Raw genomic sequence first — 133,224 nt, forward strand, 5'->3', positions numbered from 1 at the left:
CTAGGGAAGGGTATAACCTATCAGGCAACGGTTTGGTTCCGGTTCATTCAAATCCACACGCAACTGGGATTTCTCTCAGTTGATGTTAAAACTGATCTTAAAAAATGGTATGAATCATCTGGATATTATTTAGCTATATGTGCCAGAGACCTTTAAAATGTTTCTACCATTTTACTCAGTAATTTCTCTCCTAGAAAAGACATCAACAAATGAGCATAACATAATAGAAAGTGGCAAGTATAAGACTGCATTTCAGGTATCAGTTGGAAACAGATGGCTCATTCAATAGATTTTAACTGAAAAAAATAATAAAGGGATCATATTCAAAAGTATGAGTAAGGGAACCAGTAACAGGTGGCAATCCACTTACACATTAGCAGTAGCAGGAAACTATTATGACCCCTTGACCTCACAGGCATAAGAGGGCGCAGTATTATCAGAGTCTAGTAAGAGCTAGATTTGTAGAGAGAAGACACTTGCTAGCAACTGTGGCTTTAGAAAAGAAAAACAACAGCAACTATTGACAGACTATGCCCATGCAAGGAGAGAGCAGGAAGATAAGTACCCCAAACTCTCTCTGTTTGTACCATTCCATCTCTCCTCCTGTCTTCAGTTGGCCAAATCCAACTGGAAGCAAGATGGCATGGGGAACTGAGTGATTCAGTCTCAGAAGTTAGCCTTTCGGGACAAGGTAGGGCAGAAAAAAACCCTGTGAGTTGGGGACAAACAGAGAATAATCAGAAAAAGAATGATTCTTATAGTATTTTATGTAAAAATAAAAATATGTTAACAATCCAGTTTCCCCATAATAAAGTATTGGCAAAACAATCATTGTATGAAAGAATATTATGCAGCCTTAAATTTATGTTTCAAATACTAGTTATTAATAATGGATAATATTAAGTGCTTACTCTGCGCCAAAAATATATATATTCTCTTGATATTCAAAACTCCTATGAAGTAAGACTGTTACTATCCTATTTCCAATGATGGAACTGAGTCACAGAGAGTTTAAGTAGTTGGTGTCAGGTCACGTAGCAATATGTGCTGGAGCTGGAATTTGAAACTTGAACCCACTGTTTCCAGCTTCAGAAGCAACATTTATTTGCATTTCCCTGATAAAATGATAATGAGTACCTCTTCATAGGCTTACTGGCCATCTGGATATCTTCTTTTATGAAATATTACTTTAAGATTGTGCCAATTTTAATTGGGTTGTTTATCTTTTCTAAGTTTATTATATATTCTGGATATAGTTCCTTTCTCAGATATTTTTATCATTAATATTTTCTTCCTAATTTTGACTTAAACATCTCATTGATGTTTCTTGATGAGCAGAATTATTTTTTAAGACAAGTCTAATTTATCATCATTTTCCTTTATGATAATGACTTTTGGGTCCTACTTAAGAAATACTTGCCTTCTTCAAGTTTGTGAAAATATTTTCCTATGCTTTCTTCTAAAAGTTTTATAGTTTTAGCTAACACTTTTATGTCTATGGTATAGCACAAACTAATTTTTACATATTATAGGAGCTAAGGGTCAATGTTTACATTTTCCATATTATATATAGTTATTTCAGTGCCATTTATTGAAAAGATTTTTGCTTCCTTGTTGAATTGCTTTTGCACCTTTGTGGAAAATCAATTGAATGTGTGCGTGTGTGTGTGTGTGTGTAATTCTTGACCCTCTGCTCTGGTCCACTAATAAATTTTTCTATCCTTATGTAGCACAAACAGTCTTAGTTATTGTAGCTTTTTAGTATGTCTTGAAATCCAAGAGCAAAAGCTTTCCAAAATTTTTCTTCATTTATCAGATTATCTTGCAATCCTATGTCATTTTTGTTTCTTTCTGAAGTTTATAAAAAGAAGTGAGGAGATCTTATTGGGAATTACATTGACTCTTTAGAGATCAATTTGAATATAATTGATATCTTAACAATATTGAACCTTTTAATGCATAAACTTGGTAGATTTTTTTATTTATTGATCTCCTTAATTTTTCTTAGTAATATTTTATTTTTTCCATACAGCTATCTTTCATATTTTTTTCATTAAATTCCTGCCTAGGTTGTTACGGTTTTTAATGCTATTGTAAATGTCTTTTCTTATTTTAGATTTCAGTTGTTTTCTATCAGTATATAGAAATACTACAAATATATACATTGACTTAGTATCCATGATTTAAATACATTCACTTATTAGTTCTAGTAGTTTACAAATTCTTTTAGATTTTCTATGTACAAGATCAAGTCATTGATAAGTAAAACTACTTGTATTTCTTTCTTTTCTTATAGCAGTAGTCTCCCCCCAAGAATCTTGCCTTCTGCTATCTATTCCCTTCTGTGTAACCCTCCCACAATGATTCTAATCTTGAATCCTCCAGTGTGACATCAGCAAACATGATGCAAAATAAAGGCTTGATAAGCACTTTCACATTGGAGCTTGCCTTCTTTGAATCATGAGACAACTATGCCATAAACCAAAAAAAAAGGGAAGACTGTGTTGAGTGAGAGGCCCCTCTGCCCTAGGGAAACTCTTTTTCCTGAGCTCTCAACTTTATACAAATGGGAAGCAAGCTAAGAAATCTACTTAGTTGCAAACATGTGCCAATTTTCATATAAATGGAAGAACTTCTCACAGAACAGACCTAGGGAGCACAGCCAATATCTGCAAATTGCAAAGGATTAGGAAACCAGTCCGAGAGAGCATAATTGGGCTGTAAAAAAAGAACATTCCCTGCTGCCAGTAGAGGGCCCTGGCAATGTGCCCGACTGAACTGAGAATCGCTATGGACTAGTGATTACTATGTGCCTGCTATTCCTCCTCCTTTTGAATGGCAGTGTCTACTATGGTCCAAATTAGGAACTGGTACTAATTACAAGATCCAGAATTTTGAGTTTGGATTATAATTTTTATCATTGAGATTTATTTTATGACACAACATGTGTTTTGTTGTGATGTCTCATGTGGCTTTGAAAAGAATGTGCATCCTGTAAATGTTGAGTGCAATCAGGTTAACGTAGCTAATAGTGTGGTTCTAATCTTCTATATCCTTAGGTATTTTTGTCTACTTGCATTATCAATTACTGATAGAAGTGGGTTAAAAATCCACAACTGTGATCGCAGATTTGCAAATTTCTCCCTTTAGTTCTGACAATTTTTGTTTCTTGTATTTTGAAGTTCTGTTATCAGATGTATACGTATTTAGCATTGTTATATCTTGTTGACAGATTAACCCTTTCATCATTAAGCAATGTTCTTTTTTATTGCTGGTAATACCTGGCCCAGAAATCACTTTGCCAGATCTTAATTTAACCACATTGTCTTGTTTATGATTAGAATTTGCATCATATATATTGTTCTTCCTTATGATTTCAATATTATCTCATATATAAAGGGAGCCTCTTTCAAAGAACGTGTAGTTCATACTTTTTCTTGTTAACCCAATCTGATTGGAGTGTATACATCTTATCTTTCCACATGTTTTTATTTATCCCTCCTGTTCTTGGTTCCTTAGTTCTCCTGTCCAGTCTCTTTTTGAATTTATAGAACATTTTTTATCAGCTTTTTAGCTATATCTTTTGTATTACATTTTGTAGTTGCATTCTTATCACAGCCTAACAGGAATTATTATGATACTAATGCAGTAAATATGTAGAGACTTTTAAACATACAATTCCATTTTCTACCTCCATATTTGTGTTCTTATTGTAACATTCTACTTACAAACTCCCTTATAGGTGGTATTTTTGTTTTAAACAGTCAATTTTTTTGAAGGAATTCCATAATTAGTCATTTACATTTTTTATCTTAATTTTAAGAACATTCTTGCTGGTTATAGAATTCTAGGAATGTTCTTTTTTACTTCCATCTCTTTAAAGATGCCATTCTATTGTCTTCTGGTTCCCATTTTTCTGATGAGAAATCACTTGTATTCTTGTGTTTTCTCCCCATATGAATGCAAAATTTTTTCTCTCTGTCTTTGATTCTCAGCCATATCACTATGATGAACCTAAGGGGGTGAGAGCCTCAAAGTGTTAAAATAAAATAAAATAAAATGGAGACCAGGCTTGAAAATCCCCTAAGTACGCAAACCAATTAGGCTATGTAAGCAAAACTTAATCTAGCTTATTTCATGAAAGTAAGTGAAATTTAACTTGGATAATTCCTTGTAAATGCCTCTGATAATCACAAATGAAATTAGTTATCTTCCTAAAATGGTATGAGATAATCACTTTTAACCAATCCCCTGTCATCTGAAAACTTCCATTGTAATGACCAATCATTATAAAGGTTCAACAATTTCTTCATTTTCACTTTATCAGCCATCCTGTAACAACATGCCTCTGAGCTTCTAACAATTTTCAGTTTGAAGTCTCCCTGTTTGTGAACAGTTTTTTTCTTGCTCAATGAAATATACGTACCAAGTAAAGCTCTCTGAATTTTCACTTGACAATTCTATGTAATAACACATCCCAAATGCAAAATATATTCATCTTACCCCAACATCCCCCAAAACCTCAACCCATCACAGCCTCAACTCAATTCCAGAATCTCATCTAAATATATTAGCTCAAAAGTACCAAATCTCATCACCTAAATCAAGGTCTAGATGAGACTCTGGGTATGAACCATGCTGGGACAAGTTTCTCTCCATCTGTGAACCTACAAAACTAGAAAACAAGTTATCTGGTACCAAAATACAATGATGGGACAGGCATACGATAACAGTTACAGATATTCCCATCCAAAAAGAGAGAAATGGTAGAAATAAAAGAGCTATTGGTTCTAACCAATTTTGAAATTTAAAAAAAGGTAAACTCCATTAGTTTTCAAGGGCTGGAAATAATCCTCCGTAGCTCATAGCTCTGCCCTCTAGACCCAAAGTATCACTCTCTGTGGTCCAAGGCTCTACTTTCTAGGCTCATGGTTCTGCCCCCAGAGTCATCTTTCTTTTTTCATGAAGGGTACCACATGTTTGCAGCTGAGTTGTTTTATCAGCCTGTTTCCTGATTGTAGAATTTTACGTGGTCGACAGCCCTTTCTTTTGCTTCCTTTTCCTTTCCTTTCTTTCATTTTTTTAATGTATTTAATACCATTTTATTTGACTGGTTACTTTTATTTTTGTTTAAGTCAAAAGTGTTTACTATGATGTATTCTGTGATTTCCAAAATTTTTGTAATGGCTGAAAAAGTAGATGAAGCTTTCAGGAACAATTTCTAGTCCCAACATTTCACTGCTTCTGCCAGAATCAGAAAGCCACCAAACCAAGAAACTGCTTGCTATAAAATCTTGCCCTCTGAGCTGTGATCCACGTCAGCAAAATAGATGCCTTGCATCTTGCAGTGCTCCCCTCTTTTTATTTTATTATTTTTTTTAAGATTTTATTTTTCCTTTTTCTCCCCAAAGCCGCCTGGCACATAGTGGTATATTTTTAGTTGTGGGTCCTTCTAATTGTGGCATGTGGGACGCCACCTCAGCATGGCTTGATGAGTGGTGCCATGTCTGTGCCCAGGATCCAAACCAGTGAAACCCTGGGCCACCCAAGTGGAGCAAGCAAACTTAACCACTCGGCCACGGGGCAGCCCCTTTTTTTAAAATTATGGTAAAAACACTTAACGTGAGATATACCCTGTTAACAAATTTTTAACTGCACAACACAGTATTGTTAACCAAGGTACAATGTTATACAGTTCTTTAGAATTTATTATCTTGTATAACTGAAGCTTTATACCCATTAAATAGCAGCTGCCTATTTCTCACTGCCCCGAGGCCCTGACAACCATGATTCTACTCTCTGTTTCTATGAGTTTCACTACGTAAGACACCTCATATAGGGTTCATTTTTCTAGGTATTTCTCTTACATTTGTGTTTCCTACACTTGGATGGCAGAGATTTCTGTTAATTTATTAAAAACCCACCAGTTGGCTTTTCTCAGGTGTGACTAGCACAAAAGAACAAGCAGAGCATAAAATTCCATTGACTGTGCTTTGCACAAAATCTTTATGCTTTCTAAATCTAATAACATTAATTATTACCTAACTATTGTCTTTGCTTATTCAGTCTTTAAAAAGTCACTTAAAATTGTTTTTATATGAGTTTATTTTTTTAGTTTGTGAGTATGTTGAGGGCATGTACCGTGAATTATTCATCCTTGTCGTCCCAGGAACAGACTCAGAGCCTGGTAAATGGAAGGTTTACAATAGATGTTTGTTGCAAAGACAAATAGAAGAATGGCTCAGGGAAAAACAAGCATCTAGGTACAGACTTATTCCTCTCCTCTGTGAAAACATGTCAAGGTTTTCAAAAAAGTTTGTGATCCCCTATTTTCTTAACCAGTTGTCTTTTGTGTCCTAACCTTAACCCAATTCACTTTCTAGGCAAACTCCCAGCTAGCTTACAAGTCTATTCCTAGGCAAATCAGCTTCTCTGTGACTCACTGTTGATGGAGCTTTACCATAGAATGGATACAGCCTCCTGTGAAAACTGCAAGTCAGAGGTAATAGAGGACCATTGACAATCAATTTAAACCAAATGATCCAGGTCCAAACCCGATGGTTTTTATTATATCAAATATGGGCTAGATGAAACCAGAATAAAGAGAGAAAATTACAGATCTGCTCAACTGATGTTTATGTCGTTGAGAAGATTCTAGCACTGTGTTAAGCATGATGTTTTAATAGGCAAGACAATTTATTTTCTTTAAATAAAAAAGCTCTTTTTTTCCCTAAAATGAGAGTTAATACAAATGTTAAAGCAATAAAGGGTATAATATAAATCACTCTATCCCATGAAACAAAACCACTGTTTTTGCTGTATAAAAAACCACCCCTAAATGCAGGGATTGAAAAAAACAATAACAGTCATTTTATTGTTACCTCTCACACTTCTAGCTGTTGACTGGACTTAGCGAGGCAGTTTTCATTTGGGGTCTCATGTGCTTGCAGTCAGAGCTCGGGCTGAGATCAGCTGAACATTCACTCACTCACATGTTGGTTAACTGGCTGGAGAGACTCAAAATCTATGGGCTGGAACAGCTTGGCTCCTTGGGCATGCTTCTACATGGTCCCTCCAGCATGGCATCTTCAGAGTAGCGAGACTTTTTATATGGTCATTCAGGACTCCAGAGGTACCTTTCCTGAGAGAGAAGTGCCAGGTGGAAGCAGAACCGGCTTTTCTTAAGTAGTCTTGGAAATCATGTGACACCATTTCTGGGCTATACTATTAGTCAAAGCAGTCCCCAAAGCTCTCCAGGTTCAAGGAGAGGGACATAGACTCCATTTCTTAATGGAGAAGTGGCAAATTTCTTCACGAGCTTGTGAGATGAAGTATATTGTGTCCATTTTTGAGAATACAATCTATCACAACCACTGATCATTTCTTGACTCTCCTACCAGGAATCTCTTTCTGCATATCCTGTTTTACATAAATGGGTTTAATGAGACATCTTGTTATAAAACCTTCCTTGTTCATATTATATCAATTGTTATATTACAGAAAAAGAAGCTGAGGTTAGTAACATGGCTGGTGACACAAGGAGTTAGCTGCAGAGTTGGAACAGACACCAAGGCTCTCAATTACAAATCTAGGACTCTTCTACTCCATGTGGAATGATCAAAGCAGAGCTCTGTGATGTTTCATGTTGGAGGTATGGGTGGAATAGGCTGGATTTTGAGGTACCTGAGGAGGGTAGGACGGTTAAGAGGCTAGTTTGGTAATCTATATAAAAGCAGGTGGAATGAAAACTCAAATGAAGCACAAAAATTTGAGAAAGGTGAGTGGCTGATTATATATTTCCTCTTTAAAAAGTTGGATTTTCATCAGTTTTGAGAAGAATAGAAGTCAGTATTTTTAAGGCGGATGTCTAAAAGGCATCTCCATCCATCAATAGGCATCTAGATTCACAAAATGCCAGCGCTAGACTGGAACTCAGAGCTCTTGTAGTTCGGTGACTCTTAGCACATCAAGGTCCCCTGAGTGGCATTTTCAGAATGCAAGTGCCTGATTCCTTCATTAGAGTATGAATTAGTCAATCTAGAGTGGGATTTGTAAGGAAAGTAGTCAAACCAAGCTTGCAGCCTTTTCTCAGCCTCAGAGAAGTCTGAGGTTTGACCATCGGTTGAATCCCCTTTGAAACTAATTCAAGAATTGTATAGATGTATACTGCATCCAAGATTCATGACAGTCCTGCTGAAATGGCTTTGAGATGACTCAAGAACTTGTATCTATTTGTTAAAATTGGATATGGAGGAATCTGTAACTGATGAGTAACCTGTGTTTGCTGAGATGCAGCTGCACCAGAAAATGGGTACCAGTCACACACCCCTGAGAGAGTTATCAGTAAGCAAGGCACAATGCCTAAGGAATCCTAGAGCTGAAGTTTCACTGAACTGAGATGGTCCACGCTCACTGAGAACTCTGTTTCATCACCACGCACATCCCAAGTATGGACGACTGGATATTCAGAAAGTGTGCCTGGTAATCATGAGACCTCTACCTTACGTCACTGTGTGTGTTGTGGGGATGACCTGTATCTTTTCCTAAAGCTTTATTAAAACTTGATTCTTGGGGATCTTGTGAGTATAGTCAGCAATCTGAACTCAAGACCCCTGCAACCAGTCTAGCAGAGGAGGCATTGTAGTGTCTGAGGACATGAATTTTGAAAAAGTTTCTCCAAGTAGCTCTGATGTACACCCTCAGTTGGAAACAACTGGAACCAATGGCCTCACTTTATAGATGAGAAAATAAGCTTAAGAATGTGGGCTGGCATGCCTGAAGCCTCACAGCTACTTGGGGACAGAGTCAGAACTAGAACTGATATCCTCTATATACACGTTCTTTGGTTTTCCATTGAAATACATTTCCCAAAATGTATTTTGCACAACATTGGACTCATGAACCACTCTGTGATGAGCCAGGTTCTTTATGATTGAATAATGTTATTTTTGAGAAATGCTGCATACCGTCTTACCCTCCTGGAGATTAGTTATGCTATGCTAAAAGCTCTGAGTGTTGTCTAGTTAAGACATTTTGCTTCATTTAACTCAGAGGTCCCCAAAACTATTTGAATGTCATATTCTTAATTTCTACAACTATTAAACATCTCACTGAATAGTACCTTAGCAAAACAAACTTTGAAAAAAGACCTAGAGAAATCTATATTGAATAAAAGAATTAGTAATAGCTATCTTCAAAGCTGCAAAAGCTGCACTGTAGGTACAACATCCACTTGCTATTGTCTAAGTTATAAACAATTGCCACCAAAGTTTGTAGTAACATAGATTGTAAAGATATGTGTGATTGCTGTGTCTTACTATGGGGGTTAGAGTCCTTGTTTCCAAGACCAGAGCTTCTGCAAAAGCCCCAACTCCTCAGAGGTTGGAATAGGAGGCAGATTTCTCAAAGCTCATCAAAAGCTAAACCACCACAACCATGCAACAAACTTTGGGCAGAATCACCCAACTGGTTATGCAGATAAAAGGAATTCAGATGTTCAAGGCATCAAAGGAAGGAAGCTTTTCCTACTGATGAGCTTTCTCAGGGCACCTTTCATGTCCTTGTTCCTCAGGCTATAGATGAAGGGGTTCACCATGGGTGTCACTACGGTGAATAGTACTGCACCAATCTTATCTCTGTCATCACGATGAGTGGATGAAGGGAAAAAGTAAACTCCAACAATAGTTCCGTAGAAGAGCAATACAACTGTCAGGTGAGAGCCACAGGTGGAGAAGGCTTTCCACTTTCCCTCTGTGGATGAAATTCTCATGACAGCTCTGACAATGCAGATGTAGGAGAAGAGAATCACAGCAAAGGGGAAGGTGATGACTGGTAAGCCCACAAGGAACAACACAAGCTCATTTATCATTGTGTCAGAACAGGACAGTTCGAGAAGAAGGGCCAAGTCACAGAAGAAGTGTGGAAGAGTATTGCTGTCACAGAAGAGCAGTTGAAGGAGCAGGAGGGTGTGTGTCAGGGAGACAATATTACTGAGGACCCATGAGATGACTGTGCGCAAAATGCAGAGCCTGGGTTGGATGATGGTCATATAGTTCAGAGGGTGGCAAATAGCCACAAAACGGTCATAGGCCATGGCCCCCAAGAGGAAATTGTCAATGGCAACAAACATAATAGAAAAGTACATCTGTGTGATGCAGCTTTCATAGGAGATGGATTGACTCTTGGTCTGAATATTCATCAGCATTTTGGGGACTGAGGTGGAAATGGAGGAAATATCAGCAAAGGATAGATTGGCAAGGAAGATATACATGGGGGTGTGAAGGTAAGAATCCAAGCTGATGACTAGAATGATGAGCCCATTCCCAACCACAGTGACCAGGTACATACCCAGGAAAAGAGCAAAGATGAGGTTCTGCTGCTCAGGTTGGTTGGACAGTCCCAAGAGGAGGAATTCAGAGATGGTGCTTTGGTTTCTTCGATGCATATTTCTGCTGATCCAAAGAAAGGAACACAGGTTTTCATACCCCAACAAGAAACCCCAATATGGTAAAATTTAGTTGCAGCCATTGCAAGGAGGTGGGCACTCCTTCTAGGCTGAAGGATAATGAACGGCAGCAAAGGACCACTTGATGAGGAACTGTGTCAGCAGTGCAGAGACTCAGGAAATGCCTTGGAAAGAAAAGGCTGAGACGTGATAGATACTTCTCAATAACGTCTTAAACTGTAATGTGATTCTGAATGTGTATTTTACAGTTGGCTCCAAATGTAGTTAAATGCCCCAAATTGAAGACAATATGTGAGGTGTACTCCCTATCCTAAAGATGCTAGATACCCCTGAAGGAAATACTTAAAAATCAACAAACTGGTTCTAAGACTTTTTCCACCATTCACTTTCATCCTTTAAATCTAAGAAGATGGAAATTTGAAGAGTCATTAAAGTGAAGAGTTTGGGGAAGTAGAAACAACAGAGATTTAGGAATGCCTATAGGACTACACTGTTGTTTGAGTGCTCCTTCCCAATCAAGTTAGGGGAGGACTCCAAAATAACTGCTCATGGAGAATGTTTACAAAAAGGGAGACCAGAATTTTACTTCATTTACCGTTAGATGTTAGGTGAATGGAGAAAGTTTAGGAGACACATAAGAAGCTAAAGACCTGTGTTGCCTCTTACCTTTAAATATTGGAGGCTTACTGATTAGCCCACTATGGCAAGGGTATGGGGAAAGCATGATAAAACAACCCTCATCCATGGCATAGTATGAACATGTGAGCTTTCGTATAGGCCAAATGAATGCCACAGGAGGTCATTGGGCTCAAGCCACCTTTTTGAGATGCCAACCAAGGAGCAGCCTTCTGGGGTGGAGGAGGCTGTAGTAGTAAAAGGTCATGGAGTGGCTCCCTTATGAAACAGCGATCACAAAGAGATGAGGGAGAAAATTCATTGTCCTTGTCAGGGAACTGCTTACTGGAGCAGTCCCTGAGAGGGGGTCTCTGAAGAACCCAAAATGGTTTCATGACAGAGCACACATGCCATACATAACTCACCATCTGCTACTATTCCATGACAACAGACTTGAAGACCTTTCCCCGACTCTCATTCTTCCTCCTAATTGCTGCACATCCCCAAGCTACCTAAGGAGAGAGAACATATGCTTTGAAGGATGTGAAATTGAAGTTTTAAATTGGGCTAGGCTTTGAATACCTGGAAGAGGGTCCCTAGTATGAAGATAAAATTATTTTTAAAACTAAAAGTGACCAGAAAGCTATGGGGATCATCCAATCTGTTGCCCGTAGAGAGGGAAGGGGGATAAGACTGAGTATGGTTTTCCTTGAGGCTTTTGGGAGAATATTGGCTTGAGAGTCAAGATGGTATGGTTCCTGTCTTTCTACTCTCCTAACATCATCTCCCACTCATTTTTTTCTCTCTCTTCTACATCTCCAAAATCACTTGCCTCTCAAAGATTAGAGATCGCCAAGTCACCAAAGAGCTTTTCTTTCCATGATGAGGCCAGAAAACAAGAAATCTCCACCTCTGAAATTCTGGAAAACTAAAGGCAGTAGAGACCTGAGCAGTAACTCTGAGGTCTCTTTGTCCCTGAGAAGCTTGGCTTACAAATCGGAGAGAAGGGAAAACTTATATGTAGAAGGGAGACTCCAAGGAAAAACTAAAATGAGATAAAGGACTGGCAAGCATCTATATCTAAACCTCAGGGCAAGATACAGACCAGGCTTAGAGGGTTCTGTGATCTCTAAGCCCTGGACTGGTTTGAGGTCGAACAGAATGAGGAAGTGTGTATTTTTGAGCGACAATCTCTAACCTCACCTTCCTGTCCTACCTTTCCCCCAACCAGCAGTCCCCTGAGCCACCTGTCTATCTGGTTAAGAGCAGCACTAAAGTCTGAAAAGACTCACCTCTGAAAGACGATAAGATGTCAGGAAGTTACTGGAATCTGGACCCCCTAGCTTAACCTGTTGTTGACAGGGTAGCAGTGGGGAGACTGGGAGCAGCTCTTATGTATTTTTCAGAACCAGACTCTTTTTTACAGCACCAGAGTTAAGGATATCATGGTGCTGGGCTCACATGGGACATGTAGCTTCTGCTAAGTCCTTTGGGATAATATCCCTGAAGTGTTTTCCTCAAGACAGTTGTTTTCACACCCAAGTCTCAGTGAGGTAAACAGGGAAAAGACAGGCAGCTCTGCAATTTTGTTTGCTTGTTCATCTTCAGGTGCCTCTTCCTACTTGTGATTTCCTGTTTGTGACTTAGTTAGTTATTGCTCTTCATAGCAAGTGAATTGTTTGCTGTGTGTCTTGTGTTCCAAGTGAGATGGTAAGCATTTTGAGAGTTCTTTTTCTGTTTCCTCTCTAGTGCCCAGTAGTGGGGAGCACTCAGTAAACACCTCAAGAATTGAGGGAATTCTCTACACTAGGGATTATGGCTCCAAAGAGATGACATCTCCAGTGGAAGGGGATAAGTTATGGCCTATATCACTGGAATGAATGTCAACGTTGGAAGGGATTCTTGAGACCCAATTATTCAGCACTCAGGGTTCTTGGTTGCAAACTAAATGAATAAATAAATTCTGGCTTTTCTTTTTAACTGATTGGCACCTGAGCTAACATCTGTTGCCAATCTTTTTATTTTCTTCGTCTTCTCCCCAAAACCCCTCAGTACATAGTTGAATATTCAGTTGTAGGTCCTTCTGGTTGTGCCATGTGGGATGCTGCCTCAGCATGGCCTTTGAGCAGTTCCATGTCCGTGCCCAGGATCCGAACCAGTGAAACCCAAGGCCAAGGGTTTATATAGGTGGGGAGGTACAGAGAAGGATTTTGAAGTAGGTGGATGGTATGAGCAAACACCAAGTGGTAGGACCATGCATGATGTGTTCTGGGTTCAGTAAAGACAACAGTATTGCTAAGATTGAGGTTCATATAAAGAAGTGAGAAATAAAGTTGCAAAGAGGTCACTATTCTTTAACATCTTCTCATCCTAAATTACTGCCCACCTCACCACTCTTTGGCTTATTTTCATAGCATTTGCCTATTTATTTATTATCTCTTTTCCCCTCATGAAAATTAGATCCAGATAGTCAGAGACTTTGGCAAATAGTACTAGATTCTGTTTGAATATTTGTTCAAAAATGAGTAAATGTACAGTGTAGTGACTATAGGTGATAATACTATATCACATATTTGAAAGTTGCTAAGAGTAGATTTTAAAATTTCTCATCACAAGAAAAAAAATTCTGTAACTACTCAGGGTGAGGAATTTTAACTGGACTTATTGTGGTGATCATTTTGTAATTTATAAAATATAAGATCATTATGTTTTATACCTGAAACTAATATAATGTTGTATGTCAGTTATACCTTAATAAAAAATACATGAGAATGCCCATAATAAATATTTATTAAAGAAATTACTGCCTTATTGTATAAAGGGGTCTTTCTATGATAGTTTTATAAAGATCATCAAGTATTTTGTCTATGATCTCTGAGGATGGTTATACAAAATTGCGCCCCAGCTCTGTCGAGTAGCCTCTTTTTCCCATTGCTAGCAGCACCATTCTTTGTCCTTTTTATCAGACTGGATTGGAACCCAAAAGAGACAATTAAGACAATTCTTAAACTGGAGCTAGTGGGCAAGGAGAAGCCCAAGAAATAATCACCATGATATTTCAAGCTTCCACTGATTTTCACTAGAATCCGTAATTTTACAATGTGGTTTTCAAAGTCACTGCTGAAAGAGAGAGAGAGCAAGAGAGAGAGAAGAAAAAGAAAAGGGAATGTGGTCATCATTGTGAATATAACTCTTGAGATTCTTGATGGTGTGGCATTGCAGGTTATTTTTGACCCATCCAAAATCCACGAAACAAACTGCTTGCTCAGCATGTGTTGTTGTATAATAATTTCTCTTATTCATTCATTTCCTTATCTAGTCATCTTTCCATCTACACTCACTATTTGTAATTAAACAGTACACTCTGCTTCTATGGTTTCCTTGATCTTCAACATGGTGGAATGAGAAATAAGGATTCTTGCGAATTTTTAAGAATGCATTAACTTATAAATTATTTTAAAATATTTTCAACATTCCTTATACTCTTTACTCATTATTATAGGTATCCAAAATTTGTTTAATAATTATAAATATGAGGTGTATTAGTTTATACCAAGTACTGTAGACTACAGCAAATAGCCAAACACTGGAAAACGCCCTGTGAACATTATTGGATAGTATTTGAATAACTAAACATTCAGATGTCTCAATAAGATTGTGACACTACACAAAATCACAAATCAAAATTGCCAATTTCCTTCCAAAACTTCTTATTTCTTGGAAGATCACGTATAGTATTTGTGTAAAGCATCCTAGGCATATAAACTTACTAACATTTATTTTATTTGCAAGAGTGACTTACTATTAGCAGCAGATGGGGCCATGAACACACACATGGAAACAGCTACAAGCAAGACTGACTGATTAGATGGTGACTGCTTCTCTCTCAGTGCTCCTTGCCCTGGTTCCAGAAATGTAGACTTAACCTTTGACTCCATGTGTCATGTTTCCTGCTCTTGCTTTCCCTTGACATGAGTGGATCCCTCTAACCAGTAACCTCTCTCTGTTTATTATGTTTTAATTCTTGCAGGACAATTGCAATATTTTTCCAATTTTCTGATTTCTCAACTACTTTTTCTCAAAATTTGGACTTAAAAATAAATAAATTTTGGGGGCTGGCCCCGTGGTTGAGTGGTTAAGTTCGCGCGCTCCGCTGCAGGCGGCCCAGTGTTTCGTTGGTTCGAATCCTGGGCGCAGACATGGCACTGCTCATTAAACCATGCTGAGGCAGTGTCCCACATGCCACAATTAGGAGGACCCACAGCAAAGAATATACAACTATGTATTGGGGGATTTGGGGGAGAAAAAGGAAAAAAATAAAATCTTAAAAAAAATCCAACACTCTTTAAAAAAATAAAATAAAATAAAATAAATAAATTTTTTGAGAAATTCCAGGAAGGAATTCCCCAATGGAAATACTACTCTCACCACCGTGATTAACCCTTCTTTTCATCCACCAGTTAAACAACAGGGAAAGAAATGGAGAGATCCACTCTCACAACATACTAGAAATATTTTCATCATGTATTCTGGCCTTAAGATACTTATTGATTGGTGGTTGAGACATGTACTCAATTAAATACACTACCTAATAAAATGTATTTTAATAAAATTCCATGAGAGAGGCATAGATAGAGGATGTAGAGAGGGAGGTTGCTTTCTGTAAGGCAACTGATACCAAGGACAGGCTCGCAAACCCAAAAGGCTGCATGAAGGAGGTGAGCAGGAATTTGAAAGAAGTGGTGAAGGTGAAGGAGAGGAACAGTGAAGGAAATCTAAAGTAGTTTTTCAAGTTCTGACTTCTGTTTACGCTGCCAGGAGGCTACCTTGTTAGGAGGGGATCATCATTTTCTCAAGGAAAACATTGATTGACATTTATGTCCCATCGTTTAACTCACGATGTGCTGATATTCCACTCAATCTTCTAATTCCAGAATGTAATAAATACATGGAATGACTCATATTAAGAGTATAATTTTTCATGAAGAAGGAGGAGCTCATTCTATTCAGCAAAAATATGTAGACAAAGATACCTGGAGGAACCCAGTAATTCAGTTGAAAGGATTGATCAACCCTTTAGAGCCTTTTCCCCAACAGAGTAACATTTCACTCTCTTCTTTTAGAGTTCCAGATGAATTTTCTGTATGATTTTTGACATTGAATAAAAATGAAAGGAGGCATGAAACCACAATTGCGAACTTTCCTTTTGTTGGCATTCCAGACAATGCCTAGCACAGTGTGTACATTTAATTGATTCGTTATGTTCTGATGTGACTTGGCCTGGATATGTTGATAAGCAACCAGCCAACCAGAGAGTTCTGTTCCTCTCCTCCAACATTGAGTTGGAGGAAAAGTCATTTCGAATACATTGTAAAACCCATGACTATTCTCAGAATATGTAACACTTTGAGGTTCTTCTCTTTATCCCCATGTGAAATCAGCTCAAAAAAATTAAAATAATCAAGCATAGTTTTGAAGAGAAAAAGAAGCAATGAAATCAAAAAGTTTTAATCTAGGAGAAATATGAAAAGTGGAGGAGGATCATGCTGTGATGATGGGAAGTGTATGTATCAAATAAATCTATATGAGCCTCTGATTCCTTTTAGAAATTATCATTTTTCTGATTATAAAAGTAACACAGTCTTATTTGAGAAAACATGGGAAAATGCATAAATGAATAAAGAAGAAAAAGATTATCCTAATTCTACAAACCACAGATAACAACCGTTAACTTTTTGTTGTGTTTCTATTCTTCATTGTTCGTGTGTATTTTTACAAAATTGAGCTCCTATTGTAAATAAGGGTTGTACCTTGCTTTTATCACTTATAGTTATAATGATAAATATTGCTCTCTATTATTAAATATTAATTTAAATATGATTTTAAGTATGCTGTATTTATATATCTGATATTGGAAGTTAGATTTTAATAACTTTTCATTTTATAAATATAAGAAACAGCCTTATGTTTTCAGTTTTGTTTGACCCTGTCAATTTTTTGAGGTTATGATTTTAGGACAAGAATTATTGAATTAAAGAATAGAAACCTTTCTAGGCCTTTGGTATACTTAGCTATATGACGTTTGGAAGGGTCATACCAATCTTAGATCTGTTTTAATATCCACTGGCAGACACTTTACTCACTTCCTGGAGCTGTGAACTAAAGTCAGTTTTATGGGCTGGATCCAGACTCATGCCTGATAGGTTGTCCCCTCTTCTATTTGCTCTGGGAGAGATAATTCCTGTTAAGAAGTGTCTCTGGAGCCCTCTTCACCTCACTGTTCCTCAGGGTGTAAATGAGAAGGTTTTGCAGTGTGATGTCAGCTGTGAACACTAGAGAGGGATGCCGCTTCTACTTGAGGATTTATCTGTGGTTGGGGCACAGGTACAGGAAGATGCTACAGCCATCTAGCACTAGGTAGGAGGAACAGTGGCACCACCTTTTAAGCAGCTCTATGAGCAGCAGCCAATATTAAGGCACTGGAAGAAGTGAAGAAGGCGGAACAGCAGAGGCTTTGTGAAAGCCATAGCATAGACAGCTCATGCACTCAGTGCTAGCATCAACCAGGTGCAGTTTTCAATACTCTAGCATGACTGGCACACAGTTGGTGCTTAGTCAATGAATGCGAATTCCTGACCACTTCCTGGCATGGCAGAATGAAAGAAAATGAAGGCAACCTGTTAGGATATATGGAATGAAGGAAATGGATGCATTAAATGAGTTATTGTTTGCCATACATTCAAATCTAAAACAATAATAAAATATATTCCTTTGAGTAAAATTTATGTCTTTATGAATAGTCCTTACTTAAGGCACCTTTCACAGGATAAACTAACATTATTGCTTCCTCAGGAGGGAGGATGTCTAAAGTTATCAACCTTTATTCCCAGGATGTATGGGTGGGTTCCTGATAGAGCAATTGCCCTTGGTGTCACCATAGTGAGCTATCATCTTCAAAACAGGGCTAGGATAATAAAGCTCCTGCATTGAAAGTTTTGTCCAAGTTTTCAAATCTTATTCAAAGTACTTGAAGAAAATCAGTGCAGATGGTGGACATGGGGCAATTATGGCAAAAGAGAAACATCAACTGCAAAGTGTGGTGAAGTATTATAATTCTATATTTGTCATTTAGAATTTACCATCATGGCAAATGACAGACACCAACCACAGTTCCCCTAAGCCTTCAACTAGTGTCAGAGGCTGCTTTACCAAAGATGACATTCCTCAGAGCACCTCGGACATCTTTGTTGCGCAGAGTGTAAATAAGAGGGTTGAGTAAGGGGGTGACAAAAGTGTAGACCAGGGCGATTTGGCGGTCCTCATCCTCTGAGGTGCTGGAACGAGGGCGCAGATAGACCAGGCTGCAACAGCCATACTGCAGCAAGACCACAGTGAGATGGGAGGAGCAGGTAGAGAAGGCCCGGCGGCGGCCCTCTGCAGAGCGGATGCGCAGGATGGCACAGGTGATGAACACATAGGAGACACAGATAAGTAGGAAGGGGACAGTCAGCACCAGGATGCCCACGACATAGAGGACGGCCTGGTGCACATGGATGTCAGCGCAGGCCAGCCGCAGGACCGGAGGCACATCACAGAGGAAGTGGTTGATTTCCCGATAGTGCCCACAGAAGGGCAGGGTAAAGATTAAGGATGTGAGCTGCAGGGAGAGGAAGACAGCCAGGCCCAGGGCACTGGCCACCATCTGGATGCATAGCTTCTGGGTCATGATGAGGGTGTAGTGTAGTGGGTGGCAGATGGCCATGTAGCGATCATAGGCCATGATTGCCAAAAGAAAACAGTCCATGCTGCCAAGGGTGACAAAAAAGAACATTTGGGTCCCACAGCCAGCCAACGCAATGGGCTTCTGGGCCCCAAAAATGTTAGAAAGCATCAAAGGCACCACAACAGAGGTGTAGCAGATTTCCAGGAAAGACAGATTGGACAGGAAGAAATACATTGGGGTGCGGAGGGAGCTGTGTGCACACAACACCCAGATGATGGCTGTGTTGCCACAAAGGATCATCAAGTAGAGGAAGAGGAAGAGTAGGAAAAGGAGAACCTGGAATTCAGGCACAGCTGTGAACACACGGAACACAAACTCAGTGGGGCCAGATAGGTTGAGGACGGGGCTCCTAGAAAACATGTCTCCTGCAAAAGAACAGAAAGTGCTGAACCTTCCTTTGCTGAGTCACTTTATTACCTGAAGAAAAAGTAGAGATTTTAAATTTGAATTTTTATTTGGAATTACTTATTTAGTATCCAGTTTCCAGTCTCAAGGCTTGGAATGAATTCACAGTAGAGTGTATGGGATATTTTTCCATGGAAATCTTCATGAATAGGATAGATCCTCATCTGTAGAAGTTTCTGGTGACAGAGACATGTAGATGCTCCTGGAGAAACGACATTTTTTACTCTGGTATTTTAAATCCAATTGACAAGGGCTAATTCTTTGCTTGTGTTTAATTAAACTAAAGAGTATAGTTGTAGATATATTCAAAATGAGATAAATGGACGTGTTGTTCACTTTTTGGGCAAACATTCTGATTGAAATATAACATACATACAGAGAAGTTCGCAAATCCTGACTGTACTGCTTGATTTCTTTTCTCCGTGGTAAACACACCAGGATAACCACCACCAAGATTAAGAAATAGAGCAATTCCAGCAACTTACAAGCACCCTTCATATCTTCTCTGTCTTTTTCCCTCCTTGACTTTTATCACTGCAGACTAGTTTAACTGTGCTCTAATATATATATGCAGTAATGAAGTATCTAATTTGTTATAAGGCTTCAACATTATGTCTGCAAAGGTTATTCTTGCTGTTTTGTGTAGTAAGACTTTTTTCTTTCCATTGTTTTGTAGTATCCCATTTTATGGCTATATTATAATTTATTCTTGAGCTGTTCACTTTTCATCTAGTTATGAGTCCATTTAAAACTAGGCATTTTTTATTTCAATTCTTTCTGATATATACTCTTTATATAGTTCCTCTCATTTGAATATTTTTTTCTTAATTTACAACTTTGAAGCTAAACTTTAGGACTTTGACAGATTCAAATAAAAGGAACTTGTAAAGGAGTCAGGTCAAAACGAAAGTAGAGCTGCCTGAGATAATACAAGACAATAAGGAAAGTAAACATGCAATAACAGAACTGAAATAGGCATAGAATAATCAGGTGAATAAGAAAGAGTTTTATAAGCATCTGGGAAAGGAAAAATACCTATAAATTAAGCACTTCTACAGGTTGGACTGTAGCTTTATTTTCAATACAAAACCCCAAGAAACAATAGAGCAATGTCTACAGAGTTTTAAGAAAAACAAATTCTTGTGAAAGAATTCTATACCCAGACTTCAGTGATTTATGTTTAAAAGCAACGGAAAGACTTTCTCAGATTACAAGGGCTTAGGAAATACATCACTCTAAATACAATTAAAATAATTCCTCAACAAAGACTCGGGGTTACTGGGTAATTAATCAGAATGTATAGTTCAAGATTGGGGAAGTTGTAAGGTAAAAACCTGATTTGAAAAGTCAAATAGTAAAATATGTATTTAACACTACATGGTTAATGCAAACATTGTTAAAAGCAAAAAAATCCAAAAATAATTTTTGAAGATAAACATAATATAAAATGCAAAAATTAGAATAGTTATGCATATTTAAAACCACAAATTTTATCTTTGGAAAATTGATAGAGAAGGATGGGAGAAATGAAAGTATACTAATATCCTCAATCTATGTAAGGAAGGATCCAAGAAATATTTCATATAGATTTGACTAATTAGAGAAATATCTATTCAAATGTTTATTTCTGAATAATCATCATCAGTGGAATAAAACTCAGCATATCCGTTCCAAACAATCTTATTTTAAAAAGTAAATTACTGCAGAGAGCAAAAGGCTGAAACCAAAAGAAAATGCAAGCAAGCAAATAAGGTAAAATAACATAAGTAGAGAAAAGTAAATATTTAATTTCTGAAAATAAGTTTAAATGAAGTTTATGTTCTATTAAAGACAGTCTAACATTTACATAATAAAAAATCCAAACAAGTGTACACATGATGACATAGAAAGGCTAGCATCACTTTTGTTGAGCTTTGTGTTTTATGATGTAGCTGTTGCAATAAGACAGAGAGAGGATGCAGAAGATTTCATTGCCTAACTGAAAACCTAACAGAATCAAGTGAAAAATTAAAGACCAATAAGATATTCCCTAGGGTGGTTAGTTCCAAAGAAATGTAGTAGAAAGTCTCTTAACTAATCTTCACTAACTTATGTGTCAGATTAACCAATGCTCCTCATTCCCTCTGTTCAACATACTAAATGATGTTCATGATACACTGAACACAACAGACCCATGGCTTACTCTCTAAAATATCTGAGCCTTCCTACACCCCAAATTGATTTATATGCCTTTACATTGGTTGAATTTTCCCCAAACCTACTTATATTATTTGTATTCATTTTAGTAATTATGCCATTTTATTAAATATTGCAAAATCTAATAAGATGCTATTGTGAATATAAAGGTATTTAATGAAAATTAATAATTGAGTGTTTGAGAAATACTTGATTATTGTGAGTTGCTAAGAATTTCTGTGGAATAAGATGTGATCCAGACAGCTACTAAAGACTAAAAGGATAAATGAGAAAATTTTGAATAAATTTATGTTCCTATTTGATATGCATCTAAATGTTCACTTCATGTTATAAAAGTTAAAACTTGAACTAATACATGATGCATGAAAAGAAAGATTTTGACTTCAGGCAACACAAACTCAAAGTAAAGCCCTTGGCTTTATGTTAAAAGATTGATGAATAAATGCCCATTTGTATGTTTTAACTCAAAGTAAAATGAATAAGTGGTTAGTTTATGCTTTGAACCACAGAGCTTTCTTTTTTTTTTATCAGTGATGCTAGTTAGAACACCCTTCCTCCAAACAGCAACCAAAATGAATGAATAATGAATAACACGCCAGTGAATAAACTTACTAAGTCACAAATAGAAACTCTGAAGAAAACTACTAAGCTTGTACATATGTGCCTGGATGGAAAATCCCAATATTTTAGTGCTCATTGATGCTGAAACAATGTGTGAATTTCATGCAACTCTTATCAAAATCTCTAGAGGAATAAACAGGTGAAAAGATAAGAGCATGCTTAAAAAAAAAACAGTGTGCCACAAGGCAGCAAAACTTGCATCACAAGACATTAAAATATGCCAGAAATAATTATATAAGTTATAAACTATATTATACCATAAATCAACATAGTGTGCTAGAGATCCAGTACAGTAGAAGAGAAAAAAATCATTATAATAGTTAATTGCTCCACAGCACATATTGTATCAGACATTATTCTATGCACTTTGAATTTATTAATTCATTTCATAACGGCCCTCTAAAAGGGGCTCTAATCCATGTTTAACAGATGAGAAAATTGAGGCACAGAGAAGTTAAGTAACTTTCCAAAGATCACACAGCTAGCAAGTGTTGCAAAGGGAATTTAAATACAGGCTGGTTCCAGCATCCTTTGTCTTAGTCACTGTGTTACATTTTCTCTGTCTACTATATGCATCAGTTTCATTACCTGTAAAATGGAACTGAAAATATATGTACCTACTTTGACAGTTGTTATGAGACTCAAATTATTCTGTGAAAGTACTTAGACCAGTCCAGGCACAGAGTACACATTCAATGTATATTAACTATTGTCACTACTTCAAATTAATCAGGAAGGATTAATTTTCTAATATGGTGCCAGGACAATGGGCTAATCATTTTTAAAATTAACTCCCTAAAGCATTACACATGAAAATTTAAGACTTAAGATTCAAATATTTTAAAAAGTAGAAGAAAACTAGAAGATAGTCTAGATGAACATTTTTCACCTCTCAGAGTACGAGCAAATGACTTACAACCAAATGAGCGGAGTCCATAAAAATGTTGATATTTTGACAGAATAGAAATTTAAAAGTTCTATAGGTCAAAAACAAATAAGCAAATTGAATAGAAAATGAAATTTTACAATCCACCAAAAATAAACTCATCATTAGAAAAACAGGCAATTCAAAAAAGAAATGTGCAAAGGCAAACAAATAAAATTCAATGTCATTAGTATTCAGATAAATACAAAATTAAACAAAATCAGATACTATTTTCTGTTTACAAACTGATAGTAAAGGGAAAAAAAGTAATACCTGGTGTTGTCAGAGTTGCAAGCAGGGCTATATCGCCAAACACTGCTCCTGGGAGGATAAAGTGCTGTAAGAATGTGTGGAGTGCAATCTGGTGACATGTAATGAAGAGTTGAAGAAATGCATACACTTTGATTCAGCAATATTGTTTTAAGGAGTTTATTCTTATAAACTAACCATGAGTGTGTCCATAAAATTGTTGACAGGAATGTTCATCACAGTTTCCTATATCGTGGAGAAAAATTGTATCAACCTTAATAACGATAAGAAGAAAATGCTTAAATTAATTGTGGTCTATGCATGTGAAGGAACATGCAATCGCTTAAAAACGATGTTGCAGAAAAATATTTAGTAAGATTGAGAAGGTTCATGAAAAAGCAGATTATAAACATGCATTATACCATAATTCCATCTAAAAATAATTAGATCTATTCATAAAAAATAAAAGAACATATGTCAAATGTTAACAATGGTATTACCAGGTTAGTGGGATCACAGTTCTTTTTGTTTGTTGGGTATGCTTTTCTGTATTTACAAAGTTTAAAATGAACAAATGCAACTTTGAAATCATATAATAAATTAAAAATTTTCCTTTATCCTTTGGTATTTCAACATAATGTTGAGAAAGAAGAATGTTAGTGTCAATTGTGTGGATTTTTGTAATCAGATCTGCGTTTGAAACCTGTTTCCCTTATTTTCTAATTTATTTTTATATTAATTATGTTTCTTGATGAGCCTTGATTCTCTAATGTGTGATTGGGCATGTGAATGTGGAGTCTTAAAGGGAATTTATGAAGATTAAATGTTTCAAATATGATGAAATGTGTTTGGCACACAACAGACATCCAGTGAACGTAACTGCCCTCCCCTCATGATGGTGGGTTTCCCTTGGATATTTACCCTTCAGTTCTCATCTTTCCAGAGTGGATAGTGAGGCTCCTCTAGAGTTGTATCCTCCTAGGTCTTGCAGTTGTTCTGTTAAACCTTAAATAAGAAAAGTAAAAGAGAAAAGGAAGAAAAATAAAATGTCACAGAAGAAAACTTTCAGTAAAAGAATTGTAATTATATATCATCAAAACCAAATAAGATAGAACTTGATTCAGGAAAACATTTAAAAATGATTTTATCTTATTAAGACATGAAAATCAAATGAGCAACATTGTACCTAAATGGGAAGAGCCAAGATTTGGTGCAAAACATACTTCTTCTGTGGATAAAGCGAGATGTAGTATTGGAGGCTGATACGTGTCAGGGCAAGTCGTGACAGGGCAATTTCAAGGGAAAAACCAGCACATATATCCAAGGTGAGGTTATAATCTATTGAAAAATCAAATACTTCAGAGTTCATCCTTACAAAGTAGAGTTTTCCCTTCCAATGGTCACTTTCGAAGCTTTTTCACTTCCTCTTATTGTGGTGTTTCTTTCCAACGATCCTGGAGCTCCTCTGGGGATTACTTCAAAAGCCTCTGCACATTTTCTTGATCGTCATCAGTTGTCATGTATGTTCACACTCGGAGGTTACACTTGCTTTTTTCTTAGCAAACATTTGAGGTACTGTGAGATGAAGTACAGTGAGTAAACTAGCTGGTCACATTTTGTACTATAGAGTTTGATAAAAATAGGAGTTAGTGAGGCTAATGTTGTGCAGTAGAAACATATCTTTTTCTTCAGCTTTTTATGAAATATGAGAATAAATATTATCGTTGCCACTAGGTTTATCATTCAAGATGTGTGGCACAACCTTTGTGAAAATTGCTGTCATGGTCAAGTTTTCAACAATAAGTAATTCTGTCGTTCACACTCAACTCTTTTGACCACTGACTTTGAAGTAACCTGTCCATTTGCACAAATGGAATATTTGACCATTTCAACAATGTCATCTGGCTAATGGTTGAGAGTTTGATTGCATCTACAAAAGTTCTTAGTAGACATCTTTCCTGTGCCAGCTCTTTAGTTCATGTCCAAAAGAGCTCTGTGAAAATAAATTTTTCTGTTCTGAATCTTTATCATCCTATAGTATGGCTTGAGGCATTCACACCTTCGTTTCTTTATCATCTAATGGTCCATGCAAATCCATAAGCTGCACTTATTATTTTCAGTCTTCTACTACTCTCCCCAAAGCTTTTCTCAGAGAAACTTCCAGCCCTGTTATCATTACTACCCACAGAATTTACTTGATTTCTGGGTGCCCATATTACTTCCTCAGGGAGCTGATGCTTAAAATACTCAACTCCTGGCAATGCCGGTTAGATAAACATTTAAATCAGGGCTATATTTAAGCTCCACAAGAGCAAGAATGCCTGTCTTGTTCACCAGTATATCCCTATCACAATTGATTTGATTTGAACTAAATTGAATTATTTTGAAATTAAATTTCATATCCTTTAAACTTCCTTTCAAAACCAATTTTCAGTGGCTCATTCTACAGCCCAATTATATCTCAATTCCTTCAGCCTCACCTAGATTGGGGCTTTCTCAGTCCAATGGTTATTTTGTTTATATTTATCTGCTACTTGCAATAAAGAAGGGCTAGAGTGGGATGGATTCAGTTGATAAATGAATGGTGGAAAGCATACCAATTAAACTGTTGATGTGCTTGTTGAACCAATAAGTTTGATAATGTTGGGAACCTCATCCGGGTAACAATTATTCCTCAATGGCTAACGAAGCAGTATTACAGTGTGTAATGTATGCATATTGCTAATTCATAAACACCATGCTTTTAAAACCAGAAAACTTGTTTAATGTTAGGGAGAGCCTTGAAACCATAGAGAGCCAAGTTATAGGTCATATACATGCTCATTTATAAAGCATATATAAAGTTGAATTCCTATACCTGGGAACTACAAGGGAACTCAAGAGGTATCTAGTTCTAACCTCTGATAATCTACATGCAAAAACTGAGATCCACCAAGATTAAGCCTTATTCAGAGGCTTATGGCTAGTTATGAGTGTACCTGAGGTCAGAATCCACATTCCACGTGACAAATTAACAGAGAGTGGGGTCTACACACAGCCTTTAGTATATATCACTTTTCATCTACATCAAAGGCTGTGTAACTTAGTTAAGAGAGTGCAAGCATCCAGGCAGAAAGGATACTCAGTACGGATCTGGCAGTGCTGCTGAAAACTGTGCCCAAATTCAGTCTGGTGCTATGAACACAGGTAAGGGGAGGAACAGCTTTTGTAGAAATATTTGAGAACTCTTTAAAACATCTCCTGCCCCAAACTATTTTCCCTAATGGCAACCCAAGTTGATTACACCTTTAGGAGACATTTGATCTCTAAACAAAAGTGTGGGTTCTCGATCTGCCATTTACTACTTTTAGAACCATGGACAAAGTTACTTTTAACCTCTATGGATCTCAGATATTTAGCTGTGGAGAGTATACTATAGTTACCCTACACAGTTGTTATGAGAATTAACAGTCATGGACGTTAAATGCTCTCCTTGTCATCTCATAGTTATTTCTTTTTTCCCATTCTCCTTCTTTCACTTTCCACACCAGCCGTACTGAACCACTTTCATTGTCTTCCATAGTCTCTCTTGCTCTGCGGATCTTTCATCATCTATTCTATTTGCCTTGGACACTCTTCTCCACACTCCCTAGCTATGTCTTACTCCTCCTTCAGAGCTTAGTTTAGGTCTCATCTCCCCCAGAAAGCTTTCCCTGATCCTCATCTTTCCCCAATTCTAGTGATAGGTGCTCCTTTTCTGAACTTCCAAAAAAGTTTCTTCTCATCAACTATAAGGCCACCATGCTTTATCAATAAATAAAACATTTGCTGAGTGTTATGAACTCAATTCTTGGGCTTACTTATGTGGAGGGATCTAAAAAAATTATAAGACATGATTGCCAACTTCAGCCTGATAAGAGAACACGACACATAAGAAAATAGTTTAAACACCCTCTGAGGAATGAATTTCTAAATTGTGCTCCTTCAAGTGGAACAGAATTTTTCATGAGACTCCAGAAATAAAAAGTTTTTGTGGTCAAGTTAGAAAACATTCACACCTTTTATCAAGATTCACGACGCATATTAGCACAGCAAAGTTCTGTGAGGTTCTGTTGTAAAGCAAACAGCTTAATTTTACCTCAAAATTTTCCAACTCTATTTTACCATGAAATACTTTTTTTTCACAGAGCACTATTAAATGCTGATGATTTAATGATGCTACTTGAAAAAAGTGAGGTCCATGCAATACTCTTTAGGGTAGTTCTGTGAAATAAATAGTGAAAAAAAGGCAAAAGACCAAAGTTTCATCCTAGTTTTACACTTATTACGTATATGATGCTGGGTAATTCAACCATTTATCAGAGTTCCCTTTTCTGTATCTGTAAAAATGGATAGTAGTACCTACTCTTATAACTCATTTGTTTTCCACAATTCAATGTTGATATATACGTATTGTATTGTAATGCACTGTAGAAATTTGTATTTTATTATTTTTAGAAATAAAATCAATTAAAGATATTACGTCTGTTGAGATGCTCTCCTACCGCTTTAAAAGGCGCTTCATTCCATCAGCCACCTAAGGAAATTCACTAAAGAGCAGATTAACTCTTTTGCAGAGATGTTAAGAGTTCTTGCCACAGAGGACAGAGAATTCTTCCAGGGGGTTCGTTGACCCTACTTATCCTCTTCTTACAGAGTAAAATGGAAAGAGGACGCATGAACTTCATGTTGTGCAGTATCTCCCAGAGAGGACAAGTAGACAGTATACAATACCTCTATAATATCCAGATGAGAATGTAGGAAAGTCCTTTGCATGCTAAAATTCAGGAGAAGAGACAGCTTAGAAATTTATGATCAGGGTGGAGCAGGGTGAGAGGGACATACTTTGGAAGGATGATACTTGGAATAATCCTAAATCAAGTGCTGAATGAGAAGATCTGACCCCTCCTAAATGATAGAAAACAGACTCTGATACATCCACTCATTGTCCAATCTTGCTGATTTAGTCAGATCATTTAGCGTTCTTTATGAAATTTCTTTAAAATTAATGGGTCCCCACAGAGGAGGAACTTCCCCAATGGTTCCTCTTAAACTGAAGCCAACTAAAGAAAATATTTGAGAAAAATTTCCTGAGTTGATCAACTAATCAAGATTAATGGGCAACTTTTCTGCATGGTCACCATAGACAATGATTATCTGGGAATTCCAATTGGGTATCCTCATTCCTTTCCTATACCCAGTAGGGAACTTACTGATGTTGTGTTCCAGACAGTCTCCCAGTGAGCATTGTCAAAGGCACACATTCATTTCAGCGTGAGCTCATGGAACATGTGTAATGCACTAACTCAACACTAGTCTAGGCATCTGGAGATGTGGGGTCTCGTTATGGCTCTGCCATGTGGTAACTGTTGACCTTGGGCAAGTAGTGAAGCTCTTATGTGGGTTTCCTCATCTGTGATATGTGATGTTGAGTTAAATGGACTTCATGGATCCTTCCAGCTAGAAAATTCTATGATCTATGTCTTTTTCTTGATAAGCAAAAATTTTATGAAGAATTTTTCCATAATCACTCTCTCTGATCTTTGGTTTCACGTTTCCTTATCCTACTTGTTTCTTGATCAAGTTTTCCCTCTGCTGATATTTTCCTAGTCCTTAAAGACATACATATATATTTGTAATTGTAGCTATATTACTAACTCTTAGGCTAACCATGCTTTTTTTTAGTTTTTTCTTCCTTTCCACCTCCCTCCAGACATTATGTACTTAAAATCACATAGTTTCTCCTCATTGCTGCCATTAATTTGTAGCCACATGCAGCCTCTCTGTCTCATGTTTGTTATCAATAATGTGTATTTTTACTCAATATGTAACAAGTTCAATATGTAACAAACATTTGTTGAATTCTTACTATGAGCCAAGTCATATTTCCAATGTTTGGGATACTTCAGGGTGCAAAACAGACAACAATCTTGCCCTCATAGAGATTATATTCTTGAAGGGAGGAAGACAGATAATAAACAATAAATAAGAATAAAAACATTTAATACTATATTAGAGGGGTGAAAGCTATAAAGAAAAGGCAGAACAGGGTAGGGACACTGGGGACTGAGTGTGAAAGAGTGATGTGATAGATATGATAGGGGCAGAGTGCTGCTTTGTGTTCCAGAAGGCCTCTCTGAGGTGATAGACTATGACTTAAGAGATGACAAACCAGCCAAGAGAAGGGAAAGGAATGTGCTTTATGGCAGAGGCAGCAGTGCATGTCAAGGTCTTTTCTGAAGTCCAAGTAAGCACATCAAATTTATCCATAAAGGTTCAAAATATCTAAAATCCATGTGAGTGAAGACAGCTTGCCTTTTAGATTCATGGCAATGGTCAGTAAAAAGAGTCTGTGCTGGTTCTTATAACTGAACGTGTGATTAAGTGCATATGAAGGCTATATTCAGACTTATTTTCCCTTTTTACCCTAAACTGATATATTTATTTGTTCAGATGACCTCATTCCTACAAACATATTTTACACTCTTACAATGAGAGCATATAGTATTTCCATCTCACAGTAAGTCGTAAATGTTTTTCTTTTTCAATTCAGTGTTCAAAGTTATACTTTTTGTGACTACCTAATATTAATAGTATTGATGTTCTACAATTTATTAAGCTATTCCCTAATATTGGACATTTAGAATGATTTTTTTATATTTTACTACCTTAGATAAATATATAGCTAATTTAGAACATTTGATTCAGTTGGTCATCCAATACTGTACCTTTAAAAATGTATACTTTCTTTTTGTCCCTATGTTTAATTTACTTAGATATTTTTGTATGATTTATGAGGTAATTAAAGGTATTGTACATTTAAAATTTGTTAATAAGGTGGGTCTCATGTTGTGTTCTTATCACAAGAAATTTTTTTTAAAAGTTCACCAAGTATTTTTAAAACAAATGAAAGGTTTTTTTTAAATTATTGAGGTAACGTTGGTTTATGACATTATAAATTTCAAGTGTATATCATTATATTTCAATTTCTGTGTAGACTAATCATGTTCACCACCCAAACACTAATTACCACCCATCACCATATGTATGTGCCCTATTGCCTTTTTCTCCCTCCTCCCTCCCCGCTGCCCTCTGGTAACCATCAATCTAGTCTTTGTATCTGTGTTTGGTTACTGTTGTTGTTATTTCTATCTTCTAATTATGAGTGAAATCATATGGTATTTGACTTTCTCCATCTGACTTATTTTGCTAGTTTAGCAGACTTCCCTCAAGGTCCATCCATGTTATCACAAATGCCAAGATTTCATCATTTTTATGGCTGAGTAGTATTCCATTGTGTATATATACCACATCTTTTTTATTCATTCATCCAATTATGGGCACTTTGTTTTCAAGTCATGACTACTGTGAATAATGCTGCAATGAACACAGGGGTACACATATCTTTACACATTTGTGTTTTTGTGTTCTTTGGACAAATACTCAGAAGTGGAATAGCTAGATCATATGGTAGTTCTATCCTTAATTTTTTGAGAAATCTCCACTCTGTTTTCCATAGTGGCTTCAGCAGTTTGCATTCCCATCAGCAGTGTATGAGAGTTCTCTTTTCTCAACATTCTCTCCAACACTTGTTATTTCTTGTCATCATAATTATAGCCATTCTGACAGACATGAGGTGGTATCTCATTGTAGTTTTTATTTGCATTTCCCTAATAATTAGTGATGTTGAACATCTTTTCATGTGCCTGTTGGCTATCTGTGTAGTTCTTTGGGAAAATGTCTGTTCAGATACATTGCCCATTTTTAATTGGGTTGTTTGTTTCTGTTGTTGTTGAGTTGTATGAGTTCTTTATATATTTTGGATATTAACCCCTTATCAGATATGTGGTTTGCAAATATCTTCTCCCAATTGTTAGGTTGTCTTTTTGGTTGTTGATGGTTTCTTTTGCTGTGCAGAAGCTTTTTAGTTTGATGTAGTCCCATTTGTTAATTTTTTCTTTTCTTTCCCTTGGCTGAATAGACATGGTATTTGAAAAGATGCTGCTAAGACCAATGTTGAAGAGTCTACTGCCTATGTTTTCTAAAAGCTTTATGGCTTCAGGTCTTACATTCAAGTGTTTAATCCTTTTTTGAGTAAATTTTTGTGTATGGTGTAAGATGATGGTCTGTGTTCATTCTTTTGCATGTGGCTGTCCAGTTTTTCCAACACCATTTGTTGAAGAGACTCTCCTTTCTACATTGTATGTTCTTGGCTCCCTTGTCAAAAATTGGCTGCCCATAGATGTGTGTGTTTATTTCTGGGCTCTGGATTATGTTCCACTGATCTCTGTGTCTGTTTTTGTGTCAGTGTCATTCTATTTTGCGTACTATAACTTTGTAGTATATTTCGAAGTGAGGGATTGTGATGCCTCCAGCTTTGTTCTTTTTTCTCGGGATTGCTTTGCTATTTGGGGTCTTTTTTTCATTCCATATATATTTTAAGATTCTTTATTCTATTTCTGTGAAAATGTCATTTTGACTTTGATACTGATTGCATTGAATCTCTAGATTGCTTCAGGAAGCATGGTTTTTTAACTGTTAATTCTTCCAATCCGTGAGCACAGGATATCTTTCCATTTCTTTGTGTCTTCGATGTCTTTCAAAAATGTTTTATACTTTTCAGTGTACATGTCTTTCACTTCTTTGGTTAAATTTATTCTTAGGTATTTTATTCTTTTTTGTTGTGATTGTAAATGGGATTGTATTCTTAATTTCTTTTTCTGCTATTTCATTGTTAGCGTATAGAAATACAATTGATTTTTGTGTGTCGATTCCGTACCTAATGACGTCACTATATTTGTTTATTTTTTCCCAAAAGTTTTTCATGGATTCTTTCGTGTTTTCTACATATAAAATCGTGTCATCTCAAATAGTGACAGTTTTACTTCTTCCTTTCCAATTTGGATCCTTTTTGTTTCTTTTCCTTGCCTGATTGCTCTGGCTAAGACTTCCAATACTGTTAAATGAAAGTTGTGAAAGTGGACATCCTTGTCTGATTCCTGCTCTTAAAGAGATAGCTTTCAATTTTTCACTGTTGTGTATGACATTAGCTGTGGGTTTGTCATATATGGCTTTTATTACGTTGGGGTATTTTCCTTCTATATCCATTTTATTAGGAGTTTTTCAATCATAAATCGATGTTATATCTTGTCAAATGCTTTCTCTATATCTATTGAGACAATTGTGTGATTTTTATTCTTCATTTTGTTGATGTGGTGTTTCACCTTGATTGATTTGCAAATATTGAAACATCCCTGGCATAAATCCCACTTGATCATGGTGTATGATCATTTTAATGTATTGTTGTAGACAGTTTGCTAGTATTTTGTTGAAGATTTTTGTATCTGCAGTCATCAGAGATATTGGCCTGTAATTTTCTCTTTTGTTGTTGTCATTGTCTGGTTTTGATATCTGGGTAATTTTGGTCTCATGGAAAGAGTTAGGAAGCTTCCCGTCCTCTTCAATTTTTTGGAAGAATTTGAGAAGGATATGTATTGTCTTCTTTGAGTGTTTGGTAAAATTCACCAGGGAAGCCATCTGCTCTTGGACTTTTGTTTTCTGAGAGGTTTTTGATTACTGTTTCAATCTCCTTACTGGTGGTTGGTCTATTCAAATTCTCTATTTCTTCTTGATTTCATTTTGGAAGGTTGTGTGATTCTAAGAATTTATCCATTTCTTCTAAATTATCCAATTTGTTGGTGTATAGCTTTTAGTAGTATTCTCTTATAATTTTTTGTATGTCTGAGGTGTCTGCTGTAATTTCTCCTGTTTAATTTCAGGTTTTATTTATTTGAGGCTTCTCTCTTTCTTCTTGGTGAGTCTAGCTAAAGTTTTGTCAATTTTGTTTATCTTTTCAAAGAACTGGCTCTCTGCTTCATTGATTTTTTTCTATTTATTTTAGTCTATTTCATTTATTTCTTCTCTGATTTTTATTATTTCCTTCCTTCCTTCTACTGCTTTGGGGCTTTGTTTATCCTTCTTTTTCTAGTTCCGTTAGGGGCACTGTTAGGTTGTTTGAGATTTTTCTTGTTTGTTGATGTAGTCTATATTGCTATGAACTGCCCTCTTAGTACTGCTTTTGCTCTATCCCATAAATTTTTTGCATGTTGTATTTTCATTTTCTTTTGTCTCCAGGTATTTTTTGACTTCTCCTTTTATTTCATCTTTGACCCATTTGTTGTTCAGTAGCATTTTTTTAATCTCCACATATTTGTGGCTTTTCCAGCTTTCTTCTTGTAGTTGATTTCTACTTTCATACCACTGTGGTCAGAAAAGATGCTTGGTATTACTTCAATCTTCTTAAATTTATTGTGACTTTTTTGTGCCCTAATATGTGATCTATCCTGGAGAATGTTCCATGTGCATTGAAAAAGAATGTGTATTCTGTGGTTTTTGGATGGAGTGTTCTGTATATAACTGCCAAGTCCATGTGATCTAATGTGTCATTTAAATCCAATGTTTCCTTTTTGATCTTGTTTTTGGATGATCTATCCATTGATGTAAGTGGAGTGTTAAAGATCCCTACCATTATTGTATTACTTTAAATGTCTCCTTTTATGTCTGTTAATAATTGCTTTATATACTTAAGTCCTCCTATGTTGGGTTCATAGATATTTATGAGTGTTATGTCCTCTTGTTGGATTGTTCCCCTTATCATTATGTAGTACTCTTTTTTGTTTCTTGTTATAGTTTTTTTTTTAAGTCTGTTTTGTCTGATAAAAGTATTGCTACCCCAGATTTCTTTACATTTCCATTGCATAGAGTATATTTTTCCACACCTTTACTTCCACTTTGTGAGTGTCTTTAGGACTGAAGTGTGTCTCTTGTATGCATGATATATATGGGTCTTGTTTTTTAATCCATTCAGCCACCATATGTCTTTTTATTGGAGCATTTAGTCCATTGACATTTAAAGTTTCCATTGAAAAGTACGTACTTACTACCATTTTGTTACTTTTTTCTGGGTGATTTAGTAATTCTCCTTTGTTCCTTTCTTCTTCGCTTGCTCTCTTCCCTTGTTGTTTGATAGCTTTCTTTAGTATTATGTTTGGATTCCATTCTCTTAATTTCTTGTGTATATATTTATTATATTTTGTGTATGTATAATTTATTATGTGTATATGTTATTTATTATAGGTTCTGGTTTCTGATTACCATGTGATTCATATATAATAAACTATGTAAAGAGCAATTTTTATTAAGTTGATCTCTTAAGTTTGACCTCTTACTAAAAGGCCTACAGTTTTACTCCCCTTCCCCTATTTTGTTTTTGATATGATATTTAACCTGTGTGTATGTGTGTATCCCTTAACCTCTTATCATGGAGATCTATGTTTTTAGTACTTATGTCTTTTGACCTTCATTTTAGCTTTATAGGTGGTTGATCTGTTACCTTTACTGAATATTTGTCTTACCAGGGCAAATATTTTTCTTCTTGGTAACTTTCTTCTCCTATTTGTGGTCTTTTCTCTCCCACTTAAATAAGTCTCTTTAACATTTCTTGTAAGGCCAGTTTATTGGTGATAAACTCCTTTAATTTTGTTTGTCTGGAAAACTCTTCATTTCTCCTTTCATTCTGAATGATAACTGCTGGGTAGAGTATTCTTGGCTATAGGTTTTTTCCTTTCAGCACTTTGAATATATCTTGCCACTCTCTTCTAGCCTATAAGGTTTCTGTTGAGAAGTCAGCTGATACCCTTATGGGATTTCCTTTGTGTGTAACTTGTTGCCTTTCTCTTGGAGCTTTTAGGATTCTCTCTTTATCTTTAATTCTTGAAATTTGGATTACAATTTGTCTTAGTGTCAGCCTCTTTGGGTTCATCTTGTTTGGTGCTCTCTGTGTTTCCTGTACCTGGATGTCTGTTTCCTTCCTTGGATTAGAAAAGTTTTCAGCTATTATTTCTTCAGACAGAATCCCTGCCCCTTTGTCTCTCTTCTCCTTCTGGGACACTTATAATATGGATGTTAGTTTACTTGATGTTGTCCCAGAGGTCCCTTAGACTGTCTTCATTCTTTTTAATTCTTTTCCCTTTTTTCTGTTGAGTGTGGATGATTTCCTCTACTCTTTCATCCAGCTTACTGATTCATTTTTCTGTGTCACCTACTCTTCTGTTGATTCCTTATAGTGAATTTTTCACTTCTGTTATTGTATTCTTCAATTATACTTGGTGCTTTTTTATATTTTTCAATTCTTTGTTGAAGTTTTCACTGTGTTCATCTGTTCTTCTTCCAAAATCAGTGAGCATCCTTGACTATTAGTTTGTAATCTTTATCAGGTAGATTGTTTATTTCAGTTTTGTTTAGTTCTTTTTCTGAAGATTTGTCCTATTCCCTTATTTGGAACATATTCCTTTGTCTCCTCACTTTGTCTACCTCTCTGTGCTTGTATCTATGTATTATGTAGATAAGCTACCTCTCCTGATCAGAGAGAGGTAGCCTCATGTAAGAGATGCCTTATGGGGCCCAGCAATGGTCTTCCTTCTCATCACCAGTTCCAAATGTTCCAGGAGTGTCCTCTGTGTGGGCCACATGTGTACCTTCTGTTGTGTCAGGGTTGCTCTTGCTGTGGGTGCATGGGTAAGCTAAGCTGGCCTGAGGCCAGCTGGTTGCAAGGCTCAGCAGCATGCGGCTGCTATCATCACTTTAGTCACTTTATCAGGTGGTACAATCCCCAATATGGCTGGCTGCAAGTTCTAGTAGCACACACCTGTTGCTGTTTTTCTCTTAAGTGAGTTATACCCCCAGCATGTCTGGTTACTAGGCTCAGGGGCTCACAGTTGCTGTAGGCCTCCAGTCTGCAAGGCTTTTCTTAGATATTTCAGGAGTGCAACTATGGGTGGGGAGGTTGGCCCCAGGTGTGGCAGCACATAATCCTTCCAGGTGTTAGAAGGTGGAGCAGATCCCCTTTGTGACTGTTTGAGATGGTCAGTGGCACAAATCTGCTCCAGCTGACACATCCCACTGCCCACAGGTCCACACATCCCACCAATGTAGTCCCACCCTGTGTGCAAGTCCCACCCCACTGAGGCAAACCCACTCACCCTGCTACAGAGGTCCTATACAACCCACCTATGTGGGCCCACAAGTTCCCTGTAGGCTTGCTGGTGGTTGGGGTGAGTCCCTAAGGTGGGCTGCCTGTCTTGGCTGAGCTGGATTAAATAAGTGCTCTAGTGGGTGGGGCAAACCTATGTGCTAACAGACCACAGGAAGAAATTCAATGGCATCTGCTAGCTTCTGTGTCAGCATGCCTGTACTAGGTCACAGTAATGGCTATCACTAATGTCCCAGTTCCTGTGAAGGTGGGCCCAGGTGCTTCTAGTCTCTCTGATATATACTAGAAAACAATGGAAATAACAATGTCTTGCTACACAAAACAACAAGAATAACCTTTGCAGACATAATGTTGAAGTCAGTTACAATAAAGTACATACTTTGTTATTGCACATATAAATTTAACCATAGTTAAACTGATCTGCAGTGATAAAAGTCAAAAGAGGGATAAATACTGAAAGAAGGGTTAAAGGATGCTTATAAGTTACTGGAATTGTTCTATTTCTTAACCTTGGTAGTGGTTACACTGGTGTATTTACCACTTAAAAAATAAATCAAGCTGTACACTTAGGATTTGTGAACTTCTCTGTATATATGTTATATTTCAATCAGAATGTTTGCACAAAAAGTGAGCAACACATCCATTTATCTCATTTGGAATATATATATCACTGTACAACTCTTTAGTTTAATTAAATACAAGCAAGGAGCTAGCCCTCGTCAACTGGATTTAAAATACCAGAGTAAAAAAGTGATTTCTCCAGGAACATCTACATGTCTTTGTCACCAGAAATGTCTACAGATGAGGATCTATCCTATTCATGAAGATTTCCGTGGAAAAATATTTCATACACTCTATTGTGAATTCATTCCAAGCATTTAGACTGCAAACCGGATACTAAATAGATAATTCCAAATAAAGAATCAAATTTAAAATCCCTGCTTTTCTTCAGGCAATAAAGCAACTCACCTAAGAAAGATTCAGCACTTTTCTGTTCTTTTGCTGGAGACATTTTTGCTGGGAGCCCTGTCCTCAACCAGTCAGGTCCCACTGAGTTCGTGTTCTGTGCATTCACAGCAGTACCTGAATTTCAGGCCCTCTTTTCCCTGCATTTCTCTTCCTCTACTTAATGACCCTTTGTGGCAACACAGCCATCATCTGGGTGATGTGCAGACTCGGCTCCCTTCTATGTATTTCTTCCTGTCCAATCTGTGGTTCCTGGAAATCTGCTACACCTCTGTTGTGGTGCCTTTGATGCTTTCTAACATTTTTGGGACCCAGAAGCCAATTCTGTTGGCTGGCTGGGGGGCTCAAATGTTCTTTTTTGTCACCCTTGGCAGCACAGACTGTTTTCTCTTGGCAGTCATGACTTATGAACTCTACATGGCCATCTGCTACCCACTGCACTACACCCTTGTCATGACCCAGAAGCTGTGCATCCAGATGGTGGCCAGTTCCCTGGGCCTGGCCCTCTTCCTTTCCCTGCAGCTCACATCCTTAATCTTCACCCTGCCCTTCTGTGGGCACCACCAGGAAATCAACCATTTCCTCTGTGTTGTGCCTCCGGTCCTGTGGCTGGCCTACACCGACATCCACGTGCACCAGGCCATCCTCTATGTCGTGGGCATCCTGGTGCTGACTGTCTCTTTCCTGCTTACCTGTGTCTCCTATGTGTTCATCATCTATGCCATCCTGCACATCCGCTCTGCTGAGGGTCACTGCCAGGCCTTCTCTACCAGCTCCTCCCATCTCACTGTGGTCTTGCTGCAGTATGGCTGATGCAGCCTGGCCTACCTGAGTGCCCAGTCTGGCACCTCTGATGATGAGGACTGCCAAATCGCCCTGGTCTACACCTTTGTCGTGCCCATACTCAATCCCCTTATCTATACTCTGGGAAAGAAGGATATCAAAGGTGCTCTGAGGAATGCTGTCTTGGTAAAACGGTGTCTAGTACCAGTTGAAGGCTTAGGGGGTCTAGTGTGGGTACCTGTCACTTGCCATGATAATAAACTCTAAATGATAAATATAGAATTATAATACTTACTTTACCACCCTTTGCAGTTGATATTTCTCTTTTGCCATATTTTCCCCACATCCACAATCTGCACTCATTTTCTAGAGGTGCTTTGAATGAGATTCAAAAATTTGGACAAAACTTTCATGCAGGAGCTCTAGTGTCCTAGCCATATTTTAAAGATTGTAACTCACCGTGGTTACACTCAGGGGCAATTGTTCTATCAGGAACCCGCCCCCCCCCCCCATATACCCTGGGAATAAAGGTTGATACCTTTACACATCCTGCCTCCTGAGGAAGCAATAATATTAAATTATCTCGTGAAAGTTGCCTTAAGTAATGACTATTCATAAAGACATGTATTTTACTCAAAGAAATGTATTTTATTACTGTTTTAGATTTGAATGAATGGCAAACATTAGCGTATTTAATGCATCAATTTCCTTCATTCCATATATCTCAACTTGTCACCTTCATTCACTCATTCTGCCATGCCAAGAAATGGTCAGAAATTAGCATTCATTGACTAAGCCCCTTCCATGTGCCAGTCATGCTGGAGTATGGAAAACTGCCTCTGGTTGACACCAGCACTGCCTGCAGGACCCATTTATATCTATACTTGTGTTTTTCACTAAACCTCTGTTGTTTCTCCTTCCTCACCTCTTCTGTCTTCTTATTGGCTGCTTCTCAAGGAGCCACTCAATGGGTGGCACCACTGTTCCTCCCATCTACTGCTGGATGGCTATAACATCTTCCTGTAGCTGTGCCCCAACCACAGACAAACCCTCAAGCAGAATCAGCTTCCCTCTCCAGTGTTCACAGCTGACACCACACTGAGAAACCTTCTCATTTACCCTGAGGAAAAATGAGGTGAAGAGGGCTCCAGAGACAGTTCTTAAAAGGAAGCATCTCTCCCAGAACAAATAAAGGAGGGTACAACCTATGAGGCATGGGTCTGGATCCAGCCCATAAAATTTAGTTCACAACTCCAGGAAGAGAGTGAGAGTGTCTGCCAGTGGATATCATAACTGATCTAAGAAATTGGTATGACTCTTCCGAATGTCATATAGCTAAGTATACCAAAGGCCTAGAAAGGTTTCTATTCTTTGATTCAATAATTCTTATTCTAAAATCACAACATCAAGAAATTGACAGGGTCAAACAAAACTGAAAACATATGTTTGTTTCTATATTTATAAAATTAAAAGTTATTAAAATCTAACTTCAAATATTAGATACATAAACACAACATACTTTAAATCATATTTAAATTAATATTTAAGAATAAAGAGTAATATTTATCATTATAACTATAAGTGATAAAAGTAAGGTACCAACCTATATTTATTTACAATAGGAGCCCAATTTTGTAATACTACATATGCACAACGATGAATAAAAATACAATAAAAAGTTAACAGTTTTATCTGTGACTCATAGAATTAGGATAATTTTTTTCTTCTTTATTCATTTACACATTTTTTCATGTTTTTACAAAAAAAGATTGTGTTGCTTTTATAATCAGAAAAATGATAATTTCTAAAGGGAATCTGAAGCTTATGTAGATTTATTTGGCACATAAAACTCCCATCATCACAGCAAGACCCTCCTCCATTTTTCATATTTTTCCTGGATTAACATTTTTTGTTTTTGTTACCTCTTTTTCTCTTCAAAACTGCTTTTGATACTTTTAATTTTTAAGCTGTTTTCACATGGGGATAAGGAGAAGAACTGCAAAACTTTACTTATTCTGGAAATAGTCATGGGTTTAACAATATATTCGAAAAGCCTTTGCTGCCAACTCAATGTTGGAAGAGAGAAACAGAACTCTCTGGTTGGCTGGTTGCTTATCAACATATCCAGGCCAAGTCACATCAGAACATAATGAATCAATTAAATGTACACACTGTGCTAGGCAATGTCTGGAATGCCAACAAAAGGAAAGTTTGCAACTGCATTTTCATGCCTCCTTTCATTTTTATTTAATGTCACAATTCATACAGAAAATTCACCTGGAACTCTAAAAGAAGAGAATGAAATGTTACTTTGTTCTGTTGGGGAAAAGGCTCTAAAGAGTTGATCAGTCCTTTCAACTGAATTACTGGGCTTCTCCAGGTATCTTCCTCTACTTATTTTTGCTGAATAGAACGAGCTCCTCCTTCTTGATGAAAAATTATACCCTTAATATAAGAGTCGTTCCATGTAATTATTACATTCTGGATTAAAACATTGAGTGGAGTATCAGCACATTGTGAGTTAAATGATGGGACTTAAATGTCAGTGTTTGCCTTGAGAAAATGATGATCCCCTCCTAACAAGGTAGCCTCCTGGCAGCGTAAACAGAAGTCAGAACTTGCAAAATTACTTTAGGTTTCCTTCATTTTTCCTCTCCTTCACCTTCACCACTTCTTTCAAATTCCTGTTTACCACCTGCATGCAGCCTTTTGGGTTTGCAAGTCTGTCCTTGGTATCAACTGCCTTACCAAGAAGTACTTGCCCAGAAAGCAACCTCTCTTCCCACAGACGTCCTCTATCTATGCCTCTCTCATTGAATTTTATTAAAATATATCTTATCAGGTAGTGTATTTAATTGAGTACATGTCTCCACTACTAATTAATAAGTACCTTAAGGCCAGAATACATGATGAAAATATCTCTGATGTGTTGTGAGAGTAGATTTCTCCATTTCTTTCCTTACTGTTTAACTGGTGGATTAAAGGAAGGGTTAGTCACAGTGCTAAGAGTGGTGTTTCCATGTGGGAATTTTTTCCTAGCATTTCTAAAACAATTATTTATTTTTAAATCCAAACTCCGAGAGAAAGTAGTTGAGAAATTAGAAAATTGGTAAAAGTATTATAATTCTTCTGCAGGAATGAAAGAAAACTAGCCAACATAGAGAGGTTACTGTTTAGAGGAGTCCACTCATGTCAAGGGGAAAGCAGGAGCAGAAAACGTAACACACGGAGTCAAAAGTTAAGTCTACATTTCCAGAACCAGGACAAGAAGCAGAGAGAGAAGCAGTCATAATCTAATCAGTCAGTCTTGTTTGTAGCTGTTTCCATGTGTGTGTTCATGGCCCCATCTGCTTCTAACATTAGTCATTATTGCAAATAAAATAAATATTAGTAAGTTGATATGCCCAGGATACTTTATACAAATCCTATGAGTGATGTTCCAAGACAACAAATTTTGGAAGGAAATAATTTCTAAAATTGGCAATCTTGATATGTGATTCTGTTTAGTGTCACAATCTTATTGATAGATCTGAATGTTTAGTTATTCAAATACTACCCAATAATGTTCACAGGGCATTTTCCAGTGTTTGGCTATTCACTATAATCTACACTACTTGGTGTATACTAATACACTAATATTTATAATTATCAAACAAATTTTGGATACCTATAATAAATAAAGAGTATAAAGAATGTTGAAAATATTTTAAGAATAATTTATAATTTCATACATTCCTGAAAATTCTCAGGAATTTGTATTTCTCATTCCCACACGTTGAAACCAAGGAAATCATAAGGGGAGTGTGTGTTTGTGTATTTCTGTGTCGTATAATTAAAACTACTGAGTGTAGATAGAGAGATGGCTGGATAGGAAATGATTGAATGAGAGTGATTATTATACAACAACACATTCTGGGCAGACAATTTGTTTTATGGATATTGGATGGGTCAAAAATAACCTGCAATGTCACGCCATCAAGAATCTCAACAGGTATTTTCATAATGATGACTGCATTTTCTTTACTCTCACTCTCTCTCTCATTCAGTAGTGACTTTGAAAACCACATTGTAAAATTACAGATTCTCGTGAAAATCAGTAGAAGCTTGAAATATGATGGTGATAATTCCTTGCGCTTCTCTTTGCCCAATGGCTCCCATTTGAGAATTGTCCTAGTTGCCTCTTTTAGGTTCCAATCCAGTCTCACGAGAAGGAAATAGTGTGGAGCTCCTAGCACTGGGCAAAAGAGGTTACTCAACAGAGATGGGGCACAATTTTGTATAACCATCTTCAGAGACCATAGACCACATAGTTGGTGATCTTTATAAAACTATTTAGAAAGACTCCTTTATGTCATAATACAATTCCTTTCATAAATATTTATTATGGACACTCATTTATATATTTTTTCTTAAAGTATAAATGACATATAACATTATATTTGTTTGAGGTGTACAACATAACTATTCTAAATTTGTATATATCGCAAAATGATCACCACAATAAGTCTCGTTAACATACGTCACCATACATGGTTACAGATGTTTTTCTTGTGATGAGTAGTTTTAAGACCTACTCTCTTAGCAACTTTCAAATATGCAATACAGTGTTATTAACTATAGTCACTAAGTTGTACATTTACTCATTTTTAAACAAATATTCAAACAGAATCTAGCGCTATTTGCCAAAGTCTCTGACTCTCTGGATTAAATGTTCATGAGGGGAAAAGAGACAATAAACAGGCAAATGCTATGAAAATAAGCAGAAGAGTGGTGAGGGGAGCAGGGATTTAGGATGAGAAGGAGAGTGTTGAAGAATAGTGACTTGGAGATGAAGAAGAGACAATATTCTGTGCCAGGCACTGGGTTATCTGCTTGGAATTCATAGACAAAAACACAAGATACTTGCTTTCAAGTTTAAAGACTATTAGGAAAATAAACAGACAAACAATCGTAAATCAATCTTTTTTTCCCTAGAGTATAGGAGACTAATATATGCAAGAAGATCATGGTGTAAGTATGTCAATGTCTTCCTCGACAAAAATCTTAGTAAGTTCTTCTGTGTGTTCTCCAAGAAGGGTTTATATATTCTTTTTACACGACACAGGAAGTCTTAGGAACACTAGCTCCAAAATGTCTAAATTGACAACTCCCTCCCACATGCAAGTATGAGGCCGCAAGCCCCCAGCAAATCCCTGTGGTTTTACATAAGTGCCTTCCACTGGCTCATTCCACCAAAAGTCCTCTTATTCCTGAGAAATTGCCACATCTCTGGTCTCTCTTCCCTTGTCTAATGTGGATTAACTTCCTATTAGATTGTCTGGGAGGAAGACAGTTTTACTCGGGATGTTGTCATATTTAGGAACATCCTTAGCTCTGCTCTGCCTCCCAGCTTCTCCAGAATCTCAGCAAAGATTTACCATCTCGGCCTCTGTTTATCTGGGAGAAAAGATAATGCAAGAAAAGATTTTTCTTTTGACCCAATGGGATAATAAAAAATTAAATTCTACTTGAAACACAAAGGAGAAAGTGGTGAGCTTGTATTATGTGTTAATTGAAGTATAAATAACATAACACATAAATACGTAAATAACATAAAATAAAATACACAGATCTCAGTTGGTTCAGTGAGATGTATTTGGGCAATTGTATTCAATAATGAAATATTTACACCACCTCAGGGAGTTCTCTTGTGCCCCTTTCCAATCAATTGTTTTCCCTGCCCAATCAACCTCTGTCCTGATCACTATCGCTGTAGATTAGTTTTGCTCATTCAGGAATTTCACATGAATGAACTCATACTGTATGTATTCTTTTGAGTCTGGCTTCTTTCACTTAACATAATGTGATTGAGATTCACACAGATGGTTGAGTATTTCAGCAGTTTGTTCTTTTAATTCCTGAATAGTATTCCAACGTATGAATGTACCACAATTTGTTAATCCAATTTCTTTATCCATTGTGAGCTTGATTTTAATGTCTCTTCCACACTCTTTTTTCTTGCTCTTTTATGCTTGACACATGAGACGGCACCCACCATTGGATAGTTTTTCTGACTGACCCTGTATTCTATTTCTTTTGCACTCCCATGCCTCATGGTTCCAGAGCCTAAGACAACTATTTCAACCAGGGCTTTCTGGAGATATTTTGTTGTCTGAGCCCTTGGTGATTTTATCACTGTTTATCTCAAACCAGCTAAGAGAGGAGGTTGGGATGTGGAGCTCCTAAATCATACTCCCTAGGATGCTGACCCCTCTGAAGTAAACAAAAGAGGAGAAGCTAATAACTATTGAAATGCTAACTATGTTGTAGGGACCAAGTGCGGTGTTTTGCAAACATCAACCCCAGTTTGTTGGTATGGAAACAGAGCCTCTAAGAAGTTAAGTGACATGTCCAAAGTCACAAACCAATTATGTGGTAGAGGTGAATTTCAAACCTAGGTCTGTCTCATTTCAAAGTCCCTACTCTTTCTGCTACATCAACCTGAAAGGATATCAACCAGAGAGCAGTGAACCAGGAACCACTCATGTGGATTCTCGTTTCATTCTGCCCAAACTAATCAACTCATGTTAACAAGTCACCCATACCTCTGGGGATCAATTTACTCATTTGTACAATAAGTGATGTTCTCATTGACCTTTGTGGTGCCCTTCAGCTCTAGATTCTATGACTCTGTTCATGGAATTACTCTACATTGTGTAATTTATGAATGACAAGGAAGCGTTTGGTAAGGAATTGGTGAATGCAAATCCAAACACCTTATCTTGAAGTTAATAGCGTGCAGGATCAGGCCCCAAGTTACAGGTCTATTTTTTACTTTGCAGGGAACTAGAATTAGCCACCCCAAGATACTTCTCTTTGGCATGATGATTATTTGGGGCTGGTTACTTTTAAAAACTGCAGACATGGGGGCCGGCCCCGTGGCCAAGTGGTTAAGTTCGTGCACTCTGCTGTGGCAGCCCAGAGTTTCGTTGGTTCGGATCCTGGGCGCGGACATGGCACTGCTCATCAGGCCATGCTGAGGCAGCATCCCACATGCCACAACCAGAAGGACCCACAACTAAAATATATATAACTATGTACTGGGGGGATTTGGGGAGAAAAAGCAGAAAGAAAAAAAAGATTAGCAACAGTTGTTAGCTCAGGTGTCAATCTTTAAAAAGAAAAAAAACTGCAGACGAGAGAAACTCTGAGAAGCAGAAGTTACCCTTTGCTAAGAGATATTTACATTTGTAAAGGAAATCTCTATCTGTAAAGGCATCTCCCTCTCTGTACCAGGAAGAAGGAAGCATGATCTTATCTCTAGAAACTTTCATCAATGTGGAAGGAAAAGACTCAACTCTGCATAATAACCTGACTCTTGTTTACTGCACTTCTCTCGTAATCTCCCATAACTGACTCCGCCCACCCTCAACGTCCTCCTTTATCTTTAGCTGAGGTGGTATTTAAGATGAGAACTTCTGCTGTTTTGGTGAGTTGCTCAGTTTGCCTGAGCCTCTCCCATGTATACATGTTATAAAGCTTTGTTTAATTTTCTCCTGTTATTCTGTCTCATGTGAATTTAACTCGACATCTTGCCAGAAGGACCCAGAGCATGTAGAGGAAATGTCTTCCTCCCCTACAACTTCCCTATACGAACCTCAATCTTAGCAATGCTGACCTCTTTACTCAACCCAGGATATGTCATGCATAGTCCTACTACTTGGCCTTGGCTCATACCATCCATCTGCTTCAAAATCCTTCTCTGTATCTCCTCACCTGTATAAACCTTACTCATTTTAAAAGAATGGCTCTAGTTCACATCCTGCATGGAATATTTATGTATCACCACAGTCCACAGATAGCTCTCTCTCACCTGAATTTCTGTGGCATTTCCCCTAATGTGCCCGATATCCGATGGTAATCGTTGCACTTGTCTCCACCTGCCACTGAAAACTACAAGTTCTTGCTTCTTGTTTACATATTATATCTGCAAGTCAACTGTAAGCTCCTTGAGGATAGAACCTGAGCGTTAGCCCTCATGATTTCCCCATAATACTTAGGCTAGAACAGGACATAGAATAAAGCCTAAGTAATGTTTCATTAACAAACTTGGAGCAGATAAAATGCAGTCAGAGACTCAGGAGATTTTTCCAAGTCCTTCTCTTTAGATAGGAAGTGTCTAGGCAATAATGAATAAAAGCTTGAGAAAAACTGTTCTAGATCAACTGCACTTATACTTTCCTCCTCAGTGTATTTTCATTCTTTTGGAAAAATGAAGGCACCATAGTGTGCTATAGACTCTAGAGATAATGAGAAGGCATGAGTAGATCTGAGCAGCAGAAGAAATAGATTGTATTGGACACAAACCTTAAATTATCTCCTTCTTTCTAATGACCCTGCTCACCTCCCAAACTCTGCTACCTCTTTCCAAGGTCTCTCAGCTAGCAGACACCCACAGTGAACCCATGTGCCAACCAGCCCACACAAAGTTCCCCTTCTCATCCAAATTCAGATTAATGGCCATATTGTGGAACATGGTTCTTGACTTCCTGTGTGGCCACCAAGGGGCCAGATGATGCAACCCGAAAGTTCAGAAGAGTCAAGTCTTCATGGGGTGAATCTTGGTTGTTGGGAAGCAAGAGGGGAGAAGGAACAGGGCATATAAGTATCCCCTAGTTTCTCTTCTCCCTGAACTGCTCCTAGATATGATTTCTCCTTCCAGAGAAGTCCCAGATACTGAGTGACCATATCTGATAAGGAATCTCTGGCTCTTCCGTGCTTGTGAACAATCACCTTTGCAGTAATGCATTTCTTTGCATTGCTTTGCATCTAGTCTAGCCTCAGTTCCCCCTATTGTCCTCCTTCTTACATCCCTGGGGTTTTAACTTCCCAATAAAAATGTCAAGATTTAAATTCTTGCTTTATGCTCTGCTTTCTAGAAGACCTATGCTAAGACAGTTGTTGTCTTAGTTCCTTCAGTCTGCTATAACAAAATGCCATAAACTGAGTGGCTTATAGACTACAGAAATTTATTTCTCACAGTCCTGGAAGCTGGAGTCTGAGATGAAGGAGCCGGAAGATTCGGTATCTGGTGGGAGACAGCTTGCTAGTTCATAGACGGCCACCTCTTTGCTGTGCCCTCACATATCAGAAAGTGCAAAGGAGCTCTTTCAGGCCTCTTTCATAAGGTTACTAATCCCATTCATGAGGTCTCAGTCCTCATGACATAATCATCTCCCAAAAGACCCCCCTCTGATACCATATGAATTTGGGGCTGGGAGGTGGTGACACATACACCAAAGCAGTAGTAGATGAAGGAACTCATAGATACGCTTCATGGACAAGTTGCAGGAACAAGGATTCTGGTTCCACCCACATTTTCTTCCTGGCTGTGACTAGATAGAAAGATAGACAGAATAATTTGCCTTTTCTTTTTTCTCCATTACACATTTATCTTAAATATTAGTCATGAATAACTGTACAGTTAGTCCATAGGTTAAGCAGTTTCCTGTTGAGGAGGGAGTGAGTTTTCTTGGTTTGGTTGGGAAATAACTGCAGTATATTATGAGACACATGTAAGCATTAGAAGAAGGGATGTATTGATTTTGGTTGTATCTCTGGCTATACAGCCTCCCTTGCTCCTGTCCATTTCAGGGCCCGTATTTGAGCCTTCCCAATGTATCTGTGAACCACTCAATATCACTTCAATATTAAAAATCCAGAATTTATGTCTTTTATTTGCAACTAACAGTCCTGAGTGCTGAATCACTGAGCATCCAGATTCCCTTCCAATGCTGACAGTCATTCAAGTGATACAGAAGGCCATAACCTATCCCCTTCCATCAGAGATGGCATCGCTTTGGAGTCTTAATTGCTATTGCAGGAATTTAACTCAATTCTCAAGGTTTACTGAGTGCTCCCCACTACTAGGCATTAGAGAAGAAAGAGGGAAGGAACTCTCAAAATGCTTACTGTCTCACGGGAAACATAAGACACACAGCAAACAATCACTTGCTATTCACTTTGCTTTATACAAAATAAGCTACAAACAGGAAAACACAAGTAGGAAGAGATACCAAAGATGAACAAGTAAACAGAACTGAAAAGCTGCCTGTCTATTCCCCATTTACCTCATTGAGACTGGGGTGTGAAAACAACTGTCTGTCTTAGGGAAAACACTTCAGGGATATTATCCCAAAGGACTTAGAAGGAGCTACATGCTCCCTGTGAGCCCAGCACTATGACTGTCTTAACTCTGGTGATGAGAAAAGAGTCTGGTTCTGAAAAATACATCAGATCTGCTCCCAGTCTCCCCATCGTTACCCTGTCAACAACAAGTTAAGCTACTGGGTCCAGATTCCAGTAACTACCTGAGATCTTACCATCTTTCAGGGGTGAGTCTTTTTAGACTTTAGTGCTGCTCTTAACCAGAAAGGCAGGTGCCTCAGGGACTCAGAAGAATTTGTGTGGGACTGCTGGTGCAGGGGGAGGTAGGACAGGAAGGCAAGATTAGAGATTGTCACTCAAAAATATGCACTTCCCCATTCCAGTCAAACCCAAACCAGCCCAGGGCTTAGAGATCATAGGACCCTCTAAGGCCAGCCTGTATCTTGCCCTGAGGTTTAGATATAGATGCTTGCCAGTCCTTTATCTCATTTTAGTTTTGCCTTTGAGTCTCCCTTCTACATATAAGTTTCCCCCTCTCTCTGATCTGAAAGCCAAGCTTCTCAGAGGCAAAGAGACCTCAGAGCTACTACTCCATTCTTCACTGCCTTCAGCTTTCCAGAATCCCACAGGTGGAAGTTTCCTGTTTTCTGGCTTCCTCATGGAAACAAAATCTCTTTGGCGACTTGGCGATCTCTAATCTTTGAGAGACAAGTGATTATGGAGATGTAGAAGAGAGAGAAAAATATGAGAGGGAGATGATGCTAGGAGAGTAGAAAGACAGGAACCAAAACATCTTCACTCTCAAGCCAATATTCTTTCCAATAAGCCTCAAGGTAAACCATGCTAAGTCCAGTCTCCTTTCCCTGCCTCTAGATAACACCCTGGGTGGTCCCTATAGCTTTCTGGCCACTTTTAGTTTTAAACACGTTTTACTTTGATACTAAAGACCCACTTCTATGTATTCAAAAGCCCAGCCCAATTTAAAACTGCAATTTCACATCCTTCAAAGCATGTGTCCTCCCTCCTGAGCTCAGTTAGCTTGGGATGTGCAGGAGTAAGGAGGAAGAATGGGAGAGCAGAAAAGGGCAAAAGTCTTTAAGTCTGTTGTCATGGAATACTATCTATCAGTTGGTGAGTTATATGTGTCAGGCACACTCTGTCATGAGATTATGTTGGGTTCTTCAGAGACCCCCCCTCAAGTACTGCTCCATTAAGCAGTTCCCTGACAAGGACAACGAACTTTCTACCTCATCTCTTTATGATCTTTCCTTCACAGAAGACTTACTCCATGACCTCTTACTGCTACAGCCTCTTCCACCCTAGCAGGCTGCTTCTTGGTTGAAAATCCAAAAAGGTAGCTTGAGCCCAAAGGCCTCCTGCAGCATTCACTTGGCCTATAAGAAGCTTACATATTCATACTATGCCATGGATGAGGATGCACGATTGCCCTACAATGCTTTCCCCATACCCTTACCATAGTGGCTAATCCAATGAGGCTCCTGCTTTTAAAAGTGACAGGAGAACACAAGTCTTTAGATTCTTATGTGTCCCAGAAACTTTCTCCATTTACCTAACATTAGCCATGAATGAAGGAAGATTCTCATTCCCCTTCTTGTACACATTTTTCAAGACCAGTTTTTTTGGAGACCTTCCCCTAACGAGTTGGAAGGAGCACCCACACAACAGTATATTCCTATAAGCATTCCTAACTCTTGGTTTTTCTACTTCCCCAAACTCTTCACTTTAATGACTCTTCAAGTTTCTATCTTATATTTAAAGGATGAAGATGAATGATGGGAAAGGTCTTAGGACAACTTTGTTCATTTTTAAGTAATTCCTTCAGGGATAACTACCAACTTTAGAATATGGAGTACACCTATTGCCCTCAATGTTGGGCATTTAGCTACATTTGGAGACAACTGTAAAAATAACATTCAGAATCCTGTCAGAGTTTAAAACACGTTCATTGAGAAGTATCCATCATTCCTCTGTCTTTTCTTTCTAAGGCATTTCCTGAGTCTCTGCACTGCTGACATATTTCCTTATTAAGTGGTCCTTTTCCACCTTTCATTCCTCTACACTTAGAAAGAGTGCTTACCTCCTTGCAATGGCTGAAGTTGAATGGCACCATATTGGGATTTCTTGTAGGGGTATGAATACCTGTGATCCTTTCTTCAGATCAGCAGAAAAAATGCATCAAGGAAACCAAACCACCATCTCTGAATTCTTCCTCCTGGGACTCTCCAACCAACCTGAGCAGCAGAAGCTCCTCTTTGTGCTTTTCCTGGGTATGTACCTGGTCACTGTGGTTGGGAATGGGCTCATCATTCTAGTCATCAGCTTGGATTCTTACCTTCACACCCCCATGTATATCTTCCTTGCCAATCTATCCTTTGCTGATATTTCTTCCATTTCCACCTCAGTTCCGAAAATGCTGATGAATATTCAGACCAAAAGTCAGTCCATCTCCTATGAGAGCTGCATCACACAGATGTACTTTGCTCTTATGTCTGTCACCATTGACAATTTCCTCTTGGGGGCCATGGCATATGACCATTTTGTAGCTATCTGCCACCCTCTGAACTATATGACCATCATGCAAAAAAAGCTCTGCATTTTGCTCACAGTCATCCCATGGGTCCTCAGTAATATTGTTGCCCTGACACACACTCTTCTGCTCCTTCGACTGGTCTTCTGTGACAGCAATACTCTTCCACACTTCTTCTGTGACTTGGCCCTTCTGCTCAAACTGTCCTGCTCAGACACAATGATAAATGAGCTTGTGTTGTTCATTGTGGGTTTGTCAGTCATCACTTTCCCCTTTGCCATCATCTTCTTCTCCTACATCTGCATTGTCAGAGCTGTTCTGAGGATCTCATCCACAGAGGGAAAGTGGAAAGCCTTCTCCACCTGTGGCTCTCACCTGACAGTTGTATTGCTCTTCTATGGGACCATTGTAGGAGTCTACTTTTTCCCTTCATCCACTCACCATGATGACAGAGATAAGATTGGTGCAGTACTATTCACTGTGGTGACACCCATGGTGAACCCCTTCATCTATAGCCTGAGGAACAAGGACATGAAAGGTGCCCTGAGAAAGCTCATCAGTAGGAAAAGCTTCCTCCCTTTGATGCCCTGAGCATCTAAATTCCTTTTATCCCCATAACCAGATTGGTTCTGCCCAGGGTTTGTGGCATAGTTGTAATTGTTCAGCTTTTGATGAACTTTCAGAAATCTGCCTCCTATTCCAACCTCTGAGAAGTTGGGGCTTTTGCACATAGCTCTGGTCTTGGAAACAAAGACTCTAACCCTGATAGTAAGTCACAAAAATAATGCACATCTTTATAATATATATTACTACAAACTTTGGTACAAATTGTTTATAACTTAGACAATAACAAGTGCATGTTATACCTACAGTGCAGCTTTTGCAGCTTTTAAGATAGTTATTACTATTCCCTTATTCAATCTAGATTTCCCTAGGTCAGTTATCAATATTTGTTTTGCCAAGGTACTATTCAGTGAGATGTTTAATAGTTATAAAAATGAAGGATCCACTTTCAAATAGACTTTGGTGACTTTGAGTTAAATGAAGCAAAATGTCTTAACTAGACAACTTCTCAAAGCCTTTAGTATAGCATAAATCTCCAAGAGGGTAAGACAGTATGCAGCATTTCTCAAAACCAAACTTATTCAATCATACAGAACCTGACTCATCAGAGTGGTTCATGGGTCAAGTGTTGTGCAAAACACATTTTGGAATGCATTTCAATGGAAAACCAAAATGCGCGTATATAGAGGATATCAGTCCTAGTTCTGATTCTGTCCCCAAGTAGCTGTGAGACTTTAGTCATGTCAGCCCACATTCTCAAGCCTGTTTTCTCATCTATAAAATGAGGCCATTGCCCCAGTTGTTTCCACCTGAGGGTGTACATCAGAATTACTTGGAGGAACTTTTTCGGAATTCACATCCTCAGACATTCCCATGTCTTCTCGGCTCAACCAGTTGCAGGGATCTTGGCTTCAGGCTGGCAATTATACTCACAAGATATATCAAGAATCAAGTTTTAAGAAAACTTTAAGAAAAGATACAGGAGAGTCCCACTACGCATGCAGTAACTGTGTGGTGGAGGTCTCCTGATTCCCAGGCATACCTTCCAAATATCCTGTCATTCCACACTTATACTTGTGATGTACATGGTCATGAAAGAGAGTGCTCCATGGACGTGGACCACCTCAGTTCAGGCAATCTTTAGCTATGGGGTTCCTTAGGCATTATGCCTTGCTTATCGATAGCACCCTCAGAGGTATGTGACTAACACCCATTTTGTGGTGCAGCCACATCTCAGCAAATTCAGGTTACTCATCAGTCACAGATTCCTCCATAATCAATTTTAACAAACAGATACTAATGCTTGAGTCACTTCAAAGCCATTTCAGTGGGACTGTCATGTGTCTTGGATTCAGTGTACACCTATACCATTCAACGAGTTGCAAAGGGGATTTGACTGAAGGTCAAACCTCAGACTTCTCTGAAGCTGAGAAAAGGCTACAAACCAGGTTTAACTACTTTCCTTCCACATCCCACCCGGGATCTACTGACTCGGACTCTTGTGAAGGAATCAGGCACTTCTATTCTGAAAACACTCCACAGGTGACCCTGATGTGCTAAAGAGTCACTGAACCTCAAGAGCTCTGAGTTCCAGTCCAGCACTGGGATTTTGTGAATCTACATGCCTAATGATTGATGGAGATATCTTTCAGACATCCACCTTAGAAATACTCTGTAGCTACCCACAAGTGTGTGTACTTTTTCCTGTCCAAATCCTCTTTTTAAACATTTCCAGATCTGGAGCAAACTATTACTAGTTACTGAATCCAATTTCTCTAACAATTGCACTGTAGCGTAGAGAAAAGATCTGGTGCTGAATCCTGGCTTTTCAGCATGTTGTGATCCACTTGTGTGATCTAAGGAAAATTATTAAATCATTGAAACTCATCTCCTTCATCGGTAAAATGTGAATAGTAATCCCAACATCCCAAAGCTGTTTGTGGCTAAATGAACACATATATTAGACAATTACCTTAGGTGCCTGGTAGATCATAGACACGCAAATAAAAGAAGTGTTCCTTTTTTTGGTAACTGTCCCCTGGCTTCCAACTCCAATCTACCTGCCTATCAAACTAGGTTTATTTGTACCCAGTCTAAACTGACTTCTATTCTTCTTGAAACTTATAAAAATCCAATCTTTTTAAGAGAAAATATGTAATGAGCCACCTGCCTTTTTCTGTGGTACCTCTTAAACTTTCATGCTTCATTTGAGTTGTCATTCCACCTGTTTTTATACAGATTACCAAACTAGCTTATTAAGAGTCCTGCCTTCCTCAAGTACCTCAAAAACAACCCTATTCCACCCACAGCTCCAACATGAAACAACACAGACTTCTACTTTCATTATTCCATATGGAGTAGTAGAGAGGCCTAGATTTGTGATTGAGAGACTTGCTATCTGGTCCAGCTCTGCAGCTAACTCATTGGACCACAAGCCACATTACTAACCTCGGTTTGTTTTCCTGTAATATAACAATTGATCTCATATGAGCAAGGAAAGTTTTATAACAGTGTGTCTCATTAAAACCCATTTACATAAACAGAATATGCAGAAAGAAATGCCTGAGAGGAGAGTCTAGAAAATATTATCAGTAGTTGTGATAGATTGTATTTTCCCAAAATGGACACAATATTTTTCATCCCACACCCTCTTGAAGAAATTTGCCACTTCCTCATCATGAAAGGGAGTCTGTGTCCCTCCCCTTGAAACTGAAGGGCTTTGGGGATTGCTTTGACTAATAGTGTAGCACAGAAAGGGTGCTGCATGATTTCCAAGACTATCTAAGAAAAGCCAATAAAGCTTCCATATGGTACTTCTCCCTTGGGACATGCACTTCTGGAGCTCTGAATTGCCATGTAAGTAGTTCTACTACTCTGAAGCCGCCATGCTGGAGAGACCATGTGGAGGGATCACATAGAGTTAGAGACAAATGCCCAAGGAAACCAGCTGTTCCAATCCACAGATTTTGAGTCTTCTCAGTCAGTCACCTAACATATGAGTGAGCGAACATTCAGCTGATCCCAGCCTCAGCTCTGACTGCAAGCACACAAAATCACAAGAGAAGACTGCCTCGCTGAGTCCAGTCAACTCCTGGAACCATGAGCGATAACAATAAAATGACTGTTATTGTTTCATATCCCTACATTTCAGGGTGTTTTGTCATACAGCCAAAACAGTGGTTTTATTTCATAGCATAGAGTGATTTATATTATACCCTATGTTGCTTTGACATTTTACAAGTAATCGTCATTTTAGGAAGTAAAAACAGCTTTCTTATTTTAAGTAAAATAAACTGTCTTGCCTATTAAGCCACCATGCTTATCATGGTGCCAGAATCTTCTCAGCTACATAAACATCGATTGAGTAGATCTGTAATTTTTTCTTTTTACTCTGGTTTCATCAGCCTCTATTTGATATAATAAGAGCCACCAGCCTTAGACCCAGGTCATTTGGTTTAAATTGATTGTCAGTGGTCCTTTATCACCTCCGACTTGTAGGTTCCACAGGAGGCTGAATCCACTCTAAGGTAAAGCTCCATCAGCAGTGAGTCACGGGGAAGCTGATTCAGCTAGAAATAGACTTGTATGCTAGCTGGGAGTTTGCCTGAGGAAGTGAATTAGAATTAAGTTTGAGACACAAAAGACAACTGATTAAGAAAACAGAGAATCACAAATTTTTATGAAAACCTTGACAAGTCTTCACAGAGGAGAGCCATAAATCTGTACCTTGACACTTGTATTTTCCTGAGTCATTCTCCTATTTGTCATTTTCAATGAATATCTACTGTAAACCTTTTATTTACCAGGCTCTGAGTCTGGCCCTGAGACTACAACGATGAATAATTCACAGTGCATGACCCGACTGCACTCACAAACTAAAGAAAGAAACTGACACAAAAATAATTTTAAGTGATTTTCAAGACTGGACAATAATTAATGTCATTAGATTTAGAAAGCATAAAGATTTTGTGCAAAGCACAGTCAACTAAATTTTATGCTATACTTGTTCTTTTGCTAGTCATACTTGAGAAAAGCCAACTTGTGGTTTTATGAATAAATTAACAGAAACCCCTGATATCCAAGTGTAGGAAACAAGTGCAAGAGAAATGGTTAGTAAAAACAAGCCAAAAAAAATCCATATATTGGGTAGGAATGACTTGAAGGCCTAATGTATAAAGTGTCAGCAAATACTCTTTTATTTATTCACTAAACAAATATTTTTTAAGTACCTAGCGAGAGTCAAAAGGAAGTGAGACAGCGTTGTTGCTCTCCTGGCTCTTACTTCACAGTGTGTGAGACAGACAATGAACATGTAGATAAATAAATGATGGCTATAATATGAGGCTGCAAGAAAGGCTGTGATAAAAACTAAAGCGGCATCAGAGGATGAACGGTAACACACGGTAGAAGAACTGTTTTAGATAGAGAGATTCAAGAGCTGCAGAAGACCTCTCTTAGGTATTTGAGCCGAGAACTGAATAAAATAAGGGAGTAAGCCATGAGAAGACCTGGGGAAACACATTCCAAGGAAAGGGGAGAGCAGCTGTAAAGATCCCACTGAGGGAATGGTTTGGCATCTTCAAGGACTAGTAAGTGGATCGGACTAGGGGGAAAGAGGGGAGAAGCAGATATAGTCATGGAGGTAGTTAGGGACCCAACCTGTCTAAATCTTGTAGGCCATGGTAGACACTTTGAATTTTATTTACATACTTTAAGTATTTAATAAAATAAGTATTTAAATCCAGAGGTCTAGATGAAATTACCTAAGGAGTGACTACAGAGGGAGAGAAAGTCCTATTACTAAGCCCTGAGTAACTCTAACATTTAAAATAAGAACCCAACAGGGGCTGGCCCCGTGGCCGAGTGGTTAAGTTCACGTGCTCCACTGCAGGAGGCCCGGTGTTTCGTTGGTTCGAATCCTGGGCGCAGACATGGCACTACTCATCAAACCACGCTGAGGCGGCATCCCACATGCCACAACTAGAAGGACCCACAACGAAGAATATACAACTATGTACTGGGCGCTTTGGGGAGAAAAAGGAAAACAATAAAATCTTTAAAATAAGAACCCAACAATGAATTCTGAGGAGCAGCAGCCAAAGAGGTAGAAAACTAGAATAAAGTGGTGTCTGGAAGACTGAGGAAGAAAATAAAAATTGTTCCAGGAAAAAGGATGGATAAACTGTTTCAAATACCACAGGAGCCAAACCATCACTCCTGAAATCAGACTTTCTGATTTGCTCTCTTCAATGCAGGCCGCTATCACCCCTAGCAATCTTTCAACCAGTCTTGCATCCTCAGGGCTGAATTCAAATAGAAACTGCCTCCTTCAGAGCATTTTTTTCAGAAGATAAAAGCATCTCAAATTTCTTCTTTGCCTTCCATCTTCCACTGCTTATGCCTCTCCATATACTTCTTTTAAAGAATGGCACCTGAGCTAACAACTGTTGCCAATCTTTTTTTGTTTTTTTAATTCTTCTCCCCAAAGCCACCCAGGACATAGTCATATATTCTAGTTGTGAGTCTCTCTGGTTGTGCTGAGTGGGACGCCGCCTCAGCATGGCCTGATGAGCGGTGCCATGCCTGTGCCCAGGATCCGAACCCGCGAAACCCAGGGCCGCCAAAGCGGAGCGCGCGAACTTAACCACTTGGCCATGGGGACAGGCCCATATACTCCTTTTAACAGAGGAATTTAGATGACCCAGAACTGCAAACTCCTTTTAAAACTGGTATATACACAGATGTAGGCAATATATCTGTGACCTTTTTAACCAACCAAGAATACTCAGGAACATCTTCTACTTTCTTTGATAATAAAAAGAATACTATGGGGGGCCAGCTCCGTGGCTGAGTGGTTAAGTTCGCGTGCTTTGCTGCGGCGGCCCAGGGTTCCGATCCTGGGCGTGGACATGGCACCATTCGTCAGGCCACGTTGAGGCAGCATCCCACATCCCACAACTAGAAGGATATGCAACTGGATATACAACTGTGTACAGGGGTGTTGGGGAAATAAAGCAGGAAAAAAAAAAAAAAGAATACTACGCTATGACCAAGTGTGGTTTATCCTAGAAATACAAGAATCGTTTAACAGTCCCAAAGCAATCAATGGAATTCACCATATTAATAAACACAAAATAAAACTATGCGACCGTCATCTTAGTGGATGCAGAAAAATCTTTTGACAAAATCCAAAATCCATTTCTGACTAAAAAAAAAGAAAATCTCAGCAAACTGAGAATCAAAGGGAACACTTTTAATCTGATAAACGTTATCTATGAAAAAATCTACATAATGAATGGTGAAAGACCAAAAAGTTTTCCCTAAGATCAAGAACAGGACAGGAATTTACACTTTCTTCACTTCTATTCAACATTGTATTGGGAAGGAAATAAGTCAGACAGAGAAAGACAAATATTGTATGATCTCACTAATATGAGGAATCTGAAAAAATCAAACTCATAGAAACAGAGATCAAATTTGTGGTTGCCAGAGGTGGGGTGGGGGGGGGGGCAGGGAATTGGGTGAAGGTGATCAAAAGGTATAAACTTCTAGTTGTAACATAATAAGTTGTGGGGATGTAAGATACAACATGATGACTATAGGTAACAATGCTGTATGGTATATCTGAAAGTTGCTAAGAGAGTAGATCTTTAATGTATAGTGAAAAATGGAGATTAGTTGTTGCCTGGGCGTATGAAGGGTTGTGTGGTGGGAAGGGACATGTGGGAGAAAGTACAATGGTGTAAAAGGAAACTTTTGGGAGTGACGGAGATGTTCATTATCTTTATTGTGGTGATGATTTCATGAGTGTATTCATATGTTACAACTTACTAAATTGTACACTTTAAAATATATGCAGTTTATTTCATGTCAATAACACCTCAACGAAGCTATTTTTAAGAAGTCTTAGCAAATCAGAAGGGACTTCAGACACATCCTTTGAGTAGTATCTTATGAGATGATACAGGATAGATAGATGATTGATAGATAATTGATAGAACAAAATAATGAAGTATATGTATTTCTTAATGCTATTAAATGGTAAGAAAAACAATGATCAGCATTTCAAAAGGAATTTTGAGTTCTTAGCTGATCACTGAAGACTGAAAAGAAGACATGAAGGTAAGATTGGTGACTGCTTGGAGCACCGTACTGAGGAACTAGTTACTAGAGGAAGGTTTGACTCAAGAGCTGCTCTGGAAGGGCTTCAGAAGGCAATCGTTCATCTGAGCCTATCCTGCTCTTTCTGGAGGAGCTGCAAATTCTCCCAGATCCTCCTCTTTGACCTACAAGAGGGCAAAGGTGAGTTTCATGAGCCTCATATTTATGTCAGGTCAGAAGATGCACCCACTCCAGCCCAGACCTATCAAATATTGAGACCAAGGAGACAGTCGAAATCCAGACACTTCTGAAGCAAATCACGACTGAGAATTTGGGCCTGGGAGAAAAAGGGAAAAATGCAGAAGAGTGTATATTATTTAAGAGTGTGCACTTTGGAAATCCTCCCTGGTCTGCCTCTTTGTTGTTTCATTACTTGGGTAAGTTACATAACTTCTTTGGGTCTTCGTTCTTCCTTTTGCCAAATGAGGTCAATAATAATTACTTTCCATTAAAGTTGTTAGGAGGACTAAAATAAATGATTCATGCAAAGCTTTTAGCATAGTGCCTAGCTTAGTTTAAGTGTGCATTTGAGTGTCCATTAGTTTAAGAGTTAAGTTAAAAAATTATTAGTGAACTCTCTATTTCTGGAGGTGTCTGGATCAAGGCTGATCTCAGCCCAGGGGAGACTGTTCCGGAGAGTTCTGAAATGAAGAGTTTACTAATCAGCTATGGGTCCCTCTGTCTTTTGATGCTCATTGGGCTGTGGAGCTTGTGACAAGCACCATAATAAAACTAATGTTCATACAACTTCACCTAGCACCTTCCATTCTCCACATGCACCAAGTTGTGAGGATAAATGAGATACATATAAAACCCGGCCCAGAGTAAATGCTCAATAAATTTTATTGCTCAGTTGAGAAAGCAGGCTGATAGGCCCCAACTAATCTGAAGCCATAGAACTAAGAAGTGACGGACTGGACACTTTGATGTCAAGTTCTGAGCTCTTCCTACAGCACAAATGCCTCTACCACCTACCACAGAAGTTGATGTGTCAGGAGAACATTTGCATGGCAGTTAATATTTGAAAAATGGCCCCCAAGATGCACTCTGCAGAGTTGCCTCATCCTCTTCTGCAGTTTTTAAGTGATTTGTGCAAAAACATGAACAAAGGCTGATGTGTGAACCCAAAAAAGCTCTTGGACACCAGTGCAATTTTTTCCCTCTATCTTTCTATAAACATACCCACCCAACTGTTTTCTAAAATTTTTGTCATATGTCCTTAAAATGAAAGTTCCTAGAGTTCAGAAGCTGCCATTTATTTAATCTACACACCTCATTTTCTCATACACAACTACAGGCAAACACACACACACATAGCCACATGCTGTCACGTTACACAATATTAGCACATCAGGTTTATAAAATAAATGTTGTTGACTGCCTCCTACCTCTACAGATTGGACGTTTTTCTTTTCTTCACCAGGTAAAAGGAAAAATAAAAGTGTAATAACAATAAATTCCAGACTGAGTGGTTATATGGAGTAGCCAGCAGTTCATAAGCAGGAGACTGTGTACATGGTAATTAAGAGCTCAGGCTCCAGTGGAGTGGAAGCCCCACTCTGCCACTTGCATGCTGACCTTGGGAAAATTACTCAACTTCTAAGTCTCAGGTGCCTCATCTACTTGTAAATCAGGTGAGAATTAAGTCAGATAATTCCTGTAGCCAACATCACAATTCCTAGAAGGTGATCAGTGCTTAGTAAGTATTGTTAGCTATTATTATCATCATCATTATTCAAAAATCACATAAACAGTAAAAAGGGAAACACGAAAGAATAAATAATGATAAGATTTACAAAATCCCTTTGGATCAAAACAGTAGCTGCGTTTGTTGATAACTTTTTGACTTTCCAAATATTTTTCCTTCACTCATCAAGTATTTGTCATGCTAGGAAATGCACTGCCTTCAAGAGATACTAGTGAATATGACAGACATGGTCTCTTCCCATTCATGCATTGAATTCTCAAAAATATAGTCATATAAAGTAGGTAAACCCACTTGGCAGATAAGAAAACAGGACTAAAGAAGTTGGAATTTAAAGGTAGACACTGCAACTTGGGATTAATTCATTTATTTAACAAATATTTCTCGAATGCTTCTTATATGCCAGGTACTTTGGTAGGCACTGGGAAACAAAAATGAATCTCACAGATAAAAATGCTTATTCTCATGTAGTTCACTTTTTGTTGTGAGAATTAGACAATGTGAAAAATGTAAAACATAGTACATCAGATAGTGATGAGTATTACGCAGAATAATAAATCAGAAAGTAGAGGTGGAGTGTTCCAGTTCAATTTTAAGTAGGGTTGTCTCCCTACTTACCTCTCCAAGTAGATGATATTTGAGGAAAGACAGAAAGGATGAAGAAACTAGGGAATGACAGATATATTTGACAAGAGTCCTTCTACAGCCTTCCAGAAGTTTTGGTCTACTCAGGGCTTTCCTAACAGCCTCCTTTACCTCCTCATTCCTCAGACTATAGATAAGGGGGTTCAGCATTGGCGTCACCACTGTGTACAGCACCGACACCACTCTGTCTTCCTCTGAGGACTGGCCTGAGTTATCTCGCAGGTACATGAAGATGAGGGTCCCAGAGAAGAGAGCCACAGCAGTGAGGTGGGAGGTCAGGTCGAGAAGTTCTTGGCCGGGCCTCCAGCAGAGCAAATCTGCATGACAGGCACAATGATAAACAGGTAGGACATCAAGATCACCAAAATACAGGCAGGCATGACAAAAATGGCAAACACAATAATCACCACTTCCTGGATGTAGCTGTCCCCACAAGTGAGTTTTAACAAAGGAGGGAGGTCACAGAAAATAAAGTTGATCTCATTATTTCCACAAAAGCAGAGCCTGAAGGCTGTGACTATTCAAACAAAGGCACTGGAAAAACCAGCAATGTAAGCTCCAGCCACTAAGTCCAAGCAGGCTCTCTCAGTCAAGATGGTGACATAAAGCAGGGGTTGGCACATGGCCACATAGTGGTCATAAGCCATGATTGCCAAGAGGTAGCAGTCAAGGGGAGCACAGAAGGTGAAGAGGAAGAATTGAGCTGTGCAGCGAGCCTGCGAGATGGCTGTGCCGTGTTCCCACACACTGGGAACACGGCACAGCCAGCATCTGAAGGAGCATGACCAGGAGTCGGAGATGTCCACTAAAGAAAGGCGGCTGAGGAAGAAGTGTATTGGGGTGTGGAGCCAGCAATCTTTGTGGATCAGGATGGTCATTGCCAAATTCCCCAGGTGAGTGAGTAGATAGAAACTCAGAAACACCAGGAAGAGAGGAAGCCCCCACTCAAGATATTCAGTGAATACAATCAGGAAGAACTCTGTCACCACAGTGTAATTCTTCCCAGCCATCCATTCAGCCATTTACCTGCAAGGGCTAAGACAAAAGAGCCAGGCAAGGGGATCCCTGAAGAGAAGTTCAAGTCATTTCAAGCAAAAAGCTTTAAATTGAGTTTCTGATGTATAGGCATTCAACTTCAACAAATTTTTCAGGCTAATGTGGAAATGGACAAACACAGATCTCACTAAAAAGAAAAAAAAAGTGATGAATGCTTCTATTATACTAAGAATGGAGAGCAAATGATTCTCTAAACTTACAAGTCAGCTCTTATATTTGCAACTCTGTCCCCAGTTAGCTGTTTGATCTTATGCAAGGCACTTGACCTCTCTGAACCTCAATTTCCTCTTCTGCCAAAAGGGGATCATAATATCTGCCCTGCTGATGAGATAAAGTTAATGCATAGATTAAAACAGATGCAAAAGTGCATTGGAAAGTTAAAAGCACTTCACGTATATATGGTGGCCATTTAAAATTTTAAATGAACACTTTAAGGAAGGAAAATTTATATTCTATGAACAAAAGAGCACGAACCAAAAAAATCCATTAGCAATCAGCAATGGGCTCTGCTTATTGTAATATTTCTATTCTCAGTCTAATAACATGCATGTTTAACAAACAGCTGTTATCCTAATTAGAGTTGGCTGGCTTACTAAGGGTTTTTTGTTTGTTTTTCGTTTTTGTAAGTACTAGCATTAACCTTGGAATGAAAAGAGCAAGCATAAGCTTCTTTTAGCGCCAAAGCTCCATAAGCATTGCTTGGTTGTTCTCACAGTCCCTAATAGAAGCAGTAGTTTGATAAACAGCATCCACACTTGAAAGCAGAAATACTTCTGCAGCCTCGTATTGTCAAGCACTGATGGAGGAATCTGGGTTAATGGACTTGGGGTCCTTAATAGAGTTCTAGAACAGGGCTATAAAGGAGGGCTTTGATTATATTTGATTACTCAGTGCACCAGCAGCCAGGCCAATACCAAGCTGACCTATTAGGGATAATAACAAAGAAAAGAAATTAGGTTTGGAAGCCATGAGCTGGGCATGAACAGTCCTCACCTGAATTCCACTTCACTATTGCCTTCTTCCTTTGTTTATTGTTTCCTCTGCCAGTGACCTGCCCATCCAGAGGAAATCTGGGTTCCAGTTCACCCACACTAGATGTGTGACCCCAGGCAAGTCACTTTTCCTCTCTGGACTTCAATTACCTTGTCTCTGTTCCCTTTCAGTAAACAACAATGTAGCATGTGTCCATACTCATAGCAACCTAGTTGCTATGGGGTCACTTCCAGAATTTCTCTGTCTTATTCTTGCTTTATAGAGTCTCTATGTTTCCTCTTACCCTTGACAAAACAATACATCCCTGATGCTAGAGTTTCCTGAGATTTCTTTCAGACTAAGTCCATGATAGCACAGCTAGGGGACCAGGCTCTCTCCTGGAGCTTCTGATGCAGCATTAGACCTTGCCGGTGTTGCTTCTTATATTCACTGCTCCAGTATCATGCCATAATTGGCGCCTGACGTGAGTCTCCAGAGAGAAGCAATTTATCTTCCCATGACTCCCTAACAAGGTGTCTAATATCTTTGAAAACTTCTCTTTAATTTCAAGCTCCCAAAGCCCTATCCCACATCCTGCCATCATTCACCAAGGTCTGATGAGGTTGGTTCCTAGTCTTGCCTCACTCCTGCTTTGTACCAAAAGGAATGTATTTCTTTGAAAGTTTCCTATATCTCAGTTGGGAATTTTGTCAAAGGTTTTGCACAATGCCATCCTAGCCAGCTATGCCCTGACCCCAAAAGAAGGCTGTTTTGTAAGCACTGGCTTTTGCTCCCCATTGCCAAGACACACTGTAATTGGTGACTCTGAAACTTTACCATTTGACAGAAGCAGAATGGTGCAAGTGGGAGAGTCACAAGATGAAATGTTGGAGAGACAACTGTGGGCAGGTCGTAAACAGACTTCTACCAGACAAACTGAGCAAATTTTTAATGGTGGCCAACCTCTCCTCCAGAGCACTGGTCCTCAAACTTCACTGTGCATACGAACTACCCAGGGAGTTTGTTTAAAATGTGAATACTATAGCCCCACCCCCACTAATTCTGATGCAGTGCCTCTGCCATGGGGTGCAGGCATCTACACTGTTAACAGGCAGCCCAAGTGATTCTGATACAGCTAATCCGCAAGTTTTCTATCTAGAATTGTGCCTGGGGAAGCATTCTCGGGAACTCTAGTCCTGCTTGACCCTCTGTGCACCGTGCTGTAAACTAAAGTAAAATAATACATGTGTGTTCTTGAAGAGCATGATTTCTCCAAACTTTCATCAGTGCCTTCCTTCCTCACAGGGGACCTAAGATAGTTGGGGTGGGCTTGATGTTTCCCCATCTTGTAAATTAAAAAACCTAGATACCGAGAGGGCTATGCGGCTACTTGATAGCAAAACAAAGTGCTCTGTTGACTAAGCCTACTCAGAAAATGGCACAAGACAGGAGGACTCCAGTGCAGTGGTTCTCAACTTTGCTGCATTAGAATCACCTGGGGAGCTTTTAAAATCCTGAAGCCCAAAGTGTAGCCCTTAACAATTAAACCAGAATGTCTGAGTGTAGAAAAGAGGCATCAGTATTTTTTAAATCCCCAAGTGATTACAAAGTACTGCAATGTTTGAGAAACACGGCCAAAGGGCTCCTAACTTGCAAAGCTTTACATTTCCCCAGGTGTCTTAGGTAGACATTCCAGGGAGGAAAATAGGTTTACTGTTGTTATAAGTTTGGAAATCACTGCATACTCCTTCACAAAGAAAATCATATTGCATATCAACATTGTAAAGGATCTATAAGATCCTATAATTAAGAGACCTTGTCAACTTTCTTTAACCTACTATTTCCCAAAAATATTTGACCACAGAACATCTTTTTCATTAAAAGCAGATTACCATCCTACAGAATTAGAATTCCTACGGAAGGATGCTCCTTAGGCAGTGCAGCTCTAAAAAAGCTCAGCAACTGACCGAATGCCAAACTGCAAAGCAGTAATCATTCCAAGAAAAGGCATCTCCTGATGACTCATCTCAAGATCTGGCTCCTTTAAGTCTCTGTCAGACTGGCTGCCCCCAGAGCAATGGCTCCTACAGGGAAAGGATTTGGGAAGGGGCCAGGCTGAGAGCAGCATCCTTCCAGATGGATCCCTCAGGAGATGTGAAAGAGGAAAACGTCTTACTCTTCAAGAAAGAACTTTTCCTTCAGTTGTGAAATAGATTCAATGGCTGAGCCCCTGCAGTTCTGCTTCACAAACAATAGTGACTCCGCCCAACTCCCGGGTGAAATCAGCTGCTGAGGCCATCAGAACCATACTTTCAGGAAGCTATGGTAGAATTTACAACCTCTATCAGATAATTAAGATGATTCAGTCGCCATGAGGGCCAGCCCCAGAAAAGAAGAAGAATGAACCTCATAGAGTATAGATCAAGATTTCATTTGAGTATCGAGATCTATCAAACTAAAGTAAAAGAAGTTTAGAAATTTGTTCCTAAGACCTGCAGACCTGACCAACTTTGATTTCCTGATTTGGAGATTCAGGGTATGGCGGGAGCTGAGTTAAAACATGAAAGGGAGGGGGCTGGCCCCGTGGCTGAGTGGTTAAGTTCACGCACTCCGCTGCAGGCAGCCCAGTGTTTCGTTGGTTCGAATCCTGGGCGCGGACATGGCACTGCTCATCAGACCACGCTGAGGCAGCGTCCCACATGCCACAACTAGAAGAACCCACAACGAAGAATATACAACTATGTACCGGGGGGTCTTTGGAGAGAAAAATGAAATAATGAAATCTTTAAAAAAAAAAACATGAAAGGGAAATTGGACAGGACAATAATAGCAAAGACTACTTAAGGAGCTTACTATATGCCACTTCACTCTTCTAAGATGACAGATGATTGTTAGATAGATAGATAGATAAAGTTGTATTAGTTCATTTAATCCACTCTAGAGTCCTATCAGATGCTATTATTATCCTGTTTTAAGGAGATGAGAAAATTTAGGCACAGAGAGTTGAAGTGGATCACAAATACTCCCACAGTAAGGGGCAGAGCTAGGGTTTGAACCCAAGCAGTCCGGCTCCAGAATGCACACTCTTAACTCCTATATTACACGACAAACCCTCATGAGGATGTCTCTGAACTCCCTGTTTGGGAATAGTTGAGGAATCCTTCCTTCTATGTATGTATTTTCTTTCTATCATTTTAGAAAGAAGGAGACTGGGCTTAGATATGGAATCTAAGTTTCAGAGTGAGCAGATTGTGGTAGAAAATTTGGGGGGTATTTGTCCAGGCCCTTGCTCCTTCTAAGTATTACTCACAGCCATGGTGAAAGAATGGACTCACCATCCACCTTGGCCCCATATGGCCTCACCTTTCTAAGCACAAATAATTGGGTAAGGGGAAAACTCAATCTGAGTTGATTGTGGAGGTTAACCCTCCTTCTTCCAAAAAAGCTCTTTTCTTAAACTACTTTAAAGTAGATATCTGTTCTTTGTAGCCAAGGAGTCATGACTAGCAGCCTGGAGAAGCCCTAGGAAGGACTGCAGGTTTTGGTGTAAGGAGAATATATCCTCAGCAGTCACCCTGGAATCCATCTATACTGTCTTTCCCCATCAATAGTTATGTGGATCTCATGCCAATTCAAGGCGGAGGACCACCTATTGCTCATAAATTTGCTTTGGAAGGACTTAACATACTGTAATAGTTCATCATTGGTGAACTGCCATCACTTTACACATTCTGGAACTGCAGAATTTTTATAGGTTCCTATAAGATACTAAAACCAAGGGGATATTAGAAGTCAATGAACCCATCTTTCCAATTCAAAGGTGAACTGGCTAACGTCCCCAAATAGGAAGACAGTCAGCAGTTATATCAGTTCATTTGATTCCCAATCCATGACTTTTTAAGGCAAAACTGGTTAACTGGCACTTTCCCCAGTGGTCCCTTATTTCTCTCAAATACAGAAGAGGCCCCCATGGTGCTGGCCCCGTGTCTGGGTTATTAAGTTCTCACACTCCGCTTCGGGGGCCAGGGGTTTGCTGGTTCAGATGATGGGCATGAACCTATGACCACTCATCAAGCCATGCTGTGGTGGCATCCCACATAGCAGAACTAGAATGACTTATAACTAGGAAATACAACTACATACTGTGGCTTTGGGAATAAGAAAAAAAAAAAAAAAAAGAGGCCCCAAATAAAAGATAACCAGATAATCAAGCAAATTCATCTTGATTCTTTTCTAAATTTAAAAATGCATATCTGCCCTTCTTATCCCCTAATACTCTCAGGGGTATGCAGGCCTGAGACAAGTTTCTTGCATTGCTTCTTTTATAAGTTTTCTCAGAGCTTCTATGCCTGAACTTCCCAGAATGATGTAGCCAGAAGGAACTTAAGGTCCAATCCAACTCCTCACAAATGTGAAGAATGAGAGCCTAAAATGGGAATGATTTAGAGTCCCTGGGTTTCTTAATGGGAGCTTCTTAGTTACAAGTAACAAAAGATGGCTTGAACACACAGATGAATTCATGACAAGATTCTCAAAACCATGGGGAGGGCAGGCAAGGTTGCGGCTAGATCTCAGGGACAAATGAGACTGGTAACTCCATGACATCAGAAATTTCTCCAATGCCCATAATTGTCTCTGAAAACCAGCTTTACTTTCTTCCTAAACGTACTCCTTCCACTGGTTGTGTCCACATTTCACTTGTCCCAGCTTTTCCACCACAAAGGAGATGAAAATCACTCTTTCCGATGCCAAGTTAAAGAAAATCCTATGGAAGGTCTCAGATGTCATAAGGCCAAGGGATGGGGTATCAGGATTAGCCTAATGTTAGCCAGGTGCCTACCTCAGGGTCAATCACTGAAGACCAGAAAGACAGGATCTACAGGGAAATGGAAGTACTTGTGTGAACCAAGAGTAAAGAAAGGAGCATTTTCCAGATGAGACGGGATGCTGTTCTGGAAACACAAAAGAATAGATTTTCAACATGCTAAGGTAAGAAGAATCAGGGAAATTCCCACTGTGCCTCACAAAATCCCACAGGGGTGGTGGCTGAGCAGTGACTTGGGGAGGCCACAAGAGGCAGCACGGGAAGCAGATCTGCCACTGGATACAGTTCATGTTTACATCCTGCCTGCGAATCTTGTGGTCATCAGAAAGACGATTGTTGTTTAGTGATTTCTTTAAGCTTTATGCCCAAATTCCTAGGGCCAATGTGAAGTGTAGAAAGTTTGTCTCTGGCCACTCCATCTTCCTTGGCCTTGGCACCCATTCCCATACTTCTCAGTTACCTAGTTCTTGGGTGCTCACTCCCTTTCCTAAACCGTGCTCAGAGAGGGCTCTGCGCAGTCTCCTTCTGAAGAAAGTGGCTAGCAATGCATAATGAGGATTCTCTTCTCAAATAATTTACACTTTAATAGAGTTAAAGCCTGGATATATAGAGTGTCAGACCACAAAGGGACTCAGAATTCTCTTATTCTAAACTCTCCCCCATTTTGCTGATGAAGAAATTGAGGTATAGAATGGGGAATTCCCTTATGGAAGGACATACAGCTGGTTAGTGGCAGTCACCACCCAGCATTCTTTCAATCATATCCTACAGTCTCCAGAAGAGAAAGTCAAGCAGGCTAACTTCAAGCAAAGGAATTGGAAGCAAAGAAAGGGGATTTAAGAGGGAATCAGACCCCTTTTTGGCACCTTGAAAATCACGGCATATTGCAACCAATGTAAGGTAATATCTACCAACTTGCACTGCCACTGGAAGGGCTGTAGCTTTTCTTTTCCCATCTCTGGTACCAAGCAATGTGGTGTCCAGGACCCCTATTTTAGATCTGGGGCCAAAAAAAGTGAGAGAGTCTCCTGAAGCCACCAAAGAGGCCATGATACCAAGTCCCTTCTTGGACAGCTCCTGGAGGTCTTGGCTTATGGTAGGGGAGTCTCCTTGGAGGAAACCACGTGTTGGCAGGAACTTGAGAAGGGAGTTGGGGGAAGTGCAGCCGAGTGCCAGGCTTCAGACCAGGCAGGGTGTGGGTATGGTATCATACTTGCCATCCCCTTACTGAGCTGGATATCCAAGATTCTCTCTCCAGAAGACCTTTTTATTCTCCTTTTAGCCATTAGAGCCACATTCAAAACCTCCTAGTAGATAGTGTTTTCTGGTTGTTGTAGCCTAGCATTGCCTAAGTATGTATATCCAAAAGCGGACTTTTGAATGATTTATCATCAGCTGTATATTTTCTGTTAAAACAGGACTTTTAGAATTAAAATAACTCAACAAAAACAATCACAGTTTGCTTTAATTGAAGGACTTTAACACAAGATATAGCAAGATGTAAGGAGATACTAACACTATTTACAACAAGGCAACCTCCCTATTATCAACTATTCTTTAAAATTGCCTAATTAATCCTGTCTTTGCTTCCATACTTAAGTGGAAAGCATTTTTTTAAACTTTCCCTGAGCAGTCTTTATAGAGTAAAAAGTAAATGAAGTCCCACTGGGGCTTTGTAGACACTAGTTCCTACAGATCTTTCAGTTAGCCCTTTCTTCTAAAATAGAAGTCTTTAACTGTCTGCTTAGAATTTAATCAGAAGGCATTAAATTGTCTCTTTAATCCTGGAAACTCATTCTCTTAGTAGTCCCTTTCAATTCGTCATGAACTCCCTGCCTTCTGGCAGATTCTAAGAGAGCAAATAACTCTTCAGTATACTACTCTTATTCACACAGACTCAAAATTGTCTTTTTCAATCAGGAGGGAGCATCATATAACTAATCCAAGCTTTCTAACTACTTCCTTAACTTTTCCCACCACCTGTAACACAACTGACACAGGAACTATTTATTAACTATCCCCCTTACAAGAACTGTAAATTTCCAGCCTGGGTTTTAATAACCAGACAAACCACCGTTAAAGGGATCAAATATTTCTCTTGAAAATTGTATATCTTGTCTTCTAGAATAAACACAAAGTCTTTGAAGATTTAAAGGCATAGTATTTTACTATAAGTGATCTTAAGTTGAATATCCTTTGTATGCCTTCACTATAAATGTTCCATGCTTTGCTTATCTGATTCTTTCAATTTAAAGTCCTATTACTGGAATTCCAGGTGTGCCACATCATTTTGGGCTGGCTGAGTTTGGAATCATCCTCTGTTCATAATATTGTTGATACGGTTATACGTTTCCACATGGTTTATATCATTCATATACCTGAGACTTTGTTTTTGGGAAATCCAAGGGGCAGGGAGAAAAAGAGCTTGAGTTCCAGGAACAAAGATCAAAGAAAGAACAGAAAATGATGAGTAGGTGGGGCCTGTTCCTTTCTAGTGCCTTGGATTTGATTGAGGTACCTACAGTTAGAGAAGTGAAGATCAAGAACCAACAGATTGTTTCCATATCTTGGCTATTGTAAATAATGCTGCTATGAATGTAGGGATGTGGATATGTTTTTGAGTTAGTGTTTTCATTTCCTTTGGATATATTCACAAAAGTGGAATTGCTGAATCGTATGGTAGCTTTATTTTAAATTTTTTGAGGATCCTTCATACTGTTTTTCATAGTGGTTGTATCAACTTACAATCCCATCAACAGTGACAAGGGTTTCCTTTTCTCCACATCCATACCAGCGTTTATTATCTCTTATCTTCTTGATGATAGCCATTCTAACAGGAATGAGATGATATATCATTGTGGTTTTGATTTGAATTTCCCTATTGACTGACGATGTTGAGCATCTTTTGACATACCTGTTGGCCTTTTGCATGTCTTCTTTGGAAAAATGTCTATTCACATCTTTTGCTTATTTTTTAATTGGGTTATTTGTTTTTTTGCTATTGTGTTGTATGAGTTCTTTATATGTTTTGGATGTTAACAGACAGAGAAAGACAAATACTGTATAATCTCACTTATATGTGTAATACAAAAGAAAAGCAAAAAACCAAACTCATAGAAATGGAGATCAGATTTGTGGCTACCAGAGGCAGAAGGTGGGGAAAGGAGCATTTGGAAGAAGGTGGTCAAAGGCACAAACTTCCAGTTATAAGATAAATAAATACTAGGGATGTAATATATACATAATGTATAACATAAATCCTAAGAGTTCTCATCACAAGGAGAAAATTTTTTTCTCTTCTTTTTTTTCTTTTTATTGTATCTATATGAGATGACAGATGTTAGTTGAACCTATTGTGGCAATCATTTTACAATATGTGTAAATCAAACCATAATGCTGTACACCTTAAACTTATATATGTCAGTTATTTCTCAATAAAGCTGGAGGGAAAGAAACCCAACAGACTCTGGGAGGCTTTGGATACAGACTGAACTGCTGCGGAACACAGAGAGATACAGACGCTATTATGGGCAATGGGAATGATATAAATTCACCAGATGGATTCTCAGGCAAACGATTTGACAAGTGGGAGCTGGAACAGGTAGAAGAAAGATCAGGTCATATTTCCGGTGGCGATAACAATAGACAGACATGTTACTGTGGGCGCTTTTTAGCTATTCATGTGAGACAGACCTGTGAACTACTACAAGAGTCTGAGGAATACTTTGAGAAGGGTCAGCTTTATTGACTGGACCATCAAACTACTACTCTAATCATTAAAAATAAATGTAATCTGAATATTGAATCCTAATCGATGATATCATTCTAAAGTGTACAAGAGGGAAAAGTACTAACAACGATGTTTGCAACTCACTTCAAAATGGATCAAAAAATAAGGTAGATTGATGGAAGAATTGATGGGTGGATAAATGAATAGATTGTATATGTGTGATAAAGCAAATATAACAAAATATTAGCAATTGCAGAAACTAAGTATCGGGTATAGGGAGTTCACTATACATTATTTTCAACATTTCTATGAGATGGAAATCTTTCATAGAAAATTTTGCCAAAAAAATGTAATCTTGTTTTATAGTCACAGACCAGTGAGGTGTGCACAACTGGATTACATAGGATTTAACTTCAGATTCTTTTGCCATTGTCCTGGAAGTTAGAGATTGCACCCCAATCTCTTCTCAGGCTGCCTCTTCCTTTTCTTCCTTTCTTTCTCTGGAACTAAAAGTTTTGGTTCTTTTTTATACCTTGTACCATGTCATATACATTTAAGCATTGAGCATGCTATAAATAATGAGTGCCCAGAATGCTAACACTGCATAAGAGGTGATTCTCAGAATTTTCCAAGATTGGTGATGGTTAGGACAACTTGGCTCTGTTTAGAATTTTCCTCAGGGCCTCCTTCACTTCCTTGTTCCTCAGGCTGTAGATGAGGGGATTCAACATGGGAATCACTGTTGTATAGAACACAGACACCACCTGATCCTCCTGTGGGGACCGGCCAGAGTCATCTCTCAGATACATGAAGATGAGGGTGCCAAAGAAGAGTAACACAGTGGTAAGGTGGGAAGCACACGTAGAAAAGGTCTTGGCCCTGCCTCTAGCTGAGGAGATCCGCATAATGGCCAAGATGATAAACAGGTAGGACACCAAGATCACCACCATGCAGGCAGGAATGACAAAAATGGCAAACACGATAATTACTACTTCCTGCGTATAGCTATCCCCACAGGTCAGCTTTAAAAGAGGAGGGAGGTCACAGAAAATGAAGTTGATCTCATTGGTTCCACAGAAGGAGAGAGTGAAAGCTGAGACTGTTCTCACCAAGGCACTGAAGAGACCAGCAATGTAAGCTCCAGCCACAAAACCCAAACGAGCCTTCTGCGTCATGATGGTGACGTAAAGCAGAGGTTGGCATACAGCCACATAGCGGTCATAGGCCATGAGGGCCAGAAGGTAGCAGTCAATGGATCCAAAGAAGGTGAAGAGGAAGAACTGCGCAGCACAGCGTGTGTAGGATAAAACAATCCCATGCTCCAACAACATGGCCATCATCTGAGGCACAGTGACAGATGAGTAGCAGATGTCCATGAAGGAGAGGTGACTCAGAAGGAAGTACATTGGGATGTGGAGTCGGAGATCCACACGGATCAGGATAATCATGCCCAAGTTCCCCAATAAGGTGATGAGATAGATAAATAGAAACAGGAAGAAGAGAGGGAGTGTCCATCCAGGATAGTCAGTGAATGCAATAAGGAGGAATTCAGTCACCAAGGTGAGGTTCTTGTTTTCCATGAAGCCAGAGCTACTGAGGATGAGAAGAAAGCTAGGAAGCTATAAATAAGACTTAACTGTATTTCTAGTTTACATTGAATATGTACTATGGATAAAATATGCCAAGTGCTGTGTGGAGCTTCACAGATGACTAGTCTTAGCTCCTACCAAGGGAGTTCTGTGACATAGAGTCGACTTAGTATGGCAAGAAAACCAATACCAGTAAATATTTCAGAATAAGAATGCATGCTCTCCGATCTTGATTGCTAACTAGCTGTGTGAGTCCCTGTAAGTCAGTTACTCACTCTTACCCAAAATATTCCTATAGCTCCAATAGGAGTTGATACATGGGGTCCTGCCTACCATGGGAATATCAGTCTCAGGACTCTGTCCCTTTTTCTCCATGACCACAGCTCCTCCCATGTTTCAAACCCTCTTTATCTCTCACCTGGATCAAAACAACAGCCATGTAACTAACAGTTTTCCCTGCCTTCTGACTTGCTTCTTGCCAATTTTTCCTTCTCATTGTGGGCAGAGTGGTATTTCAAAGGCTTCCATTTGATCCTGTCTCACCCCCTGTGAAAAATCTCTCCATGGTGCCCCATCAAGGACAGGATATTATTTAGACTCCTTGGCATGTCAGAGAACGCCCTCCATGAGATCTTGCCTACTTCCTTCCTCACATCCCTTTCTTACTTTTCACTCCTCACACCCACAGCCACATCTCATCCTCCCACACTGTCTCTAGCCGCACTGAATTATTTGCAGCTTCTCTAATCCCCTGTGTTCTCTCACATCTCTGTGCTGTCTGCAGGCCTCTCCTTCCATAACACTTTATCTTTCCCATCCTCAGGGTCCTGCCCAACTCCTACACTACCTTCAAACCTCAGTTCAGATAGTACTTCCTACAGCAAGTCTCTCTTGAGTCTGTCTTCCCTGGTCAGGGCATGTGCCCCTGGCACTCAGCACTGAGTAAGAGCTTAACATGTTTTTGAGGAATAAACAAAGTTATCAAATGAGATATGAATCACCTTGCAAAGAGAAGGCACTGTACACACATTCAAGTGATTATTTTTATGAAAATGTTTAAAGAAAAAAACATATCTATGGGTACGCTTTGTGGCATAGTTGTTGGGTTCAGCACACTCTGCTTGGGTGGCTGGGTTCATGGTTTCGGATCCCAGGCGCAGAACTATACCATTTGTCAACCATGCTGTGGTGGCTACCCAAATATAAAGTGGAGGAGGATTGGCACAGATGTTAGCTCAGGGCTAATCTTCCTCCAGCAAAAAAAGAGGAAGATTGGTGCCAGATGTTAGTTCAGGGTGAATCTTCCTCAGCAAAAAGAAATTTATATATATACGAAGGCTAATAACTCATTAAAATCCATCAACATTCATGAAGGTGATAAGCCATCATTGGGTTTACCTTTCCATTCTCAACTTAACAATGTGCTTACTTAACAGAAAGCTGCTGTCTTATTTAGCTTACCAAAACTAGATTACCAAAAATAAATTTTGTAAGAACTGATATTGTCCTTAATAATAGAAATTAACCTAAATGATTTATACATGAACTCATTTAATCTCCACAACTACTTTATAAGGTAAGAACTTTTATTATCCTCACTTTACAGATAGAAAATTGAGTTAGAAAGAGTTTAAATAACACACCCAAGATTGCACAGCTAGTAAATGGTAGAACTGTCATTAGGAATAAAACTGCACACAGAAGCACTATTTATCTCATAACAGGATTTCACATGCATCACGTGTCTACTCCAACAGTGCAACAGGACTCAGGAAAAGTCTACCTTTAAGGAGACAATCATGAATACCAGCACTGCAGTCTATTCATGTCTGAAGGCTGATGGAGACTTTTGTGCTAACGGATAGAAAGTCATTTGGCAGAGTTGCAGTGCAGCAGGATAAAGAAGATATTTGATCATCTTTAAAGCATTAGACTTTGGCAGCTACTCTAGTGTTGGTCTGCCATGTTGGGGAAAATGATAAATAAAAGAAGTTGGATCTGATGATCTGAATTGAGCTTGAACCAAGAAAACCAGTATTCGGGATCAGTTTTCAGGATCAGTTTTCTCACCTGAATTCCACTTCACCTTTATCTGGACAGTCCTCTTCTCTCTTTGCCCACTAATTTTCCTTTGTCTCTAAAAGGTCATTTCTCTTCTACTGCTGAGAGAAACATCCTAAGAGTGTAGAGGAGACACCAATGTGCTGGTCAGCAGGAGGTCTGGGTGGTTCTTCCATACCCGCTCAGTTATGACCCTGAATAAGTTTCTTAATCTCTCCAGGCCTCAGTGTCCTTCCCACTCCCCCCACCCTTCCCTCATATACAAAAAATACTGAATCAACATGGGACAACAATGTCATAGCTGCCTGAATGTCAGTCCCTGTACCGTATCATCCTCAAGTCCCTCATCAGTTCTGATCGGTCAAGCACCTTCTTCTCTCTCTTCCCTTAATCTTTGTGTTTCCATGACTTGGTAAACCTGATTAAGATGCATTCTTCACCCTGGTTTTTGTTCAAATGCAGGCTGGGATGGCAGAGGTTGGAGAACAGCCTCTTCCCATGGGCTCCTGGCTCCAATGCAAATCTCCTTTGGAGAAGATACTAATAGGTGCTACAAAAGCTCTGAAGTCCCCAGTTGATGGCTAAAGTGTTCTCTAAGGAAAGGCAATTATTGCTCATGTGGATTCTTAACAAGGCACCTGGTCCCAGTCCCAGCTTCCAGAGCCCTATGAGACACCCACTTGGTGGAGTCTAAAAACCCTGAATCCCAGCTCTGCATTCTGCACAGTTGCTTGAGGAGTGAGATGTCTCTGGCTTTTCTCCAGTCAGAACAATATGAGAAACTGTACCCATTGATGCCCTTATCAGTGTGGCCATGTCCTGGAAGAAGGGTGCTTTGTAAACTCAAGGCTTTGATCTACGTTATCCAGGAGGACACACTGGGGACTCTACACAAAGACCTCAACAAGACACATCATGTCTTCTAAGTTTGCCCTCCCTAGGGAAGGGTCAGGAGTTTCATTAAGTCTCTCTTTTCCCCCCCCTCTTTAAAAGCAAATAAAATCACAGGGAAAACAAAAACCTGGGATGTTGCCAGGAGGAGCAATTGGCAAGTTCTTCTTGTTGGCATAGTCTTTGCCAACTCTCTGCATCTTTGACACTGTAGTATTTCTTTAGCCCCAAATTCATAAGCATTTTGTTAAGTCACTCAAGTCTCAATTCAGAAAAGGAAATAAGGAAGATGGGGGAGAACAGAATAATTGTTCTCTTTGACAATTATAAGAACCAAGAGAAAATGAGAACACATAGTTCCTTGATTCATCACTGTGCTAATAGTTCTAAATGAAGAACAAGAGATGCAAAATGAAGCAAGACCCTCCAAAAGAGAAAACAAAATGCCTGTAGACAAGGAATGTGCAACCTCATATACGTGATAATTTATCCCTCCTAGAAGATAACAAGTACTAACCTCTTAAGTGAGGTGTAGGTAGGATGTCATGGGGATTCAGTGTAGGGCAAGATCGCTTATGGATGGGGTAGATCAGGGAGGGCTTCCAAGAGGAGGTGGAATTTGACAATCATTTTGGACAGAGGCAGGAGAGAAGGAGAATGATGAGCAAGACTCTTCAGGAAGGGGAACCAACATGAGCATATTCACAGGGACAGGCAACTCCAGGGACTACTGCTGGGACAATGAGTGGGACTTTGGCAGCTGTACAAGATGATACTAGGCAAACCCAGGACTAGGGTGAGGTGACTGAGGCACTTATCTCAGGTGCAAAAGTTAAGGTGGCACCAAAATATTAGTAAACAAGGAAAATGATAATGTGATATTATTAAAAAATCAAAAGCAATGCAAAATATCCATGATGAACAAAACATCAAAATTTTGAACAAACACAGCAGCAGTATCACTGATTTTCCTTTTGCCTCTGTTGCTAATATGGTCCAGCACAGCACTGGAGATATGCCAGAAAAGGAGGGCAAGACCAAGGGGCTTCCTGGCAGCAGGCTTAATAAATGTCTTTTAATCATCTAGGGACATTCCATTTCTTTCCTCTCAACTCTCCACTTAGGAAAGAAAATGTAGGAAGGCCTCTTAATGAGATCTAATATTGCAGAGCATCTTCAACCATGTCAAAGCACTCTTTGCCTATCTTCACAAGAGCCCTGCAGGATTAAGAGATATTGTAGGACTCTCCATTTGTACTGATAACAAAACAGAGGTCAAGAGTGGGGACCAAGGTCATAGAGTCTCTTGGTGAGTGGACTAGAAATTTTGTCTGTCCTGTACACGCTGGTTGCTAATGGACTCTGCCTAGGCCACAGCCCTTGATGCCCAAGAGGACATTTTTTTTATGACCACACAGAAATACATGCACATGCACTCCAGAGCTGACTGGGTGAAGAGATGAGTGTTCTGGGCTGTGCTGTATTAACAGATTACCTTAAACTCACGGTGGCTTTACACAAGAAATTTATATTTGCCCATGAAAAACCCAGTGCGGGTTAGGTAGCTCTCCTCCATCTTGTAGCTATGCCATTTAGAACAAGTGGCCTTCAAGACTGCTAGTACAGAGGAAGAGCAGGGAAAGGTCATATAGGATATCACTCAGGATCAGGCCTGGAAGTGATCTGCCTCACTCTTACCCACATCCCAGTGACCAGAGCCCCATCACATGACTTCAGCATAGCTACAGGGGATGCTAGAAAATGTGCAGAAACACATGGATATTTGTGCAAACAAATATTTGGGCTAAAATCTCTGCCACATCCCCATCCTTTGTGCAACAGAAAGTCTAGAACTCCTTCCTCTAATTTTCGAGGACACTCAAGGTTCTCACTATCACATTTGCACGGCTCTCTGTTTTCCTGCTTCCACTAAAGCACTCTCCACAGTTGTGTCCACTTCCCATGACCACTCACTCTTGCCAGTACCACATCATGCCAAGACTTTTTCCTTCATTCTCTGAAGCAACGTTAACACAGTGTTAGCTTGGGTAACAGACTTTTAATAAAGACATTGTAGAAAACTTAAGAGGTTCACAGTACTACACAGAATAGGGGGGAAATTAGAACCGAATAATTGATGTCATTGTGCTACAAATTCCCCAGCCATTCTCATCACAAAGAATCTGTCTCTGGCTGCTTCTCACCTTCAACCTAAGCCTGCCTGCTAACATTCGACCCCCTATCTTTCTCTGCTGAGATAATCTTTTACTTATATCTCTCTTCTCCCAGTTCACCAGTCTTCCAAACTCCTATCCAATCTAATCCATTGGGAAAAAAAGACTCAAGATCCTATATATATTGTTATTCACGATAATCTAAATCTTTAATACCCAAATACCTTCCATTTAGACCATACATTAGATGTTCCTAAATTTCATAATCAAGATGCCTGTTAAGATGTTTTCCTTAACAAAGAGAAATTTCTCTAATAGAAGAAAATTAGGCCAAATTCCAGCTAATCTTTTTTTTTTTTTACTTTTAGCATACTGAGAAAGAATTCAGTGTTTGTATACATCTGAGAAACTGGGTTAAATAAAGTTAACTGTCTTTACTAAAGGATTTCTCAGAGACTTTAGCATGATAACATACTCTATAAGTCTCTGAAATTAAGTATATATTATGCAGCAATTCTCAAATGCATTTGACCATGGAACATTTACTTAGCCACTGTGGTGTAACAAACACCCACAAATGCAGTGACAACAATAAGCATTTATTCTTATATGGCTATGGGTCAGCCAGGATTTGGTTTATTTAGGCTAGGCTTGGCTAGCTTGGCCAGGCCAGAGTTTGGTTCGTTTCACGTGTTTCTCATCATCTTTGAGTCAGCAAGCCTACCTGGGACATGTTCTTCTAACAATGGCAGAAGCACAAGTGGACAAAGCCCCATTACCAAAGCACATTTCAAGTCTTTGCTTACATGAAGTCTGCTAATGCCTATCAGCCAAAGAAAGTCTCATGGTGAAGTCAACATCCTGGAGCAGAGGAGTACGTTCTATTCACAGTGGGAGAGGAGTGGAGTGAATATTTTCTGAACAATAATCCAGTTTTTCTTATCGTTGTAAATACTCATGTCCTACTGCCCCAACCACATGCAAAATATACTCATCACCACCCTAAGACTCCCCTCCTCCACAAGCTTCAAATTACATCGTTGGGATCAAAGTCTAGGATTTTGTGATCTCTATCAGTCCAGACTCAGCTCCCCTTGGTCTGGAGAATTATGAACTAAAAAGACAAGTTATCTGCCGGGCCTGCAAACACCCAACACAGATTGATGAAGCAGGCAGGATATAACCACAGTAAGCATACCCATTAGAAAAGACGAAGAATGGCAGGCACATGGCAGTTACTGGTCCATAACAATTCTGAGATCCTACTGGGCAAATATTACCATGTGCCCCTACCCTGAGTTAAGAAATGTGCCTTGTTAGGCCATGAATCTGCTCCTTAGTGGGGATAGGTCACTCCAGTTTAGTGCCCCTTACAGGTATTAGAAAATATCATGACCATTAGATCTTTTTCATGCCCGAGAGTTCTTTAATCCTAATTGCAGATAGCTTCTCTTTTAGTCTTTTCTCTTTCAGTTAGCATTTTCTAATCACTTAGAGTTTACCAGAGAGAAGACATTATAAGTCTTGGTTAAGACTATGGATTCTGGTATCAGACTGCCTGTGTTGAATCGTGGCTCCACCATTTTCTAGCTGTGCAACCTTGCAAAATATGGATAATCTCTCCGTACTTCAACTTCCTCATCTGTAAATTGGCAATAATAGTACCAGTCTCCTAAAGTTATGGAGGAAATCAAATGAAAGAGAAATGAATGAGAGAATGTAAAGCCAGTCTTCACCATTGGAAAGGTGTTTCCTGGACCACTTCTCAAATTCAGTCTTTCTTCCTACTTCCTATCTTAATCTTTACACATTTAATGACATTATAGAGTTCACAACAACTGGTTACTTTAAAATAGCAGTAAAACTTTCTATCTGGTCTTTAACGAATGTAGACTCCGCTAATAATAATTATGATGACCGCAGTTATATCCAACACCCCTGAGTGCCCACTATGTGCCAGGCACCACGGCAAGCACGTGTAATTTTTCACTTAAAAATAAAATTATAAATCACCCAAAAAAAATGTAACATTTCTAATTATGTAATGAAATATCCTCATAGACAATAAAGCATTCTTTCTTTGGATGCTAGCTCTCATAAATCTATTACGCAATTGTCATCACTTCACCTTCTATCCCATTTTGTTCTACTCTAGCTCAATATTTAATGTTACTGCTGTTGTCAACCTTCCCTGTTGTTGCCATTACATAATTTAATTTCAAATCTTTGTTAATATTTCTCCTCATTAAAATATAGAATCTCTTTGTTGATATCCTGCGTCTGTCTTTCCTTACTTTCCCTGGAAGCAGGCTTCATGAGAAACTCCTTTCTGGAAGATTCTCTACCTCTGGGGGCCTGGTTCAATGCCTTGTGTGCTGCGAACACTTGCAAATGATAATAAGAGCCCAGATCATTAGTACAACAGAGGAGGGTTTTGATGAGCATTTTGGAGAGCTGTGATGATAATTAGTACAACTTGGCTTTATTAAGAGCTTTCTTCAGGGCCTCCTTCACGTCCTTGTTCCCCAGGCTATAAAATCAGAAAGTTCAGCCTGGGGCTCACCACTGTTACAACATTGTCAAAGCCTTTTCTCCTTCCAGGGAGTTGCTTAAATCATTGCATGCATGGATTAAAGTTCAAGTCACAAAGATCAACCCAACTGTAGTTATATGTGAGGCAAAGATAGAGCAGGTCTTGGCCTGGTGACCTGATTTGCAAATGTTTAGATGACCTTGTTGATGAACAGGTAGGTAAACAGGATCACAGCTAGTCTGGTCAGAATCATATCAAGGATAAATCATATATAGTAGCAGAAATCATATCAAGAGAAATCATATATAGCAGCAGCTGCTAGAGGAATCTATCCATGCAGGTCAGTGCCAGCAGCAATGTGAGGTCATAGTGAATGAAGTCAACTGATGAGGGCCATGGAAGGAGAGGGAAAAGCTGAAATGTGTAGATAGGATTACATTTGTCAAATCCTCTAACATATGCAGTCACCAGCTTCTGCCAGATATCATGGGAGTCATGGTGGTGGCATAAAACAGCGGTTTTATGACAATGGCCACAAAATAATCATAGACACATCTGAAAATCTAGTATTTTCAAAGATGAGATGCTAATTTCGATCAAGTAATAGTTTTGGATTTTAAACACTGGCTTCCCTCCTCCTTATCAATTCGCACCACCCAATACCCTGTGTTCTTTTCAGGCCTTGTTTTACTTCCATGATTCAGGAAATGGTAATTACTTCTCATGCACTTCCCCTTCAGAAGCAGCCTTAATATATCCTGGACTAAAGGAATCAATTAAATTTCTAAATAGGTTTTTTAATGTATTAAAACAATAGTAGTCAACACTAAAGCTTTTAATTGCAAGAAAGACTATGTTGAAAAATAAAAGCTTTTCCTTGAAATTCCTCAAAAAGAATCTTTTAATATAAAGAGCAATCCTGGAAGAAAGGAAGCAGAGAATTTATACGGTAAATCTAAAATTCACACTATGATAAAGAGTCATTTTCTTAGTTAAAAGAAAAAAATGTTAGCAGCAGGCAGAAGAGGAGAAAATCAGAGAGTACCTTGATTAAATTATAGTTGTATACATTATAGATGTTGTTAAGAAAGAGTCGGTGCCCCAACATCCCCCAACCGCAGACGAGTCCCAGAGGGTGTCAGTAGGTGATATAAGCCCCCATCCCATTTTTCAGAGGTGTCTGGAAGAGAGGTACCTGTGCCTTACTTCCTAGGATAGTGGTAGGTCTTCTAGGGATTCTCTGCATTCAACATGGCAGCAGAGCTACATACCAGCAATGATTGATGGAGGCAGAAGGACCAAGAACAACTTCACAGAATCCTAACACCTCAGTATAAAAAATTCATTAGAGGGTTGGAAAACCAAGGCAGCTTTAGGGCCACACAAAGAGAATGCAGAGTATATGTCTCTTAAGAGAAGCCATAGATTGGCCATGGACAGCAGCAGATACAAGCATACAACAATAAGAACCAGAACTAGCTACCTTTGTACAGAAGACAGTGAGGACAGAGGGAATTAGTTGTACTAAATGTCCTACTTCTAATGCCAGAAGGATGGATAAAACCCCTGGGAATTTAGATCAATCCCAGGGGAAAGAAGGGAATAAAGAGGAGAGAGAATTTTGAACTGAGTTTAAATCCTGAATAGATCATGTTTAATCAGTGTCTGAGTTGCCTTGGATTGGAAAGGATTCATTTTTCTTTCCTTCAGTGGAAAAAAGATTGAGTTCAGTTAAAATGAAATTTTAAGAAGTTGTTTTTCTTGCACACCTGTATTGAGATTGTAAATTATAAAACTATTACATCTACCAGAATATAAAGCAAAAATACAAGCAGGGGAAATAAGAATCAGGAAAAAAAAGTTAAGAGGAACACAAGATAAATATCTGTTTAATAAAAACTCAACGAGAATATACAAACAGGATAATAAAATTCAAGTAATAATAGAAGGAAATTTCCTTGCACTTAAAAAAAATCTTAAGACTTCAGATCCCAAGAGCTCACCAAGATCCTGATACCAATACTGAAAATAAGACATACTTCTAGACTCAAGGATAAAATGAATATACTACACATTTCTGGAAGAGAAAAAAACAAACAAACAACAAAAACAAGTGATCTATAAGAAATAGTCTTCCGTTAAATTTCTATCTGCTGTACTGAATGCTGAAGTCAAAGGAAAAAAACAATCTACAAAGATTGGAGAAAATGATTTTGAATCTAGAATTCAATTCTCAACGAAATTATCACTTAAATGTTAGTTAGTCCTACAAGATGCATTCTCTGATCACAGTGTAAGGCACACATAAATTAACAAAGGTTAGCCAAAAGGAATATCAACCTTTTTGATATATTGAAATGGTCTGTCCAGTTACACTCAAGATAAAGTGGAACTCATCCCGAGATTTCAAGCTATTTGTAAATAACTGACACAGATAAGTATATAGTAAAACCTGTGAATTGTAGCAATAGTGGTAAAGGAGAAAAACTATACTTGCAAATACATTTATTAGACATTGAACAACGAAAATAAATGAAATGTGTTGCAAGCAAATTCTAATACACACACAAAAACCAAATGAAACTAAAAGGAAGTAAAAAAAAGAAAAAGAAAAAGAAATAGTGGAAAGTAATGATATATAAGACAAATTTTTCAATGGATCTGATAAATAAAACCAGGAGTTGACCCTTTGAAGTGACCAATACCATAGTAAACATATTGACAGTCCATTGGATAAAAAAGAGACAGAAAATAATACAAATACATGGCCCTAGGACTGAGAAATGAGAAAAAAACAGTTTGTAGAGGTTATTTTAAATTATGAGAAAGAACAGTTCATACTTATCAGATCAACAAAAAATTAAATATGACTTAGAGTTACGTATATCAATATGGACAACTTTCAAAACCACTATACTCAACAAATTGCTAGAAATTTGAACATTATGAACGCTATAGGACCATAGATGTGAAGTTTTAAAATAAATACAAATAAACTCTGGGTTACTATGGAAACATAAATACATAGTAAAAATATAAAGCATGTGTGGGAATGTTAAGACCAAATTCAAGATAGAGGTTACCCCTGGAGGAGAAGGAAATGAGAGTACACAAAGGTTTCAGGTATATCATTACTGCTTTATTTTTTTAAATATTAAGCATATATAGTAAAATGCTAAGATTTAGCAAATGTAAATGGAGGGAACACGAATGTTCCTCAGAATATTCTCTATGTTTTTCTGAATGATTAAAATATTGCCTAATAAAAATTATAAGAGAATATCCTACATGATTTTATACCAATAAATTTGAATATCTAAATGTCATACTTTATTTATCAGGAAAATACAAATTATTAAACTAGCACAAAATAAATAGAAAACTAAATACACCATTGGAGTCGAGAAATAGTCAAAGCCCTGCTCCCATCAAAGGCATCAGAATATGATAGTTTTTAGGTTAATGTTCTCTGGAACCTGCAAAGAACTAATAATTCCTGTAATATTTAAACTCTGAATACTCTTTAGATATAACAACGCTAATACCAAACCAGAATCAGATAGCACATATACACACCAAAATAAAATTATACAAAAATTTCCAATCAAGAGCCTCCCTTTAGCATGTCGTTTGCAAGGTGATTGCAGCTCTACCCTTCAAGAGAGTAAGTCTATTTCCACACCTTCTCAATATATGCCTGTTTTATGACTTTGTCCACTAGAATGCAGCTGAAGGGATGGCATTCTCAGTTGTGAGGCTCAGCCTCAAGAGACCTTGCACACTTCCACTCTGACTCTTGGACCCAGTCACGGCTGTGTGAACAAGCTTGGGCTAGCCTGTTGAAGAACAAGACACCATGTGGAGGACAGCCCAGTTGTCCCAGCCGAGGACCGCTTATGGCCAGCCCACTTCTGAATATGTGAGACAACCTAGTCAAGCTGTGACCCAATCCAGAGTTGACCACAGATGCATGAGCATCCCCAGCTAAAATCAGAAACACTGGTTAGCTGACCCCTAGACTCAGGAGGAATGATAAAAGGCTTATTATTTTAGGTCAATGAGTTATTATGACAATAGATAACTAATACACAATACAATATGACAAGCTGATCTTAAAGTTTATCTAGAATTTTAGGTACATAAGAAAAGCAAAGAAATTTCTGAAAAAGACTGAGATATTTTTCTTTGACAGATATGAAAATAAATTCCAAAGCCTCAGAAATTAGGCTAAATATTACTGTAGGGTTAAAACATATCTGGGGAGAGAAAAAGTAATTACCAAAAAAAAAACTCAAGTAAATGTGGAATATGATATGAAGATGAAGTTTCGAATTAACGGATAAACCAACAAATAGTATCTGAACAATTGGCACAAGACACCAAAAATAAATTATATATGAATCAAAATTTTGTTGCTTTTAATGCCATCGAATGGGTTCTGACTCCTAGTGACCCTGTGTACAGCAAAGCGGAACTCTGCCAGGTCTTTTTGCACCATCCTCTCACCTTCCCATGCGATATCAGACGATGCTCTGCTGCTGTTCACAGAATTTTCAAGGCCAATTTTTTCAGAAGTGAGTGGCCAGGTCCTTCTTTCAAGTCTGTCTTAGTCTAGAAGTGCTGCTGAAACCTGTCTACCATGGGTGACCCTGCTGGTATTTGAAATACTGGTGGCATAGCTTCCAGCATCACAGCAACAAGCAACTGCCACAGTCTGACAATCGACAGACAGATGGGTGGTCTGGTTCCCTGACTGGGAGACAAATCTGGGTGGTGGCAGTGAGAGCACTGAATCTTAACCAGTAGACCTCCAGGGCTGGCTGGATCAAAATTACTTATTTTTTTAATTTACAAATGTGAGAGAATATTTTCACAAACTTCGGGTAGAGGAGGACAGCAGGGAAGCTGGCACCCTTCATCATGAAATTAAACATTGCACCTGGCCCAGATGTTGGAGAAGCTTTGGGGACACCTGGCAGGAGCTGAAGTAGTAGCAGTCAAGGTATGGTCCCATGACAGCCAGGTGAACCAGCAGGGAAGTGACAAGGTATGTGACAGTCTCCCTCTCTGCAACCCTCTGGCGCTCTGCATCAGTCTCCAGAGCCTGAAAGGAAGATGGCTTCTACTTCATTCACTTCCTTCTTCCAAACTCAGGCAAAATATTTCTTGTGGCTCACACTGAATCAAAACTATGCAAGGAAAGAAATTATGGGAAATGGGGCTTTAGCTTGTCTACTTGACACAGGACAAATCCACCAGCAATTCTCTTTCTAACTGCATAATTTTTCATGCTCAAAGATGTTTATCCCAACACTGTTTGTCATTGGAAAGAATTAGGGAAATAAATGGATAAATAAGAATATCTCCATACAATAGAACTCTATACAGCCTCTTAATAAGAAGAAAGCATACCTGCAATTAATAAGTTGCAAGGGTATTTATAATGTAAAGTAAAATAGAAAGTTGCAGAAAATGATGTTAAATATGATACAATTTTTGTTTAAAAGTAAGCAAATAAATGTTTGATGAGCATGAAAAGATTCATAAAAAGTAACAGTGGTTACCTCTGGGCAATGAGAATGGGAGGCAGAGGGAAAAGGAAAGAGGCACTCTCCCTTTTTTACTTTATATATTTATGTCTCCTTTAATTTCAGTAGCAAAAAAATGTATTATTTTTGTAATAAGAAACCCAATAAAGACTTTAAAAGAAAGAGACTAAATACCTAAAAATGTAAATCATGGGAATCGATAAAATGCTAACAAAAATATTTGAGAATCCTAGGCTCTGTACTCTATGTGTTTAATACAACCTCATCTATTAGGATAAATGAAGTTAGTAACTATTATTATTATTATTAATTTTATTTGGTTAGTCCAAAGAGGCTTTTTGGTGACCCACATCTCTACCTCTTTCCTGCAAGCTGAAAGACCTAAAAGAAGTGATTTTTAAATATAGAGAAATCTAGATAGTGTTTTGTAATTTTGCTGCACTGAATAAACAGCAGAATTGCCTATTCAAACTTGGAACCCCAGGAAGTGCATAATTTTGTAAATGTTGAATCTTCAGATAAGAATTTCCCGAAAGATGTGTGCACTGAGGCACTTGAAGGAAGGGGATTTCCCTGCAGCAATGCTCACTCGGGTGCCTGAGGTCAAGGAACGTGTTTTGTTTTTTTTTGTTTTTTTTTTTTTTTATTAATGTTATGATGGATTACAAGCTTGTGAAATTTCAGTTGTACATTTTTGTTAGTCATGTTGTGGGTACACCACTTCCCCCTCCGTACCCTCCCCCCACCCCCCCTTTTCCCTGGTAACCACCGATCAGATCTCCTTCTCAATATACTAATTTCCACCTATGAGTGGAGTCATATAGAGTTCGTCTTTCTCTGACTGACTTATTTCGCTTAACATAATGCCCTCGAGGTCCATCCACATTGTTGTGAATGGGCCAATTTCGTCTTTTTTTATGGCTGAGTAGTATTCCATTGTGTATATATACCACATCTTCTTTATCCAATCATCAGTTTCTGGGCATGTAGGCTGGTTCCACGTCTTGGCTATTGTAAATAATGCTGCGATGAACATAGGGGTGCAACGGACTCTTGAGATATCTGATATCAGGTTCTTAGGATAGATACCCAGTAATGGGATGGCTGGGTCATAGGGTATTTCTATTTTTAACTTTTTGAGAAATCTCCATACTGTTTTCCATAGTGGCTGTACCAGTTTGCATTCCCACCAACAGTGTATGAGGGTTCCTCTTTCTCCACAACCTCTCCAACATTTGTCGTTCTTGGTTTTGGATGTTTTTGCCAATCTAACGGGGGTAAGGTGATATCTTAGTGTAGTTTTGATTTGCATTTCCCTGATGATTAGCGATGATGAACATCTTTTCATGTGTCTATTGGCCATATTCATATCTTCTTTTGAGAAATGTCTGTTCATGTCCTCTGCCCATTTTTTGATCGGGTTGTTTGTTTTTTTGTTGTTAAGCAGTGTGAGTTCTTTGTATATTATGGAGATTAACCCTTTGTCGGATAAGTGGCTTGTAAATATTTTTTCCCAATTAGTGAGCTGTTTTTTTGTTTCAATTCTGTTTTCCCTTGCCTTGAAGAAGCTCTTTAGTCTGATGAAGTCCCATTTGTTTATTCTTTCTATTGTTTCCCTCAACTGAGGAGTTACAGTGTCCGAAAAGATTCTTTTGAAACTGATGTCAAAGAGTGTACTGCCTATATTCTCTTCCAAAAGACTTATTGTCTCAGGCCTAATCTTTAGGTCTTTGATCCATTTTGAGTTTATTTTGGTGTGTGGTGAAAAAGAATGGTCGATTTTCAATCTTTTGCATGTGGCTGTCCAGTTTTCCCAGCACCATTTGTTGAAGAGACTTTCTTTTCTCCATTGTAGGCCCTCTGCTCCTTTGTCGAAGATTAGCTGTCCATAGATGTGAGGTTTTATCTCTGGGATTTCAATTCTGTTCCATTGATCTGTGGACCTGTTTTTGTACCAGTACCATGCTGTTTTGATCACTGTAGCTTTGTAGTATGTTTTGAAATCGGGGATTGTGATTCCACCGGCTTTGTTTTTCTTGCTCAAGATTGCGTTAGCAATTCGTGGTCTTTTGTTCCCCCATATGAATTTTAGGATTGTTTGTTCAATTTCTGTGAAGAATGTTCTGGGGATTCTGATTGGGATAGCATTGAATCTGTATATTGCTTTAGGTAGTATGGACATTTTAACTATGTTTATTCTTCCAATCCATGTGCAAGGAATGTCTTTCCATCTCTTTATGTCATCGTCAATTTCTTTCAAGAAAGTCTTGTAGTTTTCATTGTATAGATCCTTCACTTCCTTGGTTAAGTTTATCCCAAGGTATTTTATTCTTTTCGTTGCGATTGTGAATGGGATAGAGTTCTTGAGTTCTTTTTCTGTTAGTTTATTGTTAGTGTATAGAAATGCTACTGATTTATGCACGTTAATTTTATACCCTGCTACTTTGCTGTAGTTGTTGATTATTTCTAATAGTTTTTCTGTGGATTCTTTGGGGTTTTCTATGTATAAGATCATGTCGTCTGCAAACAACGCGAGTTTTACTTCTTCGTTACCTATTTGGATTCCTTTTATTTTTTTTTCCTGCCGAATTGCTCTGGCCAGCACCTCCAGTACTATGTTGAATAGGAGTGGTGAAAGTGGGCACCCTTGTCTTGTTCCTGTCCTCAGAGGGATGGCTTTCAGCTTTTGTCCATTGAGTATGATGTTGGCTGTGGGTCTATCATATATGGCCTTTATTATGTTGAGGTACTTTCCTTCTATACCCATTTTACTGAGGGTTTTTATCATAAATGGGTGTTGGATCTTGTCGAATGCTTTCTCTGCGTCTATTGAGATGATCATGTGGTTTTTGTTTTTCATTTTGTTGATGTAGTGTATCACGTTGATTGACTTGCGGATGTTGAACCATCCCTGTGTCCCTGGTATAAATCCCACTTGATCATGGTGTATAATCTTTTTGATGTATTGCTGTAATCGGTTTGCCAAAATTTTGTTGAGGATTTTTGCATCTATGTTCATCAGTGATATCGGCCTGTAGTTCTCCTTCTTTGTGTTGTCCTTGTCAGGTTTGGGGATCAGAGTGATGTTGGCTTCATAGAATGTGTTAGGGAGTTCTCCATCTTTCTCAATTTTCTGGAACAGTTTGAGGAGAATAGGTATTAAGTCTTCTTTGAATGTTTGGTAGAATTCTCCAGAGAAGCCGTCTGGTCCTGGACTCTTGTTTTTGGGGAGGTTTTTGATTACCGTTTCTATTTCCTTACTTATGATTGGTCTATTCAGATTCTCCATTTCTTCCTGATTCAGTTTGGGGAGATTGTAGGAGTCTAGGAATTTGTCCATTTCTTCCAAGTTGTTCAATTTGTTGGCATATAGTTTTTCATAGTATTCTCTTATGATCTCTTGTATTTCATTGGTATCTGTTGTGATTTCTCCTCTGTCATTCCTGATTTTGTTAATTTGCGCTTTCTCTCTTCTTTTCTTGGTGAGTCTGGCTAGGGGTTTGTCAATTTTGTTAATTCTTTCGAAGAACCAACTCTTTGTTTCATTGATCCTTTCTATTGTCTTTTTTGTTTCAATATCGTTTATTTCTGCTCTTATTTTTATTATTTCCCTCTCAAGGAACGTGTTTTAATCTCTCCTTGGCACTGCTGACAATACCTGGCCCTTTCAGTCAACAAATACTCATTAACTGTCTACCAAGTGTCAGGCAGTGCGGGAAAGAGCAGTGAGAAAGGCTCACAGGGGCTCTGCCCTATTGAAACTGTTAAGGTCTGTTGGGAATAAATAGACATTAATAAGTGGTTTGTGTATTTCAAAAGAGAGCCAAGAGGGTGCCACAGGAGCAACCCACCAGCAAACTTAGTCTATCAGGGTAATCAGAGAAAAGCTCGGTAAAGTGTGCAAAGCTTATTTGAGGGCCTTGAACATGGGAGAGACTGTTGCCAAAACACTCCCTTCACAAAAGGGATCAGGGAGCTGTGAAGCCACAGGAGGTAATAGTAAATTATCATAATACTTTTAATAGAAACCTTGGAAGAAACAAAGTTTGTCTTCTTTCACTCCACTGACATCGTGCCTGTGTTTGGTGCCGGGAACTGTAATAGATGTGTCCAACCTGAAGGAGCGCATTCCTTCACTTGTCATTGAGGCCACAAACATTTATTGGACTTACTATACACCAGGGACTGTTTTAAGCACTAAAGACACAACAGAGAACCCTGCCCTCATGAACTTACATAGTTTGGGCGTGAAAGAAAATAAAACACAAAAGGAAAACATTTATTATGTCAGATGGTGGTAAGTGAAATGCAGAAAAATACAGCAGAAAAGGATATTAGGGAAGCTGCTTGCAATTCTAAGTAGGGTGATCAGGGAAGTCCTCATCAGCAGGTGATATTTGAGCAAAGATTTGAAGGACTCAAGGGAGCAAGTTATACAGCTATCTGGAGGAAGAGCATTCTGGTAGAGAGAACAGCAAGTGCAAAGATCCTGAGGTGGGATCATCTCTAGTGTGTTCAAGAGTCAGCAAGGAGTTCAGAGTCTAGCAGAAGAAATATGCATACGAAAAGGAACTATTTTATAATTCATCATGACAAGTGATGGTGCTGGATATTTTTGCTAATTAATTAAGGGAAGCCATGGCAAAATTCTGGTGCTGAGCTGTAGAGAGATTGTTTGATATTGCTGGAAGCACCTGGGCAGCAAGGTCAATGTTAAACTGAACCACTATGCACATGAAAACTGAAAAAAATTTGATTTGGCAGCATTGGGATGGGTGTGGACCAGGTGAACCTGATCAGTTTCCTCACCTGAAACCCACATCACCTTTCCCTCAACAGTCTCTTTTCCTCCTTGTTCATTGTTCTTTCTTTGCTCATGACCTTCTGCTTTTTCGCTGATCGTCATCTCAGACTGAAGGTGTAGAAAAAAAGCACTGCATGGGGCAGCCAGACCCCTGGGTCCTCATCCCCATCCCCTTCTGCATCCCCACCACCATCCTTGATTAGCTGTGTGATCCTGGATAAGTCTCTGAATCTGTCTAAGCTTCCATTTCCTCATCTGTTTTTTTTATATCACTCACCAAAAAAAAAAAAATATGGGGATAATGACTTCAGCCACCTGAAGACAAGAAGCTCGAGGGATTCTAATTTCATAATTATCTTTTCTTCCTCTTTCTCTTTTGATAAGTTCCTACCTGTAGTTACTGTACGTCCATCCTCCATGCATGCACAGGCAAGATGGGGGAATATCCTCCATCTGTGGGCTCCCGGCTCCAGCACAAGACTCCGCTAGTATGTTCGGACCCAACACTGTTGTATCCAATCAGTGGCTGACCTTGGTCCCCAAGGAGAAATTGTTGCTGATACTGAAAATGGCACTTTTAATGTGGGAGTAGAAAAGGTTTCTCTTCTATCCCCATTTCTAAAAGCATTTGACCTGTCGGGCCATCACTAACAATGGCTGAGGGAGCCTGAATTCTAGTTCTGACTTGTCTCGTGAGGAGTCACCAGTCTTGCAGGGTCTGGTTTTCTCAGTCAGAATAATGTCATGATTCATAGGTTCTGCCACCCATACCAGCTGTGACCTGGGAGAAAGACGTTTTGTAAATACAGGGCTCCCTGCCAATGCCTCACCCAGAGATGGTATAATGGGAACCTATTCACCCAGGTAAAAACAAGGCCCCTTGTAGCCACAGTTTGCCCTTCTGGGGTCAGGTGCTTCATCAAGTTTCTCCCTTTAATCATTAACACAAGAGAAACCCTAGGGGAAAAGTAAGTAGGACAAGTGCGTTGCCCAACGAAGCAACTGGCACAGTCTGCATGTTGGCATGACCTTTGCCAGCTCTCTGCGGCTGAGAAACTGTGGTAATTATTCTTAGCATCTGATGCACAAGCATTTTTTATGAGTCTCAAAATGTCCAGTCAATAAAAAGAAAAGGAACAAGATCAGGAAGAGACTCCTTTGATAAAGGTGGGACCAGGAAGAGGACAGGCAGGAGCTACAGCACATTCAGTCATTTTGTCATTTTTCACTATGGAAAGTGTTCTAGAGACCAGGGCTGAAACTTACACACAGACACACACAAACATACATACAGACACACACACATATACACATAAATGCACACAAACGTATACACATATAGATACACACATATTTCCTGCCTTCAAGAATTTCACAAGCTACCATGAGAGCTATGACATATATGGAATCAATCATTTCCACCCCAGGATAGAAGTTCAAAAGAGAGAATTTCCAAAGAAGTGGCATTTGAGCTGAGGTTGTCACTTAAAATTGCAAACTCCCTCTTCCCCTTGCCCTGCCGTATTTTTCTCCAGAGGAATTATCATCTTCTAAAATAACATATAATATGCTTGTCATATTTACTGTCTGTCCCCCTCGCTCCTACTGAAACTCTAACCAAAGCTGCTCCTTCACTCTCTTTCCACTGCACCCCTCCCAGTAGAGGAAAATGAAAGAAAGAAAAATTGGCAGGCTCTTATATTTGCAGAGCACCCTTGACTTTTCAGAGCAATATCCCATCCATTTTACGCTTAGAAGAGCTCTGTGAATAACAGAGATTATGTGACTCTCCCCATTCTGCTGAAGAAGTAAGACAGGCAGGGGATGGGGAAGAGGATGAAAGGTCACTAAAGGTCATTCGCCTGACACCCATCAGCCTTATAGAGATGTCCTTAGTCTCTCCTGGCATATAGGAAGCACTCAAGCTACAGAAATTATCACTTCATTTTCTTGTATCATATTTTTCAGAAAAAAGGTATTAAATTATCTTCTTAGTACTACCAACTGGCTCTGTGAATATTTTTCTGACTCCTTTGCCTTTCCTGCCTCCCCACAGTGCCAGAAAACAAAATCACCCTTCACTTTAATGCCCTAGCTCTCACAAAGACCCAGGACAGTCTTTCTCCAACAACCAGAGGGTGGCATAGGAAGCTTCACTAATGCAAGACTCCTGTCTATTCCTTGCTCCTGAAACAATTTTAATAGCATGTATTCACTAACCACATTCTTAGTACAGTTGCAAGTTAGAAAGCCTGAGTTTTATCACCCTGACAACCCATTATTAGAATACTTTTGCTATGTATCATTACATGAAACATATTCAAACAAAATATAATATTTCTAAAAGATGAAAGGGGATTTTCTCAAAGAAGTTATGACATTTTTGCTTATTATGACTTCTTATTACTAGTAACTGATGACAATAATGGCAGGTTGGCATGTTACATATACAAAGAGAATTAGAATAACTCTTAGGAGCCTTCTCCAAGGACTCCTTATTTTTACTGTTTCTCCTGGATATAAATCAAAGTTTTCCCTGTAGGAATCCAAAGTCCATGAGGCTCTTCATGAATCGACTCCTGGCTGCCTACAATAAGAGGATTCGTTACAGGTTTAGGTGGGAAGAATGGGATCTGTAGATTTCTCAATTCCTCCAAGCTATCACCAATCTAATGAATAATTTTTTATCTGGACCTCTGTAATACTAGCTATGTGGATTCTGTGTTTTCTCATGTGCAAAGTCTGGATAAGAATTTGCTTGCATTTTGTTGCTCTCTGCCAAAGACTGCAAGGAGCGACCAACACTCTAATATCCTGATACTGAGCCAACAAGATCCCTAAGGTCTCCATTGCTGTGGGCACATGGTCTGAGTCTGAGGTAGCGACAAGTCCACCAATTCCTTTGCCAGCACATACCAAGGAATGTCAGCTTCTCATCTTAGGATGGGGAAGTCCCCACTGTCCCCCTCATTGTCTCAGATAGCACCACATTTTGTTTGAAAGTCTGGTTTTGCACATGTTACTCCTGACACTCTTGATTTTTGTACTAGTTAAGATATTTGGATGCAAGTATCAGAAACCAACTGAAATGAACTGAAGATTTTTAAGAAAGGATTTATTGTATGGACTGAGGGGGTTCTCACAGAACTTGTTGGCAAATATGCAGCCAAACTCAGGGAGCACATCTCCTGAAGAGCTATCAGGAACCCCGTTTTTCTTCACCTCTCATCTCTGCTTCTCTCTACATGTCAACTTCATATTTCTCTACCCCTGAAGAATTTTTTCCTCCTCAACTCAGTCTATATGGAAGAATATGGCCCACCATAGCTCCCAGTCATACACCAGCCCCTTAGAATGACCAGTCTTTCATAGCTGCAATCTCAAATTCCTGCAAAAGGGTCTAAAAATAGCCCAACTTGAGTCAGTTGGCCTCTGCTGTTGCAGTGAACTGTGGCTCTGAAGGTGGTACCCCCCCCCCCCCCCCCCCCCCCCCGGTCATTGAGCATCCCTTTCTGTCCTTTGGCCATAATGTACCCATTGCTGGGAATTAGATAATAAAGCATTTGAGAGTTTTATTATGAGCCTTGGCAGTCTATTCAAAGGTGTATGATGCAGCAAGAACTGGACTCAATGCAAATATATAATAAACATGATTTTGGACTGTTACCCCCAGATATAATCTACTTCTCTTAAAATTGTCCTTATGTCCTTTATGTGTCTCTAAAGCACAGCAGACCTAGGTAGCCATGTATATATCATATGACCCAGACCTTATCTGAAGGTACAGTGGACAATCTACTCAATAGTTTCTCTAATCAGTTGACTCATATTCTTTCTCTAGAGAATTTTAACTAAGAAACACAGATACCATAGTCAGTTTCATGGTAAGAATTTGAACTGATTCATCATGTATATTTGGGGGCTGGTGACTACATAGAGCCCTACAAACAGAGGAAGTTGGCTAAAAGAAGGCCACAAAAAGAATCAGAGTGAAGTAGAGATGAATCAGACCATGGCACCCCTGAGACATGAGACATGAGAATGGAGCTTTGTTTCCCAGTAGCTTCTGGAGTCCAGTTCCCACTAGGTCAGGCTGCAATTCGGCTCCTATATCCATGAAATTGCCTATTTTATCTTTACCGTAAAATCTCCCACTTTTATTGAGCTAGCTTAAGTAAATTTCCATTTGCCACAACTAATCTCTGACTAAGAGAGCCTGATGGGGTGTCAGATGGGAAGTGAGGCCTGAAGGATGGGAGGGCATCTCATTAGCCATTTAGCTGAAGAACTTGGAAAAGCATCAACTCATGCACCTGTCTACTCATGTTGATTTCCTCTGTTTTCAGAAAATGAAGTTTTCAGGGTCCCTTAAACACTTCCAACCTGTTTTCTAAGCCTCATCAAGACCTACTGGTGAGAAGCTATTGTGTGTTGAAACAGTAATACAGTTTCTCCTGGGCAAGCTTGGCTATCCTCACCTGGCTGAAAGGTCATCTAGAAGAACTTTCAAGTCTGATATGTAGCACTAAGCAGCTGCTACTCCAACCATTCCACAATCTCCCTTCCTTTCTTTATTTCTTTCTTCCTTCTGTTCTTTCTTTCTTTTTCTTCCTTCCTTCCTGTCAACCATTATTTTCGTTACTAGAGGATAAGGATTCAGTGATGACAAAAGAGACACAGCCCCTGCCCTGGGGGAGTTTATAATACAGTTGGGAAAATAGATAGTAATTAATTATTAAATAATTACTCAAGAATGCAAAATTACATTTGTGTCAAGTGCTACAAAGGAGAGACATACATAGCTATGAAAGTAAATAAGAGGCTCACATAATCCCATCAGGGAAGTCCTGGGAGGCTTCCTGAGGAAGTAGGCTGAGACCTGAATGTCATTAGGAGCAACCCCTGTAAGAAAGTGTGGAGAGGGAGCAGGGTGGATGGCCTGGGCAGGTACTTGACTGGAATTAGCCGAGGTTATGTGTTTAAGAAGCTGGAAGGAACCAGTGTGACCAGGGCTTAGCAAAGGGGTACATGGCGCAATGTGATCACAGAGCAGTTGGTTGCAGCCAGATTGAGTAGGGTTTTACAAGCCATGTTCAGGGTTTGGTCTTCACCCTAAGAGTAACCAAAACCATATGCTCCAAAGCTTCAGGTGGACTCATAGGTTATTGGAGGAAAATGCCTTGTTATCCTATAGGAACATTCAACGTTTCCTGTTCTCCAGCATTCACAGCCTTTACCAGTTTCTCAAGTGCTGGTAGTTTAATAAAATATGCCGAAACTGAAACTGAATCGCCTTGACTCTATGTCTATAGAGGGCTCTGCTACCCAGGACATGTTAGCTCAGGGCCAATCTCCCTCACCGTAAAAAAAGTTCTCCCTCGAGAAACCATTAGTAAATGTAAAGACAGACTCTTACCTTCATTCCTAACTGGCCACGCATCTGGCACCCAGTAAGACCTCAATTGGATTACAAGAGTCCTGAAATTGTGTCTTCAAGAAAGAGGCCAGGATGTCAGAGGAGCACAGAGGCTCATGGAAGTTCCTACAGAAATGTGAAAAAAGCAAAGTTGACCTCATTCGATTAATAATTACATTAGTAGAGTTCTCACTACACATAGAGATTTTTGTTAAGAGCCAAAAATCAATTCAGCCAAGGAGACAGCCACAGTTTTAAAAATACAATATAATGTGATATGGGCCGAGATGGTGGAATGAATTGAGAACTATGGAGGAAAAGAAGAAGTAATTAGTCCTGCTGAGTATCTGGGAGGCTCTAGTACAGATTGCAGTGGAAGTGGGAGGGCCTGGGAAGCAATGGCAGGGAACCCGTAGACTGAGAGATTGAATGGAATTTCTTGAGTGGGAGGAATGGGAGTGGCACAGAGATGGATATTGGCCCAAGAGAGACAGTGGCAGGAAAAGTTTTCTAGAGCAAGTGACAGTTGGGCTAGACATTGATTGATAAGGGGAAGTTCACCAAACAGAAAAGACACCAAACACCAGTCTAAATATTGATGTGAAGGTATTTTTTAGAATGATTAACATTTGAATCAGCTGGCTTTGAATAAAGCAGATTACCCTCCACAACGTGGGAGGGCACCATCAAACCAGTTGAAAGCCTTAAAAGAAAAAACACATTTCCCAAAAAAGAAGGAATTCTGCCTCCAGACTGCCTTTGGACTGAAGACTACAACATCAGTTCTTCCTTTGGTTTCCAGCCTGCTGGTCAGCTTTGCAGATTTCAAACTTACCAGCCCCTACAATCTTGTGAGTCAATTCCTTCAAAAAAATGATAGATGGTAGATATAGATAGATAGATAGAGAGAGAGAGAGAGGGATGATAGATATAGAAATCCTATTGATTCTGTTTCTTTGGAGAATGCTAGCTAAGACAGGGCCTTAAAATCACCATCATCTAAGCATTTAAAAACGAGCATCTAACAGCTCACCTGATAGAAGAGTCCAGCACAGTGGGAAACTAACCTTGTAATGAATAAAAGTCTGGCTCTGAAGACAGACTGCCAACATGCAATTCTGGTTTTGCTACTGGCTATCTGTGTGATTTGGGGACAACTTTCTTAACCTCCCCATGCCTCGAACTCCTTATGTGCAAATGGGAGATTATATCAGTATTTACCTCAAAGGCCTGCTGTGAGGATTGCTTGGAAGAATGCATGTAGAATGCTCAGACTAATGCCTGGGCAGGTAGTAAGTCTCAACAGATGTCAGTAAGTATTTGTTTGCTAGGGCTGCTGTAACAAAGTACCACAAACTGAGTGGCTTAAACAACAGAAGTTAATTTTCTCACAGTTCTGGAGGCTAGAAGTCCAAAATCAAAGTGTCAGCTGGATTGGTTCTTTTTGAGGGCTGTGAAAAGAAAGCATCCACTCCAGGCCTCTCTCCTTGGCTTGTGGATGGCCATCTTCTCCCTGTGTCTTCTCTCATCATCTTCCCTCTATGCATGTCTGCCTCTGTGTCAAAATGTCCCCTTATTATAAGGACACCAGCCATATTGGATTAAGAGCCCCTCTAATGACCTCACTTTTACTTGATTTTCTCTGTAAAGATCCTGTCTTCAAATAAAGTCACATTCTGGGGTACTTGGTGTTTGGACTTCAGAATGTGAATTTGGCAGGGGATTAAACGAGTAAGAACTCAACCAATAACACAGGAATTATAATACCCTTGGGTTCACCTACACAATAAGTTCTTTGTTTCCTGTTGTAGATTGGGTTTCCCCTGAATCGGATGCTGAGACAGGGGTTTGAGAGTAAGTGGTTTACTTGGGAGGTGATTTCAGGAAGTACAGGTAGGGAAGAGGGGAAGTGAGACAGAGAAGAGAAGGAAGCCAGAACAGGACATGTTAATGAGAAGCTTCCTGATATTGTAACTGAGGCAACGACCCACTGGGGCCTCTGGAAGACAGCACAGAGCACACCTCAGAGTTGGCCCATCCCAGGAACGAAGAGTCTGGGAATTTACTCACAAGAAGTCCTGTCACTATTTGATTGAAGACTGCTCCTAAGGCTTTAACTCCCTGGCCTGCCAAGCTAGAAGGCAAGTCCTCAGGAAAAGAATGGCCAGTATTTTTAGTAGGAATCTCACAGGTGGTGTGTGCTGGAGCTGTCAGAGCTGCGGGGCTATAAGAAGGGCTCTGACAGCATCTACCATGTTGCTATACACAGCTGTAGGTCACACCAAGATGGAGCCAAGACCTCATACTAAATGGAGGATAGGTGGAAGATTTGACTCTTTTGAGCCACAGGTGCCATCTCTCCTTGGCTGTGTATTCAACCAATATCTCAATAATGGATAAAAAGATGCAGTGAAATCTTGTTGTATTGGGAAGCAATAACAATTCCTATTCCTTTTAGACTCTCTCAGCTTCTCCACAGACCTAAAAATCCATAGCATTGATTTTTAATGCTAAGCCAAAACACTCTACCTTATTAGTGAATGATGCAGCCTGTGTAAAGGATCCTGTGTCTTCAGGTCAGTGAGCTGAGAGTAGAGACATCATACTGTTAATTTTCCTTTTTGCAAACAAAAGTTTCAGTCCAAAACTGCTTTCCATCCTCCGTTTTCTTTCTCTCTCTCTCTCTCTTCATTGCCACTTCAAAGATTTTTCTGGCTTCTTCTGTTCTCTTAAGACTTGCTTATGTAACTTCCTCACAGTCTATTATTGCCAGCAATTAATATTTACTGCCACAAAATGGTGACAGGTTGTACATAGCAGACTAATTCCAGTGACCCTCTTCCTTCCATCAAACCCTAATTCTTCCTCCATCCTATCTGCTCTTCTCATATGCTGAGTCATATTCTAGTGATATAGTGACACTATTAATAATCTTTCACATTTTTATAGCTCAGGAAATCAGAGAGCCAAGGTTAGAAAAGTTTGGAAAGGTCATCTAGTCCAGAAACTATGCTACTGTCTATATATAATTCCCTTTTATCTGAGACAGGAGTTGCAAACTCATAAACCACAAGAGAAATCCAGGCAGCAGATATGTTTTGTTTAGCACATGCAAGATTTTAAAAATCAAGAAACTTCCCATTTGAAAAATTCATTTTCAAACTTCTTGAAAAAAAATAAACAAAACAATCTTGCTGCAACATATGGTAACACTCGGGTAGAGCTGAGAGGCAGTTGCTCCTTTAGACAGAACAGGGCCTCTTGCATTCATGATTCCCTACCCCTTCCTACTGAATGATCTTCAGCCCATATTGCTCAGTTGCTTGGCTCTTGATGTTTGAATCTTCTGCAAACATCCCAAAGAATCCCATAAGTGTCTGCTTGAGCACGCTAGGGGAAAAGGAGCTCACCATCAACGCAACCCATTACCTCTTGAATAGTTCCTTCCAGAGCTCTTCCTTAAACTCTGAAAGCCAAAGCATCCACCACTGACCCTAGCCTATCTTCTTAACACTAAGCAGAGGAAGAGATTCCCTGCTGAGTTTTCTCCAAAGTAAGCATCCCCAGTTCCCTGTCTATCTTGTTTCTAGTTCCTCCACCATCTTGGTTTTTATTATCTGGACATGGTCCACTCTGTTTTTATTCCTTGTCACATGGACAAGTAGCGGAAGCTCAGTGCCTGCCTTCCTGAAGCTCCCAGTCCAGCGGGAAGACAATCTTACTCACCAATATCCCAAAGAAATGCAAACTTGCACTGTGATGTACACAAAATGAATTCCAGGCAAATCCAAGAATTCAGATGTGAAAAGAAAATGAAATTTTAACAAATTTAAAGGAAAACATGGGTGAATAATTTGACTATCTTAAAGAGGCCTTTCTAATGATAACAGGAAACCTCAAAGCTACAAAGGAAAAGATAGATGAATCTAACCACATCAAATTTTAACATTTTTGGCAGCTAAAAGCACCATAAACAAAACCAAAAGACAAACTTGGGAAAATATTTGCCACACAAACAACAGACAAAGGACTGATTTTCCCAATATACAAATTACTGTTACCATTCAATCAACAAAGCATATAAAAAATTTACAAAGGAAATATAAATGATGCAAACAAATGAGACAATTCTAAACCTCATTAATAATGAAAGAAATACAAGTTAAAATAATGAGATATTTTCCAAGCAAATATTGGCCACTATATTTTAAAATTGATACTCCCTGGTGCTGTCAATGCGTAGGGAAGGTGGCACTCCTGTTCACTGCACATTGAAACTACCCTTCTGCAGGGAATTCAGCAATAAGTTCATTTTAAATGTTCTGATTCTGTAATTTGAATTGTTCCTATCCTTTATTCTTTCATCCAACATATCCCCCCATCACAAAATGGCTTCCAGAACTAGATTGCACCTGCACCTTCCTGGATCCTCATACCAACTCCCTTGATTCTACTCAATGTATAATTTATGAGATTCAAGACTGCTGTTCTCCTGGCCTAGAGGACTTCCACACAGCTTGTCTTGGTTTTCCTAGATCTCATAAGAAATGCATCAGTGGTCTGGTTAACTCCATAGTGTCTCTGCCCAGGTTCCTGATAAAGCTGAAATCTGAACTGTCTGAAAGGAGTATCTTTCTACCCCAATTCTTACGGTAGATGGCAATTCTAACTGGAAAAAAAACTGTAAAGAGTTGGAGCTCCTGGTGAAACTGAGTAACATCAGAACTAAGATAATTGTGTTAATGTCTGGGGTGGTTCCGTGCAATGTAAAGAAATAGAAACTAGATGTTAATTCACTGACCACATCATATACAAGCGTCTTTTCTCAACAAAGACTAGTTATGTCCACTTGGTTATAATGAGATAATACCCACTAAATCCATGTTCCCCCAGCGTGTTTGGCTCATACCCCTTATCCAATGCTTGCACTCCAATGTCTGGGCAGCTCACAAGCCACACACAGAAGAGTTTTACTTTAGGTCATTTGTATTATGAAAATAATATTCATGCTGAAGACAGTTTTTCAAATTGTCTTTCATTCTCCTACTGATTGGGATTTGCCCTCTTTGAGGAATGTCCCCTTCCCCAGGTAAACTATGACAGTGAATAACGCAGCACCACCTTCTCAATAGCAACTTTAAAACACAGTTGCTATTTAGCTGCAGTACTTGGGATCATTTAGCCATCCCAGGCTTAATTTGCCCCATTGATAAAAAAAAGCCCAAAATACATGAGAAGGAAGAAGAGTGGGTCTGAAGATGAGTTGAAAGTCCTTTCCTGTCAGTCCTGTGACTATGCTATATCTTCTCTCAATGCATTAAAGATTTCAGCAAATGTTAGTTGAGTACCTTTTTTTTAATAAATGGTGCTGGGAAAACTGAATATCCAAATGCAAAATAAAGAAGTTAGACCTTACCTTATACCATATTGCAAAAATTAACTCAACATGGACCAAAAAACTAAGCATAAGAACTAAGACTACAAAACTCTTAAAAGGAAATTTAGGGAGAGAGTTTCATGACATTGGATTTGGAAATGATTTCTTGGATATGACACCAAGAGCAGACGCACAAAAGAAGAAAATAGATAACCTGGACTTCATCAAAATTAAAAAATTTTGTGCATCAAAGAACACTATCAACAGAATGAAAAGGCAACCCACAGAATGGGCAAAAATATTTGCAAATCATATATCTGATAAGGAATTAGTATCCAGAATATATAAAGAATTCACACATCACAACAACAACAACAAATTTTTAAATGAGCAAAAGACTTGAACAGGCATTTCTCCAAAGAAGATATACAAATGACCAATATGCACATGAAAAGATGTTCAACATCACTAATCATTAGAGTAATACAAATCAAAACCACAATGAGAGACCACTTCACACCCATTAGGATGGCTATCAAAAAAAGAAAGAAAATAAAGTGTTGGTGAGGACGTGGACAAATTGGAACCCTTGTGCATTACTGGTGGGAATGTAAAACAGTGTGGCCATTGTGCAAAACAGTAAGTGGTTCCTCAAAACGTTAAACATAGATTTACCATATGATTCAGCAATTCCACTTCTAAGTATATACCCAAAAGAATTGAAAACAGAGACTGGAACAGGTATTGGTATACCAATATTCATAACAGCATTATTCACACTAGCCAAGATATGGAAACAGCATAAATGTCCATCAACAGATGAATGGATAAAGAAAATGTGGTCTATTCATACAATAGAATAATATTCAGCCTTAAAAAAAAAAAAAAGAAGGAAATCCTACCCTGCATGACAATATGCATGAACCTGAGGGACATTATGCTAAGTGAAATAAGCCAGTCACAGAAGGACAAATTCTGCACGATTCCACTTACCTGAGGTATCTAAAATAGCCAAACTCATGGCAGCAGAGAAGACAATAGTGGTTTCTGAAGGCTAGGGGGGTAGAGGAAATGCAAAGTTGTTGTTCAGTGGGTATGTTTGACATTATATTCACATTGAAAAGGAAATAATTACCTCCCAACTCTTCATTCAGTATCTCTGACATAGGGAATTATTCACTTATGTTATAAAATTCATGTCTCCAGTTTTTTCCATAACACTGAACACGTTTTAACATACTATATTACTTACCAATTATTTACTTATTTATTATATTCAATATCTTTTGTCTATCTCCTCCTTTTGGATATAAGTTCCACAAGGGCAGAGATTTTTTGCCTATTTTCTTTACTTATAGAGCTCCCAAACTGCGAGAATTGTGCCCAGCATATAGTAGCACCTTAATAAATAATCTATTGGATTAATGAATAAAATATTTCAAACTATGTCTAGAGTGAAAATACAAAGCAACATGTGTAGACAAGCTATTTTTTACAATACGTTTTCTGGGCCTTTTAAAACCCAAAGAAGCAAATTTACTAAGGGTAGGATTAGAGAGGGTTCAAATATTCATTCCATCACAAGAGAAACAGCACTTTTGCTATTGCTGTTGCTGTCATTTTTGTATGTGTGTGTGTGTTGGCACTATTATGCTTTAAATAAGAATAAAGATATTTTGAGAAAAAGAAAATGACACAATGTTCTTTTCAACAATTTTCAGAACAGTTCATGGTTTTTAAAGAAGAGATAAGTGGAAATAGCTGAGAACTTCTTTCCCAATAGGATTAAAAGGATGAATTGTATAATGTCCATGAAGCATCTCGGTCCACGAACAACCTGGCAGATGCACCACAGGGAAGCAAGCAACCTACTTTCCTTTCAACTTCTGTCAGCTTTCCCCAATTTCTCGGATGATTTATTCTCCCTACACTCTTTATCTAAGTAAGATTCAGAAGAAAATATTGTTTGAGGTTTGAATTCAGCATCAGGCAAAATGAGATTCAGAACCTAGAGCTATCTTGCCTTCTTTGAACTCCATCACCAGTAAAAATCTTTTAACCAAAATGCTTCAGTCTCTTTTTGCCTTCTACCCCTGTTGCTGCCAGAAAGATATGGGGGACTGATGTGGGGTAGGAATGTTGGGGCCTGCAGCCCTGATCTTGTGGTCATTTGCACATGGCTATGATGGCCTTTTCCCTTCCCTGTAGGTTACATAAATAGGATGTGAGCAAGGGGGCAGAAAAAGAAATCTGAGTATTTCTACCTGTCCTGTATTGATCTTCATGACAAAGAGAAAAAAAGGAATTTTTTTGTGGTGATTGTTGATCTTATCTGAAGTGTTACGACTCTCCCTGATGATATCCATACCCATACACAAAAGTAAATATTTAAATATACGCTAAACCAAAGGCTCAAGATTATGTGTTTTGTGGGTTCCACTCCATCATTCTTCCCTATACCCATATCCTTATGTGATAATCTAGTTAATTTGACTTTGCATCTACATTCATTCATTCAAATTAATATATGTGAAAAATGGAAGTCACAATTAAAGTATTGTGGTGTTCTTTTATTCCCCAGCTTTTTGAGGCATAATTGACACGTAACATTGTATAAGTTTAAGGTGTACAATGTGATGATCTGATACATGTATGTATTGCAAAATGTCTACCACAAAGAATTTAGTAAACACATCCTTCACCTTACATAATTACCATTTTGTTGTTGTCGTTATGGTGAGAACGTTTACCATTTACTCTCATAGCAACTTTAAAGTATACAATACAGTATTGTTACCTATAGTCACCATGCTGTACATTAGATCCAGAAGTTATTCATCTTATAATGGAAAGTTTGTACCCTTTGACCAACATCTCCCCATTTCCCTAACTTCCAGCCTCTGGTAACCATCAACCTACTCTCTGTTTCAATGAAATTGACTTTTTAGAGTCCACATAAAAGTGAGATCACATAGTATTTGTCTTTCTCTATCTGACTTATTTCACACAGCATAATGCTGTCAAAGCTCATCCATTTTGTTGCAAAAGGCAGGATTTCCTTCTTTTTGTGACTGAATAATATTCCTCTGCGTGTGTGTGTGTGTGTGTGTGTGTATCACATTTTCTTTATCCATTCATCTGTCAATGGAAACAGGTTGTTTCCATGTCTTGGCTATTATGAATAATGAACATAGGAGTGCAGACATACCTTTGAGATACTAATTTCATTTCCTTTGAATTTATATACATAAGTGGGATTGCTGGGTTAATTCTACTTTTAATTTTTAGAGGAAACTCCATACTGTTTTCTGTGGCTGAACTAATTTACATTCCCACCAACAACACACAAGGATTCCCTTTTCTCCAATTCCTTGCCAGCATCTGTCTCTTGTCTTTTCAACGGTAGCCATTCTAACAGGTATGAGGCAATATCTCACGGTGGCTTTAATTTACATTTCCCTGTTGTTAGTGATGTTGAGCATCTTTTCACGTACCTGTTGTTCATTTGTATTTTTTCTTTGAGAAAATGTCTATTCAGAGCCTCTTCCCATTTTTAATTGAATTGTTTTCCTGTTGCTATTAAGTTGTATGAGTTCCTTATATATTTTGGATAATAACCACTTATCAGATACATGGTTTGCAACTATTTTCTTTTGTTCCGTAGGTTGCCCTTTCATTTTGTGGACTATTTCTTTTGCTGAGTGAAGCTTTTTGGTTTGATATATCCCATTTGTTGATTTTTGCTTTTGTTGCCTTTGCTTTTGGTGTCAAAAGACCTTGGCTGTTGGCGTACACTCTTGTAGCTGCAGGATCTCACCTTGGGTATGTGCACAGCAATGGAGGCTGGTGATAGGAGTCAGGCTGGAGGCATGAATATGTACAGCTGGAGGGGCTAGCTACAGGTGAGCCCAGTGGTACAGGCCAGTGACAGGAGTCAGGGATAGATCCAATCCCATAAGCAGCTATGGGGCCCCTAGCTCTTGTTGGGTACTCTTGAGGCTGTAGGGTCTCGCCACACACACACATACAGCAGGGGAAGCCAGTGACAGGAGTCAGGCTGGAAGCGTGAAAGTGCACAACTAGAAGGGCCAGCCTTGAGTGCACACATGGCAGTGGGAATCAGCTGCAGAGGTCTAATCCAGAATTTTATTCTGACTCAGCTACAGAGCCCTGGGCCGGCTACTCTGCAGATTCTGGGCTCTGGCTGGAACAGGGGGTAGGGTAAGGAGGTGGGAGGGACTTAGGCGTCTGGCCTCTGCAAATATGAAAACCTGTGAGGTGACAAAACAGTGAATCTGCATGGAGTCCACAGCCACCGTACTGGATGTTGGTTTCTGCAGTGACGAAAGCTGCCGAGTCTTCCTCAGAGCAGAAAATCACTCCCAGGAAACCATGGGCACTCCCACTGTGTGGCTGACACTGGTAGCCCTTGCCCTTCTTTCTTGTTCCTAGCCATCCCTACATATCTCAGCTTTGCCAATCTCTGGGTGGGTTAAACCAAAGTGTGTCCTTTGTGCACTGCCCTGAAAGGCTGGGGACACTAGTCAATCACTCCACTCTTCCTTTCTTGGTGAGGGGAACTCTTTCTAGCTGGGGCATTCCCTCTTGCCACTGAGCAGTGCCAGCCTGTGTGAGCGGGATGATGCCGGCCACGAAGCTGTTCTTTCTTCTCCTTTTGTGTGGTTATTTTCAGGTTTATTGTTCCACTGTGTTGCTGCAGTTTCTAAAGTGGACTCCTGAGCTCTCCCAGAGCTGTTTTTGGTCATGGATAGCTATCTAATTGTTGATCTTTCTTGGGATATGCTGGGGTCTCCGACACTGCCATTTTGATGATGTCATTTTTTGGTCTTGCTCTAAATGATGAGAAGAACAAAGCACTTTGGCCTCTGGATGTGTTGAATTAAATGGGTCAACGGAAAGTCTGAAGGTCTGCTCGCTTCATCTTTCCTACATCATTTTTGGTAGAGTGAGGCCAAAGTATTACAGCTGAAAACTTATAATTCCAAAACCCAGTTCTTAAAAGGGCTACACTTAGAAGTTGAAGAGGATAAAAAGAAAACAACTCCAATATTACTCACTGGATTTTATTACCCAGGGTTCTCCAAAAATACAGAACCAATAGGATATATATATGGAGATTTTGCTTAAACCACTTTATTGAGGTATGACTGACTTACAAAAATTGTACATATTTAATGTATACAATTTGATGAGTTTGTGGATAAGTATACACTCATGAAACCATCACAACAATCTATATTGTATACTTAAAAATTTGCTAAGAGGATGGTCTTATGTTGTGTTCTTATCACAAAATAATAATAACAAAGAATAAAGAGGGTGATGGGAAACTTTTGGAGGTGATGGATCTGTTTATGGTATAGGAGGTTTATTGTAAGGAATTGGCTCACACAATTCCTGACATGGTGGCTGAGAAGTCCCACAATCTGGGAGACCCGGGAAGCAGTTGTGTAGTTTAGACTGAAGGTTCAAGAACCAGGGATGCTCATGGTGTAAATCCCAGTCCAAGTGCAAAGGAAGACAGATGTTCTGGCTCCTTCAGTCAGGCAGAGAAGAAGGAACGAATTCTCCCTTCCTCCGTCTTTCGTTCTATTCAAGCCCTTGACGGATTGGATGATGTCCACCTACGTTGAGGAGGGCAACCTGCTTTACTGAGTCCACCAATTCAAATGCTAATCTCTTCTAGAAATGTCTTCATAGACACACTCAGAAATAATGTTTAGCCAAATATCTGGGTACCCTATAACCCAGTCAAATTTTCACATAAAATCAACCATCACAGGATTCTATTTTCTAGAAAAGTGTGTGTAGAGTCTATTTTAAGAATGAGACGTGACAATGAGATGAGTAAAAACTTTTGGCACAGAGCCTGACCCATTTGGTAATTTATGAATGTTTTCGTTCGTTTGTTAATACATATAATTCGAAATTCAACATAAATGCCATTCTAGTGCCTTCTCATGTTAATCAGAATGTAGTCCCCTAAAACATGCTAAAATTTCATTTTATTTTTATCCACTTTGTGCATCCCTGAAGCAATTACATATACATCAAATACTGTACATTTATCAAAGGTCATTCACTTATAAGCAGAGTTGGTTGCCACTTACCAGGTAGAAGGTGGGAGGAGTGAGATGCAGCTCCCACCACTACTAAAATAGCACACTTGCTGTCTAGCATTTTACCCACCTATTTGTTGTTTAAGTTGAAGTGTTTTCCTTCCTTTAAGCATGCAAGAAGCCCTGCAAGTGGTGATTTCTTCAGCCTATTAACACAGCCTGACATAGAGTAGAAGTTAATGAAAATGTGTTGGCCTCTTAACAGAGACTAGCTGATGACCGTTTTGATGAAGGACACATGGTGTATACCTGAGGAAGGTTACAATTAAGGAGAGAAAGAGTGTACCAATGAAAAAGGGGATGCCTCCAAAAGTATATTTCCCCAATTTTACCATCTGGCCAAGAATCAGTCCTAGACCAATATCATGGTCATGCACCTGCTAGTTTCCTCTGGCCTAACATGTATTCTAGAATGAAACACACTGTATGGTGTGCAAACCAAGCACCATGCCCTGAAATATACCATTTGTTGTTGCTTAGATGAAATGGGTGTGTTTCCCTCCATCTCCACCACCACATGCACCTGCTTCTACCTATGACGCTGCAGCCAAAGTGCTGTTTTTAGGATTCAGATAGGATCATTTCATGCCTTGCTTTTGGAGTAAAGCCCACACATCCCTGAGTGAGACTGCAAGGCTCTCTGTGACCTAGTTTCTTCTGAATTCACGAGCTGCATCTCACACTAAGCCCCCTCATTTATTCTGCTGCAGCCACTCTGCTTCTCTCAGCTCCTCAAGGCATCCTGTTTCACAGGCCCTTGCATTTGCAGCTCTTTCTATCTGGAGTAGTCTCCCCAGTCCATGACAATGATATGCTTATTCTTTAAGCCTCAGTTGAAATGTTAGCTCCTCAGGAACCCTTTTCTGACCACACCAAACTAGGTTAGAACCCAATGTAACATCTTGTTCTTCTTCTGTTCCACTTTCCAAAATGGTATAAAAAAATTAACTGTGTAATGGTTTAATATCTGTCTATGTCCCAGGTTCTAATCTCCATGAAGGAGGAATCATGTCTATCTTATTTATTACTATATTCCAGAACCCTAGTATGTATATGCAATACATAGTAGATAGTCAGTAAATATTTGTTGAGTTGATGAATAAGATTGTGGAATCTCCATAGAGATGTTTCCCAAGTAATACTTCTAGCAGATGTAGAGACCATTAAAAGATAGCAGTCAGATTTGTAGTTATCTGTCTTCTGAGAATAAAGCAAATGTCCTACAGGAAATGGAAGTAGAGAGCGGTTTTCATTACTGGAGAATAGAGAATAGCTTGAGTTAATTGAGGCTGATGGTCCATGAACAATGCTTCAGAATAAAACAGAGCTTCTGATCTTTGGTGGTCAAGAAATATTTCAAAAATTATATATGGGACTCAGTTCAGCTCAATGTCAAGATCAAATTGTTTCCAATAATTAATGCAAACCATTATATCTTTCATTCTACGGTGTCTTGATCCTCTACGTTACCTTAGGAAGTAGGCTAACTAGTTGAACATTTCCCATTTCAAATCTCCTTTCCCCTCTATTTTTCCATGACAAATGCATAAACTAGATATGATTGAATGTTGAGAAGTTTTCTTTGGCCAAGGCTGATTTCCACCCCACTACTCACAACCAAAGAATGTGACGGCCCTTAGTATGTAAATAATACGCTATTGTTTTGTAATTATTCAAGGTGCAAAAATTAGCTTAGTAGAAAAAAAATTCAAGTGAGACAACACCCAACAATATTCAGGACAGGTAAGAAAAATAAATTTACATCTTACAGCATGTTACCATTGATAAAGCCCTTTGGCCTTCCATCTCTCTTAATCTTAGCAAGACAGAAATTTTTCTAATGTGAAAACTGAGGAAGAGAATTTCTGGCTCATGGTGATAGGGTTAATAAAGAAATTGCTGGAACCCCAATATAAATTTTTTTGCCTCAATATGTTTTTGTAATTATGAGATCTGGTCTTGTGTTAAGGGAACAAGCCAAAAACCCAAAGGATGATTTGCAGGAACTTCTGAATTGATGGAACTCCAGTCTTACTCTACTTGGGAAACCCTCATCCTGTTGAGAACTTTCTTCAGAGCCTCTTTCACTTCCTTGTTTCTCAGGCTGTAGATCATTGGGTTCAGCATAGGGATGACCACAGTGTAAAATACTGACACAATCTTGTCCTCCATGAGTGATTTGCCCATATTACCTTTCAAGTATATGAATATAAGTGTTCCAAAGAAAAGAGCCACTGCAGTCATGTGGGAAGCACAGGTGGAGAAAGTCTTGGCTTTGCTACCTGCCGAATGAATCTTCAGAATTGCCTGGATGATGAACAGGTATGATATTAGAATCACTGAAATGCTGGTTGTAATGACCAAGAAAGCTAAGAGGTAGATTACTCGTTCCCGTGGCCTGGTCTCACTACAGGCAAGCTTCAGCAGAGGTGGGAGGTCACAAAAGAAGAAGTCCAAGTGATTGGACTTACAGAAGGAAATCGAGAAGGTACACCCAGTGCGGATCACAGAATTGACCATGGCACCAGCATATGCCCCAGACACTAAGCCCAGGCGAGTCTGTGGTGTCATGGTAGTGGCATACAGGAGAGGGTTACACACGGCCACATAGCGGTCATAGGCCATCACAGCCAAAAGGAAACACTCGGTACTAGCACAGAATGTGAAAAAGAAAAACTGGGTGGCACAGCACTCATAGGAGATGACCATCTTATCAGTACCCAAACTCTCAAGCAACTGAGGGACAATAACAGAGGAGTAACAAATGTCCAGGAGGGAAAGGTGGCTGAGGAAGAAATACATGGGAGTCTGGAGGTGAAGGTCACACTGAATCAGCACTATCATGCCCAGGTTGCCCACCATGGTGATGAGGTAAACGATCAGAAACACAAAGAAGAGACCCATCTGCAGCTCTGCTCGCAGCTGGAACCCCATCAGAATGAAATCTGTCGTCACAGTGCCATTCTCTGCCATGAATCCTAGGCTGCCCACTGAAATAAAAAAAAAAATAAAGTCTCATTGAAGATGAATGAAGGTGAGCATGGTTTCATTTGCTATTTTCAGTAATGATAATAGTCTTTTAGATTTGTAAAGCACTTTACATTTTTTTTATAAACTTTATTTCATTTGATCTTTCAGACATCCTTGGAAGGGCATATTGTTCATCCCATTTTTGAGAGAAGAATATGAGGGTCAAAGAAGTGAAGCAATTAGCTCAAGATTTCATAAGGTGATCAAAAAAATTTCTAGTTATACGGTAAATAAGTTCTAGGGATGTAATGCACAACATGATGACTATAGTTAACACGGCTGTGTGGTATATATGAAAGTTGTTAAGAGAACAGATCCCAAGAGTTCTCATCACAAAGAAAAAAGTATTTTTTGCTTTTCTTTTTTGTTTCTATATGAGATGATGGATGTTAACTAAACTTATTGTGGTAGTCATTTTATAATATATGTAAGTCAAATCATTATGCTGTACCCTAAACCTATAGAGTGCTGTATGGCAGTTACATCTCAATAAAACTGGGGAAAAAAAGATTTCATAGTTAGTAAAAAGGCAAAGCCAGAGCTAGAACTCAGTTCCTTAGGCATTTCCAAACTTCTGCAGGTTGGTTCCAATTTGGAAACTTTCGTCAGCTTCCCCACAGAACCAGAAAAATACCACTTTGTTTGGAGAAAGCCTAGTGGTATAGTGTTAATGACATGGGCTTTGAAATCAGAGCTGGGTTCAAATCCCTTGAGACCTTGGGCAAGTTAATTCCTCTTTCTGAACATCAGACTCCTTGCTGGTTTAATGGGGATTGCAATATCAAAGTCACAATATTATTGTGAAGGACATAACTTACATGCTGTGCCTAGCACATGGTCTGACTCACACACTTAGAATCTCTACAACCTGTTGCCTACCAAGCTGCTGCTTCTTCTCTGTTCCTGCCAAGCAGCATAGCCTGGTTTCCAAGTTTTCATCTTATTCCAAAGGACCTGTCTCATTTTTTTTAAATGTCAGATCATTATCAATCAGTGAGATACATGAATCAAGCCATTCCAGAATCAGACTGCAAAGCTCATTAAGGGACAAAGACATCACATTGAGTTTAGAATTCTAATATGGATGGAGTTCTTGCCAGGTATTGGAACCATCTTGTCTCTGTATGTTTGGATGCTGATAATTGGGGGCAATGCAAACACTGAATGTGCACTTCAAAGGTGATTCTTCTCAACCTCCTTCCATCCTTGAAATAAAATCTGAATTTGAGAAAGATCTCATAGGATATCAGATAAATAAGAAAATGAAACCTTGATCAACATTTGGCAAAAGCTGATCTACTGGTGAAATAAAGATCAGCATCTGGTGCCCCACCCCCCCCCCCACATTGAATTCCTGATAAGTATTTAGGAGGTTTTTTCTTCCCTTAGAGCCCACTCCAATACTGACCTTTGACCAAAATAATGACTTGCTGTGTTCTAAAAAGAATTTACACAAATCATTCTGAGCAAAGAGGAAAAAGAGAGAAAAATAGACTATATTCATTTCTCTATTGAATAAGAATTTACAAAGTGCCAGGTGCTCTTCTGGCTCAGAACAAAACAGACAAAGATCTCTGCCCTGTGGAGCAGCCATTCTAGCAGAAGAGCCAGGCATATTCAATGTATGGGATTTTTAAGTATACTTTCTATCGTGATAGAAAATGGTAAGTGCTATTAAAAAATTTTTTTTAAACCTACAGCAGGGTGTGGGGAATTGGGAAAGCCAAAGCAAGAAGAGGGATATTAACAAGGAAGTGAGATTTTAGCAGAAATGCTAGGGATCAGGTGACTATTCACGTTTATTTGCACGCATCATTTATCCACAAATAATAGAAAATGAAGAGAAAAATCACCACCAATAGACCACCCTGCTCCCATTATAAAATATATGGAGTTCTTCAAGTCCCTGTGAGACACTTTCAAGGCTGTTTTGTTCAGACGTGTCAACCTCCTAACACAGAGAGAAGCCCTGAGGGATTAAAGCCTTGATGATCAGCCTACAATCGCTCAGTGTAAACGTAAGGATGGAGTCCAAAGAATATAGCATAGTGGCCCTAAAGGCAAACAGAGCTTGGTCCAAACTTTGACTCAGTCATTTCTATTTGTGTGACCTTGGGCAAGTTACTTGACCTCTAGAGTCTCAGTCTCAAAATCTATGCAGTAAAATATCAGCACTGCTGTGCTGTGAGAGGTAAAATAAATAATTTATGGAAACACACACCTTATTGCCTAGCACAGAGTAAACACCCAATATCTATAATGGTTACAAAAATGGTTTTTCAATCACTAGGTTGCTGTGCCATTCAGAAATTTAACTTATCGCCATTTTATTGCTAAGTAAAATAAGCTCAAAGTGGTTAAATCAACTTTCCCAAGAACACGTAGTTAGTAAATGGCACCAGGACTTCTGGCTCCAAATTCATTGTGCTTTACACTAATCTACACCATGGTCATCACTCTGGCCCAGGAAGTGGGATGCTTTAGCCCAGCCTTGGGCAACCCCAGCTGGGGAGGCACAAGCGAGGAGACCCACTTTATTCCACCACCCCCTGAAAGACACTTTTAGATCTTCCCCAGGGGAGGAGAACTAGTTTCCTTTGGGTGGGGGAGGAGCAGTTGATTATGATGAGTCAGAGAGAGAGTATGTTGTAGGAAGACCGGAAAAGGCACTCAGAGGCCTAATTCAAGTCCACTTTCTGCCACAGAGGTACTGTGTAACTGAAGCAACTATCTTCCTCTCTCTGGGACTATGCCCTCGCACGAGAAGGCTGCACTAAAGGACTTCAAATGCTGCATCCTGTTCTACAACATGGTGGTCTCTCTTGTCCTCTTAAAAGTCCAATGAGAAAGTCAAAGAGCCTTTCTATTAATAATATTAGTAATTATATTAATATTGATAACAATATAGTATAGTATTAATAATAACAACAAAGAACAGTATTTAGATAGTACTCACTCTGTGTTAGATACTGTTCTGGATGTTTTACATAAAGTGGCTCATTTACGTCTCACAGCACCCCAACACAGGACGTATTGCTATTATCCTTGTTTATAGACTGGGAAACGGGCTTGCAGAAATTAAGTAACTTGGTTTAGGTAAACCACTAAGCTGAGATCTGATCTCCGGTCTGTTCGACTCCAGGGCCACCCTCCTAAGTGCTATCCCATTGCTCATGAGTATAGTAATGATAAGTTACCATGTAGAGAGCACATTTTTTATGCCCAGAAACTTCTAGTAGCTTTGTATAATTATCCTCTACATTTGGGCAAGGAGGAGAATAACATAAGTTAAATAAAGATTTTGGAAACTGACTTCAATTCTGAGTTGGAAACACTACACATGTTTTCCATTTTGTAATATCATCTTTATTTGTCATGTCTTGTCTACAAGGATGGGAGACTAGAAGAGATGCTCAGGGTTACCATCAGAATCCAACTCTAAAGAGGAGTGTACAGCCCTCAAGGAACCGTCACGCCCAGCACAGATTGAAGTGGCAAGACAAAAGTCATGTGAACCAACCTTGCTCCTGGCTCCACATTATCATCTGCCTACCCATACTTTCCCTTTGCCCAAATCTCAGTCCTCATTTTTAATTTATTTTATCTTGCTGCATGTCATGCATTTTCATAAGTCACTATAAATCTCTTTTGGAAATAGGCAATGATGAATAAATAAGTACAAAATAAAATTGCCTGTTTGTCAGATGCCAGGATAATCAGAATGATCAGCCCCATCAGCATCGGACCAGTAAGAGTGCCGCCAGAAGACTTTGCCAAATGGGTTCTGGAAAGACAGTGCACAAACAGTGGTTCAATGTAAATCAAACTCATCTATGGATGACAAAGAAAGGCAGATGCTCAAGGGAGAAAATGCAAAAGCTTGGGGAAGTCTCCAGGTCTGTGCTACTGCAGTCATCTCCTGAAATGTTCATGAGTCCAAACCCCAAGGTGGTGGCCCGGGCCTCCATTCTGAGACAGTGAGCAGCATGGAGGATCTCCTAACTCATAACGCACCTTATTGTGATCCTTCTGAGCATTAAGTCGTCCATTTTGCAAGGGGCAGAGGAAATTTTAAAGAAAATCCAGGTTGCCCATTGTTTGCTGATCTTCAGAGGAGCTGGGATGTTTGGTTCTCTCTAAAAACAGTTCCACTTTGTATTGTGGTGCTTTGTCTAAATTCCTGAACTCATCCAAAATGATTGACAATTCTAGATAGAGAATCCAATCAGCTTCCTAATGATTAAGATTAGAGAAAACAACCAGCAGCTCCAAAAATTCTCCAGGCAGGGAGAAGAACTACGGATCAGTGTGGCCTCAGAGAAAATATTTGGTCTCAGGCAATTTAGATAAACTAAGTTGCTAAGATTTATAAATAGAACACTGAAACAGCAGTTTCCTGTTTTTGAAGTCCACAAAATAGTTGAAATTGCTGGCTTTTAAGGATGTGTAAAAGAAAAGGAATCTTTAATGCCATTATGAACCCACTATGCTCCATGGTATTGAGCAACATCACCATTTAACATTTTCAGTGAACTATTACCTAATGGTTGATCAGGCACAGAAATATTTTGCTTCCTGACAGATCTCTTCTGGTGGACCTTTGTAACTCTAGATTATCTGTCCCCCACATTATTCATGTCTGCTCAAGACACACAGTGTCATTTTTATGTCAGCCAATGGTAAACACACCTAGGACATGTAATTCTCCCACATTCCAAAGCTAAAGGAAAAAGACCTTGAGGTCATCTGCTCTTTGAGGCAATTAAGGCACCCCAAAACCTCCACTTAACCTCAGAAAACTAACAGGGGCTTCAAAAGAGAGAAAGCCCAGTAGGCTTCAGTGTTTAATAGACTCCACTTGTCATCTTACAGTAGAGACAACACTGGACTAGGAGCCAAGAGGCCACTATGGATCAAATAAGAAAATGTATGGGAAGACGATTCCAAAAGTAAAAAGTTTGCATTTGGAAGGAATGGTTATAAGTGCCCAGGCACCAGCTTTATAATAGTTTTATAAGACTTCTGGAAAATATGTAGCCACGGATCTGAAGACTATTTATACAGCTCAGCAAAACTAATCTGATTAGATCCTCCAAGTCAGGTTTAAAGGTATTTTAAAATGGTGAGGTATAAAGGTTGTATGATGTGCCTGAAGTTATATGCCATTCCTCTCAGCCAGCAGTATGCAAAAAAGATTTATAAAGGATCTGCCTTTACACCCTGTGCCAGGCACTATTGGACACTGGGGATGTAATGATGACTATATAGAACTAAACAGACATAGATGATAGTGATTCTCCCTCTGCCACTATGATGAAACTGACATCATCTGCTGGTGATGACTTGAAGAGAAAAAGGGATAAAGGAATGAGGTACAAGATGCTTTGACTGCCACTCAAAGTGTCAGGGTGGACTTGGGACCTCAGAATGTTTAAATAGTGAGAAAACAGCCGCTCCTTCCACCCACACTCCGTGTTCAGGAAAAGAAGCAGCTCAACCTAGAAATGAAAATAGAGTCTCTATTTAAAAGCTCCCTTTTTCCTCAGAAACTTGTTTGGGAAAAACTGTAGTTGGTCATTTTCTAGTTGAATTTAAACTCATAAAGACAGGAAAATATTCTCCAGCAAAACTCATGAAAACAGCAGAAAGGCAGAACTAGTATGGTGTCATAGAACCAGAATGTTGTGAAGTTCTGTCGCAGTGGGGTAAAATCCCAGCCAGTTGCTTAAATTCTGACTTCAGCTCTTTCTGTCTAACATGGGCATGAATACTACCTAACTCACAGGAGTGTTGTGAGGATGAAATGAGATGACATATTGTGTGTTCAACAAAGTTTGGTTCTGTTGCATACAATGGAAGGTGTGAATTCCCCTCCCCAAAATTACAAATTACTTTCAGGATCCCTCATTTAGCACATAGTACATCCATAATCTCATGTGATCTCCACACAACCCATTTTCAGATGAGGAAAGTGGGACTCAGAGAGATCAACTGACCTGTCCAAAGGTCACATAGCTAGGAAGAAAAGCAGCCAGAACAGGGACCCAAAACCTTTTCCGCCACAGCACCCAATCCCTCAGCTTGGTGGTCATAGTGATACAGATTTCCTGCCTGAAGAAGAGAGGTGTGGAGGAAAAGACCTGAAAAGTTGAACTCCTGAGGGTCTCCTTCACTTTGTGATCCTACAATAAACTTCCAGAATGGCATTTAAATTCTGTCCAAATGCTGACCTCAAATCCCTTACACGTCTCCTTCACCAATGCCTGATCGCTCTGACCCACCTATTCCCTGGCCTCAGTGCGCAGTAGCATCTTAGAACTTAAAGGGGTCTCTAAAGGTCATGGTTCTGCCCTTATGTCTTCAAACAGATGAAGTATAGATGAGGAAAGAGAGGCCCCGAGATGAGGTGGGTCTTACCCAGAAGCAAACAGACAGAGGAAAAGGTTAAGAGTGTCTAGAGCCCAGATCTGCAGCCTGAAAAGACATTCTTCCTACTTCCTGGGCTGTTCCTCCTTTTCAGAATCTTAGCACTGCTTTTCTGATGCCCAGAACTACTTAAGCTCTCTGCTTCTCAGAGAGTGTGAGAACAGATGAACTGCCTTCCTTTAAAGAGAGATTGAAAAGGGAAAGGAATCATGGCGATGGGGATACCTAGACAGAGCCAGCCTTACAGAGCATGAGCATCAGGTCTCTTTAGCTCTGGATGGGGCTCTTTCACCCCCCAACCTCCTAAGAACTTCTCCCGAAGTCAGTGCCTAGCTGACCAGTTCTAAATGAGAGACCTCAATTCTCTACACCTTAGCAGTGGCTCAGACAAGCACCCAAAGAAAGTAGCTTCACAGACTCTGAACTGCAGGGGTCTAGATTTACCTCCCACCCACAGCAAAAATCCCCTCTAAGGCATCACTGATGGCTGGTCTTTGAGCTAATGATGACCCTTCTTGACCAATGACATTTGTGAAGCCTGAACAATTTCAATGATGGGGAAATTACTCCCCCATGAAGGAGCTCATTCTGTTTTAGAGCATTCCTATAACTTCCAGCTCTCTCTCTAATTTCAGTACCATCACATTCCAAATACCCGCCACAGTTTTACAAGTTTCCTAGAGATTCAACAAGAGTTGCTGCTTGCTTTTTTCATTTTCTCAATAGAAACTCTCACATTTAAACAGCTTCCCTAGTTTTCCACGTGGTCTCACCTACCTTGTCTCTTTTGATTCTGAAAACAATCACCTGAAGCAGGTAGGAGAGGCATTATCAGTCCCACGTTATAAATGAGGAAACTGAGACACGAAGATGCTAAATGTCTTACATCACTGCAAGGGGGAAGCAAAACTAACAACTCCCAGCACATTGTGCTCCCCAGCAAACCACACTAGCTTTGACCCTATTCTCTAAAGAAAAAAACCTCTCAAACCCATTTTAGATGAGAAGAAACAAGATTCGAGTACATTTTGAATCTGGACTGTGGTTCATTTTCTCTCTGATCTACTATAGCTATTCTTACTTTCACCAGGACCAAGAGGTCCTTCCACAATCTAGAAGACTGGGCTGAGTGGGAGCAGAATATAGTGTCTAATTGGGACTTTTGGGGACCAGAGAAATAAACATCTTCAGCACCTGCAGCTCACCAGCCCCAGCATCCAGAGGAACACCCATTAACAGGTGCCTGGATCTCTGCCCTGTCCTGGGCGCTCCAGGAGGGCAATTAGAAGACCAGGGCAGGGGGATTCGTCATTGGCTGGGATTCTCTAATCAGGCCCTAAGCTTCTAATTAGGCTTCTCTGATTCCCGGAGGGGAGGGAGCCCTTCAGAAAAGGGCCCCTGCAAAGTTAGCTTTCTCAGTTCCTCCCCACCCAACCCTTGCCCTGTCTAGCAGTCCCTACCATAATTTAATCTCATTTTGGGGATGGAGGGTGACTGCTCTCTGAGCAGTTGTCACCCATCCAACGTGACCCTTTCTGACCAATCTTATTTATGGGGCACAAGTGAAATAAGTGAAGTCCCAGCAGCCTGCTTACTCATTTACTCAACTAATAATAATTATCTGCATATAAAGTACTTGGAGCAGTCCCTAGCTCACCATATTAGCTTTACTATGTTTAACCCACTGACTCCTCACAACAATCCTACAAGGTAGATACCATTATTCTCCTACTCTACCAGTGATGAGGCTGAGACTCAGAGAGGTGAAAAAACCACCCACGGTCACAAAGGTAGAAAGGGGAAAAGCTGAGATTGGAACCAGAAAATGCTGGCTCCAGGCACCTTGCTCTTCACCACTATCCTGTACTTCCTGATGTCAGTTAGCTGATTATAAATACAACTATTTAGGATAGAAAATTTGGACAATGTCAAAAAAGTATAAATGAAGACATTTAAACAACAATGATCACACCACTCCAATAAGCGCTGTTAGCGGTTGGAGGGAAAGGTACTAGAACGTAGTTATTTAGCACATAAGATCTGGCAGTAGGCTGCTTGGGTTCAAATGGGTCCTCCTTTACCTTGGAAATTTAAGTAAGTTATGTCATTTCTCTAATCCCACCTCCTTAGATAGACATGGAGGTTAAAGATGATACATGTAAAACATACAGAACAGTCTGGTTCTATTAATATCCTTCCAGAATTTTTTACTATAGACATTTTTTTTAGCAATCTGGATCAAAGTTTATACACTATTTTTATTTTTTTATTGAGGTCACATTGGTTTATAACATTGTGTAAATTTCAGGTATACATTATTATATTTCAGCTTCTGTAGAGATGGCACCGTCTTCACCACCAAAAGTCTAGTTTCCATCTGTCACCATACATATGTGCCCCTTACCCCTTTCACCCTCCCTCCACCCACTTCCCCTCTGTTAGCCACCAATCTGCTATGCTTATCTATGTGTTTGTTTGCTTGTTTTCCACATATGAGTGAAATCACATGGTATTTGTCTTTCTCTGTCTGACTTATTTCGCTCAGCATAATACCCTCAAGTTCCATCCATGTTGTCACAAATGGCACAATTTCATCTTTTTTATGTCTGAATAGTATTCCTTTGTATATATATGCCTCAAAAATAGTGTTATACAATTGGGAGAAGGTATTTGCAAACCATATATCAGATAAGGGGTTAATATCCAGAATATACAAAGAACTCATACAGCTCAACAAAAAAAAAAAACCAACAACCCAGTTAAAAAATGGGCAAAGGGTCTGAACAGAGATTTCTCCAAAGAAGATATATGGATGGCCAACAGGCATACGAAAAGATGCTCAACATCATTAGCTATCAGGGAAATGCAAATCAAAACTCAATGAGGTATCACCTCACTCTGGTCAGAATGGCTATAATTAACAAGATGGGAAACAACAAATGTTGGAGAGGGTGTAGAGAGAAGGGAACCCTTGTACACTGCTGGTGGGAGTGCAAACTGGTGCACCCACTATGGAAAACAATATGGAGTATACTCAGAAAACTAAGAATAGATCTACCATATGATCCAGCTATCCCACTGCGGGGTATTTATCTAAAGAACTTGAAAACACAAAAGCATAAAGATACTTGCACCCCTATGTTCATTGCAGCATTATTCACAATAGTTAAGACTTGGAAGCAACATAGGTACCCAATCAAGGGACGAATGGATAAAGAATATGTGGTATTTATACACGATGGAATGCTACTCAGCCATAAGAAATGATGAAATCCGGCCATTTATGACAACATGGATGGACCTTGAGGGTACTATGCTAAGTGAAATAAGTCAGAGGGAGAAAGTCAAAACCGTATGATCTCACTCATAAGTAGCAGATAAAAACAACAACAAACAAACATAAAGCATTGAAGATTGGATTGGTGGTTACCATAGGGGAAGGGGGAGGGGGGAGGGCAAAAGGGATGATTAAGCTCATATGTGAGGGGATGGACTATAATTAGTTTTTGGGTGGTGAACATGATATAATCTACACAGAATTCGAAATATATTATGATGTACATCCAAAAGCTATATAATGTTGTAATCCAATGTTACTGCAATTTAAGTAAATAATTAATTTAATTAAAATAGTGTTATAAAGAAACAGAGCCAGAAGATGTGATAGGAACTGTGTTGGGTATTGGCAGAGAAAGGTGACTCCTGGAGTCAGAAAAGGTCTCCCTGATGTGGCATTTACACGGGGACGCGCATGAAAAGAATTGGCAAGAGCATCTTCTTGGGCATAGAGCATTTCAGACAGGAGGAACAGCAGGTGCAAAGGCCCTGAGGAAGGAATAAGCTGGGCTCTCAAGGAACATACACAAGGGCAGTAGGAGATGGGAGAAGATAGAAGATGGCAGAAAGGAGGTAGGCAGGGGTCAGATCACATAAGATCTCAGGCAGGAGAAAGAAGTTAAGATTTTTCCTAAGTGTGACAGGAAGCCAATGGAGAGTTTTTAAAAGGTCGGTTAAAGAATCTGATGTAGGTTATAAACAATTTCTCCAGATTCTATAAGGAATATGGATTAAAGGGAGTCAAGAAAATGTAGTATTTATATACATGTAATTGAATATTATTCAGCCATAAGAAAGAAGGAAATCTTGCCATTTGTGACAACATGGATAGAACTTGAGGGCATGATGCCAAGTGAGATGTCAGGCAGAGAAAGACAAATACTGAATGATATCACTTTTATGTGGATTCTAAAACAACTTTACTCTCTATTCTGTCCCATTGGTTTATGACACTATTTTTATACCAGTATCACATTCTTTTGATTACTATTGCTTTGTAACATGGTTTTAAATCAGGAAGGATGATGCCTCCAGCTTTGTTCTTTCTCAGGATTACTTTGGCTATTCACGGTCTCTGGTGGTTCCATACAAATTTTAGGATTGTTTATATTGTTTCTGTGAAAAATGCCATTGAAATTTTGATAGGGATTGCATTGAAGCCAGTCTTTCTTCGTTGACTTCTTAACACCCCTCTGAGCTGTGTCTACTCCACGTAGTAGCATCAGAAGCCCCAGATATAAACACTCAAAAATCTATAAGGAAGAAAGAGCATCATTTAGTATCTCAGTTACCAGATCAATACAGCCACCTGCAGCTGCTGTGAGTGTTGTCTTCTAATGGCTCAGAGCTACAGCCTTCTCCAGAGTATTGCTCTCAACCAAGGGATTCACTTCACCCAGAAATGCCTAGGGAGTCACACCTGTCCTCTTGGGGGCAGCCCACAGTCAGTAGATAATCAAAATAGATTTCAAAAGGCCAAATCTCTTGCCTAGAGGCAAAAGTGAGTGTGTGGTATAATTGACATTCCAGAGTTCCCCTAAGGATTGGGCCAAAGCTAGATTCCAACAGAAACTACCTCTTTGCTTACCTGTTTCCTGCTTCCTTCACTCCCTTACAGGGTTCTTCTGTGATCACTCCCTCAGTGAAACACTAATCCAAAAATCCCTGTCTTGCGTTGGTTTTTAAGGAACCCAACCTAACACATATCTCCTCCCACAAGTCCAAACAAAAGCTCTAAGCTTAATATTAACAACAACAATAATCATTGTGTGACATATCAAAGCACTCCAGATCCCCCTAATCTGTCAGAAGGAGAAGAAGCTAATGAATAGTTTACAAACACCTACTTCCATAAGTTCCCCAGGGAATGTTTAATGGAATACTATCATTACTGGCATATTCTCCGTCTTTTTTCTCTACCTTGTCCCAATTACCACCCATCTTCTATCCTACTCTAGAACACATTTGCAATACAGTACACATACACTTACCACATAGTTATTTCAGTAGGTATTTAATTACAGGAAATGATAATATTGTCCCAAAATGCATCAGAATATAGAAATCCTTGTGCTGCAAGAAATCCTGGTCTCTGGCTGCCTCCTTCTTTGTAATGCATTCTTGCATCACCTGGCATCTGCAACTGCAAAAACCATACTAGCTGGACTGAAGTCTTCCTAATTATCAAAGGGTTTTCTTTCAGTCTTGTTACTTTGGAGTGAATGGGGCACGTGCCTTTCTGAGAAGCCTCCTACTGAAGAGTTCTGACCCTACACTAACCAGTGGATGAAAGCATACAAGGCAGAGGGACAACACGACCAAAGCGGAACACAAGTTATTAAGAGGAAATAAGGTCGGTTCTCCAGAAACCCAAGATCTAGCAGGGGAGATGAGACTAACCACTTAGAACAACCGTGGAAAAATTTAAGACAAGTGGAATTAAGTGACTAATTGTGTGGTTCTAACAAAGGGAATGTGGGTTTCAGAGACCAAGAAAGAGATAGCAGCTAGAATAACCAGAGAAACCTGCCTATAAACACACTGGGAATGAATCTTTAAAGAGGGTGAACTAACTCAGGGTAAAGATTCAAATGAAGCGTGTTTAGACCACCCTAGCCTCATTCCCTCCTGAACCAATAGTCATCCTTCCTGATGAGATTCTGAGCAGACAATGCAGCTCGGTTTCAGCCCCTGAGATGAGACTTGACATCATGTTTAAGATGGACGCAGTATAAAGAGAACTTCGCCAGGAGTCCTCGGATCTGAGTTTCAGTCCTTGCACCACCACTTACTAACTGGGACAGCAGGACACTGAGGGCCTCTGGCAAAGAGGAACCAAGTGTATTCCCTATAGAAATGGCAAATGAGCTTTGAGACTAAAGAGACTTGGGAGTTCCCATGAAATCCCACAAGAGTTGTTTTTATCCTCTCAGATGTGTACAGAAGATGAGATAATGAGGCCCTGCTAGAGCGTGTTCTCCCTGACAAGATGGATTTTCCTGGGGTATCTGGGGACTGTCCCAGGAGCTGATTCATGATTCAGGGAGAACCTTTGTGTTCACTGCATCCCTCCCACGGAAACATCACCAAATCATTTTAAATATCCCATTGGTTTGCCTACTAAGAAGAAAGCTCAAATCTGTCAGCTACATTCATCTATTTGAGCAATCTTCGCTGCCTTCTGCAAAATGCCTCGATGACCTTAGATTAGTTTGATTCCAAATCTAAGATGAATCCAACCGGATTATTGCGCAGGTAATTAAGATGTAATTGTGATCTTGGTCATGTTGAAAGGATACTCACGCTGAAGTAATGTTCACATGATCTAGGGTAGGTGAAATTGGCAGAGAATCATGCCATTGTCATTGAAACTTGTCATTCAATGGACCATGTCCAGAATGGGATTTGAGCTCTTGTATGAAATACACAAGTAAGACTGGGTCATTTGGGTGAGGGGAGGGGGATATACAGCTGTAATCTCCTCTGGTTTATGTGTCACTAGGTAAATTTTCTAAAATGCAAACAGTTTCATGGGGCAGGAGTGAGGACCAGACTGCAGAGCTTAGACCAAAAACTTCACTGTAAATTACTGTACTTCTGGTAGTGATGCTGGAGGTGAGATTAACCACACATACTAGAGCCTTGGCTTTGGAATAAGACAGAGATAAATACGAATTTGGACTTTTTCATTGACTAGTTATGTGACCTTGGCCAACTTACTTAACTATTCATAGCCCAAAGTTCCTCCAGGACAAAATAATACTTCATTATAGAGTCATTGTGAGAATTATTTGAGATAATGCATGTAGAATGCTTAACATCCTGATTGACACAGAGCACATGCTCAATAAATGGCTACGAGTATCAGGAAAAGCAGCACAACATAGTGGCTCGACACCCCAATTCTCGGGTAAAGGAGACCAAGGCTAAGATCTAAATATCTTCTCAGTCTAGCTATGAAACCTTAGGCAGAATATGTAATGTTTCAAAGCCTTGGTTTCCTCTACTGTAAAATAAAGATAAATATTCCTCTCTTGTAATGTTGTTGTCATGTTGAAATGAAATAAAGGCTTTGCAGTGCTTAGCATGTTGCCTGACTCAGGCCAAGAGTCAGTAAATGTTGAGAATAATATTTTGAAACAGCAATCCCAATAATGTGAGGAGAGTTAACTGTGTTGAGCTCCTTCATTCTCCCCAGTAGACTCAAACTTCGGAAGCAAGAGATTGAAGTTTGAGAGAAGGTACCAAGTTAAAGTAAGCACAAGATTTAGGGGTCATTTCTTCTCTGAAGGATGCCCCCTGGTAAGATTGTTTCTCTTTCTCTACTCCCTCCAGAAATCTCATATTTTTCTACATTACATGTTACAGTCAAAACATATTACAAGTATTAATATCAACCCATGAGTGTCCCTAGACCCTCTTAAAATGTCTAGTGCCCATAAACCTTTGCTTTCCCTCTTGTAAACTGTTCTGGGGTTCAGGGAGTCCATTGCTGCCCTCTACTCTGGGCCCAAAACAAGCTACTGGATCTGAAAATCCTTATTAAATAAGATCATATAAAACTGATTGTCACCAGCCTGCTTTTGATTTTTCCCTCTGGGAAATATTCTGGAAATTGCTTTCATGGAATATAAGGCACTCTATCACATTAGACAAAGATTTATTCAGGGTTTCCAAAAATCTTTATTATGTTCCCATTTTGTTATTGAGAAAATCAAGATCCTCATTCACTAAGCAATTTTCCCAAGAGTATACCAAAAGAGGGATATGGCCCAACTAAGTGTGTCTTAACCCAAAAAGTAGGAAGAAGAAGAACAGACATGGATGACCAAAAAACTCTAAAATCAGACTTAATCCTCTTCTCCCATGGAAATTGAGTATTTGCCTAAGAGTCTAAGAAGGCTGTGATTTTAAAAGTTGAGCCTTGGATCTGCAGAAAGGGTAATTCTCTTCCCCTGTGAAGGACAGCACGATGTGTTGAGAAGAGAACAGAATTTGGAGTTAGAAAGTTCCCGATTCAAATATTGATTCTGATTCTTCCCAGGTATGTGGCAAGTTGGGCAACTTGCTTAATCTCTGTGAACCTCACTTTGCTCACCCATAAAATAATCATGGCTGTACCCAACGTGCATGGCTGATGGAAGGATTAGAGCTAATGTATGAGGTGAGCCAGGCATGCATGTGGCACAAATCCAGTGTGGCTGCATCTGTACCGTTATGACCTGCCACCTAATTGCTGGTTATGTGCATTAAACAATTTTGTCCACAAATCAGAGGGAACCCCAGGACCTTACTATGAGTCAGACAGAAAAGGACTAAGACAATTTCAGAACTAGATGTTGAGAAAGATATTGAAATTAGCCAAGTGTTCTCATGACTTGAAAGTAGAAAGGACCTGATTATCCAAAGAACTGCAGGGAGATTTCTTTGATTCCATCAATCATAAAGATGCTTTAGAATGTAGGGTGGCAGCAAAACAAATTCATAACAAAGAACACAGAATTTGCCATCCGATCATTAGCGTTTGAAACCTCAATCTCCACTTCCTAAACTGGGTGACCCTAGACAAACTCATCTTCCAGACATCCAAATTCCTCACTGGTAAAAAATAAGAATACTTACTTGCAGGGCTGTTTTCAGGATTAAATAAGATAATATATCCAAAGCCTCAAAGTCTGTAGTGGAATGGATAAGTACAATATGCTGTGAATGTTCCAAACAAGACCATAATGAAATCAGAAATAACAAAGTAGATTTACCTACAAAACATGGACAAATCATAAAAACATAGGATGTGTGGAAAAAGAGAGAAACAAAATGGGATTTACAGAACAAGATAATGTATGTAAATTTTACAATACCAAAATCACTATATTTTTCAAAGATATACATTTCTAAATAAATATAAAAGGAATAAACATGGAAGGATATATACTTCGCACACGCTAGAGTGGACACCTATGAGGAGCTGGGCGAGGAGCTGGGCAAGGTGTGGGGATGGAGAGAGAAGGAGGGAAAGTAATGAAACAAAATGGAAAAGGGCCTTGAACTGATCCATAAGGGTACTTTATCAAGAACTGAGGAGTATGGTTAACTCAATTTTGGACTCAAGGTCCCCTAATATTATGTTTAAGTACTATAATCACTTGAAATAGTGCCTGCATGTTTTATATGCTCAGTAATGAGTAACTAATGAGTATGCATGTTTCTAATCACACAGATACTAGGAAAATCCTTTCAAAACCCATTTACCTGGACATACAAATCACAGATTGTGAGAGGCAAAAGAACTTTAATGGTCGTATAATGTAGCCCCACCATTTTTCAGAACAGAAAGTAAAGCCCAAGGAGGAGAAGTGAACTTTTGAAGGTTAATCAGCTAGTTAGTATCTGTCCCAGAGATGGTAACCATGGAGCTGACCATATCATGAGGGCCTTCCAAAGAAGCTAACTCATCCCCACTGTGCTGCTGGAGTGGGGTGGAGGGAACAGTGCTAAGAGGCCACGTTTTATATATGTCACTGTCTCCCTCCCACTAGTGACCCCACATTAGAGCTGGAGGAGACCTCTGACCCAAGAGTAAAGTGGTAAAGATTAAAGTGAAGAGAAAGACTTTTGGATATCTCTTTTTTAATTGCTGAGATATAATTGACATATAAAATTGTGTAAGTTTAAGATGTACAACTTGTTGTTTTGATGCATTTCTGTATTACAAAATGATTACCACAATAGCATTAGTCAGCACCTCATTCATGGCCCATAATATCATGTCTTTTTGTGGTGAGAACAAGTAAGAACTAGTCTTTTAGCAAATTTGAAGTTTATGCTACAGTATTATTGACTGTAATTACTATATTGTGCCGTAGAAATCAAGAACTTGTATCTACTAGTTACAAGTTTGTACCCATAAACAACCTCTTTTAATACCATCTTACTAGGTAATTGTTTGACCACACATTGGATAATTAGAATTATATATAATTGCAATTATATAATTATACAATAAGAAAAAATATATTAATAGGTAATATAAGAGAATAGTCAACATAAAGAACAGCTTCATCATCTTCCACTTCTGAAAGGTTTTCGTGAGAAGAGGGGATTAAAATGCTTGTGTCTGGAAGAGGCAAAACTAAAGCCAATGAGGGAAAATAAAGAGAGAGAGAATCCAGATGCAAAAAGAGAATTAACAGGTAGAACTGTGCACCGATGGAGGCTCACACAGCTGGATACCATGGAGAGTATGCAGTTGAGGAGACTTCAGCATCCGATGGGGATTAGAACAGATGCTGACTAGATGCTTTCCAAATCTGAGGGTCTGTGTGTCTCTTATCATCACAGAAATTTCCAAATATAAACCAGAATTAATTTGAATTAGGAACACCAGCTCATGGCTCAGCTCCACAAAATGCAAGATAAGACCATAGACGCCCAAGGAGAATCAGCCAGGTACAGGATTTCTCAAAAACAAGCTCTATAAATTGACCCAGAAAAATAAACCCAACTTCTACCATAGCGAGAAAGAATCTATCCTTCAATTCCGGAAATTTTTTATTTTACTCTGATCCTCGGCTCAATAGTCCACATTGAATCCATGGCCAAGAATAATCTCACCACAGTAACTGAGTTCATTCTCATGGGCTTTACTGATTACTCCAAGTTGGAGATTCCCCTGTTCGTGATGTTTCTGAGTTTCTACGTGGTCACCCTTCTGGGAAATGTGGGGATGATCATTCTGATTCAAGTGGATGTCCAACTCCACACCCCAATGTACTTCTTCCTGAGCCACCTCTCCCTGCTAGATGCCTGCTACACCTCGGTCATCACCCCTCAGATCCTGGCCACATTGCCCACAGGCAAGATTGTCATCTCTTATAGTCAGTGCGCTGCCCAGTTCTTTTTCTTCACCATTTGTGCAGGTACTGAGTGTTTCCTTCTGGCAGTGATGGCCTATGACCGCTATGTCGCTATTAGCAACCCACTGCTCTACACTGTGGTCATGAACCCCAGAATCTGCTGGAGTTTGGTGCTGGGAGCCTATGTCTGTGGGATGTTGGGGGCCATCTTGCGTACCACATGCACCTTCACCCTCCCCTTCTGTGACAACAATAAGATCAACTTCTTTTTCTGCGACGTCCCACCTCTGTTGAAACTCGCCTGCAGTGACACAACAAACAGTGAGATTGTCATTGTCTTCTTTGGAAACTTTGTGATTTTGGCCAATGCCTTGGTCATCCTGATTTCCTACATGCCCATCATCAAGGCCATTTTGAGAGTGAAGTCTTCAAGTGGCAGGGCCAAGACTTTCTCCACATGTGCCTCTCACCTCACTGCTGTGGCCATTTTCTTTGGGACTCTCATCTTCATGTATCTGAGGAGTGGCTCAGGCAAATCCCTGGAGGAAGACAAGGTTGTGTCTGTGTTCTACACTGTGGTCATCCCCATGCTCAACCCTCTGATCTACAGCCTGAGAAACAAGGATGTGAAGGTAGCATTCAAAAAGGTCACTGGTAGATTCCAGGGGTCCCAGAGCATGTAGATCTGAGTGAGAAGAATTCTCCCCTTGGTCCATTTTCTTTCCATATCAATATATCTAGTAGGCACCAGCACTATATGCAACTTGTACCTACAAACAGAGAAAAGGTAGACACGTGCCACTGTGGCACACAAGAAAAACTGCAAATGTGGTAAAATTTGTCTCCAGCAATCCAACAGTACTTTCTTTTTCAATTCCTCTCCCACCTCCAGTCCATTCCTTAGCTCCCAAAAGTCTTATGCTGCACTCTGACATCGTTACCTGTAGAATCTTCAAGACACTTAACAATGCCTGATACACAGGTTTGGTGTTTTTCCCCTGCCCCCATTAGAATGTAAGTTTCATGAAGCAAAAACTGTCTGCTATTTTTAGCATATCTCATGACTCACAGTAGATGCTCAATAAATATCTGTTGAAAAACAGAAAGAAGATATAAATGAATAGGATTTCCGTTTCCAGAAATACAATGGACTTGGATTTTCTAATCAACCTTGCCCCTGAAAAACAGGTGAAATATAAATAAAAAGGTAAAGAGATACTAAGAAATCCAAGGTTAAAACCCAAGGGAAAATCTGAACCTTAAGAAGTAAGCAGTGTCTTGAAGCTGTTGGCCATCAAGAATATCTCCCTGTGAGGACATTTTTGTTGGTGATGGTGTCAATGAGTCAATTCCAACTCCCAGCCATCTTGTGTACAGCAGACCGTAACCCAGCCATTCTGGTTGTTTTGCGCCATCCTCTTACCTTCTCGTGGTGTATCAGGCAATGCTCTGCTGTTATTCATAGAGTTTTCATAGCCAATTTTTTCTGAAGTGGGTGGCCAGGTCCTTCTTCCTAGCCTGTCATAGTCTGGAAGCTCCACTGAAACCTGTTCACCATTGGTTACTCTGCTGGTATTTGAAATACCAGTGGCATAGCTTTCAACTTCATGGCAAAATGCAGCCACCACAGTCTGACCACCAACAGGCAGGTGATGTGGATCCCTGACTGGGAAATGAACCCAGGCCATGGCAGTGAGAGCACAGAATCAGAACCACTAGACCACCAGGCCTGGCATGAGGGTATATTAGTTGTCTATTGCTGTTAACTTGGTAGCTTAAAGCAAACATTTACTATCACACAGTTTCTGTGGGTCAGGAATCCAGGCACGGGTTAGTTAGATGGCTCTGACTCAGGGTCGCTCACAAAGCTGTAATTAAGATATTGGCCAGGGATACAGTCATCTTGAGGTCAACTGAGGGGAGATCCACTCCCAAGATCGCTCACATGACTGCTGGCAGGCATCGAGTCCTTTTCAGCTGTTGACCAAATATGTCAGTTCCTTGCTACATGGTCCTCTCCTTAGGGCAACTCACATTATGATGGCTGATCTTCATGAACGAATCCCAAAGACGGACACAACAGTCTTTTCAGAACCTAATCTCAGATGCAACATCCCACCACATTTTATTTACTAAAGGTAAGTCACCAAATCTAGGCCATACTCAAAGGTAACCATAACATGAGGGCAGAAGATGGCCCCAAAGTTTCTGGAATATGAAACACTCAAAACTCTTGGGTAGAGGAGAGACCCTATAGGATGAAAAAAAAAATAAAATATATATATATATATATATGAGATTTAATATCCTTCTAATCTTGACATAAAATGAACTGATACAGATTTATGTAATTTAGAAAACGTTAACAAGGATGTGTGGTATTTCTTGCTCCTGTACACAGTACACACATACCTATGACTCCAAGCCTATACCCATCCACAAGACATGAGACCTCTCTTCCATTCACTCAGTCCCTTTGTTAGTCCTTTAGTTTTCCCTTTCCTTGCTTTTTTTTAAATTAACGCTCATGTAGAAGGTTATTGGTAATTATTTATATAGGTCTTTTTACTGGGAAACTTTGCTAAACTCCAATAGTTGTCAGTTCATTTTTTTGGAATTTCATTATAAATAAAATTTTCTGTGCATATTTTCTTTAGAAGTTATGTGGAAGTTCTTATCCTCACATGTGATTGAAAAAATTTGTATCCCAAACACTGCTGTCCACTTAGCATTATATCCTGGGCGTTTTCCACCCTAGTGATCATATGAGGTCCACCCCACTCAATATGTCCCAGAACCACTGCCCATTCCACAGAGATGCCCTACTGTTGAGTCACTATTTTGCAACTGCAGCCTGCTCCACAGTAAATGAGGCAGTGCCACAGTAAATTAGCTTTGCCCCAAAGTGCTAAACTCTCAAATCACACCCACCTTCCACCATCATCCACCAATACCCCTGAATGGAAACGATCTCCCTCATCTGCTGCTTTGTACATCTGGTGCTATCACCCACCACCAATGATGTGGCCCTTCCCACCAGAAAGATTCTTCATTCACTTATCATGGCTTCCACACAGACTCATCCCCAACCTGGGAGAGTGGAGATGAGTTTATGCCCCTGAACCTCTGTGGCGGTCTGAGTTTGAATCCCTTAACTCAGGGGAAATTCGTCAGCTTGCTGTGTGGCTCAGGGCCCTTCCCAACACCACCCATGCAACATCAAAGAACTAAAGCAAATGTATGCACTGTGAGATGCTTACATTTGAACCCCAGCTACCCACATCCAGAATATCCTATTACACTTAAATGATTTTGGTCACTTTGGTATTTTCAGTTTATTTATTATGCAATGACAGTACAATGGCCATAGATCTTAGTAGATATTGATGGTTATTTGCTTGAGATAACTTCCTAGAAGAACTATGGGGATAAGGGCGTTTTTCACTTTAAGGAGCCTCATACAAATTAATAAAACTGATTTCAAGGTGCTCCCAGGCACTCCACAGTGTGTGAAGGAGCATGTTTCCCCACACTTCTGTCCATGTGGCTATTATGATCTTCTTCTAAATATTTGGTGATTATGAAAGAAAAAGGTAGCTCAGGGCTACATAAAATGTGTTTTTTTAAATTTCTTGTGATGTTAAACATTTTTCATATGTTTATTTAGCCACTGTTATGTCTTCTGTTATCAATTTGGCATTCAAATTGTCCACTTTTCTAGTGAGATATTTGACTTTTCTGATGGAACTATAGAAACATTAAGAAACTCTCCTTTCATTTGTTTGACAAAGATTTATTGAGTGTCTAGTATATGCCAGGAACTGTTCTAGGCACTAGAGGTACTAGAGGTACAGCAGTGAACAAAATGGATGAACTTCCCACCCTCAAAAATAGTGTTGTACAGAAATAGAGGTGGCTGACATGATAGGAACTGTGTGGGATAGTGGAGAGAAAGGGGACTCCTGGAGTCAGAAAAGCTCTCTCTGATGTGGCATTTATACTGGGAAGTGCATGAAAAGAAGACAAAAGAACATCTTTGCATGTGGAGAGCATTTCAGACAGAGAGGACAGCAAGTTAAAAGACCCCGAGAGAAATAAAATAGTTCAGTGGCTACCAGGAGAAGAGGGGTGGAGGGTGGGCACAGGGGGTGAAAGGGAGCACTTATGCGGTGACAGACAAGAAATAATGTACAACTGAAATTTCACAATTATGTAAACTATTATGAATCTCAATTTAAAAAATAAATAAAAATAAAAGACTCTGAGTTAGGAAGAAGCTGGGCTTTCAAGGAAGAGACACAAGGGAGTAGGGATGAAGAAGAGAAATAGGCAGAGAGCAGATCTCACAAGCCAGAGTAAAAAATTAGGTTTTTTTAAAAGTGCAATAGGAAACCAATGGAGAGTTTTTAAAAAGGAAGTTATAGGGGGTTTTTTTGGAGGAAGATTAGCTCTAAGCTAACATCTACTACCAATCCTCCTCTTTTTGCCAAGGAAGACTGGTCCTGAGCTAACATCCGTGCTCATCTTCCTCTACTTTATATGTGGGATGCCTGCCACAGCATGGCTTGACAAGTGGTGCCTAGGTCCACACCCGGGATCCAAACTGGTGAGCC

The 133,224-nt window shown here is 39.3% G+C and overlaps 6 protein-coding genes and 3 pseudogenes across 6 annotated transcripts; 4 read left to right on the forward strand and 5 right to left on the reverse strand.

Moving 5' to 3' along the window:
- LOC124229491 (olfactory receptor 10W1-like) overlaps positions 1-4 on the forward strand; it is a 938-nt pseudogene extending 934 nt beyond the window's left edge.
- Positions 5-9,478: 9,474 nt separating this feature from the next.
- On the reverse strand, positions 9,479-11,563 carry LOC124229490 (olfactory receptor 1S1-like). Its single transcript, XM_046644714.1, has 2 exons — positions 11,506-11,563; positions 9,479-10,448 (listed from the first exon to the last, which is right to left on the reverse strand). The coding sequence occupies exon 2, from the start codon at positions 10,442-10,444 to the stop codon at positions 9,497-9,499; it is 948 nt and encodes a 315-aa protein (XP_046500670.1). The 5' UTR covers positions 10,445-10,448; positions 11,506-11,563; the 3' UTR covers positions 9,479-9,496.
- A 6,700-nt stretch (positions 11,564-18,263) lies between these two features.
- LOC124229068 (olfactory receptor 10Q1) lies at positions 18,264-19,223 on the reverse strand. The gene has a single exon (XM_046644183.1). The coding sequence runs from the start codon at positions 19,221-19,223 to the stop codon at positions 18,264-18,266; it is 960 nt and encodes a 319-aa protein (XP_046500139.1).
- Positions 19,224-36,542: 17,319 nt separating this feature from the next.
- On the forward strand, positions 36,543-43,436 carry LOC124229069 (olfactory receptor 10Q1-like; annotated as a pseudogene).
- Positions 43,437-50,414: 6,978 nt separating this feature from the next.
- Positions 50,415-51,362, forward strand: LOC124229196 (olfactory receptor 1S1-like). Its single transcript, XM_046644286.1, has one exon. The coding sequence runs from the start codon at positions 50,415-50,417 to the stop codon at positions 51,360-51,362; it is 948 nt and encodes a 315-aa protein (XP_046500242.1).
- A 7,205-nt stretch (positions 51,363-58,567) lies between these two features.
- Positions 58,568-61,856, reverse strand: LOC124229070 (olfactory receptor 9Q2-like; annotated as a pseudogene).
- Positions 61,857-72,073: 10,217 nt separating this feature from the next.
- Positions 72,074-73,009, reverse strand: LOC124229197 (olfactory receptor 9Q1-like). The gene has a single exon (XM_046644287.1). It carries the CDS (start codon positions 73,007-73,009, stop codon positions 72,074-72,076), a length of 936 nt encoding a protein of 311 aa, XP_046500243.1.
- A 36,985-nt stretch (positions 73,010-109,994) lies between these two features.
- Positions 109,995-115,488, reverse strand: LOC124229071 (olfactory receptor 9I1-like). Its single transcript, XM_046644186.1, has 2 exons — positions 115,479-115,488; positions 109,995-110,929 (listed from the first exon to the last, which is right to left on the reverse strand). The coding sequence occupies exons 1-2, from the start codon at positions 115,486-115,488 to the stop codon at positions 109,995-109,997; spliced, it is 945 nt and encodes a 314-aa protein (XP_046500142.1).
- Positions 115,489-128,349: 12,861 nt separating this feature from the next.
- LOC124229512 (olfactory receptor 9I1) lies at positions 128,350-129,294 on the forward strand. Its single transcript, XM_046644750.1, has one exon. The coding sequence runs from the start codon at positions 128,350-128,352 to the stop codon at positions 129,292-129,294; it is 945 nt and encodes a 314-aa protein (XP_046500706.1).
- The last annotated feature ends 3,930 nt before the right edge of the window (positions 129,295-133,224 follow it).

This window comes from Equus quagga, chromosome 17 (assembly GCF_021613505.1).
Source record: "Equus quagga isolate Etosha38 chromosome 17, UCLA_HA_Equagga_1.0, whole genome shotgun sequence".
Lineage (NCBI taxonomy): Eukaryota > Metazoa > Chordata > Mammalia > Perissodactyla > Equidae > Equus > Equus quagga.

What these genes read in the sequence shown, in the direction of transcription:
- LOC124229490 (XM_046644714.1), bottom strand. Translation starts at nt 10,444, where the DNA reads ATGCATCGAAGAAACCAAAGCACCATCTCTGAATTCCTCCTCTTGGGA.
- LOC124229068 (XM_046644183.1), bottom strand. Translation starts at nt 19,223, where the DNA reads ATGTTTTCTAGGAGCCCCGTCCTCAACCTATCTGGCCCCACTGAGTTT.
- LOC124229196 (XM_046644286.1), top strand. Translation starts at nt 50,415, where the DNA reads ATGCATCAAGGAAACCAAACCACCATCTCTGAATTCTTCCTCCTGGGA.
- LOC124229197 (XM_046644287.1), bottom strand. Translation starts at nt 73,009, where the DNA reads ATGGAAAACAAGAACCTCACCTTGGTGACTGAATTCCTCCTTATTGCA.
- LOC124229512 (XM_046644750.1), top strand. Translation starts at nt 128,350, where the DNA reads ATGGCCAAGAATAATCTCACCACAGTAACTGAGTTCATTCTCATGGGC.